The sequence below is a fragment of the Saimiri boliviensis genome, chromosome 9, assembly GCF_048565385.1.
Source record: "Saimiri boliviensis isolate mSaiBol1 chromosome 9, mSaiBol1.pri, whole genome shotgun sequence".
In the NCBI taxonomy this organism is placed as follows: domain Eukaryota; kingdom Metazoa; phylum Chordata; class Mammalia; order Primates; family Cebidae; genus Saimiri; species Saimiri boliviensis.
In genome coordinates this window covers 92,161,076-92,262,086 of record NC_133457.1, presented here as the reverse complement: position 1 = coordinate 92,262,086, position 101,011 = coordinate 92,161,076, and the positions used below count along the sequence as shown (strand labels likewise).

Genomic DNA, 101,011 nt, shown 5'->3' with positions numbered 1-101,011 from the left:
ACATCTTTGCATCTTGTAACAATTTGGGCTGTATAGCTGAATTGGCAAAGTAAGGTTTGCTGAGCAAGCCCTGTTTTTTCTTCTGATATCTCCGCTCAAATGGAAGCACATTCCACGGCACATGGGAATCCCTTATTAATCTTATTTACTAAAGAACCATGACCCAACATTTTCCAGTTATCAACTGGATATTTAGGCATGAATTTGGACACATCCATCTTAAGAACTCTGTAACTACTACAGGAAAAGATACACCCAGGGGCAGAGATTCTACAAATGCCAGAAGGGTGGAGTTGACACCACATTTTTTTCCTAAGTTTTGGATTATGGGACGGGTTCCAATTGTAATCCAGGGGAGGATCTGGGCTGCTGCTGTAGAGGGCAGGTACACCAGGAGGTGGGTGTGGACCGAAAGGTACTGGGCAGCTGCTGGGAAGCAAGGCACAAGTCTGTGCTGCTACCCCTAGGGCTGCCTGGAGGAAGCAGCTCTTTTATCACCAGGGACAAAAATGAACTTAAACTAAAAAAAAAGATTGGTGGGGTAATTTCTATTGTCAAATGGAAAACGAGGGGTAAGGGGAAAGTTGTGTAGGAAGCATTTTCTTTTTGAGATGGAGTCTTGCTTTGTTGCCCAGCCTGGAGTAGGGTGGCATGATCTCAGCTCACTACAACCTCCACCTCCTGGGTTCAAGCAATTCTCCTGTCTCAGCCTCCCGAGTGGCTGGGATCATGGGCATGTGTCACCATGCCTGGCTAATGTTTGTATTTTTAGTAGAGACAGGTTTTCACCATACTGGTCAGGCTGGTCTCAAACTCCTGACCTTAGACTATCCACTCACCTTGGCCTCCCAAAGTGTGGGGATTACAGGCATGAGCCACCATGCCTAGCCAGAAGCATTTTCTTTTTAAAGTGTGTGCAAACAGTAGGAAGGCCAGCCTAGGCAACATAGTGAAACCTGTCTCTATAAGAATTATGAAAATTAGCCAGGGGTGCTGGTGTGCACCTGTAGACCCAGCTACAGACTGAGGCAGGAGGCTCACTTGAACTCATGAAGTTGAGGCTGCAGTGAGCTACAACGGTGCCACAGCACTCCAGCCTGGGTGACGAGACCCTGTCTCAACAACAATAAAAAGTTGGGAGGGAAAGGGAACAGCTCCATGAACTGACATTCAGGCATATCCACAGTTAACTATGTCTCACTGTGTGCTTGCTCAGTAGCTAAGATGTCTGCCCCACAAAACAGAAGCCTTCATTGCTGCTGCTCAAACTGCCATCAAAAACAAGAGCTTGCCTAAGAGACCATGACAGTTACAGCCAGACATCACCATTGGTCCTTACCTGGAACTGGCCAAGGTCGGGGAGGGCCCAGCAGCTGTCCAGGAACCTGCAGAGGCTGCTCAGAGCTGGGAGACGCCTGTGAAACTGCTACTGGCTACAGGGTCTGATCTTAAGGGTCCTGTCACAGAAAATAAAAAATCTGGCTGTGCTCTTGGATTATTTGGGCATTTGGGGTAAGGGAGGGACTGCCTTTGTATAGAAAACTAGTATTTCAGGCTGGATGCGGTGGCTCATGCCTGTAACCCCAGCACTTTGGGAGGCTGTCGGGTGGATCACCAGAATTCAAGAGTTCGAGACCAGCCTGGCCATCATGTCAAAACCCGTCTCTACTAAAAATACAAATATTAGCCAGGTGGACGTGCCTGTAATCCCAGCTACTTGGGAGGCTGAGACAGGAGAATCACTTGAACCTTGGAGGTGGAGGTTGCAGTCAGCCATGATGGCGCCACTACACTCCAGCCTGGGCAACAGAGCAAGACTCCATCTCAAAACAAAACAAAGGAAAAACTAAAATTTCAGTGCATTGCAATCAAATGAAAATATGTCAGCTGCCATCACCTAAGTGGGAGCTGCCAAAATGAAGTTCAATCCCTTTGTGACTTCCGACCGAAGCAAGAATCGCAAAAGGCATTTCAATGCACCTTCCCACATTCGCAGGAATGTCTTCCCCTCTTTCCAAAGAGCTGAGACAGAAGTACAACGTGTGATCCATGCCCATCCGAAAGGATGGTGAAGTTCAGGTTGTACGAGGACACTATAAAGGTCAGCAGATTGGCAAAGTAGTCCAGGTTTACAGGAAGAAATAGATACATAATCTACATTGAACGGGTGCAGCAGGAAAAGGCTAATGGCACAACTGTCCATGTAGGCATTCACCCCAGCAAGGTGGTTATCACTAGGCTAAAACTGGACAAAGACTGCAAAAAGATCCTTGAAAGCCAAATCTCGCCAAGTAGCAAAGGAAAAGGGCAAATACAAGGAAGAAACAATTGAGAAGATTCAGGAATAAAGTAATCTTATATACAAGCTTTGATTTAAAAAAAAAAAAATTTGTCTTACTCAACAGAAATGTAATTGCAAAAACATCCCCCAATTCTGGGTTCACTTTTTTTTTTTTTTTTTTTTTTGAGACAGTTTCGCTCTTGTTACCCAGGCTGGCACGATCTCGGCTCACCGCAACCTCCGCCTCCTGGGTTCAAGCAATTCTCCTGCCTCAGCCTCCCGAGTAGCTGGGATTACAGGCACGCACCACCATGCCCAGCTAATTTTTGTATTTTTAGTAGAGACGGGGTTTCACCTTTTTGACCAGGATGGTCTTGATCTCTTGACCTCGTGATCCACCTGCCTCGGCCTCCCAAAGTGCTGAGATTACAGGCGTGAGCCACTGCGCCCGGCCTGGGTTCACGTTTTATATTCTGATTTCTGGCATGGCTCTTCCCACATTAGAAGGAGTGTTTCTTGAATACACTTGTATCACTAGAAAAGGAGAAAAATTATACACACACATACACGTGTGTGTACATGCAAATGATCTCTGGAAGGATACCCAAAGAACAAACTAAGAGTAGGTACTCCTGGAGCGAGGAGCTGAGCTTTCTGGGCATCAGGAACTCAAGGAAGGCTTTAACTACTTTATGATTTGTGATATATAAAAATGAAAATTAGCCAGTTGTGTGCACCTGGAGACCTACTGAGGCGGGAGGATCACCTGAACCCAGGAAGTTGAGGCTGCAGTGATCTACAATGGTGCCACTGCACTCTAGCCTGGGTGACAACCAGACCGTGTCTCAACAACAAAAAGTTGAGAGGGAAAGAGAGCAGCTCCATGTGAAACATTCAAAACATTAAGAAAGGAATACTCAGCACTGAACAAGTCAGAGTTCACTGTGGGCAAAGGCAGATTGAGATGACCAAGGAGGAAAGGGGCCAGGTGAACCTGGGACCAAGGGAAAACCCCTGCAACTCAGGAGGCTCTCGGGCTGAGATTCTATTCCTATCATGATGGCAGAGGAGCCCATGTAACCCAGATGATGTTATGTGGCATCAGCAGCCTCCGTGACACCAGGCCTGCTGCTCACCAGGCTCTGGGTACCAGCAAATCCTCACAAGAGGTGGCAGGGATGTTATTACAATCCCTGGGTGGTAGATAAGGAAAGAGACTAAGAGGCTAACCTGCAGAAAGGCCTAAGGCTAGTGAGTGCAAAGGGGCGATTCCATCACTCTCAGCTCTCTGCCTAGAGCTCTGGGGATGCCGTCCTAGATATATTTCGTAACTCCCAAGAAGCTTCTCAGAAAAATAATTCCTAGTTGTTCAAAGTAGCTTAAAGCAGTATGAGGCCATGGAGATGATGTGATTTTGAGGTGGGGTTGTGAAAAAGGACAAAGCCTGAGGCCATTGCTCTGATGGATCCAAGGGGCTTGGCACTGGGGAAAAGGATCTTCAAGAACAGAGTATCTGGCAATGGTGGGAGGTCCCTGGTAATCCTCAGCTCACACCTTCCCAGGGGCCACCTGCCCCTATTTGGCCATTTCTGTCCTGCCTTCCCCGGATAGGCGAGCACAAACTCCAAGGACCTTATCTGCCAGGGACAGGCCTAACCAAATCATTCTTGGCAAAGAAAAGCAGCAGATGTCAACTTCTAGTGTCTGATGCCAACCCAACCAGGAATCAAATCAGGCTGGTTTTGTTCCCTGTTTCTGAAGCCAGCTGAGTTGAGCTGTCCTGCTAGCAACTACTAGATAATGATTCAGCCACCAGTGGAGTCCAGTTGGGGCTGAGTTATGCTCCACTAACACACAGCAGATTAGCAACATTCTATCTTTGAGTTGCTTAACACACGCACAAAGTATACCAGCCAGTAGTCCAAGAGCAGACCAGAATCCCCATGCATGTAAACAGTTAACAAGTCCCAGCAATTCCTGGAGAAAGATGTAGAAAGGGGTTCAAGTCTCAGCCAAGAGAGTATAAAGGGCTCCCTAACACATTCTTTAAAAAATGGATTTTCTGCCGGGCGCGGTGGCTCAAGCCTGTAATCCCAGCACTTTGGGAGGCCGAGGCGGGTGGATCACGAGGTCAAGACATCGAGACCATCCTGGTCAACATGGTGAAACCCCGTCTCTACTAAAAATACAAAAAAGTAGCTGGGCATGGTGGCGCGTGCCTGTAATCCCAGCTACTCAGGAGGCTGAGGCAGGAGAATTGCCTGAACCCAGGAGGCGGAGGTTGCGGTGAGCCGAGATTGCGCCATTGCACTCCAGCCTGGGCAACAAGAGCGAAACTCCGTCTAAAAAAAAAAAAAAAAAAAAAAAAAAAAATGGATTTTCTCTCAAACAAAACCCCTGTGATTTTAATCAGAATTAAAGGAGGATGTAAATTAAAATGCCTTCTATTTGCATATACAGCAATGCAGATGCACAGGAACATCCTGGTGGAGGACCCCAGATGCAGGGAGGAGATATTTGGGTTGTGTTGCTAGAAGTTGCAGGAACTACTGCTAGTGACACTAGGCTTGCTGCAGAAGGATGTCACACCGAGAAAAGGAGATGACTATGAGCAGAAAAAACTCTCACTGTTCCAGCTTCCAGCCCAATTCCAGCAGAAGGAATGCATTTTAAAATCACTCCACATTCACATGTGCTGAGAAGGTGGTTAGTGGTCCCTCATCTGGGCAAAGCAAACCCAAGCTGGTGCCGAGTGCAGAGTGCAGAGCATTCTTTTGCTTTCCTCTCCTCTCATGGCTGGAATTATCTGGGCTGTGTTCCCTGGTCCAGTGCTACGTATCAACCCCCTCAACATGCCTGTGGCTCTGACACAGGGAGATGAATTAATTTGCGTTTGTTCAAATACACGGACTTGGTGAGGCTGTCTTTTGTTAGTACTGATTCACAGGGACAGAAAAAGGCTGCAATTGAAAGACTAGAATCCTACAAAAGCTGTGAGCAGCAATAATTTGCAGTATTGATCATAGGAAGTTCCTCCTTTGAGGGGAAAAACATTCTCTTTCCTATTAGAGCCCTGTAACAGAGAGGTGACATCTGTTCCATGGCCATTCCATGGAAAATGGTGGCTGTTGGCCATTAGTGACGCTAGTCCAGAAGCAAGCCTCCTTCTGACACTGGTCACCAAAAACAGCTCACTATAAACTGAGTGTTTTGCAGCATTAGCTCTATCGTGCTATAAACAGAGAATGCAAAAAGACAGTGAAAGCAGGAGTGCACAGATAGTTCTTTCCATGGGTGCCAGACAGGCTAAGGCTTTCATATAAAAATATTCCTCACTTTCCTTGTCCTGTTTAGGAAGCAGTCCAGTTTGGCATACCACAACTAGGTCACACATAGGAAATGGCCTATTTTGACCAACTGGATTTGTAATTTTCCAAACTGGATTCTGTCCAGCACTTTTGTAGACTAATGGAAAATTTCCCCCATCTGACCCCAGCCACCTGAGCCAAGGACAGGTTCTCTCTCATAAGAGGATAGAGGTTGGATTCCAGAAAAAGAAATCCTGGAGTCATGCCACGAGCAAAGTAGCAAAGCTCCCTCCATCCGTTCTCCATGTCACATAGACTGTGTTCCTAATGAAAAACCTCCCCCACTCACATCTGTGGGATGGAGTGGAGCAAAGCAGTTGACGAGGAATTGAGGCAGGTGCTCCTAAGATGGAGGGAGGCAGAGAGCAGGGCTGTGGAAAAGAATATTCCATCTGACCTGCTGCTGCTTTCCATAGCTAATTTATACAATATTCACAAATCCTAATGGACTCTGAGTCATTTCTAGAAAAGTTGGACAGAAAGAGCCAAGAGCAGCATGCGTTTCTCTCCTATAAATACACTTTCAGTTAGTTTCGCAAGTCCAAATACTGAGGCACACACCAACGGTGGACAGCCCTGCAGGAGCTTCCTGAAACTATTTACAATTCCAAGTGGATCACTGGCTTCAGAATTACACAGAGATCTTATTTGGGATAAAGTGTTAAAAAGTGAATGACAGGCATTTGTTTTTTCTGAAGTAGAAAGAGAGACAGGGCAAGAGGGGGAAGAGATGGAAGGAGGAGGGGGAGAAGCCAGGCGATTGGCATCCCCCTTGTCCAGCTGGGCCAGGAGTATGGGCCATTCTCAAAAAGCCACTGCTCTTTGGAGCCACTTGAGTGGTTCACAGTGGCTCCCCCCTGAGGCAGTGGGCCCACAGCAGCTGCAATGAAACCACACTGCACATGTGGGGATGTGGGCAGCCCCCTGGATCACTCAAGAACAGTGTGGGCTCAGGGTCCACGCCCTGCTGGGGCTCTCGATGAGCCTCACTGGTGCATAGAAGGGGGAATGCTAAGAGGAAATGGCTTCTGACCAGGCTTTTCCAAGTGTATCTAATGCTTTCAGCTCAGATGATCTGACAGCACATGTTGTGATCTTGAGGGGGAAATGGGTGGCGAGGGACACTGCTACTCAAGGCCCTTGGGTTCCAAGATGGCCTTACCAAAAGAATATAAATGGGCCTTGTGGGCACTGCCTCACCAACCACTGGTGGCTGGTTATGCTGGTTTTACTTGACTCAAGGGCTGCCAGGAGGGTTTGCTGCTACAAAGGCCTGCACTGCCTGCACAGAAACCCATCCATCTGAAGGTGGGGGTGTGGCTTTAACGACCTGCTCTTAGTTCTCGTCTTTACCCTCCTGCTTGACACAGAGATGAGGCTCCAGGAGAGAGAGTGTAATGTAGTAAGAGACTCTCACGAAGTTTCTTGAGGCAAACCCGCGGGCTCATCTACTCCTCTTCTCTTGGCAGAGGGTGTCAAAGTGCTTTGGTTATCATTAAGACCCAGACACCTAGGTTCCCAGCTTGGCTGGCTCAAGAGTTCTTCATGAGGCAAAAGAAGTGGCAGCTGGTGTCCTCGGTAGAGAGCAGCCAATACAGACACCACTTGTGTTCTTCCTGGCTCCACATGGATGTTGTGTCCAGCAACAGTCTGATCCTTGTGGTAAGCTATACAATGTTCTCTGCCCCGGGGAGGGGCCCCTGAGGGGGTCCACGGTCCTGCTTACTGTGTAGCTGGGCCAACTGTAGAACTGGCATGTTGCACAGGGGACACACTTTACGAACCTCCAGCCACTTAATAAGGCACCTGCAGAAGGAGACACCACAGGGGGAAAACATCAGTCCTATGCTCATGGCACGGCTATTGTGTTGAACAGTGAACATATCTGTCACCCGGACAAGGTCTGCTGTATGGTCCAAGGAGCTCCCCAACTAGATGGTGAACAATGTCACCCCTTGGAGAGAAGGAAGAGACAGATGGAAGGAGGGGGAAGAGGTCAAGGGGTCAGCAATCCCCTCCTCCTTCTCCAGAGCTGCCCATCTTCTGTGTGTGAAGCCACACATCATATGTGATTCCCTCAGACTTCTTTTTTTTTTTTTTTTTTTTTTTGAGACAGAGTTTCACTCTTGTTACCCAGGTTGGAGTGCAATGGCACGATCTCGGCTCACCGCAACCTCCGCCTCCTGGGTTCGGGCAATTCTCCTGCCTCAGCCTCCTGAGTAGCTGGGATTACAGGCACGTGCCATCATGCCAATTTTTTGTATTTTTAGTAGAGACGGGGTTTCACCATGTTGACCAGGATGGTCTTGATCTCTTGACCTCGTGATCCACCCGCCTCGGCCTCCCGAAGTGCTGGGATTACAGGCTTGAGCCACCACACCCGGCCCAGCTGGCCATGACTTCTTAAAGAACAAAGTACACTGAGGAGGGAGGTGGGAAGTAGGAAAAATAAAATTTTCTAATAGAAATACAAAACACAAGGCCGGGCGCGGTGGCTCAAGCCTGTAATCCCAGCACTTTGGGAGGCCGAGGTGGGTGGATCACAAGGTCAAGAGATCGAGACCATCCCGGTCAATATGGTGAAACCCCGTCTCTACTAAAAATACAAAAAATTAGCTGGGCATGGTGGCGCGTGTCTGTAATCCCAGCTACTCAGGAGGCTGAGGCAGGAGAATTGCCTGAACCCAGGAGGCGGAGGTTGCGGTGAGCTGAGATCGCGCCATTGCACTCCAGCCTGGGTAACAAGAGTGAAACTCCGTCTCAAAAAAAAAAAAAAAAAAAAAAAAAGAAATACAAAACACAAAATTATAAGAGAAGAAGAAATACTAATATGTCTGCAGGAAGCGTAGGAGAGGGCCTCACATTACTATTTATATCCAGACTTTATGTTGACTTTAAATTTTTGATTTAAATACGTTTTTAGGAGATGGAGGCTCTCATTGGAAAATTCCAGCTAAAGAGCTGTTTATTGCCTGGGCTGCAAGTGCTATGGGCTCACTTGGCTCTCTGCCCATAGTCCTGATGTGGTGGTCATGTTCCACCATTCTGCTCTCTCCTAATGTCACGCATGCAAACACACACACATATCTCACCTGTAGGGTGCTGTCAACTTACTGCATTTCAGACCAATCATGAAGCCATCAAGCCTGTCTGGCATTGCCCTGAAACTTAAAAGAAGTTGGTCCCTGTCCCTCAAACTCGGGTCTCATTAAATAATTCCATACCAATACTTACTTTCTGTGGAAGGCGTGCTTACATGGGCAAATCCCCAACTCATCTCGAGGCTTGAAGTCTTCTAGACACACTGCACAGAGCTGAAAAACAAAGGTACAAATGAAGCCAAGTGTCTGCTAAGTACCCTTCCAGGTACAAAGTAGAGTGTAGGCTCCTGAGGCTCAATCATTTGAAAGGACTCATAACTCATTAGGCAAAAGAAACAGGCCCAGCCAGGTACGGTGGCTTATACCCGTAATCCCTGAACTTTGGGGAGGCTGAGGCAGGAGGATAGCTTGAGCCCAGGAGTTGAAGACCAGCTTAGGCAAGAGAGTGGGACTCTGTCTCTACAAAAATTTTGAAATTAGCTGGGCATGGTAGTGTGAGCCTACAGTGAGGCTGAGGATCCATCTTTCTTGATGGATTGCTTGAGCCCAGGAGGTCAATGCTGCAATGAGCTGTGATCACGCCACTGCACTCCAGCCTGGGTGACAGAGTGAGACTATATCTTAATAAAAAAAAAAAAAAAAAAAAAAAAAAAAAAAAAAAAAAAAGAAGGGCCAGGCACGGTGGCTCACGCCTGTAATCCCAACACTTTGCTTTGGGAGGCCAAGGTAGGTGGATCACGAGGTCAAGAGATTGAGACCAACTAAATGGCCTCAAGCAACATTCTTTTCCAGAGCTTCTGTTTCCTCGTCTGTAAAATGCATCAGTGTGGCAACACATGGTGTCCACGGGCACTGGTGAATGCCCAGGAAGCAGTATGGGAACCAAGCCCCTGGGCATGAAGGAGAAGGCCTCTCTCCAAGCTATGGAGACTAGTCATCGTCTGAGAGCAGTCCTAGCCCCATCTGCACATCTTCATGAGTTAATTTAGTGAGTCTTCACTAACTTTTTTTTCTTTTTTTGAGATGGAGTCTTGCTCTGTTGCCCAAGCTGTAGTGCAGTGGCACTGTCTCAGCTCACTGCAGCCACCGCCTCCTAGGTTCAAGTGATTCTCCTGCCTCAGCCTCCTGAGTGGCAGGGATTACAGGCACATGCTGCCACACCCAGTTAATTTTTGTGTTTTTAGTAGAGATGGGGTTTCACCGTGTTGGTCAGGCTGGTTTCAAATTCCTGACCTCGTGATCTGCCCGCCTTGGCCTCCCAAAGTGCTGGGATTACAGGCGTGAGCCACTGCACCCGGCCGTCTTCAGTAACTTTTTATATAACAAAGAGACACTAACAGAAGGACAGGGCCAAAGTGGGAGGCCCTAGGAACTATAAATAGCATGTTACTGCAAGCTGAACCATAAAAACGGGAGAAAAGATTGCCAGGGCTTGGGAGTCAGGTCTATGCTGCTGAGCAGATAGAGAACCCAGGGAGGCCCAGCCCTTTGGCACACCAAGAAAGCGACAGCAGGTTAAGCTGGCGGATGTGAGAGTAACCCTCCCTCAGTCCCACGCTTCTGAGGCACTGAAGGTGCCTCTTGCTTTCTATCTTCTCCCATCTGCCTATCTCCTTGAAGATGTGGGACAGGAAGAGCACGAGACGCTCATCCATTTGGACCTTTTTTTTCATTCATTCATTCATTCATTCTTTTTTTTTTTTGTTATGCATTGTTTTTTTTGTTGTTGTTTTTTTGAGACGGAGTTTCACTCGTTACCCAGGCTGGAGTGCAATGGCACGATCTCAGCTCACTGCAACCTCCGCCTCCTGGGTTCAGGCAATTTTCCTGCCTCAACCTCCTGAGTAGCTGGGATTACAGGCACGCACCACCATGCCCAGCTAATGTTTTGTCTGTTGCACTGGCCAGGTCTGTTGCACTAATGTGCTACTGCACCATTTCTCTCTCCTGCCCAGCAGTTGAACTCCTTCCTCCCTACTTGCTTCCCTATCCACTCCCAAAGATCCTGGTTCAGGCCAGCACCATTTCCAGCCTGGACTGTTGATGGCTCTGCTGTCATTAGTTTCTTAACCTGTAACATGTAACCAGTCTTCTTCAGTTATGTAACATCATCTAGGCAGGACATGTGGCTCTTGGTGCCCAGTGGCCAGTGCCGTGTTGGTTTTTAAACATCCTTGTTGAGGTAGCTTTCAGGGCCTTGCGTGTACAACAGACAGGATCTTCGAAGGAGGAGGAGAATGGATAACTCCCCACTGAGATGACAGGGGAGCAGGGAGGAGAGGAGGATAGGTGGCTGGCCTTGGCTCAGACACACTAGCTATGTGGCCTCTGCCCTCAGGACTCCTCACAGAGCATTGTTCCTTCATCTGTACAATAAGGACAAGACCTGCCCCACCCCACAGAGGGCTGTCATCAGCTCAGCTTAGGGGGCAGGGCTGAAGACACAGTAAGGCAGTCTACCAATCCGTTGTTTTTATTCACGTCTACATTTTATAATGGAAGCACTGTTCTTAAACCCATTTTTGTTTTCTGAAGGGAGGCTGAGAACAAGCTGTGGGTAAAGTAAGAATCCAGCAGTTTCAGCCTAGTGGTATCTTTCTGTGCCTCAGCTTCTCACCTGTCAAGGGGGAATGATGCCCCCATCCCTAGACTGTAATTGGCCATCGGGCCTTCAACAGCCAGTTTTCCTCCCAGTCCTGCCTTCCAAAACAGGGTCAGGACTGTCCTCTGGAGATTTAGCGCTGATCCTACTGAAGCACAGGTTGGATGAGTTGCTTATTTTTATTCACTTATTTTTCCAGGACTCAAAATTAGATTAGTAGCCTTTCCAAAATGGAGTTGCTATTAATAGGATAATGCATTACTATGTTCTGAATAAACAAATCCTAAAACTATTGCCTCCTGAGAAAACACAAGATAAACTCTGACATGTTAAATGCTAAAGGTGACCAAAGTCAATGGCAATCACAAAAAGAGAAAAGCATCAGATGACTTCCTAGAAGTTCTCTGAGAACCAAACTCATTTTACAACTTTCCTTTACAGATATTTTGCAAATAAACTTTCCCTTCCAGATTCAATGAGATTATTTCTCCAGTGTGACTTCCTATCACCATTCAAAAACTGAGATATGATTAATATACTATACTATTCACTCCTTTAAGTAATGGTACAATTCAGCAGTTTTTAAGTATATATTTCTGCAGCCATCGTTACAATCTAATTCCAGAACATCTACATCAAATGCCACCCACACCCAGAAAAAGCCCATATTCAGAAGCAGTCACTCCCCATTCTCCCCTTTCCCCAATCTCTGGCAACTAACTACTAATCTACTTTCTTTCTTGATGGATTTGTCTAATCTGAACATTTCATATAAATGGAAAAATATACTATGTAATCTTGCATGTCTGGCTTCTTTAGCATAATGTCTTCAAGGTTCATCTATATTGAAACATATATCAGTACTTCACTCATTTTCATGGCTGAATAATATTCCATTATATGTGTGTACTGCATTTTGTTTACCCATTTATCTGTTGATGGCCACTTGGGTTGTTTCTACCTTTTGGCTACTGTGGACAACGCTACTATAAACATTGCTGTACAAGTATCTGGTTGAGTCCTTGTTTTCAATTCTTTGGGGTATGTAGCAAGGAAAGGAATTGCTGGGTCATATGATAACTCTATGTTTACCTTTTTTGAGGAGCTACCAAACTGATTTCCAAAGTAGCTGTACCATTTTACATTCCTACCAGCAGTACATATGAGTTGTAATTTCTCCATATAGTCACTGATACTTAATTCTTGTCTTTTTTAGTACAGTTATCCTAGTGGGTGTAAAGGAGTCATTTCCTTAATGACTAACAATGGCGTGCTTACTGACTACCGCATATCTTCTCTGGAGAAATGCCTATTAAGTCCTTTGTCAATTTATTAGTTGGCTTTTTTTTATGATTATGATTATTATTTTTGAGGCAGAGTCTTGCTCTGTCGCCCAGGCTGGAGTGCAATGGTGCGATCTGTGCTCACTGCAACCTCTGCCTCCCAGGTTCAAGTGATTCTTCTGCCTCAGCCTCCTGAGTAGCTCGGATTACAGGCACCCACCCACCATGCCCAGCTAGAGACGGAGTTTCACTATGTTGGCCAGGCTGGTCTCGAATTCCTGACCTTGTGGTCCGCCCACTTCGGCCTTCCAAAGTGCTGGGATTACAGGCATGAGCCACTGCACCTGGCCTTTCTTTTTATTAAGTGGTATGGTAAGGGTTCTTTATATATTTTATTTTTTTGAGACGGAGTTTCACTTGTTACCCAGGCTGGAGTGCAATGGCGTGATCTCGGCTCACCGCAACCTCCGCCTCCTGGGTTCAGGCAATTCTCCTGTCTCAGCCTCCTGAGTAGCTGGAATAACAGGCATGTGCCACCATGCCCAGCTAATGTTTTGTATTTTTAGTAGAGACGGGGTTTCACCATGTTGACCTTGTGATCCACCTGCCTCGGCCTCCCAAAGTGCTGGGATTACAGGCTTGAGCCACCGCGCCCGGCGGTTCTTTATATATTTTAGACTGAAATCCCTTATCAGACAGCCAAATAATTTTGACAAAGGCATAAAAAGCATTTCAATGGCAGAATAATAGCCTTTTCAACAAGCGATGTTAGAGCAACTGCACATTCATAGGCATCAAAAACACATGCAACCTAAGCAGAAGCACAACCTAAAAACAACCAAAGCACATGACACCTAATGCAAAGCAACCGAAGGAAAAAATAGATAAACTGGACTTCATCAAACTAAAAAACTTTTGTTCTGCAAAAGATCCTGTTAGGATGAAAAGACTGGGAGAAAATATTTGCAGACCTTTTTATTTTGCAGGGTTCTTATTGAGTTCTAAGAGTTCTTTGTACATTTTGAATACCAGACCCTTATCAGATATAAGACTTGTGAACAGTTTCTCCTTGTGGGTTGCCTTCACTTTCAGGATAATATCCTTTGAAATATAAAAGTTTTTAATTTTCTTTTTGAGACAGTCTTGCTCTGTCACCCAGGCTGGAGTACAGTGGCGTCATCACAACTCACTGCAGCCTCAATCTCCCCATCTCAAGCAATCCTCTAGCTCCTCCAGCCTCAATCTCCCAAGTAGCTGGGATGACAGGCACACACCACCACACCCAGCTAATTTGTTTTTTTAAGTAGAGACAAGGTCTCACCATGTTGCCCAGACTGGTCTCGAACTCCTGAGCTCAAGCAATTCTCTTGTCTTGGCCTCCCAATGTGTTGGGATTACAGGAATGAGCCATGATGGCTAGACTGATGTGAAGCTTAACTATTTTTTCTTTGCTTGCTTGTGCTTTAGGTGTCATATCTAATAATCCATTGCACAATTCAAAGGTATGACGATTTATACATCTATGTTTATTTCTCCTTTTTTCTGTTTTTTTTTAGAGACAGAGTGTTGCTATGTTGCCTAGGCTGGGCTCAAATTTCTGGACTCAAGCCAGCCTCTCACCTCAGCCTCCCAAGGAGCAGGGATCACAGGCATGTGCCATGGCACTGGGCTCACCTGTTTATGTCTAAAAGTTTTATAATATTAGCTGATGCATTTAGATTTTGATTAACTGTTTAGTAATCTTTGTATACAGTATGAGGTAGATGTCTAAATTTATTCTTTTGCATGTAGATATCCAGTTGTCCCAGCACCACTGATTGAAAAGACGATTCTTTTCCCACTAAATTGTCTTGGCACCCTTGTTGAAAATCAATTAACCATAGATGTCTGAATTTATTTTTGGACTTGCAGTCCTATTCCACTGATCTATATAGCTATCAATATACCTGTGTCACACTAAATACTTTGTATAGTAAGTTTTGAAATTGGGAGGCGTGATTTCTCTAACTCTGTTCTTCTTTTTCAAGATTCTTTTGGCTATTCTGGATCCTTTACATTTCCATGTGAATTTCAGAATTCATCTACTTGTCAGTTTGTGCATAAAAAGGGCAGATGGGATTTTCAAAAAGGTGATTTGGTAAATACTTTGGATACTACCGCTAACTTTACAATATTAAGTTTCTAACCAAAGAATGTGGGATGTCATTCCATTTATTTAGGTTTTATTATCTTTTCAATGATGTTTTATAGTTTTCAGCATATAAATCTGGGCTTCTTTTGTTAAATTTATTCCTAGGTATTTTATTATTTTTGATGCTATTATAAATGAAATTTTCCTAATTTAATTGCTGGTGTGTAGATTTAACTAGTTTTTGTATACTGATCTTACTTATTTTTGAGACGGAGTTTCACTGTTGTTGCCCAGGCTGGAGTCCAATAGCATGATCTTTGCTTACTGCAACCTCCGCCTCCCAGTTTCAAGTGATTCTCCTGCCTCAGTCTCTTGAGTAGCTGGGATTACATTACCACACCCAGCTAATTTTGTGTTTTTAGTAGAGAAGGGGTTTTCCATGTTGGTCAGGCTAGTCTTGAACTCCCAACCTCAGGTGATCCGCCCACCTCGGCCTCCAAAAGTGCTGGGATTACAGATATGAGTCACTGTGCCTGGCCTGTATATTGATTTTATATCTAGGAAACTTGATGAATTCATTATTAGCTCTCATTGTTTTGCTTTTGTTTTTTTTTTAGATGGAGCCTTGCTCAGTCACCCAGGCTGCAGTGCAATGGCACAATTTCGGCTCACTGTAACTGCTGCCTCCTGGGTTCAAGCGATTCTCCCATCTCAGCCTCCTAAGTAGCTGGAATTACAGGCACCTGCCATCATGCCTGGCTAATTTTTGTATTTTAGTAGAGACAGGGTTTCACCACGTTGGCCAGGCTAGTCTTGAACTCCTTACCTGAGATGATCCGCCCGCCTCGGCCTCCCAAAGTGTTGGAATCATAGGCGTGAGCCACGGCGCCCAGCCTGACTCTCACAGTTTTTCTTAGGGTGTTCTATAATATTTACAAAGTCATGTCATCTGCAAATAGACGGTTTTACTTCTTTCCCATCTGAATGCCCTTTATTATTTTTTCTTAACTGCCCTGGCTAGACCCTCGAGTAACATGTTGATAAAAGTGGTAAGAGCACAAATTCTGTCTTCCTTATCTTAGAAGGAAAACTTTCAGTCTTCTACCATTAAGTATAGTATTAGCAGTGGGATTTTTAGAGATGCCCTTTATCAGGCTAAGAAAGTTCCCTCTATGTTTAGGTTTATTGAATGCTTTTATCATGAAAGAAGTCTGGGTTTTGTCAAAGGCTTACTCTGTATCCACTGAGGTGACCATGTCTTTTTTTTTTTTTTTTTGAGACGGAGTTTCGCTCTTGTTACCCAGGCTGGAGTGCAATGGCGCGATCTCGGCTCACCGCAACCTCTGCCTCCTGGGTTCAGGCAATTCTCCTGCCTCAGCCTCCTGAGTAGCTGGGATTACAGGCACGTGCCACCATGCCCAGCTAATTTTTTGTATTTTTAGTAGAGACGGGGTTTCACCATGTTGACCAGGATGGTCTCGATCTGTCGACCTTGTGATCCACCCGCCTCGGCCTCCCAAAGTGCTGGGATTACAGGCTTGAGCCACCGCGCCCGGCCCGACCATGTCTTTTGTTCCCCCATTTATTCTATTAATAAGGTGTATTACATTGACTGATCTACTTATGTTGAACCAATCTTGCATTCCTTGGATAAATTCCACTTGATGATGATATATAATCTTTTTTATACACTGCAGGATTTGCTTTGCTAGTATTCTGTGGAGGATTTTTACACTTATATTCATAAGAGATACTGGTTTGGCATTTTCTTTCTTTATTTTTGTCTGGGTTTGATATCAGGGTAATACTGACCTCTTAAAAATGAGTTGGGAGCCAGGCGCAGTGGCTCAAGCCTGTAATCCCAGCACTTTGGGAGGCTGAGGCGGGTGGATCACGAGGTCAAGAGATTGAGACCATCCTGGTCAACATGGTGAAACCCCGTCTCTACTAAAGATACAAAAAATTAGCTGGGCATGGTGGCACGTGCCTGTAATCCCAGCTACTCAGGAGGCTGAGGCAGGAGAATTGCTTGAACCCAGGAGGCGGAGGTTGCGGTGAGCCGAGATCGCGCCATTGCACTCCAGCCTGGGTAACAAGAGTGAAACTCCGTCTCAAAAAAAAAAAAAAAAAAAAAAAAAAAAGAGTTGGGAAGTGTTGTTGTTTTTTTTTTTAAATATAGATCTTACTCTGTTGCCAAGGCTGAAGTACAGTGGTGCAATCGTGGCTCATTGCAACCACAACCTCCTTGGGCTCAGGTGATTCCATCACTTCAGCCTCCTGAATGGCTGGGATGACAGGTGTGCACTGCCATGCTTGGCTAATTTTTGTATTTTTCGTAGAGATGGGGTTTCACCATGTTGCCCAGGCTGGTCTTGAACTCCTGGACTCAGGCAATCTACCCACCTTGGGCCTGCCAAAGTGGTGGGATTACAGGTGTGAGCCACTGTGCCTGGCCTCTTCTTGTCATTTCTTTTGAAGTCAAAGAATGAATCCTATGATAATGTCAGCCCTGTTGGAAGCTAGGCTAAGAACAGAAATTTACTGATTGGTCAGTTTATAGATACTTGAGTTTATCTGTTTTACATACTGAAAATCAGAAAGGTCCTTAATTAATGGCATCTGCAGAAGGCAGAAGAAAGTTGGGTCAAGTCACTCGAAAGTAATTTTTTGCAACTTGGAGAACAGCAGAAGCTTCACATCTGTGGGGGCAGTAAAGGCATCATGATGTAATGGCTCTAGATTCAAACATTCTCTTTCTACACACAGAAGCTGGATGACTTGCCCATTCTATTCAACTTTCTTTTTTTAATTTAACAGTTTTTATTTTTTGAGACAGGTCTTGCTACGTTTCCAGGCTGAACTCTTGGGTGCAAGTGATCCTCTTGCTTCAGCCTCCTGAAAAACCAGGACTACAGGCACAAGCCACTGCACCTGGCTAGTCAACTTTCTTAAACCTCAATATCTACAAATGCAAAATAGGGAATAATACTAACGTTGTCTAAATTTGTCAAAGTGTTAGATCCCTTGCTCCTAAGATAATTATATGAAGAAGCAGACATCTTGATAATCTTGTCACCTTGTATACGTGATTCCATGTGTATCACACTGTTATACCCCTAAATAAAACAAGTCCTACATAAAAATGACTTTACTGCATGTATGTTGGGAACAGGCACAATGTTCTAGTACTCAGAGTGCATGATCTCTAAAATGCCCAAGTAGGAAGGATTTAATAACTTCCAAGTGGTTGAGATAGTGTATAAATTTACCTCAGATACAGACTAAGGAGTGGAGAGTCATGTGGGAGGAAGACAGTGTCACACAATGAAAATGATCTATAGCTCAGGTGATTCAGCCAAAATGATTCTTTTCTCTTTTTTCCCCTTTATTTTTCTTAGAGACAGGCTCTCACACTGTTGCCCAGGCTGGAGTGCAGTGGCATGATCATGGTTCACTGAAACCGTCACCTCCTGAGCTCAAGCGATCCTCCTACCTCAGCCTCCTGAGTAGATGGGACTATAGACATGCACCATAAACCTGGATAATTAAAAAAAATTTTTTTGTAGAGAAGAGGTCTCACTATGTTGCACAGTCTGCTCTTGAACTCCTGGGCTCAAGAGATCCTCCAGTCTGAGCCTCCTAAAGTGCTGAGATTACAGCTGTGAGCCACTGCACCTGTCCAGTTTTCTTTTAGATAATCATTCTGTGACAGTGGTGGTAGGCATTCACTATTATACCTTTCCTTGAATACTTACAAGGATATCACATTGTCTGCAAAGGCAGCAATTCTGGTTCAGAAATGTCATTTAAGACTGGAATCCTTGAGAGCTAGTATGGTAACTTAAAGATGGTTTTGCTAATCGGGAAAAATTTGTCTTTCTTGTTCCAAATTGAAGAGCACAGCAGGCAGCTCCTTCTATGACCCTTCTGTGCTCATGTGCTTGCCCCATTTCTGACAGTACTTGTCTCCCTGACGAATGACTTCCTCTTCTTTGGGACCTGTGCTCTTGGAGGGAAGGGAGGGACTATATTCTGACCACTCAATCCTTGCACACTGTCAGCTCCCTATAAGTGCTTTGGCTTTTTAAAAGATGTTTTAACAATTTAAATCTGTGACCAACCTCAGCTGGGCTCTGGATATTTGTATACTGATTCAAAAATAAATTTAGGAACCGAGCACGGGGGTTCATGCCTATAATCCCAACATTTTGGGAGGCCAAGGTGGGGAGATCACCTGAGCTCAGGAGTTCAAGACCAACACGGCCAACATGGTGAAACCCGGTCTCCACTAAATACAAAAAATTAGCCAAGTATGGTGGTGCATGCCTGTAATTCCAGTTATTTGGGAGGCTGAGGCAGAATCGCTTGAACCTAGGAGGCAGAGGATGCAGTAAGCTGAGATCATGCCATTGCACTCCAGTCTGGGTGACAGAACAAGACCCTTGTCTCAAAAAATAAAAATAAAAATAAAAATAAATAAATAAAATAGGAATGTGATTTATAAGAAGACTAATCGGTAATCCTAGAAAGGCCAAGTGAATTTGAATCTCATATATAAGAAAGGGACAAGGCCAGGCGTGGTGGCTCACGCCTATAATCCCAGCACTTTGGGAGGCTGAGGTGGGTGGATCACCTGAGGTCAGGAGTTCACACCAGCCTGGCCAGTATGGTGAAACCACATCTCTACTAAAACTACAAAAATTAGCTGGGCACGGCGGTGCATGCCTATAATCCTAGCTACTTGGGAGGCTGAGGCAGGAGAATTGCTTGAACTGGGACCTGGGAGGTGGAGGTTGCAGTGAGCTGAGATCTCACCACTGCACTCCAGGCTGGACTATAGAGCAAGACTCCATCTCAAAAAAAAAGTAGAGAAAGAAAGGGACAAAGCAGAACTCACATAGCCAGAGCCAGAGCTACCACCTCACTGCAGCAAAAGGAAGGGGATGAGCCTATGATGAGGTAAGGAGAAAGAACAAGAAGGAAGCAATGTTCTTAATTCCACTCCACACAAGGGGCACTCCAATATGGTTACCTTTGTATAGCCCATTTCTACAGAAAGCAGGGCAGAGCAGGGCCACAGCGTGTTGCCACATTAATCATCTCCAATAAGGAGATGACATTTATGTCAGAATTATACAACAAAGGTCTTTTGTTTAAGGTCTTTATTATAATGCTCAAATGAGCAATCATGAATCCTCTTAAAATAAATGCTAAAACAGATGTTGTTAGCAAAGAAATAGAGGATATGAGGATGAACTGAATGAAAATTTTATTATATGTATAATATAGATAGATAGATAGATAGTTTGCTTGTTTTTTGAGATTGAGTTTTGCTTTTTTTGCTCAGGCTGGAGTGCAATGGCATGCTCTCAGCTCACTGCAACCTCCACCTCCTGGGTTCAAGCAATTCTCCTGCCTCAGCCTCCAGAATCACTAGGATCACAGGCATGCGCCAATACGCCTGGCTAATTTAATATTTTTAGTAGAGATGGGGTTTCTTTTTTTTTTTTTGAGACGGAGTTTTTGCTCTTGTTACCCAGGTTGGAGTGCAATGGTGCCACCTTGGCTCACTGCAACCTCCGCCTCCTGGTTCAGGCAATTCTCCTGCCTCAGCCTCCCGAGTAGCTGGGATTACAGACACGCACCAACATGCCCAGCTAATTTTTTGTATTTTTAGTAGAAACGGGGTTTCACCATGTTGACCAGGATGGTCTCGATCTCTTGACCTCGTGATCCACCTGCCTTGGCCTCCCAAAGGGCTGGGATTACAGGCGTGAGCCACCGCGCCTGGCCAAGATGGGGTTTATTCATGTTGGTCAGGCCAATCACAAACTCCTGACCTCAGGTGATCTGCCTGCCTTGCCTCCCAAAGTGCTGGGATTACAGGCCTCAGCCACCACACCCAACCTTTGTATATAATTTTGAGACAGAGTCTTGCTCTGTCACTCTGGCTAGAGTACAGTGGCACAATCTTGGCTCATTATACCATCAACTTCCCATTATACCCTCAAGTGACTCTCCCATCTCAGTGAAAAACTGATTCTAAAACTGGGACTACAGGTGCATGCCACCACACATGGCTAATTTTTGTATTTTTTTGTAGAGATGGGGTTTCGCCATGTTGCCCAGGCTGGTCTTGAACTCCTGGGCTCATGCAATTCTAAAATACTAAAAAGAAAATTCTCAAAGACTTGTGGAACAACAACAAAAGGTCTAACATTTTTGTCAGTGGAGTTTTGGGATACAGAAAGAGTGAAATGCCGAAAAAATATTTGAAGAAATAATGGCTGAAAACTTCCCATGCTTGCCAAAAGACAAACCCACATATTCATGAAGCTGAGTAAATTGCAAACAGGATAAATCCAAATAAATCCATGGTCAGACATCATAATCAAATTGATGAAAACTAAAGAAAAAGAAAATATCTTAAAAGCAGCCAGAGAAAGTGATACCTGACTGATAGGGAATGAATGATTCAAATGACTGGATTTTTCATCAGAAACCACGAAGGGCCAGAAGAAACAGGCATAACATTTTTAAAGTGCTAAAACAACTGTCAACCTGGAGTTCTATATACAAGAATATCTGTTAGGAATGAAGGTAAAATAAAAACATTCTTAGATGAAGGCAAACTAACAGAATTCATAGCCAGAAGACCTGCTTTAAGAAAATTATTAAAGGAAAGCTCATTATGAAGATAAAAGGGAAATGACATAAGAAGGAAACCTAGAACATTGGGAATGCCTAGCAACAGAAATGGTGAAAATCTGGGTTAATGTAAGGCTATTCCCCTCTTGAATTTTTCTTTCTTTTTTTTTTTTTGAGACAAGGTCTCACTCTGTCACCTAAGCTTAAATGCAGTGGTGCAATCAACACTCAGCTCACTGCAGCGTCCACTTCCGAGGTTTGGATGGTCTTTCCACCTAAGCCTCCCGTGTAGATGAGACTACACATATGTGCTACCACACCTAGCTAATTTTTTGTATTTTTTATAGAGATGGGGTTTTGCCATGTTGCCCAGGCTGGTCTCAATCTTCTGGACTCCAGGCAGATGCCTGCCTCTTGAGTTTTTAAAAATGTGTCTGATAAAGAAAAGACATATTACATTGATGGGATTTTTCAATGTATATAGATGTAATATGACAGATACTGCACTAAGAGGGGAAAAAAAGGGGGATCTATATTGTGGCAATGTCTCTACGATCCAACTGGAGTGTTAAAAAACTGATTCTAAATATTTACTTTGTAACCCCTAGAGTAACCACTAAAAAACTATACAAAGACATAAGGTAAAAATCATAATAGATAAATTAAAATGAAATACTAAAAAATGTTCTAATAACGCAAAAGAAGGCAATAAAAGGAAAACAGAATGAAAAAGAGAGAAAAGCAGAAAACAAAACAAAACAAAAAAAGTAAACCTAATTCTAACTGTGTCAGTAATTGCATTGAATGTAAATGATCTAAACATACCAATTAAAAGACATACTGGCAGAGTGGATAAAGAAACGTGACCCAACTATATGCTATCTATTAAAAAACTTACTTCAAATATAATTCAATAGGTAAATTGAAAATAAAAAGATGAAGCCAGTCACAGTGGCTCATGTCTGTAATCTCAGCACTTTGGGAGGCGGAGGCTGGCGGATCACCTGAGGTCAGGAGTTCAAGACCCAGCCCAGCCAATATGGTGAAACCCCATCTCTACTAAAAATACAAAAATTAGCCAGGCATGGTGGTGGGCAACCTATAATCCCAGCTACTCGGGAGGCTGAGGCAGGAGAATTGCTTGAATTTAGGAGGTGGAGGTTGCAATGTGCCAAGATTGCACCACTGCACTCTAGCCTGGGCAGCAGAGCAAGATTCCACCTCCAAAAAAGAAAAGAAAAGAAAAGAAAAAGATGGAAAAACACATACCATGCAAATAATGAAAAGAAAGCTGGTAGCTATATTAATATCAGAAAAATATTTCCTTATCTTTTTGAGATAGGGTCTTGTTCTGTCATCCAGGCTGGAGAGTAGTGGCACAATCTTGGCTCACTGCAGCCTCAACCTCCTGGGCTCAAGCAATCCTCCCACCTCAGCCTCCCAAGTAACTGGAACTAAACATATGTGCCACTATGCCCAGTTAATTTTTTTCTTTTTGGAGAGATGAAGTCTCACTATATTGCCCAGGCTGGTCTTAGAGTCCTGGGCTCAAGCAATCCTCCCACCTCAGCCTCCCAAAGAGTTGGGATTACAAGTGTGAACCACCGTGCCTGGCCTAGACAAATATTTCAAAGCAAAGAAATTTACCAGGGATGAAGAGAGACTTGTTTTGTTTTGTTTTGAGACAGAGTTTTGCTCTTGCTCCCCAGGCTGGAGTGCAATGATTGCACAATCTCAGCTTACTGCAACTTCCACCTCCAGGTTCAAGCGATTCCCCTACTTTAGTCTCTCGAGTAGCTGGGATTACAGGTGCCCGTCATCATGCCTGGCTAATTTTTGTATTTTTGGTAGGGATGGGGTTTCACAATGTTGGCCAGGCTGCTTTTGTACACCTGACCACAGGTGATCTGCCTGCCTTGGTCTCCCAGAGTGTTGGGATTACAGGTGTGAGCCACCCTGCCCGGTGACAGACCTTGGCAAAAGGGTCAACTCACCAAGAAGATATTCAGTGTGTATACACCTAACAACAGAGATTCAAATAAACAAATAAATGGGAAGACATAATGTGTTCACAGGTGAGAAGACTCACCATGATAAAGGTCAAATCTTTCTAAACACAATTATAGATTTAATGCAATATGAATCAAAATCCCAGCAGAATTTTTTTTTTTTTTTTTTGGTAGATACAGACAAGCTGATGCTACAATTTACATGGAAGAGTAAAGGACCTAGACTAGCTAAAACAATTTTGGAAAAGAATGAAGTTAGAAGAATCACACTACCTGATTTTAAGATTTACTATAAAGCTATAATAATCAAGACAGTGTGGTACTGATGAAGAAACAGGCACATAAATCAAGAGACTATACTAGAGAATCCAGAAATACTGTCACAAAAATATGGCTATTTGATTTTTGAAAAAGGTACAAAAGAATTTCAATGGAGAAAGCAACTCACCATGACCAAAGCTGGGAAGACTATGGTGAAAAAGGATTCAAGACTACATACAAATGGCCAGCTTCAGCGAAACAGGAATTGGTAGGTGTAGTTCGATATGAATTCTGATACATACTGATGCAACACAGTGTATTTATTCAGGACAAAGTTTCTAAACTTAATAAGTCAAACCAATAAAGAAGACTTCTGTTCCAGATGAACCTGATAAAAATTTAATATTTTCATTTATGGTCATCAAAAAGACTCCAAATGGAAAACAGACCACCTTCTACTACTTCATGTTAATTCTGTGTGTCAAAATTAACTTCCGGGAAAAGTAAAAAATCAAACAGTAATTAATGCTTCAGTTTAATCCAAAGCTAGATCTAAATGCTATTAAACAGAAACATATCAAATTTTTGATTAAAAATGTGCACAGAGCAAAAGAGCAACAGATGATTTCAAAGTATTTAGTAATTATTATTATTATTCAAATAACCTAACACATTAACTTATTCAAATAACCTAACACATTAACTTTCTTTGAAGAGACTGGCAATTTAGCTTCACCATAGTTAGGCTGTATACAACACAGCTATTACAAAGCACAGCTTTCCAAGTAATTGCTTTAAACACCAATTAGAAAACCCAGAAAGGGAGAAAGAAAGGGTGATAAATATAAAAACTCTGAAAATTTGTAGTGAGAGGCAATACAAGGAACAGAATTAAAAAGAACTCTTACAGGCTATATATCTTAATGTATATAGCAGGATATATACACCCAAGTTTGTACTTAAGTTCCAAAGCACCTATGACCCAACCATGCAACTGAATAGCTAAACAATCCCAAGGATTCATATCTCTCTACCTATGTGTTCTTCCCCTATTCCATTTGTCTTACCTTCTCAAATCCCTGCCCCATGAGATAATTGCTCCCTTTTTTGTACCACTGGTAAGAAAGAAATACTGGGAACATTTTCAATGAGGAAATTAGTACATACTCATCTGGAGTAGAAAAACTAACATATTTGTTTCCTATTCATACAGCATGGAGAGCAAGCAGCATCCCTGCTGCTATGAAATTTTACAGCATCCCTATTAAAAGTGTGAGTTATATTACTCTCGTAAAGCATTCACACAATTGATTTTTATGTGATCCCACCCTCAAATATTCTATTATCCCAATCAAAATAAGCCTAATTTTTTTGACTACTGCAAATAAAAGTGTTTAAGCATACCACAGCATACCACTGCTACTAGAAAATGGCTAAAGATTAAATTACTTATCATCAACTTACCTCATGTAAATTCAATTCTTTTACTTTCTCTTTTAATATAACCTGTAAGACAAAAAAGTATGTTCTTAAGCCCATTTAAATCTGTAATTTATTTTTTATTTTTTTATAATATTCTTGGAGTATATAAATCTGTAATTTTAAATATTTCTCATTATACTTGCAAATATTTTTCTTTTGTATATACAGCTCATTTGCCTCATATTCGATATTGGAGAGAATTTCTTTTACAGTTTGAGACAGATCATTATAGCAACATTTTTAAAACTTGACCAACAATGCAATATTCTCCTAAAAAGCAATTTTGGTCAAGCACGGTGGCTCACACCGGTAATCCCAGCACTTTGGGAGGCTAAGGTAGGCAAAACACTTGCGGTCGGGAGTTCAAGACCAGCCTGGCCAACATGGTAAAACCCTGTCTCTACTAAAAATACAAGAATTAGCCAGGTGGGATGGCACCTGCCTGTAATCCCAGTTACTCAGCAGGCTGAGGCAGGAGAATCTCTTGAATCCAGCAGGCAGAGGCTTCAGTGAGCTGAGACTGCTCCACTGCACTCCAGCCTGGGTGAAAGACAGACTTTGTCTCGGAAAAAAAAAAGAAAGCAAATTAAAAAATCTCTTTGAAGGCCAGGCGCAGTGGCTCATGCCTGTAATCCCAGCACTTTGGGAGGCCAAGGCGGGCAGGTCACCTGAGGTTGGGAGTTCAAGACCACCCTGACCAGCATGGAGAAACCCTGTCTCTACCAAAAATACAAAAAATTAGCCAGGCATGGTGGCGCATGCCTGTAATCCCAGCTATGCGGGAGGCTGAGGCAGGAGAATGGCTTGAATCTGGGAGGCAGAGGTTTCAGTGAGCTGAGATCTCACCATTACATGCCAGCCTGGGCAACAAAAGGGAAACTCTGTCTCAAACAAAAACAAAAACAAAAACAAAAACAAAAAACTCTTCGAAAATAGATTAAATTTTGAGAAAAGAGATTAACAACACACGCCAATCTGGACTAAGTGCTAATACAGGGGGAAAATAAATGAGGCCGATTGCCTCACGATTCAGTAAAACACAGCATTGACTGATGGGACTAACTAGCAATTTATGAAAGATTAAAAGGTAAATTGGGCTGGGTGTGGTGGCTCATGCCTGTAATCCCAGCACTTTGGGAGGCTCAGGTGGGTGTTTTGCCTAAGGTTAGGAGTTTGAGACCAGCCTGGCCAACATAGTGAAACCCTGTTTCTACTAAAAATACAAAAATTAGCTGGGCGTGGTGGTGCCTGCCTGTAATCCCAGCTACTCAGCAGGCTGAGGCAGGAGAATTGCTTTAACCCAGGAGGCCGAGGTTGCAGTGAGCAGAGATCACGCCATTCCACTCCAGCCTGAGAACAAGAGCAAAACTCCATCTCAAAAAAAAAAAGTACGTCAATCTTAAATTTGAAAGTTTTGACTCCGTGGTGACCAGGTGGTAGTTAAAATGAATGCCAAGTGATAAGAAGGAAGTTTACCATTTAAGAAGAAACTCTGAGACTAAACATAGCTTATTAGAGTTACATTTCATCTCAACATGAAAAAAATAGGCAAGTAAAATTTAATTTTGGGTGTCTTATATTACCGAACTAAAAATGGATTTGAGGGCAAATCATGTTTTCAGAAATCACAACCAGAAGCTAGTATCTGGCCTCACAGGGATATACTAAATTTCCTATCCAATATATTTCAAAGATCAAATTTACTGTGCATCTTATGACTTGATTAGTTTTATCAGTTAATTTCACTTATTAAGTGACTGCAAAGGCCAATTTTACTTTCTAGTTAGCCTACATACAAATATCTTGTAGGTTGTCAAGATTATAACAGGTGGCCAGGTGCGGTGGCTAATGCCTGTAATCCCAGCACTTTGGGAGGCAGAGGTGGGCAGACTGGCTGAGCCCAGGAGTTTAAGACCAGCCTGGGCAACATAGTGAAACCCTTTATCTACAAAAAATACAAAAATTAGCCAGGCGTGGTGGTGCATGCCTGTAATCCCTGGTACTTGGGAGGCTCACCTGGGCCGAGGAGGCAGAGGTTGCAGTAAGCCGAGATCACACCACTGCACTCCAGCCTGTGTGACAGAGTAAGACCCTGTCTCAAAACCAAATCAAACCAAAAAACAAAACAAAAGATTATGATAGGAGTCTTGGCAACATGGCGAGACCCATCTCTACAAAAAATACAAAAATTAGCTGGGTGTGGTGGTGTGTTCCTGTAGCCCCAGCTATGTGTGCCACCACACCCGGCTAAGTGGGGAGGATCACCTGAGCCCAAGGAGGCCAAGACTGCAGTGAGCTGTGATCATGCCACTGCACTCCAGCCTGAGTGACAGAGACCTGGTCTCAAAAAAAAAAAAAAAAAGATTATGATAGGACTGAAACAAAAAGATTCATTCATGTAGAAAACTAAAATACTCAATGCTGATTATGGATTCCATATGAGACCTACAGGGAAGAGTGTGGGGTTACCTAAGGACATCAGTATGTACATCTATGGAATGTGCCAATGAACTCAGATTTCAAAGATACATAGATGAAAGATGAACAGAAAGATATACAGTCCTCAGGTGGTAACATGTCCTGTAACATCAGTGTTAGGAAGGTTAAAGACTCGAATAAGCTGAAGCTCCCTACTACTCAACAAGAAAGCTAAGGGTAACAAAAATTAAGAATTTAATGCTTAGGGCCAAAGGAAAATCTAGGCCCCTTGTTTGGTGTCAGTGGTAAAATATTAATGGAAGAAAAAAATAACTGTACTTGGCCTTCAAGAAAAGATAAGCACATTAACTTAAAGACAAAATCAGTGAAGCACTAGTTATTAACAGCTATGATCCAAGCTTGCAGACTTCTAGTTGATAATATAAGCTAACCTTTAAAGTACAAAAGGGAGTATAAGAGATCACTGTAACACAGCTGATTACCTCTGAGGAACTGCTATATCTTCTAATATAGAAGGAAGAAAAAATTTCACTTAATGGTATCTCTGAACTCCATTAAGTTGACAGTAACTTCAAGAATTACAAGCTATAGCATTTCTCTTTAGCAAACTGTTGACTCAAGTTTCTTGTTAAATTATAATATTATATTATCTGAACTTTCTATAGTTTCAAGTAATGCTTATAAAAGAAGAGAAGAATACTTAAGAAAATGAGGTTGATATGTAATACTGCAAATTGGCAGTGAGATGCTAAAATGAACACAGGTAAATTCAGTCCCAGTTTAAAATATGAGTGGAAATCAGAGTTCTCAGTTTTTTTTGGGGGAAAAACAATCAAAGCCAATCTGAATTAAATTTCTCACCTGTTTGTAGGCATAAAATTCTTTGTGTGCTTGATGTCTTAGCCTAAAAGACAGAAATTAGTAACGCAATATTGAGATTTCCAACACAGTAACTTGAAAAAAATAAAAAGCTGCTGATTTTTGGTATTAATTTATATCATTTATGGCTCAAGTGATATAAATTAGAATCTTTATCCTGATATATACCCAAATGACGTATCTCTTATCATGTTATGTGAAAGTGCCCAGTGAACCATGAAATGTTACCCAAATGGAAGTTCCAATAAAATCTGATTTAAGCAAAAATCTCAATACAACAAATATTCTAATGAAGATGATTCTTTTTATACTGACAGTGTACTTATTTGAATATTTATATTTTTTCTTAATTAAAAAAACAAGTATAACATATTATCAAATGAAGTATAAAAACCTTAAGTATACATCTCAAAATTTAAAAAATGTACATATCAGGGTAACTATTGCTCAAATCAAGATATAGTACATTTCCAGCACACCTGAGCCCTCTAAAATGACCCTTCTTAATCAATATCCATGCCCCAGAGGTAGCACTATCCTGATTTCTAACACTGTAGATTATGCCTGTTTTTGAACTTAAATGGATCATTTGGTATATGCTCTTTTGTGTTTGGTTTCTTTCAGTCTATAATGCCTTGTGGGATTCTTCTATATGGTTATAGTAATTGTCTTTCTGACTGACATACAGTACTCCATTGTATGAATATAACAGCATTTATTTATCCATTTTACTGATGAATATTTAATTCCTGTTTGAGGCTATTATTAATAAATCTGCTACATAAATTCTACAGTCTTTTAGTGGACATATATACTCATTTCTGTTGAGTATATGCCTGGGAGTAGAACTGCTGGTTCAAAGTACTCACACCAAGGCTGCGCGCTGTGGCTCACACCTGTAATCCTAACACTTTGGAAGCCCAAGGCAGGTGGATTGCCTGAGGTCAGGAGTTTGAGACCAGCCTGGCCAACGTGGCAAAACCCTGACTCTACTAAAAATACAAAAATTAGCCAGGTATAGTGGCACATGCCTGTAATCCCAGCTACTCGGGAGGCTGAGGCAGGAGAATTGCTTGAACCCAGGAGGTGGAGGTGGCAGTGAGCTGAGATCATGCCACTGCACTCCAGCCTGGGCAACAGAGCGAGACTCCATCTTAAAAAAACAAACAAACAGCGCCGGGCGCGGTGGCTCAAGCCTGTAATCCCAGCACTTTGGGAGGCCGAGGCGGGTGGATCACAAGGTCGAGAGATCGAGACCATCCTGGTCAACATGGTGAAACCCCGTCTCTACCAAAAATACAAAAAATTAGCTGGGCATGGTGGTACGTGCCTGTAATCCCAGCTACTCAGGAGGCTGAGGCAGGAGAATTGCCTGAGCCCAGGAGGCGGAGGTTGCGGTGAGCCAAGATCGCGCCATTGCACTCCAGCCTGGGTAACAAGGGCGAAACTCCGTCTCAAAAAACAAACAAACAAACAAACAAACAAACAAACAAAAAACTAGGCCGGGCACGGTGGTGCACGCCTGTAATCCCAGCACTTTGGGAGGCCAAGGCGGGCAGATTACGAGGTCAAGAGATCAAGACCATTCTGGCCAAGGTGGTGAAACCCCGTCTCTACTAAAAATACAAAAAAATAGCTGGGTGTAGTGGCAAGCGCCGTAATCCCAGCTACTCGGGAGGCTGAGGCAGGAGAATTGCCTGAACTCGGGAGGTGGAGATTGCAGTGAGCCGAGATCGTGTCACTGCATTCCAGAATGAGACTGTCTCAAAAAAAATCAAAGTACTCATACCGGCTGGGCACAGTGGCTCATGCCTGTTACCCCTGCACTTTGGGAGACTCAGGCAGGAGGATCACTTGAGCCCAGGAGGTTTGAGACCAGACTGGGCAACATTGTGAAACTTCACTTCTACAAAAACTATAGTTGGCTAGGCATGGTGGCATGTAGCCCGTGGTCCCAGCTACTCAGGAGGCTGAGGTGGGAGGATCACTTGAGCCTGGGAGGTCAAGGCTACAGTGAGCCAGGATTGTGCAACTGCACTCCAGCCTGTGTGACAGAGTGAGAACCTGTCTCAAAAGAAAAGGAGAAAAAAAAAAAGTACTCATACCAATTTCTACTCCTATGGGTACATAAGAGTTCTAGGTGTTTACATCTTTGTAGGTTAAGCTTGAAAATTTTTAAAATTTAAATGAAGTCTAATTTATCAACTTTTTCCAATTAGGTTATTTTTGTGTCCCATTAAAGGAATCTTTGCCTATTCCAAGACTATGAAGATATTCTCCTGAATATGTTGTGAAAACAATTTATTTTACCTATCAAATGTAGGTTTATGATTCATCGGAAATTGGTCTTTACATATTCTGTGAGGTAGGGGTCCAGATGCTTTTTATCCTCATATAGATTTTCATTTGACTCACCATCATTTTTTTTTTTTTTTTTTTTTTTGAGACAAAGTTTCGCTCTTGTTACCCAGGCTGGAGTGCAATGGCACGATCTCGGCTCACCGCAACCTCCGCCTCCTGGGTTCAGGCAATTCTCCTGCCTCAGCCTCCTGAGTAGCTGGGATTACAGGCACATGCCACCATGCCCAGCTAATTTTTGTATTTTTAGTAGAGACGGGGTTTCACTATGTTGACCAGGATGGTCTCGATCTCTTGACCTCGTGATCTACCCGCCTCGGCCTCCCAAAGTGCTGGGATTACAGGCTTGAGCCACCGCACCCAGCCCTGACTCACCATCATTTATTGAAAAGATTCTCCCCTTTCCCCACTGCATTGCAGTGACACATCTGTTGTAAATCAGGTGTATTGATTATGTGGGCAGACATTATTAGAGCTGCTATTACTCTGCTCTATTGGTCTATTTGCCTATCCTTGTATACTGACTGGGTTGAATGGGTCCCCTTCAGCTCCCAATTCATGTCAAATTGGAACCACAGAATATAACCTTATTTGAAAATAGGATCTCTTCAGATTATTAGTTAAGATGAGGTCATAATGGCTTAAGGTGAACCCTAAATCCACTTTGACTGCTATCCTTAGGAGAGGAGGAGAGGATATGCAGAGACAGACGGGGTGGTGGGGGGGAAGGCCAGGTGAAGACAGAGTCAGAGACTGAAGTGATGCAGCTACAAGCCAAGGAATGCCAAGGCTTGCTGGTATGTACTGGAAGCTAGGAAGAGGCCTCTGCCCTAGGGCCTTCAGAGGAAGCATGGTTCTGCTAGCACTTTAATTTTGAACTTTTCCAGCCTTCACAAGTATGAAAGATTACATTTCTCATTTTAAATTGCCCAATTTGTGGCACTGTGTTATAGCAATGCTACGCAACCAATATCCCTTGTCAATATTATGCTATTTTAAAAACTTCTGAAATAATTTTAGACAGAAAAGTTGCAAAAAGAATTCACATACACCTTTCTACCAGCTTTCACATTTATACAACCATAGTACAATTATCAAAACCATGAAATTAACATTGATATGATACTTTAACATTGACATATTAACTAAACTACAGACCTTATTTGAATTTTACCAGTTTTTTTCTCTCATGTCCTTTTCCTGTCCTATAATCCCATCCAGGATCCCATCTTACATCTAGTTATGTCTCCTTAGCCACCTCTAATTTGTTGAGAGTTCCTTAGTTTTTCCTTGTCTTTGAGATTTTGACATATTAAGTATGACCACTTTTTCTTGGTGTAAATTGGTGATTTCAATTTAAGATTGGTTAAGATAGTGTTCACTGAGTTTCTCTACTGTAAAGTTACTAATTCTTCATTTGTAAATGACAAACATTTGAGGGAGATATGCTGAAATTATACATATATTCTCTATTTTTCCTTAAGCTTTTGTCCACCGATTTTAGCATCCACCTTGCTTGCAACAATTACTGTAGTGTTTGCCTAATGGTAGTTTTGTGGTTCTCTAATTCCTTGCACATTTATTAACTGGAATTCTTCTATAAGGAGGAGATGTGTTCCCTCATTTACTTGTGCAATTATTATTTCTGAGTCTAGATTCATGGATGTTTGTTTTAACCTATGGGTTATAGTTCAAATGATCACTATGCCCTAAGCTACCCTGTGTTAGCCAGACAGACTCCATTTTGCTGAGAGTCAGGCTCCATCTTAACTTCTGCCTCACCCCTCCCACCATTTCTCCTTTGAGTGCGTATCTAGGTCATGCTCCTGTGCTGGGTCATGTTGTACTTAGAGCTATAGAAACATATAACTGTTGTAACCATATCCTGCTTGACAAGCCCACCTGCTATTGTAAATACCCCTTGATTGATTGTATAGAAAGTACCGAATGCCCCTCCTTGGTAACCAGCAATCACGGGAACCACTTGTGTATACCCTCCTCAGTTAATCAACAATCATGGGAGCCTCCTGCCTCCTAGTTACCAGCCTCCTCCCCTAACCTGCTCATTCTGCTTCTGTAAAATTCCACTTCAGCTAGGCTCCCCCTTCCCTACCTAAATCAAGGTATGAAAAGAAATCAAGCCCCTTCCTTGGGACTGAGAGATTTTGAGCGTGAGCTGACTCTCGGTCGCTGGCAATAAAGGACTCACAATCAGATTTCAGAGTGTGGTGCTTTCCATTCCATTATATCCACTCGGATATAACTACTATTTCTTTGTTGCTCAAAATGACTGGCCTTGAGTCCTTCAGGTTGACTCTTGTGTCCTTTCAACAAGCCCCCATCCTTTCCCATGCATTTCCTTATATATTGGCACCAAAAGGTGTTTGTTTCAGACTCATTTTATATGTTCTGTGCTCCAGCCCTGGGGTTAGCTACTTCTTCCAAGTAACAGTGATATTGAAAAATAGTATTTAGAACTTGAGATCTAGGTGCTTGGTGAAAAGCACTTTCTTTTAACAATGTTGCTTTACAACAGGTGTTGGGGTCTGGTAGTAAAAATCCTCAAGTTTTATTCTTTTTAACAACTGGCTTGGCTATTCATGGTTCTCTGTATTTCCATATAGATTTCAATTTCCACCAAAAAACAAAACAAAACAACAAAAAAAAAAACCCTCTTGGGGTTTTGAGTGGGAATATATGAAACTTACAGATCAATTGAGGAAGAACTGACATCTTTGCTAGATTGAGTTTCTAATCTATGAACATTATTTATTTACAGCTTTAATTTCTCTTTTACACACTTCCAGACATTTGATTTTTAATGCTACTGTAAATAGTATCGAGAAAATCTTTATTTTCTAATTATTTCTTGCTACCTATATAGAAAAATATAAAAAGTATTTTTTGATTATTGATCCTGTATTTAGTGACTTACTAATTCTAAACCATTTCTCTGTAAAAACGTTTGGATTTTTTTTTTTTTTTTTTTTTTGAGATGGAGTCTTGCTCTGTCTCCCAGGCTAGAGTGTAGTGGTGTGATCTTGGTTCACTGCAACCTGCAACCTCCGCCTCCCAGGTTCAAGCAATTCTCCTGCCTTGGCCTCCCGAGTAGCTGGGATTACAGGCATCCACCACTGCACTTGCTAGTTTTGTATTTTTAGTAGAGACGGGGTTTCACCATCTTGGCCAGGCTTGTCTTGAACTCCTGACCTTGTGATCCACCTGCCTCAGCCTCCCAAAGTGCTGGAATTACAGGCATGAGCCACTGTGCCTGGTGCTTTTGGATTTTTTAATGTACACAATTATGTTGTCTGCATATAATCACAATTTAAACCCTGCCTTTATAATCTTTATATATTTCTTTTTAAAATACACTTTTCTTTTATTCTTTTTTCCTTTTTTGCACTAACTATGCCTTGCAGTATGATGATAAATAAAAGTGATAGTGAATGTCCCTATCAACACATCACTATTAAGTATAATGTTTTCTTTAGATTTTTTTTGTAGATACCTTTGATCAAATTTTAGAATGCTCCCTTGTAGTACTAGTTTATTCTACAAAAAAATCATGAATAGGTGTTTAATTTTATCAATACTTTATTATGTTATATCATTAATGTGCTATATTGTATTGATTTTCAAATGTTAAAATAGCCCTCATTCTTGGAACAAACCCCATTTGGTTGTAATATTCTACCCTTTTTGTAGATGCCTGAATTTAATTTACAAGATATTGATAAAAAAGACTGGTATGTAGTTTACTTTTTTATAAAATCCTTGTCAGGCTTTGGAATTAAAATTATGTTGGACTCATGAAATAAACTGAGAAGTATTTGTTCTACTTTTATTCTCTGGAAGTGTCATATAGGAGTGGTATTTTTTTTCCTTAAATGTTTGGACAAGTTACATGGCTTAAAATATCATTGTGGAAATGTGTTAAAAATACATTCAATTTTAGCTGGGCGCAGTGGCTCAAGCCTGTAATCCCAGCACTTTGGGAGGCTGAGGCGGGTGGATCATGAGGTCAGGAGATTGAGACCATCCTGGTCAACACGGTGAAACTCCGTCTCTACTAAAAATACAAAAAAATTAGCTGGGCATGGTGGTGCGTGCCTGTAATCCCAGCTACTCAGGAGGCTGCTCAGGAGGCTGAGGCAGGAGAATTGCCTGAACCCAGGAGGCGGAGGTTGCGGTGAGCCGAGATCGTGCCATTGCACTCCAGCCTGGGTAACAAGAGCGAAACTCCGTCTCAAAAAAAAAAAAAAAAAAAAACACAATTTCTTATTAGATACACAATTATTCAGATTTTCAATTTCTTGTATCAGTTTTTTTTTTTTTTTTTTTTTTTGAGACAGAGTTTTGCTCTGTCGCCCAGGCTGGAGTGCAGTGGCACAATCTCTGCTCACTGCAACCTCCACCTCCTGGGTTCAGGTGATCCTCCTGTTTCAGCCTCCAGAATAGCTGGGATTACAGGCATGAGCCACCACACCTGGCCTATATGTCTATCTTTATACCAGGACCACAATTTTTTTTATTACAGTAGCTTTTTGAAGTTTTGAAATCAGGAAGTGTGAATCCTTCTATTTTGTTTTTCTTTTTCAAAACTGCTTTGGCTATTTGGGGCCCCAGTTCGAAATGAATTCGAGGATTGCTTTTTCTATTTCTACAAAAGAAGGCCATTGGAATTTGGATAAAAATTACACTGAATCTGTAGATTGCCTTGGAGAATACTGCCGTTGTAACTATATAAACTCTTCTAATCCATGAACACGGGGTGCCTTTATATTTATTTGTGTTTTAAATTTCTTTCAGCAATGTTTTGTAGTTTTCATGTACAAGTCTTTCACTTTCTTGGTTAACTTTATTCCTAGGAATTTTATTCCTTTGGATGCTATTGTAAATGTGATTGTTTCCTTTATTTCCTTTCCAGATTGTTCATTACTGATGTACAGAAACACAACTGATTTTTGTATGTTGATGTTGGACTCTGAAAGTTTTCTAAATTTATTAGCTCTAGTAGTTTGTGTGTGTGTGTATCCTATGGGATTTTCTCCATATAGGATCATATCATCTTCAAACAAAGACAGTTTTACTTCTAGTTAGATGCTTTCTACTTCTTTTTCTTGCCTAATTGCTCTTGCTAAAACTTCCAGTACAATGCTGAACAGTAGTGGTAAAGTAGGTTTCCCTGGAAAGCTTTCTGTCTAAATCAGGCATCCCCAAACTATGGCCCGCAGGCCACATGCGGCCCCCTGAGGCCATTTATCCGGCCCCCTGCCGCACTTCAGGAAGGGGCACCTCTTTCATTGGTGGTGAGAGGAGCTCAGTACGTGACGGCCCTCCAACGGTCTGAGGGACAGTGAACTGGCCCCCTGTGTAAAAAGTTTGGGGACGCCTGGTCTAAATCATCACTAGGTACAATGTTAAGCTGTGGGTTTTTTTTCTTTTTCTTTTTAAGTAAATGCCCTTTCTTTCTTATGTCGGTTTGGATATACTTCTTTTTTTGTTTGATTTTTAGGAATCTATGTAATTCACCCAAAATTTCAAGTTTATTGCCATAAATGCATAATATTCTTTGTGAGCTCCTAATATTTATAGGATTTGTAGTAATGTCCCTTTTTCATTAGTGGTATTGGTAATTTATATTTTCTTTCCTTTTTCCTTAGTTTTTCTAGAGATTTATCAACTTTATTAATCTTTCCAAAGAACCCGCATTGGTTTCAACAATTTTTACTATTATATATTTATTTTCTATTTCATTGATTTCTGTGCTTAGCTTTTTTACTTTCTTCCTTTTACTTTTTCTTGGGTTTAATTGGCCTTTACTTTTAGCTCCATGAAAACGTGGGTCATTATTTTTTAGTCTTTCCTGCCTTATATATGAATTTAAAACTATAGCTTTCTCATAAGTTTATTAATTATGCAGTTCAAATAATCTACATGCTTATGGGGTTGTTTTATTTCTTTACATGAAAACAGCACATTTTGATATAAAGAAAGAAAATGGACTGGGCATGGTGGCTTATGCCTGTAATCCCAGCACTTTGGGAGGCTGAGGTGGGAGATCACTTGAGCCAAGGAGTTCAAGACCAGCCTGAGGAACAAAGTGGGACTTGGTGTCTGCAAAAAATTAAAAAATTAGCCAGGCATCAGCCAGGTGCAATGGCTCACACTTGTAAACCCAGCATTTTGGGAGGCCAAGGTGGGTGAATTATTTGAGGTCAGGAGTTCGAGACCAGCCTGGCCAACATGGTGAAACCCTGTCTCTACTAAAAATACAAAAATTAGCCAGTCATGGTATTACACTCCTGTAATCCCAGCTACTCGGGAGGCTGAGGCAGGAGAATGGCTTGAACCAGGGAGGCAGAGGTTGCAGTGAGACAAGATCACACCACTGCACTACAGCCTGGGCAACAGAGCAAGACTCCACCTCAAAAAAAACAAACAAAAAAAAGCCAAGCATAATGGCACGTGCCGGTAGTCTCAGTTGCTTGGGAGGCTGAGGTAGGAGAATTGCTTGAGCCTGGGAGGTTGAGGCTGCAGTAAGCTATAATCATGACATTGCACTTCAGCCTGGGTGATAGAGTGAGATCCCGTCTCAAAAAAGAAAAAAAGAAAAAAGAAAGAAAATGAATTCCATTAGAAGTCATTAAAACAAGGCTTGATTTGTTAATTCATTTTGCTTATTTGGATATTTTAATTCGATCTGCATGTTTTCCCAAAACAGAACTTGTTACCTCCAGCTACAGCACAGATCAATTTGTGCTTTCTTCTTTCATCTGTGGCTCAAAATCCATCCCTTCTAGAAAGTTCTTCCTTATATTAACTTCATTCTATGAAGTTAATTTGATTCCTCCATTACTCTAACTCCCATTAATTATCTAATACTTTAATTGCACTATTATTTTATTTTGCATTGCTAAATAGATATCTAAAAAGTATTTAAGAGGGCATGATTAACAATGCTGAACAGTGCTAGAGAAATGATAAAACCATGTAGCTTATGGCCACTGCAAATTTGTAGTCTCCAGTCTCAGCCTGATTCTCCACATTGCCCTCTAATCTTTCTATCTATTCATGCTCAGTATCCTAAGCTTCCATGCAGTGGTTCTTTCAAACCCTTGTCACTCTCTTGTTTTTTTGAGAATCACTCTGCCACTCTTTTTTTTTTGAGTCTCACTCTTAGTCTAGGCTAGAGTGCAGTGGCTCACTCTCAGCTAAATGTAACCTCCACCACCTCCCAGGTCCTGGTTCAAGCAATTCTGCCTCAGCCTCCCGAGTAGCTGGGATTACCGGCATGCGCCACCATGCCCAGCTAATTTTTGTATTTTTAGTAAAGACAAGGTTTCACCATGTTGGCAAGGCTGGTCTTGAACTCCTGACCTCATGATCTGCCCACCTTGGCCTCCCAAAGTGCTGGGATTATAGGTGTGAGCCACTGCACCTGGCCGCCACTCTCTTTTAAGTGTTACCCTATCACTTCCTCCCCTATAATTTTCAACTGTAATTTCTTTTTTTGAGACAGAGTTTCGCTCTTGTCACCCAGGCTGGAGTACAGTGGTGCGATCTTGGCTCACCGAAACCTCTGCTGCCAGGGTTTCAAGTGATTTTCCTGCCTCAGCCTCCTGAGTAGCTGGGATTACAGGCATGCATCACCACGCCCGGCTAATTTTGTATTTTTAGTAGAGACGGGGTTTCTCAGTGTTAGTCAGGCTGGTCTTGAACTCCCGACCTCAGGTGATCCGCCCACTTTGGCCTCCTAAAGTGCTGGGGTTACAGGCATGAGCCACCACGCCCAGCATCCCCTATTTTTCTGATACCTAATGACTTTAACTAACAAGGATGCCACACCTTCTTGAAAAGTAATTTTGAAATCTCTGAGAGTAGATTAAATCTTGGAGACAAACAATGACATGTGTATTTGGTATAAAGGTAGAAAGGCAGAAATAAAAATGAGGACAATTTTCTCCTACAGAGTAAAACACTTCATCAGTAGATAAGATTGCAGATTATATAAAGGTGTTTTACTGATTACTAATGCACAGATTAAAATGTTAAGCCATTTTAATTTTTTTAAAATTTGCCAATTATCAGACTTAATTTAAAAATCAGGATAGAAACTTGATTTACTATTGACTGTTTAACATATTTTGAAGTAACATAGAATGAAAATTAGTTACCTAATCAAGTAGCAACAGAAGAGTAAACTAAGGATGAAGACAAATATAGCAGTACCAAAAACCACAATATATATGTTGAGAGGCAGATTCTGGAATCCAATATTAGGCATCCTGAAGTTGTAATGTGGGAAATCCGAGCTCATGGATGAACTGTAGGGGAAGAAAAGAATGAAAAAAAATTAGGTAAAGATTAAGAACCAAGATAGCATTATCATTGTGCATGTATGGAGGCACAACGACCCCATCTGAAAAAAATATGGTAGATAAAGTGTTAATATTCTTGCCATTCATTCACTCATTCATTCACCATGCCAAATATTTACTGAGTATTATGTACCTGGCACTATTTCAGAGACTAGAGACCCTATACAAAAAGCTTTGCAAGTTGCATTTATTCACTAAAAGGCATTTCACTGAAATAATGCCAGTAATTAATAAACATAAAAATGTTCAACATCAGAGAAGTGCAAAGAAAAAGAAGTTTTAAGATTCTTCAAACCCTTTAGGCTTTAACCTAATAACTCAAACCTTGAAGTGGCAATATTTATAATGGTAAAATACTAGAAATCACTTAGATATCTCACAAAGGACATAATAAATAATTATATGGTCATATGTTACAGTATTAAAGGGTCATGAAAACATTTTCAAGTAATTTTTTTTCTTTTGAGACAGGGTCTCACTCTGTCACACCAGGCTGGAGTGCAATAGTGTGATCTCAGCTCACTGCAGCCTTAATTTCCTGGGGTCAAGCGATTTTCCTGCTTCAACCTCCCAAATAGCTAGGGTTACAGATGTGTGCCTAGCTAATTTAAAAAACATGTTTTTGTAGAGACAGGATCTCAGCATGTTGCCCAGGCTGGTCTTGAATTTGTGGGCTCAAGGAATTGTTCCCACTTGGCCTCCCAAAGCGTTGGGATTACAGGCATGAGCCATCATGCTAAATTTTAATGTCAAGAGAGATATTGGTGAAACCCCATTCTCTAAAAAAATACAAAAAAATTAGACAGGTGTGATGGAGCATGCCTGTAATCCCAGCTACTAGGGAGGTTGAGGCACAAGAATCGCTTGAACCTGGAAGGTGAAGGTTGCAGTGAACTGAGATTGTGCCACTGTACTCCAACCTGGGCAACACAGCAAAAAAAAAAAAAAAAAAAAAAAAAAAAAAAAAAAAAAAAAAATTAAGATACGTGAGAAAAATTAAGCAGAATGTAATTGCATATAAAATGTAATACGTGTGTGTGTGTGTGTGTGTATACATATACATAGCAGAAAGCCTGAACACCAACACATCAAAACATTACAGTGGAGCTGGGTATGGTGGCTCATAGCTGAAACCCTAGCCACTTAGGAGGCTGAGGCAGGAAGATTCCTTCAGGCTGAGACCAGCCTAGGTAACACAGTAAGACTGTTTCTAAAAATAAAAAAACTTAGCTGGGTGTGGTGGCTCATGCCCATAGTCCCAGCTACTTGGGAGTCTGAGGTGGAAAGTTCTCTTGAGCCCAGGAGCTCAAGGATGAAGTGAGCTATGAGTGCGCCACTGTACCCCAGCCTGGGCAACAGAGTGAGACCCTGTTTCTTTTTTTTCATTCCCTCCCTCCCTTAATATTACCACTTATCCTCAAGTTCTAAGAGACCCTGTTTCGTAAAAACAACAACAGCAAAACAAAACAAAACCAGTGGCTGTAGTTCTACCAGTCATTTTGGTTTCTTTTTTTAACTCTCTTTATTAAGTCAGGTCCTATTCTAAGAATGTTCTGGTATTACTTTATTTAATCCTCATATAAAACTTCTGTGGTAGGTACCATAATTTCTCCCCATTTTATAGACAAGGAAACTGAAGCTTAGACAGTTCTGGTCCCACGCCATGATTGACCAAGTATGTACATAGCCAGAGCCTCTCCAACTCCAGAATCAGTGCCCTCAGTCCATATGCTCCACTGCCTTTCTCATGTGTTACTTTTATAATCAGAAACAGTAAGTGTTGTTTAAACATTAAAAAAAGGACTATTTCCGTCAGTCTGATAATACTTACTGATCACTACAGTTAAAATTCCACAGAAAAAGGCTGCCCCTCTTGTAAGTGATAAGTCTGTAGTTTGTCATTTTGATTCCTTACAAAATAAAGAGCTCCTGCCAGGCCTGCTTATTAAGATCAAAGACTGATAATGGAATTATAACTATGAATACTACAAAACCAAACCCAAACAAAACCCTACCAATCAAATAAAGCTTCTACTTTTATTTACGCATGGTAAATTAAAAATGTGTTCATAGATTTTTAATGTTCTTGTAGGCTCCCAGAAAAGTATATTTATACTGTTGACACCACTGAGATGCTAACTGGGTATATCTGAAACCTAAATCTTATTACTAGTTTCCAGTCTCTAGTAACGTATTATCAGGAAGTTGGTACCTGCAAAGAACTTCATCCCATATAAATTCTTCTCTGAGAGCTTCCAAACATAAATAATGGGTAATATTTAATTTTGAACCTTTGGCTATTTTCTGGGTTGGCTCAGTTAGAGCAAGTGCTTTCACTCAAATACATATTTAATTTTCTTTTTCCTACATTCAGATCTTCTTAGGAAGGGAAAGAAGGATGTAGTTAAGGAGTGCTTTACCAAATATACATAGCACATATGCTGTAAAGCTATTAGAAAATTACACCTGCATAAAACTTAGCTCTTAACTTTCATGTTTCTGACAGGGCCTCACTTCATGATCCTTATTATAGCTAAGACTTAGATGGCTGTCTTTTAATTCCTTAGAAATATCCCTCCACAGACAAGACTGGCTTGGTAAGATATCTCTCACCTTAGAAAATAAGAGATTAGGCTGGGTGCAGTGGCTCACGCCTGTAATCCCAGCACTTTGGGAGGCCAAGGTGGTGGATCACCTGAGTTCAGGAGTTCAAGACCCGGCCAACATGGCGAAAATGTGTCTCTACTAAAGATATAAAAATTAACTGGGTATGCTGGCGCACACTTGTAATCCTAGCTACTCGGAAGACTGACGCAGGAGAATCGCTTGAACCAAGGAGGTGGTAGATTGCAGTGAGCTAAGATTAAGGTTGCTCCACTGCACTTCAGCCTGGGCGACAGAATGAGACTCTGTCAAAGAAAGAAAGAAGAAAGAAAAGAAAAGAAAGAATGAGAGACAGAAAGAGAGAGAGAGAAAGAAAAAGAAAGAAAGAAAAGAAAAGAAAAGAAAGAGATTAAACATCCATACTGGGCAAACTAACAGAGGAACAGGCAAGTGACAGAAAGTACAATAGAAAGACAGACAGTTTTGCAGTCAGCAAATCTGGATGCTTGCTCCCAGGATGTCACTAGCTAAATGTCAGAGGTTGGCCCATCTATACTTCAATTTTCTTATCTTTCAAATGGGATAATGAGTGTCCTATCTATCAATTTTAAGGGATTCCATTTTTTCCTGAAAGGAAAAAATGAGATAGCAGATAATGAAGTGTCCGAAAACTTTAACAGGACAAAAATATTAAGGTGTGCGTGCGTGCGTGCGTGTTTGGGGAAAGGGAATGACATTACATGAAAGCAGTAAATAACATTAAAGAAGCTTTGACAAAAATCATGTCTTTGGAGAGGATTCCACCAAACCAAGTGCCCCTTCCACAGGGCCATGCATAGACAAGCTTTCTGTCAGGTAGCCTGCCAACCTGGCCCCCAGACGCAGGAACTAGAAACCTTGTCTGGCCAAAGACAGCCATTAATACAGGCTAGACAGGAGTGAGGCCAGTGGTGTGGGAATGTTGCCTGGCAGGGTCTTCGCAATGGGTACAATTCTTGCAGTATTCTGAACAAAGACTCAGACACATAGAGCATGAGAGGCAGCTCTGTCACCAGACGGAAGAGACATCTGCCTCAGTACTGCAGGGGGTTGGATGTTGAGACTTTTATGAGTTCTTGCTACCTGGCAGGGCCTTTTTTTTTTTTTTTTTTTGAGGCGGAGTTTCACAGGCTGGAGTGCAATGGCACGATCTTGGCTCACCGCAACCTCCGCCTCCTGGGTTCAGGCAATTTTCCTGCCTCAGCCTCTTGAGTAGCTGGGATTACAAGCATGTGCCACCATGCCCAGCTAATTTTTTTTGTATTTTTTTAGTAGAGACAGGGTTTCACCATGTTGACCAGGATGGTCTGGATCTCTTGACCTTGTATCCACCCGCCTCAGCCTCCCAAAGTGCTGGGATTACAGGCTTGAGCCACCGCGCCCGGCCAGGGCCTTTTAATAAACCTAAATTACCAGAGGGACCAAGGCTGGTAGACGATATGTTGATGCAGAACATATTTTAGGATTTTCTCCCTATGTTGGCCCAACAATTTAAGAAGATGGTAGATTATTCCAAGATGTTAATCTTGATCTAGTGATATATTAGTTTTTACAAAATTTTCATCATAATGTATTTTCAGCATGAGTATTAATCTTTTTGTTTTTTTGAGATGGAGTCTCACTGTGTTGCCCAGGCTGAAGTGCAGTGGCACAATCTTGGCTCGCTGTAACCTCCGCCTCCCAGGTTCAAGTGATTCTCCTGCCTCAGCCTCCTGAGTAGCTGGGATTACAGGTGTGTGCCACCACACCTGCCTAATTTTTGTATTTTTAGTAGAGACGGGTTTCACCATATTGGTCAGGCTAGTCTCATCTTAGCAATATGCATTCTTTGCTATTGAAATCTTACAGATACAAGTTATTTAGTAATTGTTCCCTGTGGGAGTTAAGAGGAAAAACAGAACACACAGTACAGTGTTGTATCTTAGTTGGCATTTCCAACTTCATTCATGTGAAAACCCTTTTTCCCCTTATGTAATACACAGTTCTTGAAATCTCTAGTCTCAGCCTAAATTTCAAAGCACCTAGTCAATTTATTAAAACCAAAGCAAAACAAACGAAAAGATAAGAATATTTGAGAACTTTATCAGCAATCTCAGAACAAAGAAGTTCCAAGACAGATTACTTGAGATTTGGATGCCTATAGGAACTGAATTTAACACAATACACCACAGCAGTAGCTTGGTTTGAGGCTGCAGTAGCATTCCTCAAAGCATGTTTGGTAGCCACATTCTTCTTAGATCAGTTCCTGTTCCCTGGACAATACCATACCATCTTCCCAAGAGTGAGTATTCTAGTTTTGCTTCAGAAATGCTCCGAAGCTGGGCGCAGTGGCACACACTTGTAATCTCAAGCACTTTGGGAGGCTGAGGCAGGTAGATCACGAGGTCAGAAATTCGAGACCAGCCTGGACAAAATGGTGAAACTCCGTCTCTACTAAAAATACAAAAATTAGCTGGGTGTGATGACGAGCATCTATAATCCCAGCTTCTCGGGAGGCTGAGGCAGGAGAACCACTTGAACCTGGGAGGCAGAGGTTGCAGTGAGCTGAGATCCTGCACCACTGCACTCTAGCCTAGGTGACAGAGCAAGACTCCATCTCAAAAAAAAAAAAAAAAAAAAATAGCTGGGCATTGTGGCATGTGCCTGTAGTACTAGTTACTCTGGAGGCTAAGATGGGAGGATCACTTGAGCCCAGGAATTCAAGGTTACAGTAAGCTATGATACTGCCACTGTGCTCCAGCCTGGGTTACAGAACAAGACTACCTCTCTATTAAAAAAAAAAAAGAAGAAAGCTTTTGACACATTAGAAGGAACTAACTTCTTTGTTCTTTATTATCTTTATGGACACATGAAACACCTTCTGCAAAATCTCTTTTTGAGTGGGTAGATGAGAGAAAAAAATAATAATTTTTAAAACATGTCACCGATCAGTAGAAAGACCTAAGCTTTCTGATCAAATGGATATGCTGGGTCCTAGAGAGAATTACTTTAAAATTAAGACCTATATTTAGATAGATCCTAAGTAAAATTTCTGAATTCTAGGATAGAAAAACTATGACAAGTTTCAAAAAAAAAAGTTGTTATAATGGAAAGCATATAGATTTGAAATTTACCTTAGGCCATGAGTATTACAGTGGGCTTGTGGAGTCTGACAGCCAGGGGTTTAACCATGCATTTGCCAGTAATTTAGGGCTTGTTACTTTTCTATGTCTCAGTTTCCTCATCTGATAAGGCACAATAGTAGTAGTAACTATTTCATAAAGTTTTAAAGGAATGAAATGACTCAATAGATGAAAAACACTTAGAACACACATGTTGTGTACTTGAGAAATGTTAGTTTTCATTATTAACTAAAATACAACAATAAAAGATAGAAGAATCACTGTCTGTATCTCCATTAAAAGACAGTCAGGTAGAATTCTGACTCCAGAAAGACGGCATAGACATACATTTCCCTATTCATCCAGCTAAATATAACTAAAAAACATGAACATTAAGTTGGACAGAAGGTAGCACACTAACTAGGGACCTGGGGACCCAAGGAATAGCTTGGTAACAAGTTCTTTGGGCTTTGTTTTTGTCTCCTATATCCCAGACATAGAGCTGTCAAAGTTGGCAAACCAGAAATGCCAATGGGTGAAGACCAAAAAAAAAAAAAAAAAGCCCCAATGAACCAGTTCTCTCTAGCCAAAGAATCAAAAAAGGAGTAGTCTAACAAGACTGAAAACTTTTAAACAAGAATTGCCCTACTTCAGCTAAACAATCCAGAAAAAACTATGGCCACATCCCTAAAGACATGCTAGCAAAGGCTGAAGGCAGAGCCTAGATTTTCACTCATGCCAGGATGCAACAAGATCCCCCCAGCCATCTTGCTGGGATAGTGTTAGAAAAGGCCAAGTAGGAAGCTGGCATTTTTTTGTTTTTGTTTTTTTTTGAGACAGAGTCTTGCTCTGTCGCCAGGCTGGAATACAGTGGCGCAATCTTGGCTCAGGGCAACCTCCACCTCCTGGGTTCAAGCAATTCTCCTGCCTCAGCCTCCTGAGTAGCTGGGACTACAGGCATGTGCCACCACGCCCAGCTAATTTTTGAATTTTTAGTAGAGACGGGGTTTCACCATGTTGGCCAGCTGGAATTTTTACCCAACATGGTGACAATGAGGCTCTACCTCAGTGATATCAATAGAGACTACATGTAGACCCTGACTTCTACCCCTATCCAGCAGTAACAAAGTGACTATACTTTTCCTCACTAGGATGATGACAGAGATCTAGTGCAGAATCAGGATTTTACCCAGTGGCAACAAGCACTCCTATCTGCCTCAGCCAAAGAGGTATCAGTGAAAGCCTAGTTGAGAGCTGAAATTCCCATTCCTGCCGTGTCCCTGCCCCGTTGTGTCAAACAGAGGCTGAGTAGGGAGCCTGGACTTCTACCTTTACCTGGCATTAGTGAGGTAGCATTACAACCCACCATTTTGCTGTCAGAGTGGTGTCAGAGGAAGCCAGTTAACGCAGAAGGTTTAAATAAATTCCAGAGTCTCATAACATAATACACAAAATGTCCAGGTTTCAATTAAAAATTACTCATCAAGCGGCCGAACGCGGTGGCTCACGCCTGTAATCCCAGCACTTTGGGAGGCCGAGGAGGGTGGATCACGAGGTCAAGAGATCGAGACCATCTTGGCCAAAAATGGTGAAACCCCGTCTCTACTAAAAATACAAAAAAAATTAGCCGGACGTGGTGGCACATGCCTGTAATCCCAGCTACTTGGGGGGCTGAGACAGGAGAATCGCTTGAACCCAGGAGGCAGAGGTTGCGGTGAGCCGAGAATGCGCCATTGCACTCCAACCTGGGAAACAAGAGTGAAACTCCGTCTCAAAAAAAAAAAAAAAAAAAAAAAATTACTCATCAAGACTAGAAAGATCACAAATCAAAATGAGAAATGGCAATTAACAAATGCTAACACCAATGACAAAAATGTTAAAATTATCTGACAAAGATTTTAAAACAGCCATTATCAAAATGTTTAAGCATTTATGAACATACTTGAAACAAGTGAAAACACTGAAAAATCTCAGCAAAGAAACAGAAGATATAATGAGGAACAAAATGGAAATTATAGAACTGAAAAACACAGTAATTGAAATTGAATTTTTTAATTGAAATTAAAAAAAAAAAAAAAACTAAGTGAATGGGCTCAACAGCAGAATGGAAAAGAAAGGGGAAAGCATAAGTAAACTAGGGCCAGGCATGGTGGCTCATGCCTGTAATCCCAGCACTTTGGGAGACTGAGGTGGGCAGATCACTTGAGGTCGGGAGTTCAAGACCAGCCTGGCAAACATGGCAAAACACTGTCTCTACTAAAAATATAAATATTAGTCAGGCATGGTGGTGGGTACCTATAATCTCAGCTACTTGGGAATGTACAAATTCAAGAAGCTGAACAAACTCCAAAGAGAATAAACCCAAAGAAATCTACAAGACACATCATAGTCAAATTTCTGAAAACTAACAACAATAAATTTTTTTTTTTTTTGCAGAAGTAATTGAGTTAAAACAACAACAAAAATCTTGAAAGCAACTAGGGAGATACCATTGGGGGAAATAATATGAAAGGCAAAGATTTCTCATCAGAAGCAATGGAGGCCAAAAGGAAGGAACACATTTTTCAAGTGCTGAAAGAAAAGAGCCATCAACTAAAAATCCTACATTAAGCAAAAATATCCTTCAGGAATGAAATAGGAAATCAAGACAGCCTCACATGAAGGAAAATAAAGGGAATTTGTTGCTACCAGACCCACGCTTCAAGAGTAACTAAAGGAAGTTGTCTTAACAGAAAGGAAATGATAAGAAAAGGAACTCTGGAACATCAAGAAGGAAGAAATGACATGGTAAACAAATATAAGGGGAAATACAATAAACTTCCTCCTCTTGAGTTTTCTAAGTTACAGTCAATGATTGAAGAAAAACTATAATTGGCCAAGCTGGTTCTAAATGTATTCAGAGAAAATATTAGATGAGCATATTAAAATTAAGGAAGGATAAAGGGACATAAAAGGAGGTAAGATTTCTAGTCTGAACTGGTAAAATGATAATAGTGAACTGCATATATAATACAATACCTACAGCAATCAGTAAAAAAGCTACACAAAGACATACACTCAAAACACTACAAAAAAATCAAAATGGACTTCAAAAAATTATTCAAGTAACAAATAAAAAATAGAGAAAACAGGCAGAAAATAAAGTTTAAAATGGCAAGTTTAAGTTTAAATGGTTTAAATATGCCAATTAAAACACAGAGGTTGGTGGAATGAATTTTTAAAAATCACCCAATAATATGCTGTCTACATGAAACTCACTTTAAAAATGATACATGCACATTGAAAAGGATGGAAAAAGATATGTAATGCAAGCATTAATCAAAAGAGAGCAGGAGTGGCTATACTAACATTAAAGCAGACTTCAGAGCAAATAAAATTACCAGAGAAGAAACATTATGTAATGATAAAATGGTCAATTCACTAAAAGTACATGGCAGTCTTAAATGTGCACACACAAAACAACAGAGCTGTAAAACATGTGAAGCAAAAACTGAACTGAAAGGAGATATAAACAAATCTAATTATACTCAAAGACTTCAAAACCTTCTCTCAACAACTGATGAAACAACTAGATAGAAAATCAGCAAGGATAAAGAAAAATTCAACAACACAATTAGACAACAAAATCTAATCAAAATTTATAGAGCACTCCATCTAGCAATAGCAAAATACACATTCTTGCCAAGTGTCCATGGCACCTACACCAACACAGACCATACATATCCCTGGTCATAAAACAAATCTCAAGCAAACTTTCAAAAATCGAAGTCTAACAGAGTATGTTACTGCACATAGTTGAATCAAACTAGACATTTCTAACAGAAAGGTAGCAAGAAACTATCTAAACACTTAGAAAATAATTAACACACTTCAAATATCTGTAAGTCAAAAAGAGATCTTTAAAAAATTTAAAAATACATTGAAATGATTTAAAATGAAAGTACCGGGTGAGGTGGCTCACGCCTGTAATCCCGGCACTTTGGGAGGCTGAGGTGGACAGATCATGAGGTCAGGAGTTCCAAGAGCAGACTGGTCAACACGGTGAAATCCTGTCTCTACTAAAAATACAAAAAAATTAGCTGGGTGTACTCCTGTAGTGCCTGTAGTCCCAGCTACTAAGGAGACTGTGGCACGAGGATTGCTTGAACCCAGGCAGTAGAGACTGCAGTGAGCCAAGATTTCACCACTGCACTCCAGTCTGGGCAACAGAGCAAGACTCCGTCTCAGTTAAAAAAAAAAAAAAAAAAAAAAAGGCTGGGTGCAGTGGCTCAATCACTTTGGGAAGCTGAGGTGGGTGGATCACCTGAGGTCAGGAGTTTGAGACCTGTCTAGCCAATATGGTGAAACCCCGTCTCTACTAAAAATGCAAAAATTAGCTGGGTGTGATAGCAGGTGCCTATGATCTCAGCTACTCAGAAGGCCAAGGCAGGAGAATTGATTGAACCCAGAAGGCAAAGGTTGCAATGAGCTGAGATTGCACCATTGCACTCCACCTGGGTGACAAGGGTGAAACTTCATCTCAAAAACGGAAAGAAAAGAAACAAGAAAGAAAGAAAATGAAAATACAACATATCAAAATTTGAGAGACATAGGTAAAGCAGTGTTGAGTGGGCAATTCATAGCACTAAAGGCACACATAAAAAAATAAGAAGTCTCAAATCAATAATCTAAACTCCTACATCAAGAACCTAGAAAAAGGGCAAGTTGGTCAAGAAAAAAGAAATAATAAACAGAAATCAATTAAATTGAGAACAGGAAAACAATAGAGAAAAATCAGTGAAACAAAAAGTTGAATCTCTTCTTTGATCAATAACACTGACAAATTTCTAGGAAGAATGACAAAAAAAAAAAAAAAAAAGAGAAGACACAAATAACCAATATCAACAATTAAACAGGAAAGACCACTACAGACACTGCAGACATCAAAAGGATAATAAGAGTATACATACATATACAGACATGAATTTAGTAACATAAATAAAACAGACCAATTTCTCAAAAAACACAAACTACAAAAACTTGCCCAATATAAAATAATGTGAACAGTTCTATAATTATCAAACAAATTGAATTAGTCATTTAAATATTCACAAAAATGAATGTTTCAGACCTCGAAGCTTTTACCAGAGAATTCTACCAAAAGTTTAAATAACAATGAGCACAAATCCTTGACAATCTTTTGCAGAGAATGGGAGGGAACATTTCTCAAGGCATTTTTTTGAAGCCAGTATGACCTTGATAGCAAACTCAGATAAAGACTGTCTGGCAAATACAGACACAAAAATTTTTAATAAAATATTGGCAAGTAAAATTTGGCAATCTGTAAATAGAATTTTATAACACCATGACCAAGTAAGATTTATTCAAGTGATGCAGGGCTGGCTTAATATTAAAAAAAAAAAAAAAATCAATGTAACCTACCCATATTAAATGGCTAAAGAAATCACATGATCATATTAACTGATTTAAAAAAAACACATTTCATAAACATAAGCACCCATTTATGATAAAAAAGAAAAACTCCCAGAAATAGAAATGGAAGAGAACTTCTTCGACATGTTAAAAAGCATCTACAAAAATCAAACCAGCAAAAACCAACCAAACAATAACAACAAAAACTATACAGCTAACATTATTCTTAATTGTGAAAGACTGAATACTTACCCCCCTAAGACCGGGAACAAGGCAGGATATCTGCTCTCACCACTCTTATTCAACATAGTGCTGGAAGTTCTAGCCAGTGCAATAAGGTAGAAAAGGGAATAAAAGGCATACACATCAGAAAGGAAGATTTAAACTGAGCCTATTTGCCAACATCAACATCTACAACAACAAAATCCCAAAGAATCTTCAAACAAATTTCTAGAATGAATAAGTGAGTTCAACAAGGTTGCAGGATATCAGATACACGTATATAAATCAACTGTATTTTTATAAATTAGCAATGAACATAGGAACACTGAAATTATAACTACAATGACATTTACAATTGAAAAAAAAAAAAGAAAAGAAAAAGAAATACAGGCTGGGTGCTGTGGTTCACATCTGTAATCCCAACACTTTGGGAGGCTGAGGGCAGGTGGATCACCTGAGGTCAGGAGTTCAAGATCAACCTGGCCAACATGGTGAAACCCCCGTCTCTACTAAAAATACCAAAAAATTAGACTCGTGTGGTGGCAGGAACCTGTAATCTCAGCTACTAGGGAGGCTGAGGCAGGAGAATTGCTTGAACCCAGGAGGCGGAGGTTGCAGTGAACCAAGATCATCCCATTGCACTCCAGCTTGGGCAACAAGAGCAAGACTCTGTCTCAAAAAAAAAAAAAAAAAAAAAAAAAAGAAAAAGAAAAAAGAAAGAAAAAAGAAAAAGAAATACAAAGAATTAAATTTAATAAGACAATAGATATGTACAGGACTTGCATGCTAAAAATGACAAAATGCTGATTAAAGGAATCAGGTTAAGATCCAAATAAATGTAGAGACATACATACTGTGTTCATGGATTTGAAAACTCAACATAGTAAAGATATTCTCTCCAAATTGATAAATAGGTTTAACATATTCCTATCAAAATTCCAGCAAATTTAGGTAGAAAGACAATTTTGAAAAAAGAAGACTAAATGGAGAGCAATCAGTCTATTCAATGTAAGCACTCATCATAGCCTAATCAAGACATAGATTGGTTTTGGCAAAAGAACAGACGTACAGGTCAATGCAACAAAATGAAGAAGCCAGAAACAGATCTACACAAATACACACAAATGATTTTTGAGAAATGTGCAGTCCTTTCTCAGTGGAGAGAGTACAGCCTTTTCAATAATTAGTGCTAGAACAATGGTACAACCCTAGGCAAAAAATTGAATCTTGATCTTATACTCACAAAAAACACTCAAAATGGATCATAAACTTAAGCATAAAATGCAAAACAATGATACAGTTACAAAAAACACAAAAGAAGATATTTGGGATCTAGGATTAGGCAAAGACTTGACACCAAAAGCAAGGCGCATAAAAGGAAAATTTGATACCCTGGAGTTCACTGCAATGAAAAATTTTTTTTGCCTTGAAAGACCCTGTCAAGAGAATGAAGAAAGAAGCTAAACACTAGGCAAAAAAAAAAAAAAAAAAAAAAAATTGCAAACCATATGCCTGACGAAGGGCTAATAACCTAAACACAAAAGTCAACAATAAAAGAAACAACCAATTATGGGTTGAATTGTGTTCTCAAAAGGATATGGTGACATAACTCCCAATACCTCTGAATGTGATTTTATTTGAAAACAGAGTTGTTGAAAATATAATTAATTAAGATGTAATTAAGAAGTTAAAGTTATACTAGAGTAATCCAGTATGACTAGTATCTTTATAAGGGGAAAAGAGACACAGAGAGATTCAGGAGGAGAGAATGCTGTGTGATGTCAGAAGCAGAGACTGAAGGACTGCTGGCTGTTATCAGAAGCTTGAAGAGAAGCATGAACAAATCCTTTCTCAGAGCCCTCAGAGGGAACAACCTTGCCAATGTTTTTTTTATTACAAGATTTTTTTTTTTTTTTCTAAATCAGCCTCCCTAGTAGCTGGGACTACAGGAGTGCACCACCATGCTCTGCTAATTTTTTTTATTTTTAGTAGAGATGGGGTTTCACTATGTTGCCCAGGCTGGTCTCAGACTCCTGACCTCAAGTGATCTGCCTACTACCTTAGTCTCCCAAACTGCTGGGATTACAGGCGTGAACCACCATGCCCAGGCTTTTTTTTTTTTTTTTTTTTTTTTTTTTTTTTTTTTTGAGAGAGTCTTGCTCTATCACCTAGGCTGGGGTGCAACCTCTGCCTCCTGAGTAGCTGGGATTACAGGCATGTGCCACCACACCTGGCTAATTTTTGTATTTTTAGTAGAGACGGGGTTTCACCATGTCGGTCAGGCTGGTCGTGAACTCCTGGACTCAAGTGATCCGCCCACCTTGGCTTTCCAAAGTATTGGGATTATAGGTGTGAGCCACTGTGCCCAGCCACCAACATCTTGATTTCAGACTTCTATACCCCAGAATTGTGAGACAATAGATTTTCTGTTGTTTTAAGCCACCCAGTTTATAGCATTTATGTTAAGGCAGCCCTAGGAAACAATTCAAGTAGAAAACAGGCAAAAGAGACATTTCACCAAAGGGAATATACAGATGGTAAATAAGTACATGAAAGTATGTTCAAAATCATTAGCCATTAGGGGAACAGAAATTAAAGCCACAATGAGAAATTACTAAAATATACCTATCAGAATGGCTAAAATAAAAAATTGTAACAACATCAAATGCTGGCAAGAATGCAGAGAAACTAGAGCATTTTATCTTGTTGATGGGAAAATAATATGGTATAGCTACTCTGGAAAATAGTTTGTCAGTTTCTTGTAAAATTAAACCTGCAGCTGCCATACAACTCAGCAATTACACTCCTGGGCATTTATTCCAGGGAAATGAAAACTTATGTTCACATACAAACATCAACAAAAAGGTTCATAGCAACTTTACCTGTAATGCTCTAAAATTAGAAACAACCCAAATATCATTCAATGGGTCAATGATTAAACAAACTGTGGAGTATACACATCATCAAATACCACTCAGCAATAAAAAGAAACAAACTATTGATAGATGTAATAATCAGGATCACTTTCAAGACACTTATGGTGAATGAAAAAAGCCAATCCCAAAAGGTTATATACTGTATAAGTACACTTATCTTGATGTACTCTAAGAAATCCCTGATGTGACAGAAACCTTCTTTATCTTGACTGTATCAAAATTAATATCCTGGTTATATTACAGTTTTACAAAACGTTATCATTATGGGAAATTGTGAAAAGAGTACATAGGATCTTTCTGTTCTGTTTCTTACAGCTGCATGTGAGTCAACCTCAAAATAAAAATTTTAATCAAACAATATACAATGGTGCAACAGCTATACAGTTCTGATGGAAAAGAACTGTGATGCTAGAACTGTATATCCAGCCAAACTATCTTTCATTTGTAAGGAAAAAAAAAAGAAAGAAGGAAAAATACATTTTCAGACATACAAGTACACTTCTTTCTCTATATATAGGTATGCAATCCTTCCACTGGTTAAAACCCCACACAGTAATCTAGATTAAGGTTTCAGATTATTACAGCAAAGCATGGAAGACGGAATGGGGAGAAGAAAGTTAAGTTGTACTAATAGTTTCATTTTGAAAGGCTATACTACTTAATTGAAAAAGTTGTTAGAGAAGTGTATATGTATATTAAAATGTGTATAAATATGTATATTAAAATGTAGGAAGCCACAAACAGGATGTATAATTCTCATCACTACCAGAGAGGAAAAAGCAGCAAAGAAACCTGGATAATTTCAGCAAAATACAGAAAGGTAAAAAGGGGATGAGGGGGAGTCATAAGAAAGCAAATGATAGAAATATAAAATAAAATGGTAGGAACAAAATGAAAAATAAATTATAAGAAAAATAAATGGTTTAAATCCTCCCATTTAAAAAAGGCTCTAGCTCCCATGTTCTGGCACACACACAAAAAAAACCCCAGAAGGACTCTACGATGAACAGAAGCTAGTTAATGGGTACGAAAATACAGTTAGATAAAAAAAAAAAAAAAAAAAGTTCTAGTATTTTATAGTGCAGTAGGGAAATTGTAGTTAATACTTTGCTGTATTCCAAACAATGAAGAAACTAATGAACAGAGAAAACTAAATTTTTTTTTTGAGATGGAATCTCACTTTGTAACCCAGGCTGGAGTACAGTGGCACGATCTCAGCTATCTGCAACTTCTGCCTCCCAGGTTCTATCAATTCTTCTGCCTCAGCCTCTTGAGTAGCAGGGATTATAGGTGTGTGCCACCACACCAGGCTAATTTTTATATTTTTAGTAGTAGAGACAGGGTTTCGCTGTGTTGGCCCGGTCGATCTCGAACTCCTGACCTCAAATGATCCGCCTACCTCAGAGCGAATTACAGGCATGAGCCACTGTGTCCTGACAAGAAAACTAAATTTTAAAAATTAAAAAAATTAATGCATATTTTGAAATAGCTTGAAGAATTTGCAATGTTCCCAACACAGAGAAAAGGAAAATATTTGAGCTGACAGATTTCTCAATTACCATGATTGAATTATTATACATTGTATACATGTGTAAAAATATCATATGTACCCCAAAATATGTACAGCTATGCTTTAATCAATAAAGACTCTAAAATTATATAAATATTCAGCTATATTACAAGAACACACTTTAAATGATTCTAAGATATTTTTAAATTGGGGATGCAATAAGAAAATAAACAAAAATATAGCAGGCAAATATATCAGAAAGAAAGGAGGAATGCTAATTACTTTTTTAAAAGTAGAAATGAAAGCAAAAAAGTTATACGAACATGTTTTATAGCAACAGAAATATTAATCTCCAAATGAGAAGTAACAAAAAAAGAGGACATAAACAATACCATTAATAAATAATATATATATTGGCTGAGTGTGGTGGCTCATACCTATAATTCCAGCAGTTTGGGAGGCTGAGGTAGGTAGATTACCTGAGATCAGGAGTTCAAGACCAGTCTGGCCAACACGGTGAAACCCCATCTCTACTAAAAATACAAACATTAGCTGAGTGTGGTGATGCCCACCTGTAGTCTCAGCTATGGCGGGAGGCTGAGGCAGAAGAAAAACCTGAACTCAGAAGGCGGAGGCTGCTGTGAGCCGAGATTGCGCCACTGCACTCCAGCCTAAGCAAAAGAGTGAGACTCCGTCTAAAAAAACCCAAAACAAATTATATATATATAGCGTATATCTATGTATCTATAGAATGGATATATTTGTGTGTATGTGTATATATATGTGTGTATGTGTATATATATATAACTTTGTATCTTAAAGAAAATACCGGCCGGACGTGGTGGCTCACACCTGTAATCCCAGCACTTTGGGAGGCCAAGGTGGGTGGATCACAAGGTCAAGAGATCGAGACCATCCTGGTCAACATGGTGAAACCCTGTCTCTACTAAAAATACAAAAAATTAGCTGGGCATGGTGGTGCGTGCCTGTAAACCCAGCTACTCAGGAGGCTGAGGCAGGAGAATTTTCTGAACCCAGGAGGCGGAGGTTGCAGTGAGCCGAGACCGCGCTATTGCACTCCAGCCTGGGTAACAAGAGTGAAACTCTCAAAAAAAAAAAAAAAAAGAAACAAAATACCTTTTCATATGAATCTGGAAACATCTACATTTAGATAAACTAATTATTATGCCATAGGAGCATTCCAAAGAACAGAACTCTTAGAGGCCACAATATGTGACTACAATGTATAAAATTAATTCAACAATGAAAAGATAAAGAAAAATACTTATAAATTTAAAAAATAATCTTTAAAATGACTTCAGGCTGGGTGTGGTGGCTCATGCCTGCAATATCAGCTCATCACTTTGAGAGGCCAAGGCAGGCAGATCACCTGAGGTCAGGAGTTCGAGACCAGCCTGGCCTACAAGGTGACACCCCATCTCTACTAAAAATACAAAAATTAGCCAGGCGTGGTGGCAGGTGCCAGTAATCCCAGGTACTCAGGAAGCTGAGGCAGGAGAATTCCTTGAACCTGGGAAGTGGAGGTTGCACCGCTGCACTCCAACCTGGGTGACAAGAGTGAAACTCCATCTCAAAAAATAAATAGATAAAATAAAATGACTTCTGTCTAGTAGGTAAAACAAATCATAGACCATTTAGAGGTTAATTACATTGTGGGAAAAGTCTCATACCGAGAAAAAAATCCATAACCTTCAATATGGGAAGAGGATTCTTACAGGCTACTGTGTAGGTATGTAAGTATAACTGATTGTATTATCAATCTAAAAAGAAAAATGAAAATAAATGAACACAAGAATTCTATTCTGAAAAGCAGAACAAATCAAACAAAATAAGCCAGAAGAAGAAATTAATAAAGTTCAAACAAAAATATATGAATTAAAACAAAAAAAATGAAAGGAACAGAAATCTACTAACCAAAACATGAAGAATGAGAAAGATAAAAAATATTCTTATGCAGAGATTTAAAAACATCTATGAGATAATTTGAGTATTAATTTTTAAATCTAGAATATATTTTACAGGAACATAAATAACCAAAACTGGCTCAAGAAGAAAACTTGAAAATATAGAAATGTCTTCATAAAAAAGGCTTCAGACCCTAAAGGCAATGGAATTAGAACTTAGTAAACTCACACAGATAATTAGTCTCCTATACAGTAGGCCCTGCTTATCGACAATCAGTATGTTCACAGACCGCCACTGGATGCCTGAAAACCTGGACAGTAGTGAGCCCTATATATAACATGTTTTTCTGAATTGATAACCAAGACCATAACGGTCAGATGGTGTACACAGCGTGCACACACTGGACAGGGGATGATTCATGTCCTGGGTGAGACGCAGTGAGCACAACAGCTTGAGATTTCATTACACTCTCAGAATGGCAAACAATCTAAAACTTACAAATTGTTTTTGGAATTTTCCCTTTAATATTTTCAGACTACAGTTGACCGTGAGTCAAACTGCAGAAAGTGAAACTGAAAGTAAGGGGGAACTACTATAAACTGATCCAGAGCACAGAAAAAAAATGATGGAAAGCATTCCAACTCATTTAAAGATGTAAGCATAATCCTCAAACTAAAACCACAACTTTACAGCAGAGTTCACAAACTCAAGGCCTCTGGGCCAAATCTGGCCTGAAAAAGTATTTTGTTTGGGATATACAAAGTTTTAAAAATTGAGATAATTGAGATTTGGGAGATTTAACATAAAATTAGAAATTTCCAGCTCTATACAGAAAAATGATTGGATCTAATAACCCTGGGCTCCATTCCTGCATGGCAAAAACAGCCTGGAACTGAGTGGCCTCTGCTCCCAGGCTGCCATGTTGTTGCACAATTTGTGTGTAAGGGGGTGGTGGAGGTGGGGGCATTGAATGCTTACAGGTTACAATGTAAGTGTGCCTGGCCCTATGTCAACAGAATCACCATTTGTCACCATTTCTACCATTCCTTATCACTTCCTAATTCTGTACCAAATGTAGGTTGCCACATGTGCTTAGGCTGCTATTTTCCTCAATGTAAATATTTCTACCTAGAAACTGATGGTTTCATGATTTTGCTCTCTACCAAGTATATTTGGCTGGTTCAATTTCTTGCCTGCCTTATATTGGCATTGAGCTTGTGCCCTGGCTTTACGATTTCTATCTTTGGTTTTCCCACATCAGATGACAGAAATATCCACTTATATTCTCTTTTATTTGCACAGTTTTGTGCCTTAAATTTAAATGTTTAATCCATCTTGAATTTATGGCATGGAAAAAAGACCTAAAATGGTTTTTCCAATTTAGTAATCTATTCCAACAACATTTATAACATTCTTTCTCCACTATCTTAAAGTTCTACTCTTCTCAAGAGTCAATTCTTTTTTTTTTTTTGAGATGGAGTCTTGCTCTGTCGTCAGGCTGCAGTGCACTGGTGTGATTTGAGCTCACTGCAACCTCTGCCTCCTAGGTCCAAGGGATTCTCCCACCTCAGCTTCCCGAGTAGCTGGGACTACAGGCATGTACCACGTGCCCAGCTAATTTTTTTTTTTTTTTTTTTTTTTTGAGATGGAGTTTTGGGCTCTTGTTGCCCAGGCTGGAGTTCAATGGCGAGATCTGGGCTCACTGCAACTTCTACCTCCTGGGTTCAAGTGATTCTCCTTGCCTCAGCCTTCCGAGTAGCTGAGATTACAGGCATGTGCCACTATGCCCAGATAATTTTGTATTTTTAGTAAAGGCAGGGTTTCTCCATCTTGGTATTTTTTTGTTTGTTTGTTTTTGTTTTTTGAGATGGAGTTTCACTCTTGTTGCCCAGGCTGGAGTGCAATGGGGTGATCTCGGCTCACCGCAACCTCCGCCTCCTGGGTTCAAGCAATTCTCTTGCCTCAGCCTCCCGAGGAGCTGGGACTACAGGCGCGTGCCACTATGCCCAGCTAATTTTGGTATTTTTAGTAGAGACAGGGTTTCACCATGTTGACCAAGATGGTCTCGATCTCTTGACCTCGTGATCTACCCACCTCGGCCTCCCAAAGTGTTGGGATTATAGTCCTGAGCTACCGCGCCAGGCCAAGGCTGGTTTTAAACTCCTGACCTCAGGTGATCTGCCTACCTCGGCCTCCCAAAGTGCTGGCATTACAGGTGTGGGCCACCATACCCAGCCATTTTCTCCATTTTCTCCATTTTTATGTAATGATGAAATCTATTTTTAATGTAAATTATTCTATCTTTATGAGACTTCATTTTGATGACAAAAAAATTTAATTTGATGTCTCATAGTCCCTTCTTTTTTTAAAAAATTCCTTTCACAGGTATAGATTTAATTCTTTTCTTTCTTCCCTTTCTTCCTTTCCTCCTTCTTTCCTTCCTTCCTCCCTCTCTCCTCGCTCTGTCGCTTGGATTGGGTGCAGTAGTGCAATCATACCTCACTGCAGCCTCGATCTCCTGAGCTCAAGGGATCCTCCTGCCTCAGCTTCCCGAGTGGCTGGGACGACAGGTGTATGTCACCATACCCAGCTATTTTTTGAATTTGGTGTTTCCATGAAAAGAATCCCATAATAGGGGATTTGATGAGCCACATCAACTGAGATTCTGGGATTCTCAGAATATTTAAAGAGCTCAGCCTCTTCTATAACTGTACTGGATTCTTGATGGGGACGAGTAGGACATAATTTAAAGAATATTCACGGCAGGCAGTAATTTACAGTAAACTAGACAGTATTCACACTTAAGAGGCTGGCTAAATATAAGAGAAAAATACAAGCAAGCATAGGTAGAGATTATGTAAATTAGGGAAATTAAACAAAAATTTTCCAGATGTACAGGTAACTAATCACATGTGTAAGCATCTTCAGCAGCAGCTGCAGCTTAAAATAAAAAAAAAAAAAATTTTTTTTTTTTTTGGTGTTTCAGGCTGGGCGTGGTGGTTCACGCCTATAATCTCAGTACTTTGGGAGGCTGAAGCAAGAGGACAGTTTAGGGCCAGGAGTTCAAGACCAGCCTGGGCAACATGGCAAGACCCCATCTCTACAAAAAAATTTAAAAATTAGCTAGGTGTGACAGTATGCACCTGTGGCCCCAGCTGCTTAGGAGGCTAAAGTTGCTTGAGCTCAGGAGGTCACAGCTGCAGTAAGCCGTGATCATGACACTGCACTCCAACCTGGGTGACAGAGAACGATCCTATCTCAAAATATAAAATAAAAAAAAAAAATGGTGTTTCCAGTGGTTGGAATAAACAGCACTTATCATTAATGTTAACCTACTTATTCAGTGGAATTAATATAGAGATGGATAATGAAAAGAAGCTCTTTTTTTTGTTTGTTTTTTTGAGACATGATCTTGTTCTGTGGCCCTGGCTGGAGTGCAGAGGTACAATCATGGCTCACTGCAGCCTTAACCTCCCAGGCTCAAGCAATCCTTCTGCCTTAGCCTCCCCAGTAGCTGCAACTATGAGCATGCACCATGAAGCCCAGCTAATTTTTTTTATTTTCATAGAGATGGGGTCTTGCTATTTTGCCCAGGTTGGTCTGGAATTCCTGAGCTCAAGGGATTCTTTTGCCTTGACCTCACAAAGTGCTGGGATTACAAGCGTGAGCCACCACACCAGGCCCATATGAAATTTTTTGAAAACTATTTTGGGTAATAGATATATGTTATTTGAAAATGGCTGTATCTTTTCTAATCTTTCAAGAAAACCAACCTGATCGTAAAGAAGAAATTAAAATGATTATTTGTAAGTGATAGTAAAATAAAAAAGAATCTCATCAAAAGAACCAAAAGGATACTAATAAACATATGCAATCTATATTAAGAAATATGAAAGACACCAAAGAAATGTGAATAACTAAAATAATATATCCTTTTCTTGGTTGAAAAGACTCTAAATATTATAAAGATGTCAATTTTCCTTAAATCTATCAATTTAATGCAGTTACAATAAAAAAAATACTGACAAGGTTTGTCTTTTCTGAGAGGACAAAAGTGGCTGGAGAGGCTAATTCTAGTTTAAAAGTAAAAATGAAAAATGAAAGCACAGCCAGAAATAGTCTAAAAAAGAAAAACCTGTGCTGCTGACACTTGAACTGACAGCTTAAGAGGACAGAATAGAGATACATATGACAGTTGCTATTAAATATTTTTAGCTTCCATCTTGTGCATTCATGTATGATGGTACTTCCTGGCTCTCTTGATATGTGTAGGGTCATATGACTAATACTTGTCAGCGAGCTCTGAAGGGAACTGATGTATATCTCTTTCAGGGTGAACATTTTATTGATGGTGTGAGACTCTCCAGGGCCCCTTTCCCTTAGCCAGGACAGCTGTTAATGTTCGAGATGGTGGCAACCCCATTAGTTTCTGAGTGAGAAGACATGGAGTAGAGCTCTCAGCCAACTCTTGATGAACATGTACCAAAAGGAAGGAAAATTCTTGTTATAAGCCACAAAGATTTTGAGATTGTTTGTTACCACAGCATAACCTAGCCTATGCTGGTGGATACAAGAAAGTTGAAGAATAGCCCAAATTAATATAGGAATCATAAAGCTGACATTTCCTATTAGTGAGAGAGAGAGATGGATTATTCACAAATGATGTTGGGACAATTAGGTAGCCAGCTGAGAGAAAAATTAAGATAGCCTTATTCTTTGCATTAAAATATATCTGAGCTGTACCAAAGATTTAAATATTAAAAATGAAATTATGAAAATATTAAAAGATATCAGAGAATTTTAAAATGTAATCACAAAATAGGGAAGGTCTTTCTAAGTATAACCCAGAAACACTCCCCCAAAAACATCCACAGAAACTTTCTGGTTGGGGGAACTTGGCAAAATTATACATGCACTTACCTATTGACCCAGCAATTCTACATTTAGGAATTTATCTTTTAGATGTACTTGCATGCATACTCAAAGACTCATTTGTATCAGGCTCTTCACACAGCCTTGTTTATAAAAGCAAAAGGCTGGAGGCAACCTAAATATGTAACTGGTTAAGTCATAGAATATCACCATAATCTAATGTTTTGTAGTTGTTAAAGAATGATACCAGGCCAGCCATGGTGGCTCACGCTTGTAATCCTAGCACTTTGGGAGGCCAAGGTGGGAGGATTGCTTGAGGTAAGGAGTTAGAGACCAGCCCGGGCCAACTATATATATATATATATATATATATATGTATATATATATATTTTTTTTTTTCTAATTAGCTAGGTATGGTGGCACATGCTTGTAGTCCTGGCTACCCAAGAGGCTGAGGCTAGAGGGTCATCTGCACCCCAGAGTTAGAGACTTACAGCAAGCAATGATCACACCACTGCATTCCAGCCAAGATGACAGAACAAGATCCTGTCTCTAAAAATTTAAAAAAAAAAAAAAAAAATGTAGATTTGGCACAGTTCCATGAAAACACTGCTAAGTAAAAAAACAAAAAACCACATGGCTGGGCGTGGTGGCTCACACCTGTAATCCCAGCACTTTGGGAGGCTGAGGTGGGTGGATCACCTGAGGCTGGGAGTTCAAGACCAGCCTGGCCAACATGGTGAAACCCTGTCTCTACTAAAAATACAAAAATTAGCCAGGCATGGTGGCAGGTACTTGTAATCCCAGCTACTCAAGAGGCTGAGGCAGGAGAATCGCTTGAACCTGGGAGGTGGAGGTTGCAGTGAGCCGAGATAGCACCACTGCACTCCAGCCTGGGCAATAGAGCGAGATTCCGTCTCAAACAAAACAAAACAAAACAAAACAAAACAAAACAAAACATACAGGGCAGTGCATGTGGCATACCACCACATACACTAACTTTGTAGAGACCTTTTTAGACACATACACTAACTTTGTATGTGTCTAACAGGTCTCTGGAAAAACACATTAAAAAGTGGTATCAGTGATTGGGCCTCTGAAAGGGCTAGGAAGAGAATTACTTTTCACTGAATACCTGTTTATAATGTCTTTAGTATTTTGTTGCTAGTATGTGTTAATGTTACTTATTAAAGAGAATAAAAAATTTCATTATAAATGGAATTGGAAGAAGCTATTTTAAAAGAAAATGTTTGGGAGGGTGCAGTGGCTCACACCTGTAATCCTAGCACTTTGGGAGGCTGAGGCAGGCAGATCACAAGGTCTGGATTTCGAGACCAACCTGACCACATAGTTAAACCCGTTTCTCTTAAAAATGCAAAAATTAGCCGGGCATCATGATGTGCGCCTGTAATCCCAGCTACTCAGGAGGCTGAAGTAGGAGAGTCACTCGAACCCGGCAGGTAGAGGTGGCAGTGATCCAAGATCGTGCCAGTGCACTTTAGCCTGGGTGACAAGCAAGACTCTGTCTCAAAAAAAAAAAAAAAAAAAAGAAAAAAGAAAAAAGAAAAAAGAAAAAAAAAAAAAAAAAGGAAAATGCTCCCAGTTGTTTGTAAAGATTCATAGAGATTTTAAAATTTTGATTCTTACTTAGATGATTTAGTTGAAAATCCTGGCTTTTTCTGGACAGATGTAATGAGGAAAAATTATCATGATTAGATACTTCACAAATATCCTGTAGCTATCTGTCTTAAATCAGCATTTGCTTAGATAAGGTAATCATTTAATGATCATTTTAATTCTTCCTTTATAATTATATATAAATTGTTTCTTCTTAGCTACCCTTGACTAGTATCTCTAGAATGACAGTAAAAGTAACATGAATAATTCACATTCTTGTCTTAATCTAATGAGATTGCAGTTTCATGAATAGAATATGTGTGGCTGTACACACACACACACACACACACACACACACACACGGAATTTCCATCTATACCTGCTAATATACTACTTTTTACTGAATTGGAAAATGTACTCCTTGAGGATAACAGAGATCTTACTCATTACTTTACCCACTCAATAACAGTAAACTTTTTAAAGTATTTCTCTTTATTCAAAGGTAAGCACTATTGATGAGCAGCTCTGATTTCACTGGGAAATCTTCAATTTCTTTGATCTCTTTTTGTTTTGGCATTAGATTGAAATTTTTGGAGAAAATCCTGACTGAGCTATGTGAGGCTGCTTTAGTAAAGCAAATAAATCAACAGACAGGAAGAATAATAATTAAGATCTGGTTGAAGTCACATTGCAGCACTTTATCAGGCAGAATCAGAGCATGAATCCACCTGAAATATGGACTTAGAATAAACTTTAGATCCCTTAGATATACAATAAAAAATATATAATTTCATCACAGGTACCTGGTAGCACTTTAGTATTTTTGTTGTTGTTGTTGTTGTTCTTTTGTACACTTTAGTATTCTGAATAAGCTCCTTGTTTTCAATTAGTTATACAATGATTTACTTTAGGAAACAAACTAAAAGGTTCTAAGTCTTATACAACTGGTAGACTGGACATTGTATCTCTCTAGGGTCTCCCCTGAAAATAGCTCCATGGATTCCATTGATGACTTTAGCTTTAAATTTCATAGAAACTGACCAATTTGGTATTTTCATATTTGAAATTCTCTTCCTAGTGTCATGATTTCCAAAGCAAGAAGTCTAGACACTGGCTTAAGTCAAAATAATATGCAAGTAAATCTTTGTATTAAATAGACTGCAGTGTTCAGCTTACTGCTTTGTTGCTTTGTCATAATGGTTTGGGTTCAAATGGATTGTTAACAATAAAAATGTTATAAGCACAATTATAAATATATCATCTATGGATTTTGACTACATCCAGTGTAGCAATACAATTAATCTAGGAAAAATTACCTAAAAAGAGCTAGCCTGGCGTATAATTCCTGAAACTGGAGAACCTTTTCTTTCCAAGTGATTAATTTGGATATTAATCAAAATGAACATTTTACATAGCACTTTACAGTGTGTGACTAGGATGCATATATTACTTAATCCTTATAATCACTGTGGGATAGATATTATGCTCCCCAGCATTCAGATGAAAAACTGAGACTCAGAAAAGTCAAATTGGCTGCCCAAACTGAAACCACTAGTGAATGGTAGAAGGGATTGAAACTCACATCTTTCTTTTTTTTTTTTTTGAGGCAGAATCTCACTCTATTACCAAGGCTGGAGCGCAGTGGCTGAATCTTGGCTCATTGCAACCTCCACCTCCCAGGTTCAAGCGATTCTCCTGCCTCAACCTCCTGAATAGCTGGATTACAGGAGCCTGTCACCATGCTCAGTTAATTTTCGTATTTTTAGTAGAGACGGGGTTTCACCATGTTGGCCAGGCTGGTCTTGAACTCTTGACCTCAACTGATCCGCTGGACTTGGCTTCCCAAAGTGTTGGGATTACAGGCATGAGCCACCACACCCAGCCACACATCTGAATTCAAATCTCTTACTCTTCATGAGTACTCTCTTACTTTCCATGAGAACCTGCTGCTTTCCATGGACCTTGACAAGCCTGGACTGTACTGGTAGGGTTAGAATGGACACACAAAAACAATTTCTGTGGTTGGTTCCTGTGGGCAGTTAGTATGCTGATGCAACTTGGATCATCTTCATTGCCATAGAGAGCCTCCAGAAAGACCAAAACCATAATTCCTAAATAACTGGCAACAAGGTATATTTCTAAACTTTTTACTTTGAAATAATTTTATATTTATAGATAAGTTGTAAGAGTTCCCATATACCCTTTGCTTAGCTTCCCCAAATGTTAAAATCTTACATAAGCATAGTAGAAACACAGGAACTCAACAGATATAATCCTATTAACTAAAATATAGACTTTATGCAACTTTCCCCAGTTTTCTCACTAATATTCCTTTTCTGTTCTAGGATCCCACATCACATTTGTTGTATCTCTTTAGTTTCCTCCACAAAGAACTGTGCTTTTTAAATTAAAATTAATCAAGGTTCATTTTATTCTGAAAATGTCATGGCATTTCTGGAAACAGCAGTGAATATTAAAAACCTGCCTTGGGAATTGCTGGGTCTATATGACAATCAAGAAAACATCTTGAAATAAAGAGCCAGAGTAGCTCTAAAGATAGAAAAAAAGTCACTTTTTAAATAAAGGGAGGAATTGGCTGTGACAATCTAAATGTATCAGGTATGTGAGACACCTGTCCATAAGAAAATAAATCAACAGTCAGTTACAACTCCCTGGAAAAGCACAGGGTTACAACATCTACCTCTGGAGTGTACCAGATAGAAATCAATACAACTCTGTTTAATGGAGCAGTCATTAAAGATTTATTTGTTTCCAATTAAAGGAGTTGAGTTTGTTCAGTCTACAGATGGTAAATTAATAACTAAATTCAAGTATACAAACGTGATTAGAAGACACTAAATTTTCTCTACATAGTGACCTCCTTTTCTAATTGGTAGCATAAAAGTTGCTGAGCTGTCAGTGATTCTAATTCAAACCCAAACCCCTGGAAAAACTGAGGAATCTTTAGATCCTGTTGAAGCTACTCTGGAAGAAGTATCAACAGGGTTCTCTATAAACCTCAATAGCTCACTGCTTATTCTTGAGGATTCTAGATTGAGAACATTAATTCCACGACTTTAATGGTGAATTCTTAGTTACCAAAAAAGGTATCAGAATTCCTACAGGAGTTTAGAATCCACGAAGACAAAAGACTAGAAGGCATAAACTGTATGTACTAAAAGTGAAACAAAGAAGTTTAGTAAACCAGGAGCCCTTCTAGAGTGGTAAAACAGCAACAAGCTAACAAATAAAAAATAGAAGATGCTTTCACTGTACAGCCTTAAAAATGAGAGAAAACAATGTCACTGATGGGTTAGCAATTTATCAGCCAGGGACTGAGAGTAAATTAGAGAACGCTGCATGGCAAAAAGTGGGTTCCATAAAAGATGTCAGAGCAGAGGCATTAACCTTATAGACTTGAGTTTAGCCACTCCCTACCACTAGGACTGTAGGCAAGTCTCAAGGTCCCATCTACAAAATAGGGAGAGTTACCCACATCCACCTCTGGGGTGAGGGCTCATCATTACCATCAAGGTCTCTTTTTGTTCTCTGGTGTGAGGTTGGCGTTGGGGTTAGTGTCTGACTTTTTCTGGGTCAGGAATCATTTGGGCCTGAGCCACATCTTCCTGGGTTCCTGGGCCACTCTGGGTTAGATTCACATATTTGAGCCTGAACCACAAGTGGACTCCTTTCTAAAGTGACAGGGGCAGCATACAGAATACTAAGAAACAGGCATTAGTTTAGCTACATTTCTTCAAAAACAATTTCCAGATAGCCAATATGTATAAATTAAAAGCCTATCTGTTTTTAGATCTAAATTTTGTAGAAGGAAAATTCTATAGCCACAAAACAGTGTCTACGATGTTCATGACTAATTCAGCAATCTTCAAATGATTATGAGTCCAGCAAAGTGCGCAGGCTGCCTAGTAGTTTGACACTGGTGATAATTACCTTGCTTTTCTAGATATTATAGTCCAAAGCAATGCCTGAAAGTCTCCCCTTTGTCAACTAGGATTACTTTGTTCTTCTAAGAAAGATATATGAAGATTTCATGTCTTTAAAATGATTTTAGGCAGGCAATAGAACAACTGAGACAATGAGGCAGATCAAATGTTATTTCAATATTCTAGGGGATGAATTTGGTACTGCCGATTTCATTTTTTCAAAAATTCTGAAAATCACAATCATTTCAGAACAGTGAATAATTTCTCTCTAAATGGGTCTTAAAGAATCAAGACTTGTAATTTCATTAGCCCTGAAAGCTCTCTTTCCTTTATAGAAATGTTTTACAAGACCACTACTAATCTTCATCACACAAAGTGCTGTTATTCTGATTTTATAGATGGCTCTAATGAATATATTAAAGACTATGTAAGTTTGTGAATTTTCCCTTCCTTCAAGATCAGAAATGAAAGATGAGTGCCTCAGGTCATATGAAGCTGTGTGAGCTATATGCTCCCAGTAAGGTCACAGTATGTCTAGAGTTGGGTCTATTCTCTATTTCATCATTTTCCCCAGGAGCTCACAGACTCACTGGAAAAATTTACACTTAACCAAACTCACAAGATGTTGGCTCATAAACCATAATGTCAACTCCAAAATTCAAACCAGAAAATACATTTAGCAGGTTTCTTTTGGAAGATTCACTGTACTAACACAATTACAGAAAAAGAGAATGACATACTCTTTTAAAAATATATATATTTTATAGAGATCAGGTCTTGTATATTAGTATATTCTCTGAAAGGACATTTCCATTTAGAGAATCAGTATCAGCTACAAGAAACAGAAGCCTCTTTCTCTAGAGGAAGAGACATAGTGGTAGCTGCTCTTTGGTTTTCCCATTGTATATCATTAACAAGTTTGTAGCAGAGACTGATGGTTTTCCCTCCTACTCCACCCTCCATATCTGTTCTCCTTTTCTTCCACTCAATTAGAATTTTTGGCTGGGCACATGACTACACTTCCCAGCCTTCCTTGCAGCTGTGTGTGGCCATATGTCTCAGTTCTGGCCAATGTAAATGATGCAAATGAAGTTGTATGGGAATCATGCTTAACAGAACACTGACAGGTGTCTTCTATCTTCTGCTTCATCCCTTTCTCCATCCCATACCTGCAATGGGTGCTACCATCTTGCTCAATAAGAACGAGGTTTATACCCAAGAGGACGGTAGAGTGGTTAGAGGGAACTGGGGGTAAGTGGTAAAATGTCTGTGATGCCATGAAGTTCCATTCCAGATATGTACCAACTTTTACATGAATAAGAAATACATTGCTGGGCGCGGTGGCTCAAGCCTGTAATCCCAGCACTTTGGGAGGCCGAGGCGGGTGGATCACGAGGTCGAGAGATCGAGACCATCCTGGTCAACATGGTGAAACCCCGTCTCTACGAAAAGTGCAAAAAATTAGCTGGGCATGGTGGCACGTGCCTGTAATCCCAGCTACTCAGGAGGCTGAGGCAGGAGAATTGCCTGAGCCCAGGAGGCGGAGGTTGCGGTGAGCCGAGATCGCGCCATTGCACTCCAGCCTGGGTAACAAGGGCGAAACTCTGTCTCAAAAAAAAAAAAAAAAAAAAAAAAGAAATACATTTTAATCTTATTTTAAGCCATTTTTTCAGGTTTTCTGTCACTCATAGCTGAACCCTTCTAATATACTGATGTTCTAGGTAGGTCAGTACTATTTCAAATTATTCTGTATTCAGACCATTTAGAATAACAGACCACGGATTCTAATTCTAGTTCAGAAAAACATAGGAGTTTTTTGTTTGTTTTTTTGGAGGCAGGGTCTTGTGCTGTCGCTCAGGTTGGAGTGCAATGGTGTGATCATGGCTCACTGTAGCCTCAACCTCCTGTACCCCAACAATCCTCCCACCTCAGTGTCTGGAATAGCTCGGACCACAGGCATGTGCCACCACGGCCAGCTAATTAAATTTTTTTCCACAGATGGGATCTCCCTATGTTGCCCAGGCTGCTCTCAAATTCCTGGGCTCAAGTGATCTTTCTGCTTTGGCATCCCAAAGTGTTGGGGTTACAGATGTAAGCCACTGCACCTGGACAGAAAAATACGGCTTTTGCTAAGACTATAGATGCTTATGACACTATATTAGGCAACTAAGTAGAATATAGGAAATTTAACATTACAATGTAATTTTTTGATATGATGTAAGAAGTAATGGGGACCACTGGCAATATATTTGCCAATCATTTTCACAGAACTATAAAGATACAGTTTGAAGTATTAGAGTCCAATATAATTATTAATTATAAATATAATTAAGTATTGCAGTCTAAACACCCCACTTTTCAGAGGAAGAAACTGAGGCACAGACAGGCTAGGTTTTCAATGTTAAAAGCCTGGCTTTTATTTTTAAACTATACCCAAAAATTTTAGGAGGAAAATGCTCTAAGGGTTGCACTTCTATGTGTCCTGTTTCAACCTCCTGTACCCCAACAATCCTCCTCCTTTCAACAGCTCATTTATACTAATATGCAATAATTGGTTATCCCGAAATAAAATACTTGGCATTCAGCCTATCAAGCTCACGTAAGAATAGAAAATGTAACATATGGCTGGGTATGGTGGCTCACACCTGTAATCTCAGGACTTTGGGAGGTCAAGTTGGGTGGATCACCTGAGGCCAGGCGTTCAAGACCAGCCCAGTCATCATGGTGAAACCCCATCTCCACTAAAAATATAAAAATTAGCCGGGTGTGGTGGCACGTGCCTGTAATCCCAGGTACTCAGGAGGCTGAGGCAAGAGAATCATTTGAACCGCAGGTGGAGGTTGCAGTGAGCCAAGATTATGCCACTGCAGTCCAGCCTGGGAGACAGAGCGAGACTCTGTCTCAAAAAACAGAACAAAACACAAAACAAAAATGTAGCATGTGGTCGGGCGCAGTGGCTCACACCTGTAATCCTAGCACTTTGGGAGGCTGAGGCGAGTGAGGTCAGGAGCTCGAGACCAGCCTGGCCAATATGGTGAAACCCCATTTTAATAAAAATGCAAAGGTTAGCTGGGTGTAGTAGTGGATGCCTGTAGTCCCAGCTGCTAGGGAGGCCTAGGCACAAAATTTGCTTGAACCTGGGAGGTGGAGGCTGCAGTGAGCTGAGATCATGCCACTGCAGTCCAGCCCGAGTGACAGAGAGACTCCATCTCAAAAAAAAAAAAAAAAAATTAGCATGTAGCCACAGACATTATATATGAATGTCTGAGTTCTGCAGGATAGTCAGCAGGAGAATTAGTTATAAGAGAAGAGCAAATAAAAATGACAGTGTTGTAATAGTTTTAGTTACAACAGTCCCATAGAGTTGCACATGATTATCCTTTGTAATGATTCCAACAACCATGACATTATTCGTGTAAACAAAGCTAAAAGGAATGATGAGACACAAAACTTTTCCACATTTTACACTAGAACACCATTCTTAGTTCTATAGCTACAGTAACTGTTTATAGGGTTTTTCTCATTATTTGTGACCGAAGACTCATGAGACACTAGTCAATTTTCTTTATTTTAAAAAAGTCATGGTCAGGCATGGTGGCTCACACCTGTAATCCCAGCACTTTGGGAGGCCTAGGTAGGCAGATCAACTGAGGTCAGGAATTCAACACCAGCCTGACCAACATGGAGAAACCCCATCTCTACTAAAAATACAAAATAAGCTGGGCATGGTGGCACATGCCTGTAATCTCAGCTACTCAGGAGACTGAGGCAGGAGAATTGCTTGAACCCGGAAAGTGGAGGTGTCGCGGTAAGCTGAGATTGTACCACTGCACTCCAGCCTGGGCAACAAGAGAGAAACTCCATTTCAAAAAAAAAAAGTCACTTCATCTCTTCTTCCTTTGGGATAAGTCAGTATACCTACCTTTAAGAACCTAAAGATAAAAAAACAAACAAAAACATGGATGAACCTTGAAAACATCATATTAAGTGGAAGACGCCCCTGAATTGTGCACTTTGAGCGAACTATATGGGATATAAATTATGTCTCAATAAAGCTGTTAAAAAAAGGCAAAAAGAGAACTGCCTAAAACAATCATCAAAAATATTAATATATATGCAAGCTCCTTAAAAGTTAAGGAATACGTAGTACAGTTAAGTTACAATTTTTACATCATCTGACGACCATTGAAATGGAACTTCTGACCAGCCACAGTTTAGCAGCCAGACTTGGCTGGCAGCATAACAGATCTCTTATTTAGAAAAAGAGAACTGAGATGTAGCAAAAATTGTTGTTATTCCTTGCCTAATAACAATCATTAGGAGAGCATTTAATTAATGGAGATAAACTACACTCACAGTAACTGGAATATTCAATGATAATTACCCCCATTTGAGATTAAATAGTGATTCACCAAGGCCACACACACAAGTAACCAATAGGGCCAGAACTAACTTGAATCCCACATGCTCTTCTGTATAACATCCTACTTCTTTTTTACCTTTATGGAAATTTACTTGGAACTTACTGTGCAAAAATACATGCAGCCGGCCGCAGTGGCTTGTGCCTATAATCCTAGCACCTTGGGAGGCCGAGGTGGGCAGACTGCCTGAGCTCAGGAGTTCAAGACCAGCCTAAGCAACATGATGCAACCCTTTCTCTACTAAAATACAAAAAATTAGCCGAGTGTTGTGGTGTGCACCTATAGTCCCAGCTACTTGGGAGGCTGAAGCAGGAGAATTATTTGAACCTGGGAGGCAGAGGTTGCAGTGAGCTAAGATTGTGCCACTATACTCCAGCCCGAGCGACAGAGTGATATTCCATCTCAAAAACAAAAAAACAAGCTTAGGAGTTAGAGTTAGGAGTTTGTGGGAAGTTATCTTAGCTTGAAGAAAATACTTAAATATCTCAAGAAGAGCCAGTTTTTTTCAAACTACAGGAATTTTAAAGTCAGATACATAAAATGTCTGAAAAATACTAAAGTGATGTCTGATCTAATAAATTCAGAAGTGAGCCAAAACAACTTAAATGCAGAGGAGTTATTCATCAAGTGTTTCTTACCACAAATGTAGATTACCATAAATTCTGACTGAATATGAGGCACATAAAAGATAATAAACAGCTGTTGACATGAATAAAGATAGTAAATCCAAAATGACTGAAATATTAAAAAATAAAAAATCACCCTTATTTCTGGTAGAGGAAATAAAGGAGAATGTGTAAGATTTGTGGTCACCAAAGAACAGAGTTTCAGGCCAGTATGGTGGTTCACGCTCATAGCCCAGCACTTTGGGAGGCCAAGGTGGGAGGATCACTTGAACCTAGGAGTTCAAGACCAGCCTGGGCAAGACAGTGAGATCTGATCTCTATAAAGATTCGAAAAAACAAACAGCTGGGCATTGTGGCATGCACCTGTAGCCCCAGATACTTGGAAGGCTGAGGTGAGGAGACTGCTTGAGCCCAGGAAGTTGAGGCTGTAGTAAGCTGAGACTGTGCTATTGCACTTTAGCCTGGGCAACAGTGAGACCCTGTCTCTAAAAAAAAAAAAAAAAAAAAAAAAAAAAAGAACCAGAGCTTCAAATAGCTGTGCTCTACCAGTTTCTAGTCCCCACATCTCCATATACTTAACAAACAAGAAAATGAGACAAAGGCTGATGGTGGGGCCCAAGTGCAATAAGCTTCTGGCTATATTAAATGAAGGCCAGGAGGAAACAGTTGAAACAAAATTTCCTAGAAGAGATCTTTGAAGAGAGGAAATGTGTCTTTTTCATCAGAATGGTGAAATTAACGCTCAGCACCTAGTGTAAAGACCTGCACCTAATAGGTGCTCTACAAGCATCTATTTAATTCAACAGGTAGGAAAATGTAATTTTTGGCACTAAAACAATATTAGAGCCTTGAAGAATAATCAATATTCATGCTCAGCTCAACTGATTAAAAATTACACTGGGATTGTCTACGGTCTTTTTGGGCATCCCTTTATAATGGCATTCTTCTTTTTATTTTTTTTTTTGTGCCGAGGCTGGAGCACAATGGCATCATCTCGGCCTCCCCAAGTACAGGAATTACATGTGTGAGCCACCGTGCCTGGCCTGCAACGGCATTCTTTGTTGTTCAGAGAAGAACCACAGTGATATCATTTTAAAGTAAACAACATAATGAGTAAACACAGCAAGGGTTCCCTTATAAAGAAATCACACTAGCACATACTTTTAATGGCCTTCTGAAATAATATGATTAGAGGTTGTCTAGAGATGGTTACTAGGCCAAGAACACCAATTTTTTAAATTTTTCATCTGATACTAAGGTAACTTTCCCCAGGATATATGAGTTCAGGAGATGACTAAAAACAAACTGACTTAAGGTAAAATGCAGCAAGACAAATAAGTAAGGCTTTACTCAGCATTACATACTCAGTAATTTAACTGCATAGGAATGTGAAGACGTGAAATTAAATAAAAATTAGAAATGGCGATCAAGGGACAATCCCCCACAAAGTACAAGTAAAATAAAAAGAATGATATTCAATGAATAATTCTCTCTGCCTTTACAAATATTTAGGCATTAATTCTACAATGCACAACTTTCATTTCTTTGGTCTACATGCAATTTCACAAAAACACTAAAAATATTTTAGGGACATGCACACATGAAAAACCTAGTAATTGCTGGAGAGAAAGAATTATATTAGAAAACATAAACACGGCAAAGCTTGTCCTATAGTTTTCATTTCTGCCTGTTTAGATGATATATGTCCCACAGATCTGACTGGTCAAGCTCCTTCTGCTCAAAAGATTTAAAGCCAAATTAAAATGGGTTAAAGAAGCAATTAAAGAGAAACTAAAAGATCTGGTTGTATTCAAACTAGCAGGCCTCAACAGTGTAAGTCCTAGGGTAATTAAGAATTTGGAATCACTAAGTGATATTTCTGACAAATTATAAGAAATGGGCAAATAAGGTTCTTGAATACTATAAAAAAACCAAATTCTCCTAATTGCAGAGATAGGATAAGGAGGGGAACAGTATTCTTTGTAAGCAAAATAGCTCTAGATCAAAGGTTTAGCTCTCTAAAAATATTATCTTAAGAAGTGAACAGGTCTAGAAAAAAATCATCACAATTTTCCTTTTCATCTTACAAGGAAATAAATTTTAAAATAATGTATGTTTGCAGTGTTTCTTTATCATTTGTCTTTGACTCCAGATGGAGGACCTATCTAGAAACTTACTGGCGTTTATCCTGCCAGAGACACTAGTTTAAGAAGAATAAAGGAATCAAACATTTGGTTGCATTTTATGGAAGTGGGGGTAGGCCAAGGCAACCCTGGTAATTCCCTGACTTTTTATGCTAATCTACTCCTCTTTCTTCTCCACTGCTTGATTCTAGTCTATAAAAGCCTTCCATATATCCCTGCTTTTAATTTTCAGAGGTACTACAGTACATATCTCAGTTATAACAGAAGAATAATCTTTTTCATTTTGCTACAGTACTCAGAATTTCATTGTAACCCTCATTAAAACAAAATATAAATTCTCAATTCAATGAACTCAATTCCTTTTACTCTGATTAAAACACATTATCTTTTATGAAGGATACAACAGTATAAAATTACTTGGCAGTCTCTCATACAAACTGTGTTTCAGAGTAACTCCAAACAACCCTAGTTGATAAGGAAAAGGCCTTCTTTATGGAATTCCCGCAAGTAAATGTGGAAGAGATGACAGAATAAGATAATCACCATTTTGCCACCACAGAATAAATAACTTACATTGACATGACCATCACTGGAGTCTTCTAGCAACACCAGAAGTGGAGTAGCCAGACACTATGGGCCTTTGAATGTGATGCAATATTACGTACCTAGTAACTATTCTTCCCAAAAAACCTAAATTTGATTTTAATCAAATTTCTAGAGCTAATTTCCATTTATAGGAAATACAGAGAATAGAACAACAAACTAACACCACAAAGAAGCAAGCAGACAAATCCCAAATGTGAGAAATTTCACAGAATAACTGACCAAGTCCTACAATGAGTCCATTACACAAAACAAAACAAAATGGGGAGGAGGAACCGCCCTAGATCAAAACAGACATAAGAGACAAAATGACCAAATGTGATCTGTGGACTCTGAATCCCAGGGTGAACAAACCATCTCTACAAAAGATATTCTTCAGTCAATCTGGCAAGCTGAACAAAGTCTAGCTATTAGATGATACCAAGAAGTAATTGTTGATTTTATTAGGTGTGCGAATGGCATCCTGGTTCTCTAAGACAATGTCTTTTTTTTTTTTCTTCTTCAAATCTCATCTTGAATTGTATATTTTTTAGAGGTACATATAGAAGTATGCCACGGTGACTGGCAGTGGCTCATGCATGCAATCCCAGCACTTTGGGAGGAGGCTGAGGTAGACGGATTCCTTGAGGTCAGGAGTTCAAGACCAGCCTAAGAAACATGGTGAAACCCTGTCTCTACCAAAAATACAAAAATTAGCCAGGTGTGGTGGCGTGCACCTGTAGTCCCAGCTTCTTGGGAGGCTGAGGCAGGCAAATTGCTTGAACCTGGGACCAGAGGTTGCAGTGAGCTGGGATCGTGCCACTGTACTCCAGCCTGGGCATGGAACAAGACTCCATCTCGGGGGGGAGGGGGGGGGAACAGAAGTCAGAGCTGCATTCTGAACTGAATGCTGTGAATTTTTCTTTTTGGGTAATCATTTTCTTTTTCTTTCTTTTTTTTTTTTTTTTTTTGAGACAGAGTCTCACTCTGTCACCAGGCCCCAGGCTGGAGTACAGTGGCGTGATCTCGGATCACTGCAACCTCCACCTCCTGGGTTCAAGCAATTCTTCTGCCTCAGCCTCCCGAGTATCTGGGACTACAGGCGCATGCCACCACGCCCAGCTAATTTTTGTATTTTAGTAGAGATGGGGTTTCACTATGTTGGCCAGGATGGTCTGGATCTCTTGACCTCATGATCTGCCTGCCTCGGCCTCCCAACATGCTGGGATTACAGGTGAGAGCCACCGCGCCTGGCCTTGTGTAATCATTTTCTAAGAATCCAGGGGTTCCTTCACATCCTTTCTGAAATAGTATTTTAACTTTTAATATGCAACATTCACAATGTATTCCACAGATAGTGCTGATTAAGTTTCTTTGGAGGTCAATTTTCAAACTATCTTCCAAGCAGTTCAAAGAAAACAAAACAGAAAACCAACAGATTTCCAGAAACATCTTCAAAGCATAAAACATTTTATTTCTAATAGAGCAGTAGTTCTTAACCTTTCTTAGGGTTATGGACCCTTTTGAAAATCTGTTTTTAAAGAAAATCTACATATTTCTTTCAAATGGTTTTATCATTGTTTTGAAGGCCCCTGTTAGAAACTTTTTTTTTTTTTGAGACAGAGTCTCTGTCTCCCAGGCTGGAGTAAAATAGCACAATCTTGGCTCATTGCAACCTCTGCCTCCTGAGTTCAAGAGATTCTCCTGACTCAGCCTCCCGTGTAGGTGGGATTAGGCATGTGCCACCACACCTGGCTAATTTTTGTAATTGTTAGTAGAGTCAGGGTTTTGTCATGTTGGTCAGTGCTGGGATTGCAGGCATGAGCCACTGCGCCCAGCCAGAAACTCTTACAGCATTCTTATAGATAAACAACGCTAAACCAAGTACGAATTAATCAGCTCAATACTAAAGGCCTTCCATGACTTGGCCTGGACTTTTTTTTTTGAGACGAAGTTTCACTCTTGTTGCCCAGGCTGGAGTACAGTGGCACAATCTCAACTCACTGCAATCTCCACCACCTGGGTTCAAGCCATTCTCCTGCCTCAGCCTCCCGAGTACTTGGGATTACAGGCATGCGCCACCACACCCGGCTAATTTTGTATTTTTAGTAGAGATAGGTTTCACCATGTTGGTCAGGCTGGTCTCAAACTCCTGACCTCAGGTGATCTGCCCACCTTGCCCAGACTTTTCATACTTATTCCCCACTATTTCTCTAAATACTGGACTTTAGTCAAATGCATTAGTTATGGTTCCCTGAAGATGACTCCCTATCTTTGTTCTTGATACTTCCCCTATCTGCGCATCCCAGGCTATCCCCAACTATCCAATAAGTTTCTGTCCATCCTTCATGACATATCTCAAGCAATATAACCTCTGTGAAACCTGCTTTGATCTCATAAACCTTTCCCTGAACTTCTTTTGTCTTTCTATACTTTCAGTTATCTTTCCACACTTTGTATTGTGGTCTACTGAATACTTGTCTAATCTCAGATTCTGTGTGACACAGTAGTCAAAGTGAAAATATCAGCAAGGACAAATCTTATTCTCTTTAGTGAGTTGAATGGTGGCCCTCAAAAAGATATGTCCACTTCTTAACACCAGGAACCTGTGAATGTGACTTTACTTGAACTGACTTTATTTAAGAAAAAAAAGGGGGGGGGGAGTCTTTGCAGATATAATTTAAGGATCTGGAGATGAGATCATTTTAGATTATTTGAATGGATCCTAAATCCAATGGCAGATGTCTTTGTAAGAGAGAAAGAGAGGGCCATGGGAAGACAGAAGCAGAGATTGGAATGTGTGGAATCACCAAAACCTGGAGGAGGCAAAGGAGGATTCTCCTCTAGTGTCTTTGGAGGGAGTACAGCAGCCCTACTGACACCTCAATTTGAGCTTCTACCTCCAGAACTGTGAAAGAATAAATTTCTGTTGTTTTAGGCCACTAAGTTTATAGTAATTGTGTTACAGCAATGTTAGGAAACTAATAAATCCCCTTTGCTCCATCTGATTCTGACAAGTCATTTTAATATACTGCAGTAGTTCTGCAGGAGCATCCGTATCTCTTCTTACTCTCCAGCTATTCTCTGCAAAGATCTCTGCACTTCCTTTATCAATAGCCCTCCAGAAGTGCCAGTATTGGATAACATCTGAACAGTAAAGAGACTATGTTCTTCTGAAAAGTTGACAACATCCACTGTGACAGGTGGTGGGCTCTAGAGGACGAAGGCTTCGGTTCAAACCTGGACCCTGAACTTGTAAACCTGAACGGGGGCTACTTCTTTGATCTTTAATTTGTCATCCATAAACAACTCTTTGAGAATTGCTGTAAGCAGTAAATAGGCAATATATTTAAAGCTACTGGCATAAAAGCTTTTTAGTGTAGGTTAACTAATATGAAAGATGATTTTCTGAGTAAATATTGTCCCTGTATACTGATGCACTGTTCCGTGAATTAAGAAAAAAATCTTACTACCCTGAAAATTCCATCTACCCTGTTTACAGAGATAATCAACCAGTTTGATTAAAAAACCTTTATTTAAGGCTGGGTGTGGTGGCTCACGCCTGTAATCCCAGCACTTTGGGAGGCCGGGGTGGGCGGATCACGAGGTCAAGAGATCGAGACCATCCTGGTCAGCATGGTGAAACCCCGTCTCTACTAGAAATACAAAAATTAGCTGGGCGTGGTGGCGCCTGCCTGTAATCCCAGCCACTCAGGAGGCTGAGGCAGGAGAATTGCTTGAACCCAGGAGGCGGAGGTTGCGGTGAGCTGAGATGTGCCATTGCACTCCAGCCTGGGTAACAAGAGCGAAACTCCGTCTCAAAACAAACAAACAAACAAACAAAACCTTTATTTAATTATAGGCATGCATGAGATTTCCAACACATTTTGAAGTTTTGCAATTTCTTTCATGCTAAAGAAAAGGAATGAAAGCCTACACCTTTGATTTCCCTTTCCACCCATTTCCCACAAACTACATTAGCTCATAATTTGATGTTTCATTCTCTGTCGACTTTTTCGTTCAGTCCAAGATAAAGAGACTATTTAGATATAATATCCAGGTTGTATTTCAAATTTATATCACCAAGCATAATTTCACATGCTCAGATTTGGGAAGGAACAATAAAGAGATACAGGTAGCTATAATTTTTTTTTTTTTTTTGGTTTGCCAAGATGAACTTAACAAACTTAACGGACACTGCAGCACCAGTCAATCTCAAAATCCGAAAAAAAAAAAAAAAAATTAGGACAACATAAAGCATATTGACAGACAGCAGTGAAGCTATTAATTTTGATAATTCAATAAACACTGTCAACAGATGAACCGAATGCTCATTACTCTTACAGCATGGTATTTGTAATTCTTTTGCTGTCAATTAAACAATTACTACATTAAATTTGCTAAAGGAAGTACGGAACTGTATCTGATACAAGCACCTGTCCAATTGGGAAAACATAAGTACCATGAAAACGAGAGTCAAGCTGCCAGGAGGAGTGGCTCACACCTGTAATCCCAGCACTTTGGGAGGCTGAGGCAGGTGGATCATGAGGTCAGGAGTTCGAGACCAGCCTGGCCAAGATGGTAAAACCCTGTCTCTACTAAAAATACAAAAATTAGCCAGCTGTGGTGGTGGGCGCCTATAATTCCAGCTACTCGGAAGGCTGAGGCAGGGTAATCCCTTTAACCCACAAGGCAGAGGTTGCAGTGAGCCGAGATCACGCCACTGCACTCTAGCCTGGGCAACAGAGCAAGACTCTGTCCGGGGGGGGGGGGGGGGGGGGGAGGGGAGGGGGAAGAGACAAACAAGCTAAGACTACATAACGTAATTAACCTTCTATAGAAATCTATGGTTTATGACCAGGCATGGTGGCCCACGCCTGTAATCCCAGCACTCTGGGAGGCCGAGATGGGTAAATCACTTGAGGTCAGAAGTTTGAGACCAGCCTGGCCAATTAGCTGAGTATGGTGGCACACGCCTGTAATCCTAGCTACTCGGGAGGTTGAGGCAAGAGAATCGCTTGAACCCAGGAGGCAGAGATTGCAGTGAGTCAAGAAAGCAACACTGCTCTCCAGCCTGAGCGACAGAGCAAGACTCCGTCTCAAAAAAGAAAAAAAGAAAAAGAAAAAAAAAAAGTCCATGATTTATACAGGAGCAAGCTTTACAACAACATGGTAAAATTTTCCTAATTTAAATGATCAAAACTTTGGAAGATGAAGACAAAAGGAAGAGGCAAACCTCAATTTAAGAGAAGTTGACAAATAAAAACAGGAACTTTGAAAGCAGGCAACCTGAAGTTATTAACATAAAAAGATTCACCACAGTTCATTTAGTAGGTAAGCAACTTTAATACACCTAACAACCCTGAATCCATTAAAATTCAAATTAAATTAAACTTTTCCAGAGCAAATTTGTAACATGAAGTTCACTTGTAATGTTACCTAAAAAGCAGTTTCCTTTCCCTTGTCACTGCAGGCTTCCTCCAACACCCTGGGGCTGGAGCCCTCCAAAGGAGGGCTGGTGCAACTCTCTGATATCAGACTATCCTTAGGGCACATGGAGAACCCAGGGTGGCTTTCCCAAGAGTGGCCAGCCAAAAGCAAGGCCACTGGCCAGCTACTCCTAGGCCAGCTGGCATGGAACAAAGTGTCTGGTTCCTACCTCCAGTGCAGAGAAGGCTCTGCCAGCTGGCTTTCAAAGGACTGCACTAGTTGGAATGCTCACGATTCCTTTCAAACCATCTGGCATTCTTTTAGAACCCTCAATTTAACCAACACTACATTCTAAGGTCTGAATTGCTCAGATAATTGCAGGAGTGTCCACTACCTACCTAGATAAGAAAAGAAAGAGGCAGAGCAAATGCTAAGTCAATTATTTCAAGAAACAATTTCTACAACTAATAACTGCTCTCAATTTTAGCTTGTATATTTTGCATTTTAAAATCTAAAACATTCCCAGGATTATTAAGCAAACTTTCAAAATAAAAACCAAGACAAATAAGAGAATAAGCGAAAACAGACTAATATGCAGAAAAGTTGTAGGAATGCCTTAACGTTAGAAGTACATGACTCTCCCTACTCTGAACTTCTACAGAGCCTGTCTATATTTTTAATGTGGTCCTCAGAATAGACTTTGTACTGCTACAAATATTTACCTTTCCAGCTAGCAGCAGGTAAAAAGAACACTGTCTTATAGCTACTTCAAAAAAAAAAAATCTGTTGATATATTGGGTGTTTTTAAAGCTCCATTTCCAGAAATAAGAAAACTTAACGTGGAAAAACATGAAGAACAAACCTCACCTCTGAGAAAACCAAGCAAACAAAGAACAGGACTTGGCTTGAAATAAAAATATTTTATCAAGTGATCAAAATGATTTATTGACTGGGCATGGTGGCTCCTGCCTGTAATCCCAGCACTTTGGGAGGTGCTGGGAGGTTCACTTTAGCCCAGGAGTTTGAGACCAGCCTGGACAACATAGTGAGACCCTGTTTGTCTCTACAGAAAATTTTTAAAAATTTGCCTGGCAGGCTGGTGTGTACCTGTGGTCGCAACTACTTGAGAGGCTGAAGAGGAAGGACTGCTTGAGCCCTGGAGGCTCAGGCTGCAGTGAGTTGGAAATCATACTACTGCACTCCAGCCTGGGTGACAGAATGAGATTCTTGTCTCTTAAAAACAAACAAATACATACCACATACAATACCAAGAACAGTTTAATCATCATATTAACAGCCCATATACCAGAGGAGATACAGTAATTTGAACAAAATGTTATAGAGACCAAATCAAAGTCAAATATTATAAATTGGAGGAGCTATAATAATTATTATTTTTCATTGAGTTTACTCTCAAGACAAGTACTGAGTTTAGCATTTTACATATTATCTCATTTGGAACACAAAGCAAATACATGAGGTAGGAACTATTCTTATCCACATTACAAATGAAGAAACAGAGATTAGGAAACCTGCTGGAGGTCACACAGCAAAAAGTGAAAGAGCTGCAATTCTACTCAAAGCAGTCTGATGCCACAGTCCAGGAGCAGGACTGCCAATATTAAGTCATACTTATAAAAGAATGAAATGTAACACAGGGAAAAATTGAATCATAATATGTTCTTCATAATTTTTTCAACTCTGAAATGTAGCAAAAAATGGTGTGTAATTAAAAAAATAATAAAAATGGATTCTCTCTTTTTTTTTTTTTTTTGAGACGGAGTTTCGCTCTTGTTACCCAGGCTGGAGTGCAATGGCGCCATCTCGGCTCACCGCAACCTCCGCCTCCTGGGTTCAGGCAATTCTCCTGCCTCAGCCTCCTGAGTAGCTGGGAATACAGGCACGCGCCACCACACCCAGCTAGTTTTTTTGTATTTTTAGTAGAGACGGGGTTTCACCATGTTGACCAGGATGGTCTTGATCTGTCGACCTTGTGATCCACCCGCCTCGGCCTCCCAAAGTGCTGGGATTACAGGCTTGAGCCACCGCGCCCGGCCAAAAATGGATTCTCTTCTTAGAAATTTTTAAAAATCAAAAGCTATTTTACCAGGTCAGTTGTGCCTCTTTTGCTCATACACTGAGTAGATATTTGTGCCACCTGCTGTCCTAGGGGACAGAGTGGTAAACAGGAGAGATGAGGTACTTGCTTTGCTTTCCTGGAGCTGACCTTCTGTTGGGGGTAAGTGACACAAAAATTACTAAACAACAGTATTTCAGAGAGTGGTACATACTATAGAGGAGGTAGGGAAGAAATGTAAACTTCTCTTTTGAAAAAGTTAACCATGCAGGTAAACAGAAGGGATAGAGAAGGGTCTGGGAAAAGTTGTTTGCTGAAGCTTACTCTTTTTTTTTTTTCCCCAAAGCTGAAACAAGATTAAGTTTATTTTATTTTATATTTTGTTGCATTTTAGGTTTTGGGGTACATGTGAAGAACATGCAAGATTGTTGCATAGGTATACACGCGGCAGTGTGATTTGCTGCCTTCTTCCCCATCACCTCTATCTGGCATTTCTCCTCATGCTATCTCTCCCCAACTCCCCACCCCCCGCCGTCCCTCCCCTATTTCCCCACAACAGACCCCGTGTGTAGTGCTCCCATCCCTGTGTCCATGTGTTCTCATTGTTCAACACCCACCTATGAGTGAGAACATTCAGTGTTTGATTTTCTGCTCTTGTTTTTTTATTTTTTATTTATTTTATTGCATTTTATGTTTGGGGGTACATGTGAAGAACATGCAAGATTGTTGCACAGGTACACACATGGCAATGTGATTTGCTGCCTTCCTCCCCTTCACCTATATCTGACACTTCTCCCCATGCTATCTCTCCCCACCTCTCCCCGTCCCTCCCCCATTTCCCCCCAACAGACCCCAGTGTGTAGTGCTCCCCTTCCTGTGTCCATGTGTTCTCATTGTTCAACACCCGCCTATGAGTGAGAATATGCGGTGTTTGATTTTCTGCTCTTGTGTCAGTTTGCTGAGAATAATGGTTTCCAGGTTCATCCATGTCCCTACAAAGGACACGAACTCTTCGTTTTTGATGGCTGCATACTAGTCCATGGTGTATATGTGCCACATTTTCCCTGTCCAGTCTATCATCGATGGGCATTTGGGTTAGTTCCCGGTCTTTGCTATTGTAAACAGTGCTGCAATGAACATTCATGTGCATGTGTCCTTATAGTAGAACGATTTATAATCCTTTGGATATATACCCAGTAATGGGATTGCTGGGTCAAATGGAATTTCTATTTCTAGGTCCTTGAGGAATCGCCACACTGTCTTCCATAATGGTTGAACTAATTTACACTCCCACCAATAGTGTAAAAGTGTTCCTATTTCTCCACATCCTCTCCAGCATCTGTTGTCTGTGGATTTTTTAATGATCGCCATTCTAACTGGCGTGAGATGGTATCTCAATGTAGTTTGGATTTGCATTTCTCTGATAACCAGTGATGATGAGCATTTTTTCATATGTTTTTTGGCCTCATGTATGTCTTCTTTTGTAAAGTATCTGTTCATATCCTTTGCCCACTTTTGAATGGGCTTGTTTTTTTTCTTGTAAACCTGTTTTAATTCTTTGTAAATTCTGGATATCAGCCCTTTGTCAGATGGGTAAACTGCAAAAATTTTTTCCCATTCTGTTGGTTGCCAATTCACTCTAATGACTGTTTCTTTCGCTGTGCAGAAGCTGTGGAGTTTGACTGGGTCCCATTTGTCTATTTTGGCTTTTGTTGCCAATGCTTTTGGTGTTCTGGTCATGAAGTCCTTGCCTACGCCTATGTCCTGAATGGTTTTGCCTAGATTTTCTTCTAGGGTTTTTATGGTGTTAGGTCTTATGTTTAAGTCTTTAATCCATCTGGAGTTAATTTTACTGTAAGGTGTCAGGAAGGGGTCCAGTTTCTGCTTTCTGCACATGGCTAGCCAGTTTTCCCAACACCATTTATTAAACAGGGAATCCTTTCCCCATTGCTTGTTTTTGTCAAGTTTGTCAAAGATCAGATGGTTGTAGATATGTTGTGTTGCCTCAGAGGCCTGAAGCTTATTATTCTGACTTTAAAGATGGGCAACGTCACAGTATGTGTGTATGCTGACATGGATAGCTCCCTGGAGAGTTGCTCATGATGCAAGAGAGAGGGCACAAATGCAGAAACTGTGAGTTATGAGGAGGTATGAGGTATAGAAGATGTGAGGAGGAACATAGTAGGAGGGGAGCTGGCCTCCAACAGGAGACAGAAAACAGGGGTCCCAAGGAAGGCAGATTTCTAGATTTGGTAGGGAGAAGATGAGGGGTTTCTATCTGATATCTTCTAAACTTCAATGAATTATATGAGGTCAGCTTATCTGAGTGAAAAGAGTGAGTTGCTGATGAGTTTAAGGAGTAAAGAGAAGTTATGAAATAGTGATAGGCAAAAAGATAGATATTAGGAATCAGTGGTAGCTTTGCTGGGCAGTGCTGAGTGCCCACTTCAGATTTTTGGTCATGAATCTGAAGTTCTCTTGTAATATCCAGCCACTTGGGTGGTGTCATGGAAAAGCCAGATGAATGATAAAGCAGCTATAAATAGAAAAAAAGGATTTTTAATTTAAAAATTTTTAAAGAGTAAACAAAGAATGTTTTAAAAATATGTATCCAAATTGGCCAGGAGTGGTGGCACGTGCCTGTAATCCCAGCTACTTGGGAGGCTGAGGCAGGAGAATCGCTTGAACCTGGGAGGCAGAGGTTAGAGTGAGCCGAGATCGTAACTGCACTTTAGCCTGGGTGACAGAGACCCTGTCTCAAAATAAAAATATGTATCCATGAGATAAACAAAAACATACTGACAATGTTCTGTCAAGCTGTGGTCTATGTGCCTCCTTTGGCTTCTATCTTCTCATCACAGAAATTCTTCCAAACAATATATTTGTCACATTTAATAATGACATATTTAATCATGGAGCTCAAGATAGTTTCTGTTTGGTCATGAATAGTTCTGTCATTTCCTAAGGTAGATTTTTTAAAAACGCACCTGACAGCCTTCATGTTGATTCATTTCACTACTTGAAACTCTGTGATGTTAATTGATATTTTCACTGATTTCATTTAAAAGTAAAAAAACTTAACCCCCCCTCTCAATGAACACATACACATCTACAATGCTTAATCTCAAAATGTCTGAACAGTGGTCACAAGGCAAATGGGAAGGGAGATGCTGGCCTGATGGCTCTGGGCACCTAGCAGTGCCAGGTGCATGTTCTTGATCTTCTATGTGTGCTCTTAAAATACAATGCTCAAGACCCAAAACATTCGGAGGAGACTTCATGTCTGCATACATTAAAGAGGAGGAAACAAAGATCCCACTGCTTGACAGAGGCACAAGAACACCACAAAGAATAGCATATTGGGTAAGATGGGAGGAGTATGCACACACATATATGTACAGCCATTTTTAGAAAATACAATCTACCCCACAAGCAAAAGGAAAGAAAAAAGATCTATTCTAAGGTACATCATGCAATGTCAGGAACACCAGGGATAAACTGAAGATCCTAAAATTTTCCAGAGTGGGTAGAAAAAGGGAATGGAGATTAAAATGATATTGGACTTCTCAATAGTGACAGTGGAAGCTAACAGAACAATGTCTTCAAAACGGTGACGCTAATTTTCAATCCAGAATTTAACACCAAGCTAAACTACCATCCAAATGTGAAGGTAAAATGAAGGCATTTCCAGACATGTAAATTCTGAATTCAGGAAGGAATTTCAGATTTTGTATGTACCCTTTCTCAGGAAGGTACTCAAGAATAAGGAAGACACAGGGTCCAGGAAAAAGAAGACCTAACACTGGAGGAAGGCAGAGGGAGTTCCCAAGATGATGACAAAGGGAAGTCCCAGGATGATGGCTATGCAGTAGTCCAGGGAGCAAACCAGTCCAGACTGGAATAGGAGACAGTGGGCTCCAGTAGGACCATCTCCTGGGGAAAAGATATGAAAGTGAGCAATTATCTCAGACTATTCAAAGATAATCAGTTTTGTCATAGAGTTTGGATAAATTAGTGACCGATACAGAGAAAACTCAGCAAATGAAAACCAAACAAACAAAAGAGGCAATTATTTAATTCAGGAGCAATAAACATTGTACAAGAAGAAAATACTGTAACAGTACCCTATGTGGCCCATCTGTGAATAATAGGTACACTGTCAGTCACATGTATACTGAATACCGACTTAACTGTCAAGTACGAGTGGGAAATGGAAGGATGGTTATGTGAGACAGTTAAGTCTTCAACTTCCAAAACAGAAGTCCACAGATAATATCGAAAAGTGAAAAACTAAGAAACAGCAATATAAACATTAAAAATGAAATAAATATAAAGGTATTGGTGCTGACCAAGAAAAAAAAAGAAAAAAGAAAAAGAAAAAAAGAAATATAAAGGCAAATACCAAAAGAAACCAGTAAGAGTTGAGAGTGGTTGAACCATATAAGACTGCTGAGTTTGATCATTTCTCAAACTAAAACATGGCAATTTCATATGATTCAAGCTAACACATGATAATAATAATATTACTTATCTTTAGAATAAACTCCCACTTAAAGCAGTAAACAATTATTGGCTGGGTGAGGTGGCTCACACCGATAATCCCAGTACTTTGGGAAGCCAAGGAGGGTGGATGGCTTGAGGACAGGAGTTCAAGACCAGTCTGGCCAACATGGCGAAACCCCAACTCTACTAAAAATACAAAAAAAAATTAGCCAGGTGTGGTGGTCCTTGCCTGAGTCCCAGCTACTTGGGAGGCTGAGGCACTAGAATCACTTGAAACGGAAGACATAGGTTGTAGTGAGCTGAGATTACACCACTGCACTACAGCTTGGGGGACAGGGAAAGACTCCATCTCAAAAAAGAGAACCCAAAAAACAAAAACAAATTATTGATAGAGAATGCTCAATGGAAAAAAAAATTACTTTTTATTATGCGACATTACTGGGAGATTAATAGATCCTAGTTAACAAAGTGTTATCATATATTCTCTTACCATCACTAACATAATATTACTATTCTAATGAATAAATATTTACCATTGAGACAGCACTTAACATTATTTTATCTATTTTGATGATCTAAAAGTTAGTTTAGAATTTTTCTTTAATCATCATACTACAGAATGCTAAACTATGGGTTGGCAAATATTTTGGTTAACAGAATCCTGAATAACAAGGCCAGGCTGTATTTAGGTTCCTTTGTTGATATTAAAAATAGCTAAGTCACTCTTGCAAAATTAAAGTTCCATGAAATTGCGCTACTGTGCAAGCCTATTTCAGTGATAATTCCGGTTATACTACTCTGTTTATCGAAGACTTCCCCTTATGGTTTGTTTTAAGGGGACACCTAAAAAATGTCTTACGCAGTCAAGTCAGGCAGTTTATAAATGTATTGGGTCGCTTCAACATTAGCGACTTTAGTTAATAAAGGTCTTGTTTTTTTTTTCTTGCTTCATTTTTCCTTCATAAAAGCTCTTGTTTTAAATTAACTTATCTGAATTAAATTGATAGTAAGATTTTATTTAAATCATGCATTATAAAACCAAAACTTCCTCAATTGAAAAATCAACTTTTACTAAATTCTTTTTACTCTTTCAAAAAAAGAATTTGAACCTGGTAACATAAGGTAAGAATTTAACAATAATAATGTATCCTGATCCAACTATGGAAAATTTCCCCTTCAAATTAAAAGCAAATGTTTTAAACAGAGGGAATGTACATAAACAGATCCTGTGGAAGACTGCTTTACATTTCATTTTCCATTGAAAACTACTAGGAATTAAAATACACGTGATTTTTTAAAAACCTTAAAAAGGAAAATAGAACTCATACAATTATTTATGTCATCCAATGTAAGCACCTCTTAATTTTTTAAAACTGCTGTTTTGAATCAAAAGATCGTAATAAAAAAATTTTTTTTTTTTTCAGATGGAGTTTCACTCTAGTTGCCGAGGCTGGAGTGTAATGGCACGATATCGGCTCACTGCAACCTCTGCCTCCAGGGTTCAAGAGATTCTCCTGCCTCAGTCTCCCGAATAGCTGGGATTACAGGCGTCTGCCACTGCACCTGGCTAATTTTTTGTATTTTTTAGTAGAGACAGGGTTTCACCATGTTGGCCAGGCTGGTCTCGAACACCTGACCTCAAAAGATCCACCCACCTCGGCCTCCCAAAGTGCTGGGATTACAGCTGTGAGCCACTGCGCCCGGCCCATAATAAAAATATCATGGAGGTGTGTGTTTTTTTTTTTTTTTTTTTTTACAACTGAGTTTACCTAATTTCCTAATACCCTAAAAGCATAAGGGTAAACAAGAAACTGAAAATCATCATGCAACCAGAGTTAACAACTATCTTGCAAAATTCATATCATTTGTTTTAAAAACAAAATATCAAGGAAGAGCAGGTTGCTATCTCAACAGCCTCTTTTTAATTGGTCTACATCAGCTGCAACTCTTCATAACTTTATCAGCACAACCAAGTCAGGCAGGCAGTCTGACAGAGCCAACGTCTGTGGGAACCTACAGAGCTTCCTTCTCTCTGGGGATGAGGACAATGAAAAAAGGTGTTCTGTTTTCCAGTAGTCCTGTAAGAGGAGCCATTGAGCTGGGCTGTACAACCAGACAACAGAACACAGGAAAATTCACATCAAAGCAAGGGCGCATGCCAGGGTAATATGCAATAAAACCCTCTGCCAAAGCACTAGGAAAAAAAAAAAAAAAAAAAAAAAAGCAAGGAGGTGGAGAGAACCTGCTGGACCACCTTCTTATTAACACAGGGAGGCAGGAAGAAACAAAATCTGCCTGTAGTCAGGAGCGGAGAAAACTGTCCCAGATACACTGGAGTATTCCTATAGACATGTTTATGAGCATACAGGCAAATTATCAATGAACTAAACCCAGAAAACACTGTTCTGTACGTTCGAGTATTCCCATGTAGACAGACATGAGACTCTTAACCATTAACTAAGCACCGAAAGGCAAAGTATTCTAGAGACAGCTATATAAGAATTTAGACGCACATTTCCAATCAATAAAACCCAATGGTTTTACAGTGAGAAAAAAACCCTGCTGTTTGAAATAACATCAGACAAAGAATTGGGTAAAGGTGTGATGAAGTTTTATCCCCTCCTCTTTTCCTTATACCCTTGTTGACAATCTCTGATTTCATAGGTGTCCCTCTCACTTGCATGCGCGCACACACACACACACACACACACCCATTAGGTCTCCAGAAACAAAGGAGGGTCCCTAATTCTCCGGCCTGTGGAAGCACACACGCCCCCCTGCCCACAGATGGTGACTCTCATTAATGAGCAAGCCGAGGGAAGAGGTCTCCACCCTGACCACTGCCATACACACTGTGACAACGGGGTACGAGACAAGCGCCACAAAGAAGGGGAGGAGTGGACCGGGACCAGGAGAACGCCGCCACGCCGCGACCCCCAAGGCGCGCGCCCACCGCCGGCGCGGAGGCAGCGTCCCCGCCATCCTCCTCCTCGCCTCCCAGCTCACCCCAGCCGCCTCCCACGCCCGGGAACCCGACGCCGAGGCTCCGGCAAGCAGGACGTGCGGGGGCCCGCGCACCTTCCCTGTGGTCTCCCGGTGACAGCCCCGCTCTGCCCTTTGAGCGGGACTCACCCTCCAGTCCCCGGGTCGCGCCGGACCCTCCTGCGCGTCCCTCCTCAGCCTGGGGCCCCCGCCTCACCCCTGCGCCCCGCGCCCGGCCCGCCAAGGCGCCCAGAGTGTGTGGGGGGAGGTAGGCGCGGGCCCGCGGTTTCTTCAGCATCCCGAACCCGGACCGGCTGGGTTCCCCAAACCCCAGTGCGGGGGCGGCGGCCCACGGCGCCCCCGCCTTCCCTCGCTCACTTACTCGGGCGCGCCGGCGACAGCGCCAGACGTGCGGAACCGTCAGCGTCCTGCAGCGGGGTGCGGGTTGCAGGCGGCGAGGGTCTGTCGGGACTGAGCGCAGCTGAGGTGGCGGCGGCTGACTGCGCTCGGCAGCCCCTCGTGAGGGGCGGGCCCGGCGGGGGAGGGGCGGGCGCCGCGCCTCTCATTCATGCAGCGGGGGCGGGGCGAGGGACCCGGATGCCCGGGCAGCCTCCGCCCACCTCGCGGCGGGCTTGGCGGCTTCAGAGTGTGTAGTGCGCACGCGCGGCGCGCCGCTGGTGCTGTTGCCACGCCCGCTGGCGCTGTGCCGGGTTAGAGCTACGCCGGACAGACTTTTTCCATTGACGGTTTAGTATTTTTGCTTACCTACAAGTAGTTTTAAAAGTTAAAGCTTGGAACGCCACCTCCTTCCTAGCAGCCAACTTGACAGTCCTCGGGGACACAAGGATGGTCACCTGGGTTTCCATTAGTTTGATGGGGAGACGGTGCGCACCGCACCCTCCTCAATTTGCCTCCGCTGCTGCAGCCTCTCAGCTGAATCCTAGCACCTTGGTGATGGCATTCAGCTGAGAGGTGAACTAGCATTCAGCTGAGCGGTGAATGCTTGGTGCAGACTTAGACTCTGCCCAGATAGTGAAGAGAGGTATGTTCGAGAAACAGTGCATTCCTTGTTTACATCCACTCCTCAAACTCTGGCTCCCATTCTACAGGGCAGACAATAAATTGACCTCCGATTTTGGGAAGCTAAGCTCTTCCTGCAATACCAAGGCCTAGGGTTTAATACAAGGATCTGGGGAGTCCTCTCTTGTCTTTAGCAGGCAGTGTATTCCGCAGATACTGTCTTGTTCCCGTCGCCTTGTCTCTGTTACTCCTGGGGCACGGAAGTTTCTGGAGAGGCTGGGAGCCTGCAGATGGAATGGCTGTGAAGCTCCACAGCTGAGTGTGTGTGCACTGCAGCTCAGGGCTTGCAGAAATGTCTGCCCCCTCTTCTTCAGTCCCCATGTATCCCCTAGAAGTTCTCCTTCCTTTTCTTAACCTCTGAGACCCCGTCATACAAACCATAAACGGCTCAGTAGCTTAACTTTGGGAAGCAAAAGTCACCATGGCAAGCGCCTACAGGCATGTTCCTTCTGCTTTGGCAAACCATTAACCACGAAGGCACGGAGGAAGTAAAGAGGGAAACATTAGTGAACGTCTCAAGAAGTCATCTGCCACCCAATGATCACAGTCCCCCAAAGCGAGAGAAGGGTGGAGACTGGCAAAAGGAAGGGAGTGGGAGACCTCTAGAGCTGCCTGTGCCAGGGCTGTGCTGGGGAACCTTGCCCTCCTGGCTGTCAATCATAGCAGTTACCAGGAGGCTTTTCAACTCTGCTTTGCTCATACCTCTCACTATGTCTAAAAGCCCCCCTCATTTCTCCCCTGTGCTGTTGCAGAAGTCTCAATCCCTTCTCATGCAAATCTAGTCTCACGGTTTTCAAATCTGCCTGTGTTTCTGTCTTTTTCTCTTTCTCGGCCCCATCTGGCTCCTTGAGCCTTATTTTCCAGCCATTTGCAGAACAGCACCGTGGTGTTTCACCTCGGTAGTCACCAAAGTGACTCCTGTTTCTTGCTGTTCCCCTGCTAGGAAAGCAACACTTACCTAGCAACATTTTTTCTCTAAAAATCCGCAGATGCTTTTTAGGGGGGTGAAAATACTGTGTCTGATACTATAATGGTGGAAACATGTGGTGACACATTTGTCTAAACCCATAGAATGCATAATACCAGCAGCAAACTCTAATGTAAATATGGATTTGGAGTGATAATGATGTGTCAGTGTAGGTCCATCAGTGGTAATAAATGCTCTAGTGGGGGAATGTTGATAATGGGGGAGGCTATGTATGCGTAAGGGGAAGGGCTAGAGGGGACCTCTGCACATTCCTCTCACTTTTGTGGCAAACCTAAAGCTACTCTAAAAAAAAATAAAGTATTTACAAAATCATTTTTTAATAAAGTCTTTTTTCTGCCCCACTTTCCTTGGGAATTCCCACCTGTTCCTTGTACCCATTTCCCTCTCAGCACTAGGCTCCCTTCAAGGTCCTTGCTGATTTGCATATTTTCTTACCCCAACCGCCAGAGGCATGTGAGCCCTTCCTCAGCAGGATCCTTATCTCCCAGGACCTAATATGTGACTGGCACACAGTGGGTCTGCCATGGCTACTGGTGGAGGTGATGCTCCCTGGTGGGCTGGGGAGGCTCCACGGAGAAGGAAGGGCTGAGCTCCTTTTCTTCGTTCTTCCTTTTTTTGGCTTCCTTCCTTTCCCCTGTGTTTGGAAACCCGTTTTGTTTGTTTAGAAAGGTTGACTAGTAATTTACTAGTCCAAACAGGCTGTAGGGTAGAGGATGGGGTGGCTCACTTCATGTGTTTTATTCTTGCGAAAACTAGGGGTGAGAGGGAAAGAGAATGAGAGAATGAATGCAGGAGGAGGAGCCGTGTCCAGTTGCTGTTTTTAGGGAGATTCATCTTACTAAAATTTTGCTGAGTCATTAACTAGCCCAATTGGTTTTTTAGGGTCATGGAGAAAGTTTTCCCTTGGGGACTGGACAGGTGGAATCTGGCCTTGCAGTTTCCACAACATATGGCAGGATCCTGCTCTTCTGTCCCCTGCAGCGGGTTGTCCCATGTCCCCCTTGAGGAAGAAATTGCAGTTTTTGTCCTCCTGGTGCTTCCAGCTGGAGGTTCACCTGCTAGTCCCTGATCCTCTTTGCTTAGTGATGCACAGGGGTCTACTCATCCCCCTGTAACTCCCACTCCCCACTGCTCTAGGCAAAATGCAAGTGGTGGGACCGTGTGGGTGGGCAGTTCTTTCTCTGGAGGGTGTAGGTGGGTACCTCAAAACAGCAGCCATCTAGGACCTGAAGTGGTGGCTTTCGTAGCTAACATGTTCCCTTGTTCCATGTGATGGGCAGGGTTAGAGTACAAAAGACCTCACTGTTTGGGGTTTCAGAGGATGCCCCTCTTTCTATCCCTCCTCTCCATAGTCTCCCCCCCCCATTTCCTCCCTTATACCTCCTTTTAAGCATTGTTCTCACTCCCAATCCATCTCCGAAAAGTGTCCTTACTCACATGGTCAGAAGTCCTTCAAGACTCTCCTGGAAAAGAAATCACATCTACTTTTAAATCAAATGTATGACTAATTTTGGAACCGTGAGAGAAGGGGGTTGGTTTCAGTCATCTTTGGGTCAAGTGCTCAATACAAGTTTGCTGAATGAATGCCTGACTGGTCAAAACAAAATCAGTTTTTCAGACAGAAGCCAGAAATCAAAGGTTGACTGCAGCCCCACACTCTGTCCATCCACTGCACCTGATGAGGCCTGCCCATCTGTTGAGATGGCACGATTTCAGAAAAACATCCCTCCCACTGGTCAATCATTTGAAAGTTTAATTATTCAGAGTTCTAAATGACCCCTTTCAGGACTGACCATACAATGCTTTGACCCCTTGGACTGTACCCATAGAGGAGTCCCACTAGTTCTGTGAGAGTGGATGATCTGTGTTCCCCAAACCTTTTCATACAAGAATTCCAAAGAGACTCCTCCTGCCTAGATCCCTCCCGATGGTCCTCTCCTTCTCACAGCCCATGGGGAACTCTTGCTGGGGTGTGACCCTGTCCACAGAGGGGTAGATTTGCTTCTTAATGCAAAATGTGTGTGCACGACTGTGAAATAGCAAGAGTGGGAGAGAAAGTGTAAGTTTCTGTGTGCATGGTACCTTTAGGCCTGGCTGTGTGCCCACCCACAAGCCAGCAAAGGAGGTGGGAACCAGGGATTCTGTTTACCCAGCCACCAACCAGTCACGTGGCCTTTCTGGCACACACAGGCCCAATCACCCAGAACTCCTGAAAATATAAATGTTCTCAGGGTCTCATGTAGGAGCTTCTTAGCTGAGAGCAGCTGCAGATGCAGGAGAATGGAAGCATGATTTCCCAGGGGTAATACAACCTGCTCAGACTCGCTTTTGGATTGGAGGATGCCCTTGTCAGTATGGATTCTCCTAAGAGCAGATCTTGAGACAAGAGCTCGGATGTAGGTAATTTTTTTTCAGAGGTGATTCCAGAAAATAGGAGTGAAGAAATGGGGAAAGCAAACTGTGAAAGGGAAAGAAGCCAACATTAAGGTATGTTGATGGGCCAATCACTGCCATGGGCAACTGAGGCTCAGTCCAGCTAGGCGTCCACCAAGAAATCTTGTAGAACAGCCCTCGGCATCATCTGCCTGGATGACAAGGAGGCTAGAGTATTTGGCCACTGACTTCAGTGTCTCTGTTGCTTGCAGATGACCATCAGGGTGCCTTCTTTTCTTTTCTTTTTTCCTTTTTTCTACTGGGCAGAGCTGGGCATCTGGCAGGGCTGGCTCTGTCCCCTGGGCCTCTGGCTCCAATGGCCCCTGTGCCTGGCAGTCCAGCTCTTGGAACCTGGCTGAATGGCAGCCTCTTGGGGGCCTGGAGCTCTGGCAGCCCAGCCTTGTGTGGTGTCAGCTTCCCTTCCCTTCCCTCCCCTCCCCTCCGCTCTCCTTCCCTCCCCTCCCTTCCCCTCCCTTCCCTTCATCTTCCAGTCTTTCTTTTAGTCTTTATTCTCTTTCCTTCCTCCCTCCCTCCCTTCCTTCCTTCTTTCCTTCCTTCCTGTCTTCCTGTCTTTCTTTTACTCTTTATTCTCCTCCCTCCCTCCCTCCCTCCCTCCCTCCCTCCTTCCCTCCCTTCCTTCCTTCCTTCCTTCCTTCTTTCCTTCCTTCCTTCCTTCCTTCCTTCTTTCCCCAGTCTCACCCTTGTCACCCAGGCTGGAGTGCAGTGGTGTGATCTATACTTACTGCAGCCTCTGCCTCCTGGTTGTTCAAGTGATTCTTGTACCTCAGCCTCCTGAGTAGTTGGGATTACAGGTGTGCACCACCACGCCCAGCTAATTTTTGTATTCTTACTAGAGACACAGTTTTGCCATGTTGGCCAGGCTGGTCTCAAAATCCTGGCCTCAAGTGATCTGCCCACCTCAGCCTCCCACGGGGTACTTTCAAGTTATGTCTATGGAACAAAGCAAGCTGTTCTGCTAAGCTCTTCCAGTTATTAATTACATAACCCCCACACCTGTCATCACCATTAAGATACCACCACCATCACAGCTTCTGACCCTCCAATATCCCCCAGCCAATTATGTCACTGCCTTTTCTCTCTGCTGGGTTCTGTTAGGCCTGAGCTTGAAAGAGAAAGGAATAACGTGGGATGATATCTTTGCCCATAACTCATTCTAAGAAAAAGAAACTATACTGGTTTTCTTCTTCCATTTAAACCCACCCAATCTACCCAAATAGCTCTCAATCATATCACCTCATCCTAAAGCAAGGGACAGGAAAGAGGAACAGGGCAAGAAAGCAGGCAGGCTTTCTGGAATAACTTCTGCCACCACAGAGTCATAGATGCAGAGCTGGAAGGGATGAATTCTCTCATTTGGGAGATGAGGTCACCATGCAGATAAAGAGACTCAGCATCCTCTGCTTTCCCTGCTGCTGCAGCACTTCCTCCAGGCAGGCTTCCTTGTTTTTTCTTGGCTTCCTAACCTTCCAAACTACACCATCATAATCTGCACTCAGCCTTTTATTCCCTCAAAGGCTGACTCAGGCTATGACTGAGGGAAGAAGCTTGGACTCTGTAGGGGAACAGCATTGTCCATGGAGAGACTCGGCTTCCATCCCAGGCCTTTAGTTCCGTTACTTAGAGTTTCTTATTTGCCTGTCTGTCATCCAAAAAGACTCTTTATAAAGAGGGGAATTCAGGGAGGAGACATCTCCCTAATACGACTAGAGTTTTTCCAGGTTAAGATAGTGCATTGAATCCACACATTTACTTTTGCTCCTCCCAAAACTCACTAAAACTATTATAAAGGGATTTTTTTTTCTAAGACACAAACTCATGTTCATGAAGACAGAGAGAACAGAAGAGACAATAGTGGTGGGGGGTGGGCAGGAAGAAGTTGGAAAATAGAAAACAGATGGATGAGTGGTAATTGACTTAGCAGCCCCAAGAAAGCTGAAACCCAGGGAAAGTTAAAAGCAGCCCTATTTTCATGGCAAAATCCAAGAAAAAGAAAAGGAATTGGCAGTCTTAGATATCTCTGGTACTGAGCAAGCCAAAAACTCAGGATAACTGGGTGAAAGGTGATTGAGAAGCAGTTAAAGTCTTGGTTCCCCTTTTCCACCCTCCAGGCTGCAGGTCTCTCTCTCACCAGGCAGAGGACTGGAGATTTCATCTCCGGAGAGAGTGAAAAGGAGGGTCTCTGAGCTGGGGCAGCAGGCACAGCTGAGGACAAAGGTGGCATATGGAGAACACGGGCCGTTAAGTGAATATTTCCTCACTGCATGCTGAGAACCTCAGCTTTCTTCTCTGCTCACTTCCCAAATCACTGGCAGCGACTCTCTACCTCTCTTCTCTGAGAACTCTGACCAGCCAAAAGGGAAAAAATAAAGGATACTGGCATTCAAATTTCCAGTAAATGAGCACCCACGTCTCCCTACAGTGAATCTCAGTTGACAAGCCCAGCTCCTGTATCAGAGCTTTTCAGTCCTTTACTCTTTCTTAATCAAGAGCAGACAGCTAAAGATTGTGTCTTAGGTTCCTTAGAAACAGAGGCTGTGATGCAGGTTCAGGTTCATGTGATTTATTGAGGGCAGGCTCTCAGAAGAAGCACCTTTTTCCACCCCAAGAAACAGCATGAAAAGGAACTGAGCAAGGATGTGGTCTTCACTGAAGTCTAGCCTCAGTCTAATCCACAGGCTCTGGAGCATGAATTGCACCACAAGGTTGATCTCACTTTGGAGCAAGAGGGCCAGCTTTTGTATCCATTTTTGATCAATCACTGGCTGTGGTCATCCAGGCATGGTGGCTCACACCCATAATCCCAGCCAGGGAGGAAGTCATGAATTCCCAGGCAAGGTACTTCCTGGCTGAGGACAATTCCCTAGAGAAAATGGTGGTTCTGGTCTGTTAATGACTGAGACTTATAGCAGCTGACGGTATGGGCAGAACACCAGTAACATCTACTATAGATGACCGGAGTACCAAATATCTGAGAAAAGCTGCTAACATAGAAGATAGAGAACAAATAACAATAAAAACAAGTCAAAACAAGCAAGCAAACTAACAATCAAAATAAACAGAAAAAGTCAAGTTAGAAGAAACCAATACTTTTTTTTTTTTTTGAAACAGAATCTCACTTTTGTTGCCCAAGCTGGAGTGCAATGGCATGACTTTGGCTCACTGCAAACTCCACGTCCCTGGTTCAATCGATTCTCCTGCCTCAGCCTCCCGAGTAGCTGGCATTATGGGCATGCACCACGACACACAGGTAATTTTCTACTTTTAGTAGAGACAGGGTTTCTCTGTGTTGGTCACGCTGGCCTCGAACTCCTGACCTCAGGTGATCTGCCCGCCTCGGCTTCCCAATGAGCTGGGATTACAGACGTGAGCCACTAAGCCAACAAGACTTATTTTTAAGAATAAAAGGTGGTATTATACCCATGAAACAAGAATAAGATGCTATTTTGAGACAGGAAACAAAAAATAAGCTTTAAAATACACACACACACACACACACACACACACACAGTAGCAGATATAAACATTTCAATAGATGTTTTGGTTAAAATGTCTACAATATCTCACAGAAAATAGATCTGAAAGACAAAACAATGACAAACAGGAAAGAAAAGATGAGGAATGTATGAGGAATAATCCAAAAGGTTTAACATCTGAATAACAAAAGTATTTCAGAAAAGGAAGGAAGGAAATTAACAATGAGATAATTCAAGAAAAATTCTCAAACTGAAAAATGTAAATTGCCAGGTCAGAAGAGCTCACTGGCTGGGTGCAATGGCTCACACTTGTAATCCCAGCACTTTGGGAAGCCAAGGCAAATGGATCACAAGGTCAGGAGTTCGGAGACCAGCCTGGCCAACAGGGTGAAACCCTGTCTCTACTAAAAGAACAAAAATTAGCTGGGTGTGGCGGGTGCCTGTAATCCCAGTTACTCGGGAGGCTGAGGCAGAAGAATTGCTTCAACTGAGGAGGCAGAGGTTGCAATGAGCCAAGATCACGCCACTGCGCTCCAGCCTGGGTGACAGAGCTAGACTCTGTCTCAAAAAAAAAAAAAAAAAAAAAAAAAAAAAAAAAAAAAAGGCTGGGTGCGGTGGCTCATGCTTTTAATCCCAGCCCTTTGGGAGGCTGAGGCAGGCAGATCAAGAGGTCAAGAGATTGAGACCATCCTGGCCAACCTGGTAAACCTCGTCTCTACTAAAATTTAAAAATTAGCTGGGTGTGGTGGCACATGCTTGTAGTCCCAGCTACTCGGGAGGCTGAGGCAGGAGAATTGCTTGAACCCAGGAGGTGGAGGTTGCAGTGAGCCGAGATCGAGCCACTGTACTCCAACCTGGTGCCTGGTGACATAGCGAAACTGTGTCTCAAAAAAAAAAAAAATAGGGCTCACCGTTTGCCTAGTTCAACCAAGGCACACAATTGTGAAATTTCACAGCCCTGAGGATAAAGAGAAGATTCCACAAGCTTGAATAAATAAAAGAATAAGTCGTATACTAAATCTTAAGAATCAGAATGGCTCCATACTTCGCTTCACTGGAAAAGTTCTAGCAACACTGGAAGGTAGAATACTAGAGTAATATCTTCAAAATTCTTTTTTTTTTTTTTTTTTTTTTCCTGAGACGGAGTTTCGCTCTTGTTACCCAGGCTGGAGTGCAATGGCGTGATCTCGGCTCACCGCAACCTCCGCCCCCTGGGTTCAGGCAATTCTCCTGCCTCAGCCTCCTGAGTAGCTGGGATTACAGGCACGCACCACCATGCCCAGCTAACTTTTGTATTTTTAGTAGAGACGGGGTTTCACCATGTTGACCAGGATGGTCTCGATCTCTTGACCTCGTGATCCGCCCGCCTCGGCCTCCCAAAGTGCTGGGATTACAGGCTTGAGCCACGGCGCCCAGCTATATCTTCAAAATTCTGAAGAAAAATTGTTTCCAATCTAGAATTCTATATACAGTGAAACAAGAAATGAGTGGAATGGAGACAATTTCAGATATGCACATCCCATGTTTCCTTTTCTGGGAAGTAATTTAAGGATGTGTTCTACCAAACCAGTGGGGTAACCCAAAGAGAAAGACACAAGATGTGGGAAGTGGGGGATCCAACACAGGGGAGAGGGATGAGGAATCCCTGTGAGGCTGAGAGGATGAACCTTGGAGGATTGGAGCAGAGAGACTCAAGAGATAGGCATGGTAAAGACTATCGTCACCAAAGTGACTAGTGTCATTTTGTCATTTTTATAGCCAATTTTTGTTAGAAGCACAGACTTTTGAGGTAAATTAGATAAAAGAGACCCCACTTATTGATGGAAAGAGGACCGGCCTAATACCGTTGAGGCTTGGGTTTTAGTCTTAGCTCAGTCTTGAAGTAGGTGTAAGATCTGGGTAAGTCATTTTTCCTCCCTGGATCTCAGAATTATCCTCTGTAAATGACAAGGAGAGGCTAAGTGAATTCTATGTATCTTTAAGGCCATTATGCCTTGGTGGCCTGTATTCTTCATGGTATTTTCAATGGCTTTTGAAAAATGCAGAGTCATGTAACTACCTCCACAGGCATACTGCAGAACAGTTGCATCACCCCCCAAAAACCTCTCATGCTGCCCCTTTGCAGTCAACCTCTTGCCTTCCCCTTAGCCTCTGTCAACCACTGACCTTTTCTCCATCCCTATTGTCTTACCTTTTCTAGAATATCAGAAAAATGCAGTCATACAGTATGAAGCCTTTCGGATCTGGTTTCTTTCATTTAACACAGCGCATTTGGTTTGATGTACTAACCAGCAATTACACTGATCTTGTTTTCAGTTCTCCCCCAAAGCAGATGCTAAGACAAGAATTCAAGTGCAAGTAGTTTATGTGGGAGGTGATCTCAGGAAGCACCAGTTAGCGGAGGGAGACAGGGAAGGGAAAGAAGCCAATACAGTGTGTGTCAGCATTGAGCTACCACTGTGGGAAACAAGCTCACCCCTCCTGGAGACTCTGGGATCCAGTGCAGAGCACACATCTCAGCTCTATCCAGTCCAAGGAGTGAAAAATATGAGATATTTATCTACCAACTCCCTATCCATCAGTGGTTGAGTCCTACTTCTTAGGGCCTTCTCTCTCCAGCACTTCTGGCTTGCCCTGTACACAAACCAAGCGTGTTCCTGTGGCTAGAAATAAAAGCCTCCAGGCAGATAGCAACAGGTGTTCACATTAAGCAGCTTTCCTTGTGCAGGGGTGAATGCCAAGGGTGATGTGTAAGACACTGGCAGCCTCAGCTACTTCCAACATGATCCAAACATTTTTATTGTTGTATGTGAAGGGAAACAAATATATACCATAAATTCTT

The 101,011-nt window shown here is 41.2% G+C and overlaps 1 protein-coding gene across 2 annotated transcripts; it reads right to left on the bottom strand.

The window, feature by feature from the left end:
- Positions 1 to 6,053: 6,053 nt before the first annotated feature.
- RNF24 (ring finger protein 24) lies at positions 6,054 to 90,711 on the bottom strand. Of its 2 annotated transcripts, XM_074406305.1 has the most exons (7): positions 90,557 to 90,711; positions 50,635 to 50,703; positions 39,023 to 39,172; positions 28,467 to 28,509; positions 25,149 to 25,190; positions 8,884 to 8,963; positions 6,054 to 7,455 (listed from the first exon to the last, which is right to left on the bottom strand). In XM_074406305.1, the coding sequence occupies exons 2-7, from the start codon at positions 50,688 to 50,690 to the stop codon at positions 7,317 to 7,319; spliced, it is 510 nt and encodes a 169-aa protein (XP_074262406.1). In that variant the 5' UTR covers positions 50,691 to 50,703; positions 90,557 to 90,711; the 3' UTR covers positions 6,054 to 7,316. The 2 variants fall into 2 exon arrangements, with proteins under 2 accessions (XP_074262406.1, XP_039335378.1); XM_039479444.2 differs by lacking the exon at positions 50,635 to 50,703 and having other exon boundaries at positions 90,557 to 90,710.
- Between the last annotated feature and the right edge of the window lie 10,300 nt (positions 90,712 to 101,011).

What these genes read in the sequence shown, in the direction of transcription:
- RNF24 (XM_074406305.1), bottom strand. Translation starts at nt 50,690, where the DNA reads ATGTTGAATAAGAGTGGTGAGAGCAGATATCCTGCCTTGTTCCCGGTC. An exon ending in TTGTTCCCGGTCTTAGGGGG is followed by an intron (nt 39,173 to 50,634) that starts GTAAGTATTCAG and finishes CTTCCCCTACAG; the next exon opens with TTCATCCATGAGCTCGGATT. An exon ending in TTCTGTTGCTACTTGATTAG is followed by an intron (nt 28,510 to 39,022) that starts GTAACTAATTTT and finishes TCTGTCTTTTAG; the next exon opens with GCTAAGACATCAAGCACACA.